Below are 143,426 nucleotides of genomic sequence, written 5' to 3'. Positions count from 1 at the left end.
CTTACCATCCTGTCCGTATCGTCTCGCATGCGATTTTGTAGAATGCTGAGCACAGTGTGTAGCGAAACAGGATGTTGTCAGCTGAAATTAAATTTTCCCCGTAGAGCCGGCGGGTCGCTCGGCAACCCGATATTGTGGGCGTTAAGCTACGTACACAAGCGACGACAGACGCAGACAATGTCGCCGTAGAATGGTTCGTCGGTGTTCACTTTGCCCGGTTTCGCAAATCGCCTTATTCTGCGACAGGAAAGATGATAATTTGGTTGTTGCGCGTTCTTCGCGCGCTGCTGTTAAATATCCCGCCATTTTGCTCCAGAACGCGTTAGAAATATTGTTTTCCAGCTACCTGGTTCTATATTGTCCCTAGCCATGTGAATAATTGCGATGGACCTGTTTACAGGGTGTCTGGATTTTATTCGATGAAACGAGGGTGTGATGATGATGGAAATCGAGATATGGTGGTTGTAGAAGGTGGAATATTTTTCGATCGGTAAGTCGAGGCAACGAACATATATTTATTTATATTTTCCTGTGTATATATCTATGATTATGTATCTTCTTTTTATACATCACGCTTTGTGATTATTTCTGATACACATATAACTGATTATAATTATTTAACGTAACTAATCGATGGACTATTTCTTAAGTAATTTAAATGAAATACACGTACAATTTTTAAGCAATAATATGATCAAAGGGAGTGCCCATGGTTTCAATAAGGAAACCTAAATTAGTCTTTACGGTATAAGTGGAACAAAAATATAAAAGACGTACCGCTCCAATACTGTATTTATAATATATATGTTTTAAGGATGCTTTGATAGTTCCAGGTAAAATTCTATAATGTTGAACTGTTTAATGACGATAGTGGTGTCTATAGAATATTAAGAAATACGACTTCAAGTATATTAATATTAGAAATTATAACAGTTATTAAGAGGAAAAAAAGTGGATACCAAAAATTTCCACAGAAAGCATCCTTATATTTTTAACAGCGAAATAACCACAGGGGAAAAGAGAATCGAAAATCGAAGATTCACCATAAATACAACGGATTTAAATTTGAACGTTCAAACACAAGACGCTCGAATACTATCTTCTCTCTCGTTCCATCCAAACTACCCTTAAAATAATACGATATTATGGCAGATACATTGACGAACTTCCCTCAAGTTGGCGAAACAATCGCGTAATTGTAAAAACAAGTGCAGCAACTGTACAATAAGGGTACTTCGCTTCACCGGGAGGATGATCCCCGTTCAAGGTGAATCGTTTCTTCCCCCCACGCGAGCAATATAATACGATGTAATTAAGTTTAATATCGGAGAAGCTTAAATACGCAATTAACGTAATGTAACGAGAAAGTTTGGTGGGCGTGTGTACACGCGACCAGCCGGGGCTGTATCGTAATTTCAAGCGAGTCAACGTTGTCTTCTTCATCTCCCAGTGTTTTTCGCATCCTTTGCTTGGTGCTCCTTTGTCCCTTCTTTCAACAGTTCTTCCATCCCTCACCCCCTATCCCCCGTTCCAAGCCCTGGTCCGTGATACAATCAACTTCAAGAGTGTAGAAGAAACGAGGTAGCCATTTATCCGCTACCCCAAGAGCAACCAAGCAAGGGAAAGTCCAAGAAAACTGAGTGTTCCGCCATTGTCGTGACTTTTTATAGGAACAAGTTCCCGGGAACAGAACGGGATTTCGGTCTCTCCGGAATCGGATCAATATTTCTTTCCGAAGATTGTTTGGTCTAATTTGATTTTATTTAATCTGGCATGAATTTTGATTTACGATTGTTTTTCATATGCGGAGATAAAAGGGATGTAGTGTCGTCGATTTTGAGGAAATTTACTTCCCTCGAAGATTAAGCTTTATGAAAATTATTGTTTTCTTTTTTAATACATCGGCGAAGGTAACTTTGGTTTTGTTATGAAATGCTCGAATTCTGTTTGAATTTTTTAAAACCAGTACGAAATAATTTCCAGTAATATGCGATAGATATCTTCTTTAGTTCTATGGTTATAATAATATCTTATGACAAAAGAATGTTTACCTATCAAACCTTCTTAAACTTTTGTTCGTGTTCATTTATCGTCCAGAATCTTTACGGTCGTTGAGTGATCATTCCAGGGGTTTTACATATTTGTTAATAGTTTATTTAACTGTTTACCTTTTGTCGTATTGCCTTTGTCATAAATATATCGATCTGTGAAATTCAAAGTCATAGATTTTAACCAATTTACTCAACTATAGTTCATAGCTAAATGTATTAATTAACTCTACAAAATTTACAATTAATCTATCAAATAAACCAGAAATATAAAGTGAAATTATTATAATTTTTCTCTGTTAAATCTGCATACATTTGTTATAAAGGACTAGAAAAATCAATACTTCAAAAATCTACTTAGAAAACTCTCTTCAAATTATTTTTAACCCTTAATTCTTAATATCGTATTTACACAATGATGTATATTACGAATTATTATCTAATTACAAATTGTAAGCAAAAAGCGTGTTTAGTCCCAGCCAAATTAGCTTAAAGTTTTCGAATATTATGTCTTCTTTACAGAAACATCAGGAAACATATTTTTCTACTGTGAATTGGTAAAACAAATTTTTCTTAAGATCTGAAAAGATCCGATCCTCGATGGATTGAAATTACAAAGTTCCAAATTCTCCTCAATAACCGCGTATTATTACAATCGTGCCACCACCCACGGCACGCGAATATTATCGTTCTCCCACCTTGTGAACGCGACGACGGAACCGGATAATATTTTCTCGAAACGATTATTGCTTTCGCGCCCGGTCATCCCCAAATATTTAGCAAACAGAGTAGGCGCGCCACGTACACGGCACATATTATATTTTTCTCTCCATTCGACGCATTATTTCAAGTTTGGTAGGAGCGTCGTCATCGTTTGCGATGGCTTAACGGCTGACTTATGGCTTCTGGTCGGGAAGGTCACCGTCGAACGTACGATTTTCGCGGTTCTATCCAGCGTACGACAGCCTTAACGACCCTCCTTCGATTCGATAAACACGCAGGGTCACGGCTATAAATTATGAGCGATATTAGTACGCGAAACCATTGGGTGGCACAGACGATTTATATCGCACGATTCCCTGTATCGACCCGGATTTAGTTAATACCACGACGATTTAGCGGCTCTCCACGCAATTAGAATTCTGATTCTTGCCACCAGGAAGATAATATTTGGGATATAGGTTTATCGTGGGGTGGCCGGCTGAATGAATGTAAATAAAATTTTGGCAAATTCTATTCTTCCGTGTATTGTGATAGCTAATTTTGGAACTCTGGTTTAATGTGCGCATTGCGAAATATTCGGCTAGAATGACACTTTTTAGGAGTCTTTGAATACGCTCAAGCCCAAAATGTGGGCCATTTTTCATGGAAACAAAGCGTAACAAATTTCGGCTTGTCTGTTGATGCGTGACGTCCTCGTGGATTTTGACGATACCTTTTTTTTTTTAAATTTCGTACTTTTAATCCACTGTATGGCTTACTCTGTTGTATGCATTTGAATCGTGAGTATCGGATTAAGTTTGGGTTATTTTTTATTTTTAAGATGCTGCGAGGCGATCGATCGGAAGGCTGTGATCATACAGAGAGCATTTGGCATTGGCAGAGATTGACATTTGGAGCATTGGTATTGGCTTCTTGTTCTTGCGTTTACCGCCCTGTTTGGTCACGATCTTACATGGATTTCTATAGGTAAGATCTGTATCGGCTAACTGTTCATAAGGCCGAGTTTTGGAAACGGTCCATTACCGTGAAAAATGATCTTCGGCTTTAACGACCTGAAATACCCCGGAAAAGTCACATTCGTATCAAAAATTGTACAGTCCGGATACGATGCTTTATCTGATTTTGGCCTTTTATTGATTTGGACTTCTGCGTTTTTTTTTTTTTTGGTCTTTGTTTAGTTAACGGTTTATATTATTCCTTTGGGAAAAGAGAATATTTATTAACATACACTTGTGTATAGTGCGATTTTGATGAAAATCTTAGCTATCTGTTATCTCCTAATATTATTATCTTCGGTAAAAACTAAAATATTTACTATGAATAATACAAATAACAAATTAAAATTCGGTAACAATTTTTAATACTTTAGGAAAAGAATGAACTAACGAATCATAGATAAATACCAATTAGTCAAACAAGGAGATTCAAAATTAAGTAATAGGGGTAGGTATTCGTAAAAACGAGGGGAGACAAGCTCGTGCCCTGGAATATATTATGAAAAGTAATAAAGTGACTCTATATCCGGCTGGGTGACAGGTCCCTTTATGAACGAATGATAATCTGTTGCGGTAAATGCATCTGTTCTGTCGCAAGCAGGTGTTGCATTTTCGATTCGAATAAAGAAGACAGATTAAGGGTGCGAACGTTTTTGTTGGGTCACGTGCTCTAGTCAAAATAAATCTGTTCTTGTAATCGGATTTATGGGTTAGGTCTGAAAATCGATCAACTTCTCTCATACGGCTATTAACTTAAAAATATAGTATCACTACTTTGGCCCTTCTGGTTAGGTTCACCATTTCGATCTACGATACTCAAGACGAGAAAACCATTAGCTTTTGAACTGATCTTTTCGTCCTCCGAATTAGTTGTTAGTCTCAAACTTTTTATAGATATAATCAGGATCTTCTTATAAAAATAATCAGGAGGCTTGAAGCGATTGCTTAGAAATTTAATATTGAACAGGAACTGTATAACATTTAAATAATTAGATAATTTTGGAATTTCGATGCATATTCAAACGTTCGCATGATTCAGACATTTAGACATTTAAATATTCGAATATCTGAACATTCGAACATCCAAAAAATTATATATTTGAAAATTTAGTATGTACTTGAATACTTAATATTAATTAGTAGTATTAATAATATTAATTAATAGTAATTTAATTTCTTTGAATACTTATACTTGCGAGTGCCTATTCGACCGTTTTTCCTATTGTTTTTTTTCCTTTATTATCACCTTCTCTATTTATGAATAGCATTTTTGATTGACGTTTTATTAATAATTCAATTTTTATTCTAATCTCGATTTTACGTAATTTAGATATTTCACTGCTACAAATCTATAAATCTTCTACTCTCTATGATACTGTTAGCTATAATAGAAACGATTAAATCTACAAAAGTCCAAAGATTATTCGAGAGAAATAAATTGTCCAAGCACGTATCAATTACGTTATATAACAAAATAAAATAAATAAATTTCAGAGATCCATCACAACTCTAATAATATTAAAGAGAAATTCATTATTGTTCATATGTTCAGCATTCAACGAAAATACCAAATTACACGATACTCGAGCTAATCCTACAATTTGGCTCGATTCCCCGAAATTATTCCATAAATGCGGCGGGGTCCAAATTGTTTCGAGCGACGCAGAAGATGCTTAAATCTTCTTTTGTTTACTAAATTTCTCGTACACCGGCTCGAAGCTAAAAGCAGCGCCGGTATTACCGGGCATTTTTCACGCTAATTAACCGATTTCTATTTCGTATGCTTGCGCGTATAATTGGGAAAGGGAATTAAAAAAAGAAAAAGAGAAAAAAGAAAAAGAGAGACACACATTTCCTCTTTTATTCCTGGCCAAAGTACATTGTGCTCCCGAAGCGTGCATGGTAAAAATATGTGGCGTGTACCTGTACGAAATTTCCTATTTTTTAGTCGAGATCGTTGTCGTCCTTTATTTCTTCTGTTCCTTTGTAAATTTTCGTGGAAAACAACGCCACGCGAATGGCTTGATTATGCGAACTAATTCATAGGCAGATTGTGCGAGAAATAGAGTTCTTTTTAATTATGTTTAAAGGTTATTATTAATTAATTAAAGTTGCATGTTTAACAATTTTGTACATACATAATTTGTAGATAATATTATATTAATATCGAATCGTTTAATCGAGGAATGTTTTTAATATTTGAGCCCCCCAAAAATCAAATTTATCAACTGCATTTTTGCATAATGGGATCTATAAATACATAATTAGTATTCATTTAAAAAGAACAGCGGATTTACTTTGAGGAATTTATTTATCACAAGCAAATAGTATAAATAATTGTAGATTGCAAACTAAATTTAAAAAAATAATACGTGTAATTATTATTTTTCTCTGTAGTTTATGGAGTTGATCAATATGGCTCCATTTTTTACTACAAGTTTAATTTATATTATTATTTTTCATATGCTTAATTTCTTTCGTTATATTTACGTTATATTACGTTTACGTTTTCTAGAATTTTCTTAAATATAATTTATGTACCATATATAGTAATTTTTACGAATTATTGTTAATAATCTCGCACTTGTTGTAACACGTATGATCAATTAAAAAAAAGGGGAGAAATAATGGAGGTGATAATCGTGGTAGTTAAAAGATAAGATAGGAATGTACGTGGCGTAGCACGTAAAAAGTGAAAGAAAATGACTTTGAAGTCTTTAAAGCTCTTCCACCATTAAAACAATTATTGCTGCGATATTATAATATTTCTAGATATCGTACGCTTTTCCTAAATCAAATTTTTTTTTCCTGAATCATTTTTTCGCCACTCTAAAACTGATGGAGATACATTACATCTTATAATCTTGTAATTTTGTTGCATTTTTCGGAATGTATAGATCAACGGATTAAGAATAAAAATACTAAATTATATAACGCTTCAAAAATGAAAATCAATAAGTAAAAGTATCCTAAAAAGGATCATCCAAAGATGCTAACATAGATAATATCAATAATACTAAAAAAAAAAAATCTATCTTTCACAATTCAACAATTAGCAGCAGATTACTACTATTTCTAAACAATTCTCCGTCACCATAATTTACTCCGCTATATCCACAAATCGCCACGATATATACGATCAAGAATGTCCCTTTAATACCATCTAATATCGCAACAATATCCAGAACAAATCCTCCATTTACCAATTCCATCACACTATTTCACATACCATTACCCTCCGTCATTTCAAAGCTTCTACGGCCACACAGCCAGCCAGCCAGCCATTCCACCGTCAAAAGCTAGTCTATCGAATATCAATAATTATAACATGTTGCAGCAACGCGTAATTCAATTAATTCAAACGGACGCCAGTTGATAAGAACGAACAAAGAGATAGGATATAATACGATACAGCGAGGCAAAGACACGTTATCAGTAATTTGCTCAGCGAAAAGAAGATAGAGAGACACTGGTCCCTTTAATCGTAGGTTATTCAGGTGAACGGAACTTTATAAAAATGTTATGAGGAGTTTAATTAGACGACGTTTAATTACTCCGTCTACCATCGACAAAGACGTCGGGGAGGGGGCGGCAGGTTTGGGACGCAAAAGGGGATGGAGAAAGAGAAAGACAGAATGATAGACGCGGGAGGAGGGGATAGGTGGGAGGAGGGAGGGGGGGGACTAATTGCGAAGTTTTCCACTTCGATTTTCCGAGAGGCTGCATGCTGCCGCGCCATTTCTCGCTGTTGTTCGAATTAAACGCGATGCAGTTTTAAACTGAAAAGAGTGCCCCAAGCACATCAAGTATTTTCTAGCGAATTAAATGCGACAAGCGAGGAGCGAAAAGAAGCCAAACGGATCGATAAATGCATCGTTGCATGCTTCTCTTCTCGTTCGTCTTTTTCTCCATTTTCTCTTCGCCAGCTTCCGTTTAATAGAGGAAAAGAGAGAGACACTGAACGAGAGTATCGCGCAACTTGTTTCCATGTTCACCGAAACGCGTTCTCGCCGTTTCCGATTACTTGGCTGCGAAAATATAGAGTAGCCTTGTGCCGTATATGATTCTTCGAACGAGGCCTGTGTACCTTCCGGTTCTTCCCAACGTTAGCCCATTTTTCATTCTCGAGGAATTTCGAGGGTTGTTCGAGAATCAACGTGTTTCCAGTCATTTTTCGAGAGAGCGATAGGTGGACGCGGAGAAAGGGTTGTTGTTGGACGATACGAGCCGGTGTCGTTGGAGGGAAATTTGACGGGAATTCCTCGGTTTTGCTGATATTGGCGTTGTTGGTGTAGATTTTGGGATTTCAGAGGCGAATTTGTAGTCTGAGGGAAATTTGATGAGAATTCCGGGTTAATGGAATTTTCTTTTAGCGGAAATTTGGGTTTTTGGAATATTTGCTTATTTGCTATTATATGGGCATGGGTAGATCCTGAAATTCCAAGCATGGATTTGTCGCTTAAAGGGGATTTGATGAGAATTTTTGACTAATGGATTTTGTTTTTTGGCGCAAATTTAATCATCTGAAACTTTTGGGTGCGATTAACACGGTATCATAGTATCTTCACTGTCCATCTTCAAATGTGTAGTTCTCATTCTTATTCTATTGACTGTAGACCTTCGTAGATATTCATTTTACTAGTGGATTTGTCGATTTCTTAACGTTAACGAGATTAAAAAATGTTATTGGTATTTTTATTTATACCTTTCGTTAAAATTATCTTATGTTAAGACTCTGAATAAAAATAACAAAATATTCAATATTTCGTATGACGTATCTTGCAAGCGTATAAAAAAATTTCGCGTGTAATTTCTCAAGATTTAATAAACAATAGTGGCATAAACGAATTATAAACTATCGTAGTCAGCGTGAAAAGATCTTTCGAATAACGCACCAATATATGATTCTCCCCATTTCAATAAATAGTTCCACAGTAACTCGAACACATACCTAACCGATGTAATAAATATTTTCTGAAATATTTTAATATTTTTCATGTTTATTTCTAAAGAAAGAGATATTCTATAGAAGTGGATCTACAAAGATTTATGTGGAACGTGAAACATCTGTATCCGACGGATGGAAACCTATGCAATACCGAGTACAGTCGTTACACCATTTAGTATTAATTCGTGTTAAGTTTATCGAGAACAAGCTTCACCTATAATAATTATTAGCAAACTGAAGACGTTTGTGCATTTATCGTAAATTTAAAGGTGCAGAAATATATACGGGAAAATATACCTAAAATAAACTATCCACTTATAGTAATATTCACTAGGTAAAATAAAATCTGTACTCGACTTCCATTTCTTTAATTATGTTCATAACACCATATAATTGTACCATCATATTATACCATCGGGTAGATAAAACTCTTTATAAAATTTCCGTCTCTTCGCTTACCTGCGTAGAAGTGTAAAATAGCCCAAACATCGTCAGTTTACTTATTAATCATCGATAGACTTTTTATACGTTTATGACAAATTTATCTTTTCGGTGCTCGTCGAAATTTTGGTAGACGAGAAGAGATTACTATCTCTACATAGTTCTATTTCTTTTCCTCTCACTGTAAAAAAACGAATATGTACGAGAATCCGCAGTCTAATCAGCAAACACAAAGCAACTCGCTAAAACAAAGCAACGCACTAAAAACCAACGCAACGTATTTCATGCGAACCTAACAACCTTGTCGCACGAGAATCATCTGCTCCAACAATACTTAACCGAATCTTCGTCAATCTGAATCGATGCTCGCCAAATCTCCACCGACGAAACGAATCGGTGGTCGGTAAATCTTCACGAAAATCAATCGGTGGGCAGGAAATATTCGTGAAACGAGTTGTGACGGTGGACGATCGCGGTGAATTTTCACGAAAGCAACACACGCGGCCAGATATTGGGCGTAGCAACGCGGCAGAAGTAGGAACGCGTCGGCAAAGGCCGAAGGACGCCCCTAATGCGGGGGTTGCCGAGTACGACGAGGGGTGCTCGGTCGAGTGTACGTCGACGCAGCCCTAATTGTTTTACTCCCAACCATCCTCCCTCTCTCTCTTCTCTTCTCTCTCAATCTATTTCATCCGTATCCCCGCAGCTACTCTCATTTCATTGTGACGCCACCCGCAGCGCCTATCATGCGCCACTAATGCTCTAACAGGTTAACGTCTCGCATGATTATTCTATTGCTTCTCACCCTCGAACGCGCTAATTCGTCCGGATCTGACCGAGTAATATTTTGCAAGGGCTGCTCTGCTTCGATTCTGTTGGTTACCGGTGTCTCTTTTCCCTCCTTTCTTTTTTTTTTTTTTTTTTTTTATGAAGTTGAAAGAGGAAGATTAGGGGCTTTGTGACGGTTTTATGTTGTGGAAGAATTGGTGTGGAAGATCAATCTTTTGGGACAGTCATGTCGTTAAACTTTCTACTCTCGATGTTTCGTACACGTATACAATATTGTACTTTAAATGCGTATTTTTCGACGGTTATGAGTTAAACGATAAGTGACATTCTGAGAGGTAGTTGAAAATTTTAGCAAGTAATAAAATGATACGTATATTTTGTGAGGATGAAATTGGTCTTAGGCATCAGTACGTTATTATGTCTCTTTTATGGCTATATTTGAGTGAATATGTTTCTGTTATCAATAACGGATAAGAGAGAATTATAAATTCATAAGGAGAAAGAAACACAGAAAGAACAGAATCCTAAAACAACACGATCAAATTATGCTTTGGCACGAAAACTATATTAAATCAAACAATATCGTCCGTATAGTTGGAGAACAACGCGTACAAAAAATCGACAATTTCGAATTATTTGTAACGATTAATTATGAAAGTGACTTATTAGATTTCAAGGTAGAAAAGACTGGCCCATTAACGACCTACTACTTCGAGCCAATTTTCACAAAAATGTACCTTCCCTCGTTATGCGACTCTTCTAACGATCCAGCGATGCGCGTATTTTAGTCACTTCAAACACGAAGTGCCGATATTTGTCGAGCGTCAACCAGCACCAGCAGATGAAATATAATAACTTCCACGCGGAGAAAGACACCGGCCATCGGTGTCGATGAAGGATTATTAATCATACTAAATATTTGACACGTGATTGAGTCGCAAATTTGTCAACGTTGGCACACTGCAAACGGTTGTCCGCGTTTGCGGCGGCGGCGGCGGCTCGCGAAAAGCGTAATTCGCCGCGGTCGCGTGTTAAGCTTATATGCAGACTTTATCAATCGTGCAATAATAATTGTAATGTTTTACACACCCGTCCGTATTACGCTGCGGTCGGGACGTTCAATGGGCCGTGGGCGCGTTTCGAAAATCGAGAACGCCGCCGTGTCACTCCGATAACCAGCCCTTTCTCGTCCATTTTCAACTGGAAAATTATCCCCGTGGAAATTTCAAAGTGGAAGAATTTTCGTGGAAAAACGGCACAGCCACGCCTGTCGGATCCCAATCATCATCGATTAACTGCGATAGAAAATTTTGTAATACGTTTTCATGGTGGAGGTGTTGCGCGGAGGGTAGTTTGTAAAATATTCCAACGAAACGAGATATACGACGGCGTACGACGATTCGATTAAATTAGAGTCTGTACAACTTTTGTAATTTGCATCGGCGAGTACGTGTGTCTGCACACGTTGGTCCATGCAAAAATTTCTTCCGCTCTTTTGCGTGTCTTGTTGCACGGTTTGTTATTCGGTTGCGTGCAACACTTGGGGATGGTAGGTTTTTATCGTGTTGAGCGGTTGGTGGGAAACGGTTTGTAGAAATTTTCAATTTATTATTAGTAAATGAAATTTAATATAAGGAAGAAATTATTGGAGTAAGAGTAGTTGGGATAAAAATAGGAAGTGAAAATAGGGAATGGATATTTAATTATATAGAAGAGGATTTAATTTGGTTAGAAGTGTACGCTGCGTTTGATATGATAGGAAACCATTTGAGTTCGTTGGAATGTCCAGTGTATTATTAATAAATTCAGTTGCAAGATGAAAATACGGGATTGAAGTTTGTTTAAATAAAAGAACATTTAACTTATTTATACGACATGATTTTTTGATACAACAAATAAAATCCCGTTGCTATTAGCTAAAGATCGATTTAACTAAAGAAAGAAATTTAAAACGTATTTTGTGTTCACTGGCAGTTAGTTTGGAACGAAGAAATAAATTGCGATATTAAAAGGTCTGAAACTGTTACTTTCTCGATTAAACTAGTGAAACTATTTTCATACTGATAAAATATAGGAAAGTAGAATCGAAAAATGGTAGATCATTATATGTTTATCCGTTTTTACACGATTAATAGCTGCACAAAATAATTTTTGCCATTTTTATGGCGTCGTATACATATACAGCCCTATTATTTCGCTTCGAAACAAGAATGAAACTGCAATATCTCTTGAAAAAAGCGTTTTTATTGGCGGAACTATAATTCTGAAACCCATCGAGCCTGACCACGGTATTTTAAATATTCGTCCATTTTAGTAACATTCCCATAATGGAAAAATGAACAGGCCGAGTCACATTGAAAAGCACTTTAAAAAAATCAATTATACGTACAAATATAATATTGATTTTATGATTGAAGCAATACGGTGCCTCGAATTGATACAGTCGGATCGTGTTTTCAAGTTTTTTGAAAAAAAAAATCAGAGACTTTTATTAATTATTGAATATTCATTGCGTAAATGGTAGAACGTTGGATTTCCCTGTTGGGTCTGGAATATATTAAATTTTATTATATGCTGATTATACGTATCAACGTAATATCGGTTTTGCAATTAGAATGACAGCGTCAGGGAATGACATAAGTGGGCCACATTTTCAGTTTCGTAGAAAGATTTATACTGTTAATTAGTATATTAAGCTTGCTTCTATTGTAATTGGAAGATACAAAAACTTACGAAATTATTAAAATTACTTCGAAGCGAAGCATTCTTCTCTACATGAAGTGTTTCTATAATTATTTCTACAATTAAAGTATTAAAATAAATATTTAACTAACATGAAAATTAGTACAAGATTTATAGACTCGATTATTTCAAATTTTTATCCAACAATATATTATAAATATATTATATATTACAATATATTAATAAATGGCTAGATAGAAATCATTAAAATTAATGAATCACTAGAATGCATATAAAATGCAAAGATACATAAAATATCGAAACTGGAATACTCACTATAATATCTGGCGTAGGTTAAATAAATTTCTGCTAAGGTTCCATTTCCTTCATAGTGTTTCTAAAAATATTAATTTGCCTACATATTTGTACAGTGTATAAATCACAAAACGGGGAGGAATTTTATAGACAAACAAACACCATTTGTATTTACAAATCGCTAATTTTACCTATCCCCATTATCCACACTCATCCTGCTATCCATGTTATCGGACATGATGTTAAAACTAAACCACCGCGAGAAGGAGGGCACGTAAATCGCGTCGATTTACTTGCCGCCACAAGCAGGCAGAACGAGGTAAACGTCGTCGTCGACTTCTTCAGCTTCCGCTGGCGTTAATGTACCTATTAAAATTCCACGGACCCGCGGACTATAAGATAGTCTTCGTGGACAGAGAAATGAAAAGAAGAAGAAGGACGAGGAGAGTGAACTGTCTGAAGGGTGGACGAGAAAGATGGAATTAAAAGAGGTAGCCGCGGGCTGTTCAAGTTGCTCAAATTATTACGGAAGGCCGAAGTTTGAATCGTCCTGGGGACAGAGGACTGGCTTCTCCCCGCGGGCCATGCCCACGAACCGTCAAATTTAAATCTCGCTAAGCTCGGCCATTAGTACGAAGTGCAAACAGCAAACAGTGCATTAAACGGTGCACGCGTACAACCGCCCGGCCCATTCATGGGGTCCCGTGTCCTTAAACGTAAAGCCAAGTGTCTATTCCCACGGGGATTGTCGCGAGTTACGCTCCAACCTTTTATTTAGACTCGTCTGTGCCTCTGTTTACGTGTTCTTCCACTTTGCCGCGCTTCGACGCGCTGCCCTGCTCGCTTCTCAAACATACGCGCATTATTTTTACAAATTTTTTCCTTCGCCTTTTCCATCAATTGTCAAGAATCTGGATGTTATTTGAAGAGAGAAACCACGTGGAATACAAATCGTGAGAAGGTTAAAGAGAAAAGTTTTTCATCGTTTCGAGAAATGTTTCAAGGTAGCAGGAAATTGTTTTCAACAATTCATTTTTTTCATATTTCGAGCTTAATAGCAGAGTATGCACAGTTCCGCGTAAACGTCTTAAGACGTCTGTTTTTAATGAAACTTTTTCGAACGCGGGTACAAGTTAGTCTAATGTTATGATAAGTATTTCAAAATGACAAAGTGTTATATTATTTTCTAACAGTTTTTGTTTGATTGCAACGAACTTTGCAATCTGCCGTATAAGGATGTTTGGTAAATCTTTTCAGCGAGTAATCGTAGATCCAGCACGTAGACGCTTTTTCGATAGAGAGCATTTTCTCATAGTGAAAGCTAACACTGAAATCTGAACTCGTATTCAATTTTCTTCTTACATCCCCTGATGTGAGGAGGATACATTGATATTCACAAGATAATACAAGATTATAATATACAAGATATAATAATACAAGACTGGGGACCATTTTCTGGTACATCTCTCTCACGTCAGGAGATGTAAAGAGAAAATTGGACACGGATTAACATTTCAGTTTTATTATATCAATCATCAGATTATGCCAAAGCAACAAAAAATGATCTTCGATCTTCTTCTATATTTTACATCATCTCCAACGTTCTGCATTCTATAACATCTAATTTCTCTAATTCGATATCATTTTTCAATCGTAAATTTTCAAAAAGAACGAGGGAGATTAACGTCCTACGAGAAAAATGAAAACTACAGAAATATACAAAATATGCCAAGTGAAGTTCTCGTTGCTTCTATCTAGACGGCGAAACAAATCCCTATTTACATCCTATTCCTTGAATTGTCTTCATAAGAATACGAATTTGCATAAAAATTCACAATACGATAATATGTATTCCCGGAAGAAATAAAACGTCGTCGTAGAAACAAAATTATTCCAATCTCAACTAGACTTTTCGTAACCACGAAGGGACTAGCAGAACCATGAAAATAACATTTTTCGAAAAATCCCATTAAGTAGCATTGATTCCAATATCAAATATAAATTCTTATTCCACCCTGACGAGACGTAAATGGTACTCGAAATTCTTTCGTACGCGAAGTTCGTTTGCGAAAGATTATCGGTCGACGATTTCCAAGCGGATGGAAAAAAGTGGCATCGAAAGCTATTGCCTAATGCATCGCGTTTTCCCTATATCCTCGGTACGAACATATGTAGGGGTGCGTACATATTCTTATACACTTATTTCTTTCCTTCGAAACCACTCTGGGTGGTGGCGCAAAAGCGGACAGAAGTTTTAAGGCACATGCCTGAACCTTCCCAAGAAACCCATACATTATAAATGTCGTACTTTCTTATCCATCCTACCGTTTCCCACCTTCCTTCGAGGAAAAAAAAATATATTCTCGTATTGGTTCGCGTGTAGTTCACCGATTTATTTATATTTTCGCGAATAAACGTTGCGCTATTTTGTAATCGAGATCTGTTTAGAGCCCATAGAACGTATAGAAAATTGCAACATTGAAATTAAACGTGTTACAAATATCATACGCGTAGAAATGTTCTAAATAATTGTAAAGTTTGATTTTTCTAAAATTCATGAAATATAATTTAATATTGGGAAAGGGAAATGAATCAAAGAGAAATTCTGATTTTACAGCAACGTTCGAGTAAAACTATTTTATTAAAATATTTTTCTTAATTATGTACGAATTCCTCTGATCTATCGCAGAGTCGGAAATTTTCTCATTCGATGTCGTTCTCCGTCATTTTTAAAATCTTCAGTGATTTATTTGTATCTATGTATTTTGTGAAAATATATTCGATTGATTGAAGAAATAAAAATGACAGAACTCTCGTGTAATTTTTAACTTGAATGACACAGCACGTGAAACTAGAAGATCGTATAGCTTTGTCACATATGAAATTTTTATCTACATTATCATTCATAATTGTTTAAATCATCGTAATCGGCAGTTCTGTGCCTCGAAAGAGGAGAAAGCGTGTTAATTGAAAAATATTTTAGATAAAAGTGTGTTGATTTTTTCATGAATTTTTGAACACAGATAATTAAAAGACGATGACGATCTGTTAGATATTTTAACAATATTTTTACAGGAGGCATTTTTTAAGATAACAGACGCTTATTGTAAACGTTGGTTCTTGGAGCAGAACATTTTTTTTTTTTTTTTTGATAAAACGACATTTTTTTCGTTACTCTTTTATTACGAAATACTTTTGTAATATAGTACGAGAGCAGATAATATTTTTATATATAAAATTCACACTTTTAGTAGCTTTTACGATGCGTTTACCAAGTTTAAACTCATAAAAAAGTTACTCAACGGTTCATCATGTCAAACAACAAAGTTCTAACAATTTTATTATAAAACTTCTAAATATTCAGCTCGCGTGTATTATAGGAAAATCCTTCTTGTTTAACTTTTTAATAACAGTTAAATATCGCACGAAATTTAACGTATGACATCTGCTTGATAATTTCAAACTTGAGGAGAATGACACGCAACAATTCCAGAGAAAAATTACTGAACATTTTCTTCTCTAGTCGCTACAAACAAATTCAACTCCTAATCAACACGTTGTTCTACAAAAATTTCAACAAAGAAATACACCGAACCGTGTCTTTCTAATCTGAAAAGTGCTGATAGTCTAGCATTTGGAATTTGTGAAAGATGTGCATAGAACAAAGAAGAAAAGGGACGACGAAACAAACGCGGAAAATGAATCGATGATAAGGTTGGCAGAGATACGCGGTGTCAAGAGACACGAGGGTTTTAATTTAAAAGCTCGCAGCGCGGTATTCCATCGTCAGGAACGAGGAGACAAAAGCAGCAAGAAGAAATCAATGCCGAAGGCTAGCTAACACGCGTTCTCTTCCTCACGGACGAGCAGCCTCCGGGACAGCTCTCGAGACCCCGACCATGCGAAAACTTTGTCCAAGAATCTAATATCATCCTTGGTTCGCACACATTCTCAAAATTCCCATCGCACGCTACGACACGACGATCGTTTCCTCTTCTACACATCTATTCTGGATCGCGTGTGTTAATAACGTACCGATAAGCTTTCTCAGTTGTTCCTTTCATTGTCCGTAATCCTTTATCACCACGAAGAAACGAGTTCATTAAGTGGTCATTTTTTTTGAGTTTAATTTTCTTTCTCATTTTTTATCGGGGTACTAAGCCTTTCGAGATTTGGATCGCACGAAGCAAATTTTACTGAGAGAACGAAGGTAGAAGAACGGAGTTAAGGTGTGGAAAAAATTGACGTTTCTTCCTTTGACAGTTATTCGTGTGTTATACAGAAGTTTGGTTGAGATCTTGAAAGTTGTACGTGGTCAGTTGCATCGTCTAGCGATCATGTTACAGAAACAATATTTAAGAAGGTAAACTTTCAGAAGATTTGTACTTCGTTATGGCTGTAAAGGATATCAAATTTAACGATTCCGCTATTTCGATCAATTATAGAAGCTGAATTTTCGGATTTGAAAGTCCAGTTTTCTGCTTCAACAAGCTGAACATTTTTCAATTTTGTGCACGAAATGTTTCAACGAGTACAGTACGGTATACTAGTTGTGAATCTTAGATTAAATCTGAATGTGTGCTCCTCCTGCAAGATTACATGATAGTTCTTTCGAATATCACAACGTGGCAAATAAAATTTGATGTGATCTAAAAGATAGTTTAGAGAATGAAACATTTGATAACTTCAAAATACGAAGCCGTGAAAAATACTTTTCCGCGATTCCGCCATCAGAGAAAATATTTCATAATATTTTCAAGCGACAAAGTTAGATGAATGTTTCCTGTATTCGCCAGTTAAAATAACGAATTCCTTTTGAAATCCATAAAAGCAAAATTCTGATGCATATCTGCCGTGTAAATGTGTCATGGTCCGCATAAATTCCGTGGGGAAAACCTTCGGAAGAATACCGACAGTCTTCTGCATGTATATTAAAAAGGAATAAAAGCGGCATAGCTGTTTGCTTTTTTACATTAATCTCAAATGTTCTTTTCACCAATTATCGAATTAAATAATTATTCAATCTACTTATTAATATATCGTATTTCTTCGCACACCGTATTTATTTCTTTATCTATTCGATTCATTTATTCATCTGTCGAAAAGTCGAAGGCAATAAAACATTCCAATCCATACTAGTCGATTCACTCGAAATCCAGAAAACCTCCGAAACCACTTCCGATTCAACTTACACAACCCAGCTCATTACCGCAACCACGAGATCCGCCATAAATTCGAAAACACCACCACCCATCCACCACTTTGTCCCTTTAAATTCCAGCTTTACTAAAAACCCTCCACCATTCTTCGCTGTACCTCTAACGAAAAACAAAAAAAAAAAACAAAAAAAATTATCCTGGGTTCGGTAATATTTAGTAAGTGAAACGGATCTCCATATAAATTCTATTTTTCAAGCTACGTCCAGAAAAATCTGAAATCGCATAAAAGTCCTCCATCTACTTGTCACGTGTGTTCTCTACATTCTTGTACCTTTAACTCTTTTCACTTGCTGAACATACATTCCAAGACAAGACGCTCGGTGCTGAATAAATTTTACGATCAATTGATTGTACGCTATGCGGAAGTCGGACACGCGTTTCACGGCAGGTATTATCGCGGTTTTAGCAGTGAAAGGGTTAAATTTCCCATAAATACACAGAAATGGAAACTCGGCGACGAAACCTTCAGTTGTTTTCCGTTTCTAAATAAATAGACGTTTAACGCGTCTCTACCCCCGGAGGACAGAATATCTGTTTAAAAAAGAAGCGTCTCTATTGACGAAGCTGTGATTCGAATACGCATCGATTCTGCCTTTAACACAAAGCCTGTCTACGGTTCTCTGACGCAGCCTCTAACGAAGGAAATCGCGGTGGGTTCTCTGGTAACACGTTGTCCCGGTATTTTCCCCGTTTGTCGCGGAAGATGTTCTAGAGCGCGAACCGGAGGAGAAGCTCGGTTGGCAAGAGGCAGAAAATAGGGTGGCAGAGGAAGGCGGAGGCGGAGGGTGGCAGGTGATGAGGATCCGCGGAGGGACGAAGAAGGGTTAGAGGGAAAGTGGGTTGCTATCTTAGCCACCACAAAGCAGTGATAACATTTTCCCTCCCGGACAGAAGCCTAGCCACCCTTCTCGTTGCTCCCAGGTCGATATCGGGATAACGCCGACGCCGGTTACCCCGGGCAACCGGAAAGCCACGCCCGCACCCTCAAATATGGCTGCCCATATTCGCGACTCGTGCACCTTGATGTTGCCAAAGGACGAACGAGGGGTTGGAACGAGGGAGTTGAAACGGCAGGGCGAAGGGAAGAGAGAGGATGGCCGAGGTGGCGAGAGATAAAACGACCAGCGACGGACTGGGGGCGGCTGGAATTATCATAATATTGGTCATTGCTTGTTCCGCTGGATGAGGCGAAGTAGCTCCGCTTCAGCCGGGAATCTTTCACACGCGGGAGGACGTGTCGCGTGTGGATACCTTCTCTCCCTCTCCCTTTCTCTCTCTCTCGCTCTGTTTCTCTTTGGTTGGTGGTTGGTGGAACCCTTTGCGTAGCCGTTCTTTTCTTGCTCCAGTCACGGCAAGATTCAGTCCTTTGGAGCACTTCAGAGTGATTTTTTCTTTTCTGTCTTCGCTCTTTTGCTTTGGCAGATTTTGAAGGTTTCTTTGGAACTCCGTAGAGTGGTGTGGTTTCGGAGAGTTGGAGAACGGTGGATGTTAAGTAGATTGGGATTCGCTTGGTTTTGGAATACGACGAAGATTTTGGTTGGTTCACGTGCCACAGAAAGCTTTTTGGACTTTTTCATTCAAGTGCTTTCTCTTCCTTCTTTTCATCGTTTTTTGGACGGGTTTTGATGGTTTCCTCGAGAGATGATGACGAAGTCGAAGTTTCGCGGTTTCGGGATTGTGGATGTTGAGTAGACAGAGGGTGTGGTATGATTAGTTTCAGATGTAATACTCAGCATGTTACATGGAGATTGATTCTTCTGAGAGATAAAGAGTCAGAATGTCCTCTTTTCTTTGTTTCTTTCTGCTCTTTTTCGGTTTTTTATTCTAGAAATTTTAGGGATTTCCTCAAGAGACAATGATGAATTTGAGATTCGAATGTTTAATGCATTGCAATTTAATTGATTTCTTTTCTTGAACTTTGTTTCATAGTTATTTTATAGGTTTATCTTATTTCGTAGATTTTTATTAATCAAATCAGCATATATGATTGACTTAATTCGATGGAATACGTGAAATGTCGTATGGAACGTACACGTTGCAACAACTGGGACTCTTTCAAACTTCCTTTTACTCGATTCGATGATTTTCTATTGTTACGGTTAGCTTCAAAGACCAGGGACGAAGTGCAACTCATAAAATGCAGGGAATGTCATATCAAATGCGGAGGCATTTTATGTTCTTTTCTTTTGCAAAATGTTGGAAATATACGTGGATGTGAACCCACATTTACTGTAGATTTTCCTTTGTGCGATACATATTATATTTCTAACTAGTTATTTTGGACTCTCTTTCAGAGAATTAAAATCTAAAATGCAATTCAAACAAAATGGCAGGTTTCCAATTTCGGTAATGCAAGATTCAAATATTTCTTTAGTCGTATTTTTAAAATAATTGTACATATGAAGCTTGTTTCCGAAATAATTAAAAATTATTCTTAGGGGTGCATGAAATTTTATATTTAATTTAATCCAAAACTCAAATGTTATAACACAATAAATAAATGTTTCTTTCTATCATAACTTATTGTTTCGATAACAAGTAGTTATTGAGAAAGTGCTTTAAATCATCAAATGGAAATTTTCACCCTCAATATACTTGTTTCATTAGCGATACTTTCATTAACAATACACAGGGTGTCTTGTAACCGGTGGTGCAAACCAGTAAGGAGTGATTCTTCGCGAAAAAATAAGTCGAAAATATGCAATAAAATTTTTCCATTTAAGGCCTCATTTTCGAGAAAATAAAATTTGAACATGTTCAGTTAAGGATTGGTCTAGCGCGCATGCACCACACATTTTCAAATTTATTTTTCTCAAATACGAAGCATCTTACGAAAAAAATTTATTCTATATTTTTGATTTATTTTTTCACGTAGAATCACCTCCTACTCGATTCTATCACCAGACACTTTGTATAATGTAATTAACATAAAAATATTAATATATGATATTTTGATCATTTGACGAAGAAATTACACGTAGTTAATGCTCCATTTGAAAAAAGAGCAAACGTTTCATACGTACCACTAACCTGATATAATAAAACACTCGCGTCTGATACGATTGATGCAAATCGATGCACTGATACGAATGATTCTCACGTTACAGAGTATTATATTTTTGCTTTGAAATACATATCGACGAGTTCATTAGTAACGAGTTCCCGGCTAAAAGTCACAACGATCAGAGATAGAACGAGGGAGGAAGGCAGGTATGAAGGTAATATCTTGTTTACCCGGCTGGATGCAGGCGTGTCTGCGCAGAGTGGAACGCGAAGGAAAGCGAAGGGAGTAGAAAATGAGTGGATTTTCATTGCAGTTTAATCCAGGCCCCCACATCCCCCGTCACGCTATTCTAAACGACGATACTCTCGAAGGCAACTCTTGTCGCTTGGGGTGACGATATTACATTCCTCGATCGTGACGAAAACAGCCAGACCGAGCCAGCTTTTCGAGCCTGTTCCACCACCCCACCGCTTCTATACACGCGTTTTTAATTCCTTTCTCACTCTGCTCTAACCTCCAGCCTCTTTCCACACGATAATTTTCTCCTCGTTTTAACTTTCGATCATTTTCTGATTTCCTTTCCTCTTTCCATTCTTCGGCAATTTTATCGTAGGATCTCATTTTCAGCATTTTCCATGTATTTAGTACTGTTCTTTCTCTTTTCAACCTCTAGTCTTTTTCTGCGCGATACTCTTTCCTTGTTTCGTTGTTTCATCTACTGAATCATTTTCTCATTTCTTTATCTTATTTTCTTCAACAATTTTGTCGCAGGCATCCGTTTTTGTGAGTTTTAAGCTTAATACGGACTTTCCTCGCGTACTCTCTTGCTCTGCGATTTCAGTTCTGAAAATTTTCTCTCTTACTTTATGCAATCGTTTATAATTTGGCAGTCGATGGCAAGCGTCGAAAAATTCTAATTTGAAATCATATAATTTATTTTTATTGCTCAATGTTAACTATAGACTTCGATGCATAACAATTCCCTTAACATCGTATCGTATTGCATTTTTTCTTACGATTATCCTGCTCTCCAATTCTTTTCTTTTCTTTTTTCATAAAAATTATCTTCGCTACTAAACAATCTAACAACGGTATTCAAACAACAATTATTCCTTCTGCGATAAATATCGTAATAAATTTCTTAAATAATTAAACTCGATGGTAAACAGAGGAGGCACGATAGTTATGAAATAGTAGATAAAATGGTTGACAATGGCCGTACGTAGGAAAAGATTTTCCTGGTGTATTCATAGAAACATCCAGAAGAAATAAAGTCATACGTGAGGAGCACAAACTAGCGCCTTTTACCCGATGGAAAGTTATTTCTTTCTTTTCCTCCGACTACTCCTTCGTTCATGAGCATTCATTCCTCGTGATACGACGTGAACATTTATAGAACCCGCCGTACGCGTTGCCTCGCCGACACTAACGTCGATCGAGCAGACAATTATTGTTGCACTATCTCTACCTTGTTGCACATAGATAAACACCGAACCGTGAACGATAACGCATCATAAATCGTACGGTGACGTTTTAAATTCAGGGTCGAGGTAGAACGATATTATATTTTGGAAAATTTCCATACTACACGGTATATTGTCGTTATAATTTAGTGAATGTTATTTTTCGTGGTACTACTTGAACAATAATTCATGATAATAATTTATCAATTTTATAGAATTGACAGGATGTTTCTATTTAGATTTAATTTACTTCTGTTAATATATTTCAATTTATAATTCATTAGGTAGTGACGGTAGGAGATATTATATTTTATCAAGAGTTTTATATTAGCGTTATTTGTTTGGTCTAATTTAATAAATGTTACTTTTTACGGTACCATTTGGCTAATATATTACGTATAGTCGGAGAATTTGCATAGGATGTTTTTATTTCAATTTTACCGATATACGTATACTGTTTACCATTGAAGACTGTTATCACGTTTAATGATTAGATTGATATAATGCAGGCAAGCTATGCCTTGAAAATGTTTGTTTAGTGCAACTGATAATGATGGATTATTCCAATCTTTGTTAGTACATTATTTCAAATGCATACACAAGCATTTTTTGAATGCAGAATTAGATAATAGTAGTGCCTAGAATTTACGTGTTATTACTCATTCGCGAAATATCTTCGTTATATAAATTTTAGTAAATAGTAAAGGTAAATAGTACAAAACTTAAACATCGTCATATGTGCCAGAAACGAGAAGAAAATACATCAAAGACTAAATCAAACAACCATAAACAATACTCAAACGTCGTCAAACCCAAAGATCATAAAATGAAGAGAAATCTCACCAAGAAATAAAAGAATACTCAAACATCGTCAAACCTATGAAAAAGTCTACGAACGAGAAAAAAAATTCCCCGAAAAATGAAGAAAATACTTGAAGGTCCCAAACTTCGTACAATCTCCCGCCGTTCATCGACTACTTCAAACTCCAAGCCGATCCAAACTTCAGCACAGAGAATGTTACCGTTTACGTAGGTTTGAAACTCGAGTATCCGAGGTATCGGTGGCTCTCATCGGTCGAAGTAGGAAGAAGAAAAGGGCCGGCGGCGTGTTCATCGTTGTCACGATCGTGGTTCCTCGGCCGTGTACACCCCTTTAATCGTTCGTCAAGTGTGTGTGTATTCGGAATGTAATATATCCTGGCCGACACGTGGCGGTCACGTGCCGCCAAGTGTTTGTTTCGGTTTGCATTGTCGCCACGGATACGTGGCGTTCGGAGGTGTGTCGCTTGGATCATCGCCGATCTCTCATCGTACACAGAAATGGAGGAGGCGATACGTTCCCTTTCATTATTCCACGCTCGTTCGAGTAAATAACGTGCCAGTAGTCGACAATTAGGCCGATGGGAAAGAGATTCGTTACACGACACGGCACACACTAATAGAGAATCGATCGAGCGACGGTACCTGCTGCGACGGGAGATGAGTTCTGGATGAGTCTTTTCTTTCCAAAATTTCTTCGGTCACACGTGGGAATCTGGCATATACGGGATGATTTTATCGGTCGGATTGGTGGCTGATGAGTTTCACTGGAAAATTACTCCATCTTTTGTCTATCTTCAAATTGACATGGAAAAAGGGATAGCAGAGGTTTTTATTACAAATTGGTGAACCTGATTAAAGGAAATGATATTATATGATAGATTTTATTGTAGAATTGATTGATTCGGAAACTGTAATTGGATTTGGGAGCTTGGTACCGGATGGTGGTTTCAATCGATACTGTATCGATTTTATTATAAAATTATTTGTGAAACTTCAAATCACGTCGGTAAATGGATGTAACAAAATTATGTTTTAACGCAGGTTTCGGTGCGCGAATTTAGTTGAGTTAGGTAATTGTAAGTTAGCTTAGACGATTGGTGGAATTTTCATTGATTTTTTCCAGTGTTGATCGGTAAGTAAAGGATAGCATAGGTTTCAATTAAATTTATGAACCTGATAAAGAGAAAGATAATATTATATGGTAGATTTTATTGTACGATTGATTGATTTTTTGTCTACTTTTTCAACTGATGTAACTGAGAATCATCTTTTAGCAAAGATATTAATCTTAGTGTTTAAACTTGGATATATAAATCGCTGAAGCGGAATTTTATAAATTTTTTACCTTATTGGAAGCGTAAAATATCGGCTTACTTTTATGAGTAAATATTGTAAATATGTGACATTCCATACGGAATTCTTCAATAATGAATACCAGTAAAATTTGGAAGATAAAATATAGTAGTAGTCGTCCGAAGTGTGTGACAACGTGTGTTTTAATTTTCAAATTAAAAAGAATTCTCTCGGATACAATACAAACAGTGAAAGTGTGTTAAAAATATTTTTCACTTTTTAGGCACATAAAAATCTAATCAATGTAAAATATTATCTTTAAATATCTTTCCATGTTTTTTAACATTAAACGTCTGTCCTCTAAATTCTCTTCTCATTTATTTACTCCGCTATGTTCCCACATTTTCCTCGTTTCATTGTCCTTTCTTATTTCGATATCACCATACAAACTATTAAAAAAAGATTATTTTAAAACATTATCTAAGCAAAAAAGTAGTATGTATATCTTCATTGTATATTTCGTCGATTTTCATTTCTCAGTTCTTTTATTACTAGTTCGCGTCTTTCATTTCATTCAAATAATTATCTTTTTAACCTTCTGCCTTGAAAATTTCAATGGTAGATATAATAGACCAACAAATCCAGTGAAGTTTTTTAAATTAAAAAAGTTTGTATCGGAAGAAAAAATGTAATAAACGTTTATAAATTTCTTTATACGTTGTTATTTTTATTGTTTAAAATTTATTTCTATGGTACGTCTCTTTTGCTTTTCCATTTTATATCAGCGAGAAGAATGCGAGAAGCAATTCTCACGTTATCAATGTTACCGTAACGGTGCCAGTAGAATACAGAAGGTTAATTTTGTTTCATTTAAGCAATATCGCCCTATTAGACTAATTGTTAGTTCGTCAAAAGGCAAATTAACGTAATAATATTTGATATCCTTGTTGTTAAAGGAAAATAGGGAAATCTCTAATTCAAGAAACTTGGCTGATATTAAACACAATACAGTGAAACATTTGTAACGAGAACATCCAACAAAATACAATATTTTTACCATTCTTTTTCTTTTTTTTTTTACTAAACCATAAATCGAACCAACATCGAATTATCTACGTAAATATTAACCCCAAAGTATTTTCCCATCGAATTCCTAATTTCTCGTGAAATTTTATAAACAACATCGTAACGCAATATTATTCCAATAAAAAAGAATTCCGTAATTTGCTCGAAATTCATTAACCTTACGATGAAAATTTTAATGATACAATCGACTCTAACACATTTTCATAATGAAACTTTTTAAATCCGATAGCTTTTTTTTCGAAATGGAACAGATTATAAATGTTCGTAAATCGATTTATACAGTAGCCTTCCACCTCTCAAAGACGTTATTCCACAAGAACGAAGAATGAAGCGGATACGATTTCTTTTATACTTAACAGTACTTTATTGTTGACATTATTACACGTTATTATAAATCTATCATCTTGACACGTATAATACTTACTAAATCTACAGAGACAAGTGGTAACGGCAACCTATAACTAAACATACATTATAGCATCGGTACTTATTTTAGTAAAGGAACAAACAGACGTACCGCTTTACTTTCGTCACAATACCTTAACACACGACAGTTCAGAATCGACAAGATTAGTAAAATATACAGCGTTCGAATAATAATTCTGAATCGTTCTCGAAACTGTCACTTCTTTCTTTCATTTTCTTACTCTCGTCTCCATTTCTTTTCATCTTGTTTCGTCTTGTTTTTACACGAGAGGAAAAAGAAATGAATAACACTCGCGATCGACTATTTATATGATACATTTAACTTAACATTAAAAATCTCTACAACTCTAGATCGATCGGCTGTGAATTTGTCCAAGTATAAAAGACTATCGAGTAAATCGTTTTGTACCCAAACGTCGACAATACGGTTTAGAATCGGTGTTTTCTTCGGCTCTATCGATCTTTCCCTTCTTTTAACTGACACAGATCGAACGGAATCTATGAAATCTCGTGAAATGTCTGCTCCTCTGCTCGCAGAATGCTTAACCCTCTATAACACCAAGACACTCGGATCTTGCGTACTCGTGCACTTGTGTTTTCGAATTTCTATTCTATTTATCATTCTGCTATAACATGTAAAAGATCCGTTTCAATGTTTCAGATTCTTCACCTAGATTCTCAAACGCTGTATCTATCATCCTTCACCTATAATACCAGCTACGTACAATTCCATGTATTTTTGCGTGAAATGATTTTACTGAAGCTCTTCGGCCTATTCTCTTCGCAATGGCAAAACGAATTTTCACGAAATGTAATTCGTTTTTCCATTTGTATCTGGACCTAGTCGTTCTCTGGCCAAAGTTGTATTTACACGATATCAACCTGTTAATCGAATCGTCTCTTAACACTAGAACTATCGGTAGTTAACATGAAGCTACTGGTATCAAAAACAATCAAAATGACTGGTTTTTAAAAAATACATAATAATAGAATATTTTTATAGTTAATGATTTATTACTTTCTTACAGAAGCAATTCCATGTCATGTAGTACATTTTTGGTATTGTTAATCCATCTGGGACCATGATCGACCTAAAGGAGGGTTCACACTTTTATAAAATTGTAGAACCAGTCATTTTGAGTGCTGTGAATTTTCCTGATAACCGATATCATCATATTGAATGATACGCGGTAAAAATTTAAAGAACGTGTGGCAAATTGTAGAAAACGAGGAAACTGGTTAATTGGGGTTCGATAAACAGATTGCAGGACCCTTTTACACTTTGACAAGTACCAGTCATTTTCACTGGTATTGGTATAAGTAGCCTTGATACAAAATTATTCTCAGTCTGAATACATAAAAAACAAAATAAAATTCATTATATTATTCTTTTAGTTATCGTTGCAAAAGTCATTACATTATTCCGAGGAAAAAAATATAACATGAAGTAGGAATATTAAAATAAAATTGTAAAACCAGTCGATTTGACTGATGTGGTAGTTCTAGTGTTAATTAGAAATTTCTATAATTATGCCTATCATGTCTTCTATATATTATTACTTCTGTAACAATAGAGAAAATCAATTGAAATTTGGTCGGTCTCAGTCCTCGTAAATATACACATGACATAATTTGTTTCTAAAACGATACGTAGATGGATAAAGCACGTTTGAACGTAGAAATTACTATGTCGAAGGAATCGGTAATCTTGACGAATCCACTCGTCTTTCCCCATTCAGGGGTTAGTTAAATTATATTATCAATCTGTGTCGTTGATTTTCCAAAATTTCTTCCAGTATCACCAGTCTTCGACATGAAGAATACAATAGAGAATGACGATGTTTTATTTGATGAAAACGAACATTTCACGTCGCTATTCGACTGTACGCTACTTCCAAATTTTCTGATCGAAATCAGAAATCAATTAAGAATTTGTCAATCTGCTAAGCAAACATGTCGGTTATAGAGGGCTAATGCATTACCAATGGAACACGTTCTCGATCAGACATTTTTCCAGCATCGATGTGAAGAATTTTATGTTGCGGATGCGTCAGATTAAAGTCAGAATTTTAATCTAACGCTGGAACAAATTTAGAAGCAACAATTCTCCTGACAAAGAAAATCTATGAATAAGATAATGAAGCGTCATGTATCACAAATTACGCAGATAATTTTCAATATATATCGGTAGAAACTATTTCACATTTCGAAAATATTTGTTGCAGAAGATCAACTTTTCTCTATTTTACGTTGTTGGATCATTCATTGGATGTCGATGTGTCGGAGATTTATTTTTCCCGAAGGAGTCGCCAGCTTCGCTATTAGAACAATGATTTTCGTTATCACGACGTGCATCGTTCACACGACTTGAAAACACGCACGAATCGGCTGTGTAATCAGATCTACATAAACGAGAACGATAACGAAAATAAGGAGCCTTGAAACGAATAGAAAACGAACGAACGTCTCGTTGTTGCTTCTGGTTTAACGCGTCACGTGCCATGCGGGTCACACGTATTCCATTTTCATTCACCGGAGAAGAGTATTCTACGGGGTTTGATCTTGAAATGAAACGCAGAAAAGCAGGCGAAGATACGAAGCATACCGATAAAGTAATATCTTTGTTATTCGACGAGTACTTTGAATATTCTCCTTGAATATCTTTGAGTGCTTCACGATATTGTATATTCATAATTGAATGATTTTGAGTATTTTTAAATATTATTCTTCAAAGGTTTTCAATGCTTCCTAACACTATTTCTTCGTATCATTGAACAGTATCATTGAATATAATTGTTAAATGTTTCTGTATATTCTGTAAATGTCTCGGATATCCTTCATTTTTCAACGTTTTCAAATAGTATTTTTTATTTGATACTCTTGAATAACTTTGAATATTATTCTTGAATACTTTTTCAATGCTTGCAAAATATCGTTTGCTATCGTATCCCTGAAAACCTTCATAGGATAATGTCGAATAGTATTTTTAGATCTCTTTGAGCGATTTTGAATACCATTCTTAGATACCATGAAGTATCTTCCAATACTTCTAAATTCTTTTCGATGTTATTCCCCATTATATTATCTTCAATATTACATTAAATATCAAGTTTTTCAATTTACTCCTTAAAATTAATTAATTAAATTATAGAATTTCCAAACTTTCTAATTACAAATTATCTATTCTCCGCGGCACGGGACGCGTTAATAAAAGCAGACTAGCAATTTGTACATATCGTTCGATACTTTTATTCGTTAGAATATTTCTAAACAATTGTAAGAACCAAACTATAGCGTCGTTGGATAAAAATCCAATTGGTATTTAATTAACGAAATTCCTAAACATACTTAACCTGCTTTTCGATCAACGAAATACAAATGCGACCGGATTCGTTGCACAAATGTTACGCTGCGCTGTTACGTTCTCCTGCAATAATTCTTATCTGACAATCGTCATCGTACACGTTCGAGGAAAATTCACTAGTGGCTGGTATGTACACGCGTAGACCAACACATACGTAATCGTCATGGATGCGTATCTTTGCAGGGATTAATTGTAAATTATTCCATTCTCTTTTCCCGTGGATTCCTGCACATGCGTCTTATGCACGTTTAAAAACGCTCGAAAACAGACTCAAACACGCTGTTTCTGTATTAAAAATCGTCGACGAATTTCCGTCGAACTGTCGTTTCGCATTTCTTCCTTCCTTTCTCCTATTATTTGCGCGTAATTGTCTTCTTTTGAAAATCTGTTATGGAAAATCTTTCATCGAACAGCGAACGAGAAAAATTTCCAAAGAAATATTTCTCTTCGCTGTGTGTCATTGCGCAATTAAAACCTCTATTTGAGGAATTGAAACGACAAATGACGTTAGTACCAACAAAAGGTCCAAGTCGATTTTTCTATTAAGAGGAAATATAAATTTCACGTAGAATAAGAAGAGGAAAGTTATCGGTATTAAAATAGTTTATTGTAGCTTCTAGAGCTGTGATCGTAAATCAATCGTCTTTAAAAGATAGAAGAATAGCGTAGACGAATTTGTAATACAAATAAAATGTAACTAATGAAAAACAATTCCTGATACGCAATTTATTCTTTTTCTAAATTTATTAAATTGATAAACGCTGAAAGTCTATAATGTCCAGGCGTGATAAATTGTGCAAATGGTAAAATTAATAGAAGCGAATATTTTTTCTATTGAAAACCTTCTAACGTTTACGAGTCATTTGCGATTTCAACCCCTCAATTATAATTTCCTACAGTATAAAGTATTCTTTATGTGACTTGTTTCTTAGTACGGCGAATAGAAAAGAATTTCGGTTGAGAGTTGTGCGAATTACACTTGTGATATTGGCAATTTGATTTGTTTATTAATTTCCCAATAGATTGCGTAATGGTACTTTCGGAAACATGTTTCTTAAGTCGTAATTGATTTTGCAGTGTATCTGGCAACTTTCTGGTGTTGATATATTTGAAATTGGAAAGTTCACTTCGCCGAAATCTTCGATTTTCCTTCGATCTCCTCCGTCTGTATCTTCGATTTTATATAAATAATTAATTCTTTGGAATAAACATTTGTACAGTAGCATTTAAGTTCTAAAGAAATTTTAAAGGATTCGGACCATTATGATCTTACATCAATGTCTGCTTCATACACTGTTCGGAAAAAAGAGTTAATTATAAAAGAGAAAAACAAAGATTTCGTAATGTAACGTTTAATCTTGTGAAACCGCTAAAAACCTCATCAAACGATGAAGCAGCTCTCAAAATATCGCCAATCTTCTAATTGTTAGGTTGCTGTGCAATAAATGGCAAATAAATGGATTGAAATGTGTCTGTGTTCATTACGTAACTATGGCAATGATTATTGTTCCTCTATCGCGATGAGGATTACACTTCTTAGAATAGCATGCCATTATGTTCGTGTATCTTTAAATAAAAATTTATCGGTGCAAGTCTTTCACAATAAGAATAATATTGAGATAATTCCAATATGAACAATGGTATCCATTCTTGTACGTTGCAAGTAATTCCAAAGAATCCAATTGAATTAAAAACTAACATTTTATTATTTTTTTATCCATTCCTCGAATTTATTGCCACGTATTCCTACATTTTCGAGCTTTTCGAAAATCTTCGTCGCAAAATTCTGCTTCCAGATAATTTACATTTTTCAAAGCGCTCCGATGTTTTCTAAGATGTAAACGAGGCAGTAAATTACTAAAAAAAAAAAAAACTTGCATATAACTAACAACGAATTGTTCTTGGCCGAATAAACAAAAATAACCAATACAGACACGAATCGACCATTAGTTTGCCAATTTAATGTTTCGAACAGTGTATCAAGTCGATTAGTCCAAAGTTTCTCCGCGTAAATCGTTTCCTAATAAACCAGAGAAACGAAAGGATTTGTGTTTCAAAGCTCGCGTTACTCGCACGCCGGTTAAAGATGTGCAGTTTCGTAAGACAATAAAACTCGATAAGGCTCGATCTTTGCGAATCGTTGCACGCGTTTTCGCTATGAAAACCTCCCGTATCGAGGATCGAACACGAGAATCAAAGGTACACGAATATGTTTCGTAGTACGGAACGCGAGCATCCCCTATATGTGTGTGTATTTCTTTTTATTTTTTTCGTACAACGCTATGTACACTAAAACGTCTACTTGACCGAAAACCCGGCCCGAGCTTTACATTAAATCCGATGAAGAGAACTGACCTCCCCTCTCTATCGCTCTCTGCCACCCTCTCCTACCCTTTCACTCGCGCATTCTCTCTTTTTCTCTCACACTCGCGCAAACAATAGAAAGCTGAGCAAAGATTTGTTCGAGGATGTGCGTGTGCATGTGTCTGTTCGTTTGCATACGTGTGTATACGTGTGTACGTGTGTATATTTACAGTGCCGAGATATTAATCTATCGTTTAAGAAGCCTCCGGCTAAGAATAGAGCACGGAGGAAAGAAAAAATATGTGAAAATAAACGGGGTTGAAACAGAGAGGATGGAAAATTATGAAGTTCGATTCGCGAGGAATCGATTGTTCGTGACGACGCCGTACAGTCGCTAAGAATCGTTTCGACACGACCAAAGGGGATCTTTTCTCGTACTTAAACCACTACACTATTGCACTACACCTTTTTACAATTATCTCGACTCGTTCTTTTGTCCGTTCGTTCTTCTCTCTCTCTCTCTCTCTCTCTTCTTTTTTTCTTGTTCTTTTTTACACAAGTGCTTGTCGAAGTTGAAATCTTTGGTTCCGTCGCTTCTCTTCTTTTGGTATCTAGCTATTTTATCACTCTTCATAGTACGTATCACTGTTCTTCCACATATTATACTTTTGATTTCTGATAATAACGCGGAAGTGAAAAATTCTTTGCTCCTCCAATGTTCTTTTCTATAAATTTTCCTCTTCCCTTCCATTCACCTTTACAGTCTGTAACCGCTTCTTCGTCACCCAAAATCCATCACGAATGTCGAAAACATTCTCCACCGTCTCTCCTTGCCTGTCCACTGAAGTTCCCTTGAAAAAATTGCAATCTTCTCCGAAAACCGGAATCTCCAAGAAAAACCGAGATTTTAACGGAGATCCGGCCAATGCAGAGTGCCAGTCAGAAAGAATCTCGAAAAACTCGATCAAACAAATCCTCTAAACGAGAGGAGAGAAAGCCGACGCCTGACTCCTGATCTCCCTATGCTCCGACGGGCTGAGATCCAACAGCCCGCCACAATTCTGATCGTTTGCCGCCTGTTTACCGATCAGAGCGTCAATACTGAAGTTCCTCTTCTTGTCAGCCGGCGGATGGCTGCTCGGTATCGTGGTGGTCCTCGTTGGCGCAGGGTCGATTTGTCTGATCGGCGGAGCCGTGATCGGTACCGGTTTGTACAGTGGTGGAGGCGGTTCCAGGAAGCCGCCAAGCTTCAGAGCTTCCAAGGTCGACGGGGAGAAGTCGAGCAGGGGCAGACCGGGTGGCGGAGACAGATACGCGGCGCTTGGATAGGTCAGAGCACCGGGATGACCACCGCCGCCGCCAGGGCAAGGTCCTCGATCGCCGCAAATGGCAAAGGTCGCCATAATCGCCCTGTCTCGGAGCACATAATGCGGCGGAGGCCTCTTGTACCTCTTTCTGCGACGCAAGAAGCTCCCATTGTCGAACATGTCCTCGGCCAATGGGTCTAGGGTCCAGTAATTCCCTTTTCCAGGATTTCCTGGCTCACGTGGTATCTTGATGAAACAATCGTTCAGGGACAGATTGTGTCTGATAGAGTTTTGCCAGGCCGGGAACTTGTCGTGGTAATAAGGGAACCGTGACATGATGAACTCGCAGATTCCACTCAATGTCAGTTTCTTTTGTGGCGACTGAAGAATCGCCATTGTAATGAGAGCTATGTAAGAATAAGGTGGCTTGATCAAAGACGAGGACATCTTGTCGTTGCTATAGGACGATGCTTGGCCGGACGAGTTGTTCTTTTGTTGACTGTTGGCCGACATCATCGAGTAGTTCTTCTTGCTGCGACTTCCACCACGGTTTCTGGAGGACGCGGTGGTTGGCGGGACTGGAGAACTCGAGATGATTGGGCTGGACGATGACTGGGACGGTGACAGGTCGTTTTTGTCCAGACTCACCGGGTCCACGATCATGCTGCTGCTGTCAGAGTCGCGGTCGCTGTCCGCGCAGCCGTCGCACGACAGATTCGACATCATCATCCCACGCGGTTCCATCGTGATCGCTTCATGGGCACATTTAAGCCTATTTTTTTCTGCTTTTTTTTTTTTTGGAAACTTTAGTTTCTCTGGTTCTTTGGAAATAGGTGAAGATACTCGTTGTTGTTCGTGCTCATGGTGTTCTTGTCTTATTTCACCGACGAGGGATCGCTTTCGTGAATATTTGTACGCGCTAATGTGTACTTCCTGCGCTCTCTTGAAATATTCTTTCGTTTGTTCTTCTTAAATTTTTTAACGAGGTATAAATGTAGGTTATCCGTCGATGTTCAAAAGCACTGAACGAAATCGCGCGAGCATTTCTCTTTCGACATGTTTTCGCGAGGCAACTGTCACACACACGAGCTCCGTACGAATTGTTATCTTACGCTAATAGTTTGTTTCCACAACGATAACGAGCATTTTTCTTTTTACTCTTCTTCTCCGTGTCACCCACTCACTCTATCTCAAGGATGACGGCTGCCAGTGACGCACTCCACTTTATCGCTAACGATCTTGCGATATTCGCTAACCATCACGATTGCCCCTCATGCCCCCTCATCGAGCACGCTTCGACTTTCCCTAAAATACTACGATCTCCCTAATCTATCAGTTTCCAACAACAAGTCACTTCTCCCTTGTTCGATGTAACCAATCTCTCGTTACAGGATCACTCTCGGTTCAAATCCGACACGACGAAAAAAGAAAATGAAAATAAATCACAAGGAAAGTGGAAAACAACAACGATTCTTCCAACTGTTCGAATAAATTTCAATCGTCAATTGCCGGAGGACACAGTAGCCGCACTAGGTGTCGATTATCGAGAGAGTCCATGAGCGAGCGTTTCTACGCGATAAATCACGTTTGACGAGGTTAGGTGTACGAAATGCGGTCGAAGCTTATGATGCGCGGTTGCGAGTGTGCCAGCGCCGTGTAGGACCGTCTACGAGGCGAAATCGTAGGTCGAATTGATTCGAAGTGACTGCTTTGGTCCTACATGGGCGGACCAATGGGCGGGCATTTCAACCTCTCGTAAAAAGGGGATGAAGGGGTGGCGGTAGTGCTCCGGCTCTACCACCCCTCCAACGGCCGGTATTCCGGCGGATCCGGCGCGCTCCCTCCACATCCTCCTTCAGGAGAGAAGAGGAATCGTTGTCGTCACCACGAACGAGGAGAAACCCCCGGAGGGGACGTCGGAGTTAGGAAAATAGCGGGATAGATAAAGGGACTTTCGAGGCGGACCTGGAGGGGTAGAGAGAGGGCGAAATTGTAACACTCCGGGGGCTGCTTTGCTTTGAGCGGCACGGCAAAAGGACCAGGCGTTACGTACTAATAGAACCTGCCTGTACAGATTCTCCCTCCCCCATCTCTCTCTCTCTCTCTTTCTCTCTCTAGAGGTATCGATACCCGTTTTCAAATGTTCTCGCTCACCTGCAACTTCCGCAGTGTAGACGTGTTGCCTTTGGTTCTTATGCACGAGGGTTATGGGGTGAATGTCTGGTAAAGGATTTGGATATTTTGTCGGTGAGTTCGAGGAAGGGTGAAATGCTTTTTGAAATTTTGTAGAGGTTTGATTTAAGTAAATCATGAGAAAGGTTCGATTGATGTGACAGCGTAGAAACGACTTTTGGAATATTTTATTGGTAGAGTTTGGATGTGAATCAGCAATTGAGAATATTTCGTTAGTGGGATTGAGAAACGGATGGATTTGTTTTTAGTGAATTTTGCAGAGGTTCCATGAGAAATATCTTGACATATGCAACATCGGTATGGTGTTACAATGGCGGAGAGATTTCGAATATTTTATCGATGGAATTCAAGTAAGGATAAAAGTTATTCTTTTTTTAGAGGATTTCGTGAGAATTAGTATGAAATAATGTTTGAAGCAGTAGAACGATGGTGTACGGTTTTGGAATATTTTATTAATGGAATTAAGAGATAAATGGTAGTTAGTTTTGGGGGGTGGAGATTATATAGAGGCATAGCCGACGTAAAATTTGAAACAGGATTAGTGCAATATTATAAAAAGCTTTGGGTCATTTCGATGGTAGAACTGAGAAGAGAATGGAAATATGGTGTTAATTAGTTTGAAATAACGTTTCAAATAGTATTGACAACAGTGGTAAATGAGACAAAATGAGATTTGTAACTCTAATTAGCATCTAAATGGAAATTATTCTTTTTCAGGAGTTTTGTAAAAAGGAGGACCCGATTAGTATTTGAAATCAGTATTAACAGTATTCTACATTACTTCAGTAACTTCTTTGTTACCAATGCTATAAAACTTTGACTGAAGCAGTGTCTAAAATAATAACGTAGTACTAGAAGCAAATTCCTTTGTGCGATACAACGCGATCTACGAGTCACATAGCTCCTCATAAATACTACAATACTACCACATACGACGTAAAAATCACGATAACCTATGAATTTCTCGCTCGATCAATAAAACCTGAAAACCTTGCCAACTATCACAAATCGGAAATAAAAGAAAGAAATTCTTCAGTCGCGACGTTTCAACAAAATCGAACGATAGCGAGCCTAATAGGAGTAGCCGTGCAGGTCGCGAGATCCCGGCTAGGTTCTTGGATTTGCAGCCTCGAAATGGAGAACGATGGGATCCGTAGTATCGCCAACAGAGCGAGCCGAGCTGCACGCATCACGAGTTAACTTCCCTCAGGCAGCTCAAATAGAATCTGTATTACGCCGCGGTGGTACATAGAGAGAGGAACGAAGACGGCACACGAAACAGATCACGAGAAACAGAGACGAGGATCGAGTAAGTGAGACAGAGGAACACGATGATAGACACGAAACACGATAAAGGTGAGAAAGAGAGGAAGGGACCGAAGAGAAGGTGAACAGAAGAGAGAACGATGAGTCCATTGGTGGAACGAAGAGAGCGAAAGGGAGTCGAAATGGGGTGAGACAGAGAGGCATGGAGAACGATATAGACAGATGCGTATCTACCTGAGCGCACTATCGGTTCACAGAGCCGAGCAGAGAGCGAATATTGTGTTTACCCATACGCACGGCTTTGCGATGCAAATAATCTGGTATTATTGCACTTACTCCACGTAGCAGCGAGGTTCTTCCGTGACTGGCACAGCTTCAACCCTTCTTTCCTTTCTGCATCCCTTGGCCGAGTATTTATTTGCACGATGCACGCACCCGTATATACCTATCCGTTGTATCGAAATCTATCCTGTTATTACTGCTTCTTCTAAGAGTCGCGTATTATTTACAACGATCGTTTTTAGTCGCATCGATCAAGCAACATGGATATCCTACGCTCGCTTCTCGCACAATGGGGTTTATGATGGTTTCTCGAGTGATGCTCTTCGGATGATCGTGGTTATTGGAACTACGTTTTCTTGGATTATTTCGGTGAAGCGTTAGGTGCGGTAGAGTATGTTGTTGACGGTAAGTGTGGTAAGGAAGTTCGCGTTTTATGGGAAAGGAATTTTTGAAATATAGTAAGGCTGAGTTTCTTAAGCGATCGTATTCTAATTTTGTAACCTTGGGTTTCCATTTATTCATATTACGTGTTTTATCGTTGTATGGTAGGTAAGAATGCGCTGTGTTGTATAGTACTGTGCATTTTACAATTATATTTTCCAGCATACGTGACTTATAGCGAATGATATTCTAATTTACGAATATTAAACGAAATTAACGAAATCTCTGATAAAATTGAAAGGTTTTTAATGAAAACGAGTGAATGGAATTCCTAGTACTTTCTAACGCTTTCTTCATATTCAGAGGTTTTAACCGCAAGAATATATGAAGCATCGAGTAATAAGTAGAAAGGAGTAGTATATTTTCAGGCACACATTATAGAATTAACACAGTTTCTTCACCTTTAAAACCATTTTCAAGTACAAACTGAATACAGGAAGTTATGCATGAAGATTGATGATTTCGAAGAATGATATATAGCCAGGAGACTAACCCAATATAATGACGTTTGACTTGAGAAAATAACGAGTCATCAATGAGCAATAAACGAAAGTTGTGCCCAGTTGATTAATTTAAACTTATACAAATATACAACTTATACGAATATACAATTTTCCAGTAAACACCTAGCACCTGTATGGTATACCTGTATTTAGATCTAATTAATTGATAGACTGCATCTCTCACAATACAATTAAGACCTCGGTAGAAAATTATTTTATCTACCAGGTAACATATATATTAATAACACTTTAAATATGTTATATATTTGTCCATATTGTGTGTACTTTGTGCAATTTTGCATTTACAAATTTTCTACAAACCCATAAAAATCCGTAATCTGTTAATTAACACGTGCCGTAATACATAAAACGGTGTGCCGATAATTTTCCCAGCCACTGTATGTACCTTCGTGTTCCTCGTTTGTTTATCGTCCAGCAATATTCCCTCGATTGCTCGTTCAAGGAGAAACATATGGAAGTCACAAGGAAGAGGAAGATCCCTCTTCCTTTTCACTGTCGCCTGCCGTGTCTTTCGCTGATTCAGCGATTACCACATTAATCTCAAGTTCCGGGTAGGTTAGGTTAGGTCGATGGACAGAGGAACAGACGGCGGGCATACCCGACCATAGAAACCCTTAGGCGTTTCGCCATTCACTTCGCGACGGATTGCGGATTCCACGAGTTCCACTATTCGATTCGATTGCTTCTTATCCATGGACTCTCTACGCCACGCGTATTTACCTCTCCTGATTTCTTCCCTCTCGATCTCCTTCCGGTAAATCTGTCGAGGGTGTCCCTTCGACTTATTGCACGCTTTGCCTCCTGCCTCTTTTCTTACTCATACACTATGCTCAGTACGAGGAGAAAAAAGGCTGCCTGGTTAAATGATTTCGTTGGTTAACCCTTCGAATGCCAACATCGTCCGTGAAGATTTTTTTCTTCCAGTTAAGTCTCTGATTTTTCATCCAATTTTTTGTATACAATCCTCGAGAAATTCCTCTTGGCGATAGATTTATAGTGTATTGTTTTTGTCCCTTCTTGATCTTCGAAGCTTGATCTTCGTACTTGATATAATGTTTTGCAAATTTCGTTTGATACGTCTATTGCGAGTGTTTTTTCAATGACGTAGAACAATTGTGCATTTCGTGTGAAATAAGGAATCGAAATTATTTATGATTCGGACGATTGTTTATGGGATTGTTTATTCCGATGATTATTTATGGACGGTCTATAGTCCAAGGAAAATAATTACTACGTCGTCTAATCGGAATATAGAAATCTATCCAAAACATTCGTGCTTGACAAAGCAACCATCAGATCCTGAAACCTATCACAACCAACTTCAAACCGACGTCGATCTCCTCAAACCTCGACGACACCGGATATCCATATGCCTATCAACGTCCAATGTCTTTCAAAATTCGCAAGATTACGTAGACGCGCGGAAGAGATAATCGACGCGCAGGACGCGTGTTATGATCGATCTCGCAAAAGAATCGCGAGTGGAGGAAACTCGAAAGGGCCGAGGGCTCCGTCAGAGACCACCGAGCAAGAAGGAAGAAACGAAGGAACGTGGAGTGAAAGGAAAAGGAACGGTGAAAGGGGATGAACAGGGCGAGCAGCCAGGGCGGAGTCAGTGAAACGAGACCGATGAAAGTGTTTATGGGCAAAAAAAAGGGACTGGCTGCGTTGGATGACTCGTCGACTTTCGACGAAAAGCCGGCAAGATTATGCCGCCATCTTGGATGTTGGTAAATATCTCGTGGCACAAGAGGCTGTCGAGTAAGGGATCCAGCATGGGCGGAGAAGTAAGCTGCTACTACTACTAGCAGAGAAGGGAAGACTACTGGCTTCGACGCTACGGTAGTTGCGCTGTAATCGTTGTGCACCGAAGACGAAGGAGAGACGATCAAGGCAAGAAAGTGAGAAATCGAGTCGAAGGCGAGAGAAGGACGAAGAGAAGAAGTGGAAGAAGCGAATAAGGAGGAAGAGGAGAAAAAGAAAGAACGGTGGAAGGGGGACAAGTTGGTTGGTGCACAAGAAGAAGGAAGAAAAGAAGGTGGTGGGTCTTGGATTTGATGCTAGTGGTAGTGGAGAGTGGAGCAGGGGTTGGAAAAGGTAAAGAAGTGCGAGAGGTCTTCGGCACAGAAGGCGAATATCCCCCGCTACAAAGAATACTGTCGGCTTTGCACCTTTTCCAAGACACCGTTTTTCCCGCCAGTAACTCTCTGCCTTTTTTCCACCCCAACCTCCTCTCCTCCAACGTCGTTCCTTTTTACCTCGTCGTGCTTACCACCTCGAGAACACCACTCCTACGATCCTCTGATCCTCTCTCTGTTTCGCGACAAGCCTCCTTCGTTCTTCCTTTCCTCCCTCTATCACTTTTCCTCTTTCCTTCTTCTTCTCCCTCCACCTTCGACGTGGCCGCTTACAACTCTGTCTTTCTACTTCTTACTTTCTTCTTGCGTCTTCCTTTCTTCTTTTCTTGTCTTCCTCTTTCTTTCTTTTTTTGTCTCCTCCCTCGTCGTGTCTCCCGCCCCCCCCCCCTTTTTGATCGTAAGAGCCTCGTGTATGCGGTTAAAGAGAACAGCCATTTACCTACGCGATTCAGAAACGGCAAACTGAAGCTTCCTCTCGGCGAAAGAACCACGGATTTTCTCTCTGTGGAAGGCAACCGTAATCCCGGAATATTCTCTCCTTCTGCTGCCGGGCTTTACACAGATAGACCGACCACGTGTTTCGTATACAATTTCCTTGGACGCTCGTTAGGAGGAACGTTGCAGAGGAACGTTTCTGGGGTAAGAGCGGAACGACCAGCGATTCCACCGGAGCGGAGGAGGAGCACGCCATTTAAGCGAACGTTTGATCGTGTAAACAGTCTTGGGCTATAATGGCGGCACTCGTGCTTCTGTTTAAGAGGATTACTAACTTTGTTTCTTCGAGACAGTTCGGTTCATTAGAAATCTATCGGCGTATTTCTGAATTTTATATTATAGACTCGGGCTACTTACAAATACCTGCTTGCATGTGCGTTTGCTTTGTGTTTGATATTAGAACTACCAAACATGCAATTTCGGTTAGTGCAATTAATTGTCATTTTGTTAAAGTAAAAATACAGCTATTATTACGACTAGCTTATCTATTTTCATCATATAACTTTAATCGTAAGAGCCTAGGTACGTTATATTTGGGAAAACATAATAAGTAGAGTTTTAATATTAATTCGTGATTTGAACAAATGATACAAACGTATAATTTCTCAGCAATCTAAAAATATTATTTATTTGTTATGCATAAATGTAACTTATGTAAATATGACTGAGAGATATCGGGTAATCATCTTTATCTGATCTTAGTAAATCCATTCCTGAAGAAATTAAAACCTTTTTCTCACGCATGTGTTTGATATCTCTTAATTACTATAATCCTTTGCAATATTAGCTGGATAAATGTTAGTAATTTTTCTTCTGTAAACTAAAACATACGTTGCATGTTAACAACAACTGAAAGGAGAAAAATCATCAAACGTGTGCAAAAAATAACATTTAAATATTTCGATATATATATTATGTGTGCGTGTGTGTGTGAGTAAGAATGTTTCCGAGACCCGTAAAATGATAAACAACAACATATTATTATCACGAATAAGGGAAAAAGCAATTGAAAGTTGAAGATAAAATATAGCTATATTTTGTTTGATATTTAACTTTGAATACGAAAATAAATTAAATGGGAAGGCGGAGAGAATAATAGAAAACAGGAGACTGAGGAAACAGAATGGTAATAATAATACAATAATAAGGTTCGACAACAAAATGTGAATTTCGGGAAAAGCAATATAGGGGTATAAAGTGATCATAAAAATATACATATATTTATGTCCTTAAAAAGTATTAACATTATGGACCAAATAATGAATTTGTAAAAACGTGATTGTTCCGTTCCAAGGAACAAAAACTTGGATCTCTGTTAATTTTATAAAACACGTTTTCGCAGTTAAAAGGCTTACTTTAACCCTTAGAACAATTCCTTTCAGCAATTTATTGTCCATTGTACTCTCAATAGGCGAGCGTGCCATAAACGCGATTGCTTCCAAAGTGTAAATTAACTGATTATAACGATCCGATCGATCCTTATCTAATTATATACGAAATCTCACCTTCTTTATCGCGCTTCGAGCCGACAGAAATGCAATGAGCGATGATGCCTAGCGAGCTAATCTACCGATTGGCAATTTTCTTACGTTCAGTGATATCCACTATCGAGACTTCTGTTTTGCGCCTTGCCAAACGTCCGCCAAGCAAGATCAGTCTCGCGCGAGCCTTTCAACTGTGAACAGTGGTTAAGTCGAAGGAAAGATGTGAACCGAATTAAAAGAATCATTGTATAACGCGATAAAAATTATAGAATACAAAGGATGCTTCTAAAAACTAAGGAAGAATTTTTAGATCCGCTATATCTTTCGTATTTTGATCCTTGACTTTATATGCCATTAGTTTTTTTTATATTAGACGATAATCAGAATTAATTACAAATGACTGAAAAATTGTACGCATTCGTAAACGCGATTTCTTTATAAAAATATTTCAAAAGAGAGACTCGACTTCTTGTATCTTAAACTCTATTAGGAGAGCGATGAAATGATTCATAGGTACTTGAAGAACATGTAACGATACTCAAAAATGTATAGCAACTTACTTTAGTCCTACCGCAAAAAATATACATCTTCCTCAAATGGTTTAATTACGCTAACAATAATAATATTTAATAATCTAATTTTTTGTATTTCAAATTTCTCAAAAACGACAGACAAACTCTATAGATATGCTAAAAAATCCTAAAAAATATCATCTTAAATCAAATTTCGGTCCAATTAAAATCTAAATCTATATCTCCTCCGTGCTAAATTAATACACATTCTTAAAAAAAAGAAAAGAAAAAAATATACAAAATCGCTAATTCTGCATTACCATTTTTCCATCGCATAATTTCTCTAGACTCGCGATAATTCGAAGCTGGAGCGAGGCGATCTGTTTTGAAATTCCAACGCGTTTCCGCCGTGTCGTTTTTACTCTTGAACCGGCGACATCGTTAACGTCATCGAGGCGACGCTCGTTTCACTGGCGCGCGCGCTCGTGCACACCAAATGGAGGCCTATCAATATTTCATAAGCCTGGTAAAAAGGGACGAGTGTTTACAGCACGCTAAGCGACGAATCCTCGATCTTGTTCGCCGGTTAGCCGTAAGTGTCTTCCCTCGTCGGAGAAATTTGCATGCGATTGAATTTCAAATTTCAGCCGCTCTGTGCTCTCGTGACCGAAGCTTCGAGCACCTTCGCCCAGTCCTCTTGCTTTCAATCCCGCGCGAAATGAAATTGTTATTAATGTAGTGTCGCGTTGCGCCTCGACGAACTGAAGCTTCTTTTAAAATTCCCGCTTTTGAAGATATTTCACATCGAAGAATATTTTCGAAGAAACGACGATTCTGACTTTTTTCCCGGGGATAAACGATTTGGCTGTATGAAAGAAGGTTTGTTTCACGATCTATTGATTACGCGAGATAATCAATGCTTTTTAGTGATTAATTCGTTATTAACTCGTTTCTAAGATGAGTCTGAATTTCCCATCCCTTCTCACAATCTAGTGGAGAATTTTTAAAACTACATTTTCATGTTTTTCAATTGTAGAAACATCTTGACAGAGAAAATGTTACATCAAATTAATTGTTACAATATAAGTGATTTAATAAATGAAACGGAACATCTGAAGGACCGTACGTTTGTAGCAAAGCGATACGAAAATAACACACACGTCTAAAGACAGGGTTTATTTTCTTTTGGTCTCTCTCGTTAATTTGTAAATTCGATAAAATTCGTATATACTCCTTTTACAAATCTGCCAATATATCCAGATATTTCCGGGTGATAATGTTCTTCGCATCTTTTCATTTTCATCTCTCAAGTTAGAAGCTGTTCACAACACCTATGCGAAACAAATTTTTCAAAAATATATCAATCCTTTAAAATCGTCATAATACACATTCGGATAGTATGGCATAAAATATGCCAACGTTATTCGCGTGCATGCGATTGTACACGACTGGGTATCAAGAAAAGAGAGCGCAACGGGCCAACGATCCCAATTATAAACATTTCTCGTAGCTTTTCAGAGCTACATTTGTCGAAAGAGGGAACGTGTATAGCCGGTGCATTTCATAGTTCACGCACCCTCGGTACACTCTTCACGTTCTCCGACGTATACCGCCTCCATATCGCTCTTGGTCCAAAAGTACTTTTCGTTTTCAAGTGCGTCCGAGCACATGCGGGTTGATTTTCTTCTTTCTTCCCTTTTTTCTCGCCCTCGTTGCGTCACCTTCCGCTCGATGTTTTACAACGATAGGTCAACGGCTAGTATTATGTCAAAGGGAATGCACTTTACTCTTCCCTTCTTTTCTTTTCTTTTTCCTCTTTTTTTCCATTTGTATGGAAAACGTTCCTCTTTGATTAAGAATTAGTAGCATGAGAGGAAGAATCGGATGAAAATAATAGCACAAGCAATAATTGCGAGTTAAGAGTCGAGGAAATGTTGGTCGGTGGAAAATTAAATTAAGTTTAAATAGTTTATGTCGAATTGAAAATAGATGCAATATTAACGAATTGAAAATTACAATTACACCGATGTGTTAAAATTTGTGGGGAAATTGGTGGATTAGAAATGGACTGCAAGTTTGTGTGCGTTTGTGGGAAATTCAAAGTAACAAAAACGCACAAATTGTACGTATTACGCGAAAATAGACGAATTGTCTAAGATGTATTGCGCTTATTCTAATATTCTGCGGAGAAACTAAATTTCTACCGAAATTCCATTCGTTTAATTAGATTTACGGAAATACGAATTTCAATAAAAATCCGCTGCCCATCGTTGAATTACAAATTGAACGAATACTGACGGGTAGAAAATTGAATGAACAAATCAGAAATTGAAAAATTTCTTCGAATTTGATATATCGATGAATCAAAAGTTAAAATCGTACTGCTAGATCAGCAAGCTATTGACGAATTTAAGAACATAATACCAATGAAGTGAAAATTGGAACAGTAGATGCTCGTTTATCCGCACTTGCTTCGTACAAGCAAGTTAACTCTCAACTTCTATCGTCTCAACTGCCTCGTCTGCCAACCTGTTCGAATAAACGACGTTCTACTGTATATTCTTGCCAACAGATATACCCTGTGTCTGTATCATCGCGTCACGTTGATGGCGGTCATCGTCAAATCTGTGATTGACACGAGGTTGCTGCGTAATCGCGAACAAGAAAAGTATTTCGCGGCGGTGTGCACGAAGGTGGCAGTGGTTGGTAGCATGTGAGGGTGCGTGAAAAACGCGAAGAGAAAAGAAGAAAGAAAATCGGCAGAGAGAAAGAAAGAGAGAGAGAGATAAAGAGAACGAAAAGTGACAGAGGGAGTGATAATTTGTTAGCATGCGCGCACCCCAAATGCGCGAAATCCCGTCGAAGTGCGGCTCGTGCGCATTGTTTCCTTGTTTGCCAGGTGTTTCGAGTGCTCGGGCCGAGTGGGGGCCACGCCATTGTTACGAGAAGTCGTGCAACCGCTCGACAAAGCCGACGATCTAATGCTCTTTTATTGTGCATTGTGCTCGGCCAAATCAAGGAACGGGGAGCACGCTAACCGAGGGATCTCCACCCGTTTCGATGCGATAGGGGCGGAGGAGGCGCCTCCGCAGCCACCACCGCTGCCGATCGCAACAAAGAGAAACCCCGTGGTGGAGGTCTTCGAGATCCTGCAGGTTTTTACAGTGTTTACGATGGCACGAGTCCACCGGTATCGATTTAACTCGCCAACAAATCGTTGTTTTTTAATGTTCTCTCGTTTCGTCGTCCTGAGTTTGGATTTTAGTTATTTTAACACTGTAACGACAGACGGGATGGTAGTTTCATAGAGATTTTACGAGTAGTCGAGATCTTTTAGTGAATCAAAAATTTCATTTCGATCGAGAATTCCATTTTAGTTTAAATTGAACGTTAATACTGAACATAAAAAATGCTAGAATTTCTCCCCTTTTTTCGTGTTTCTCTTCAGCGTATATTCTCAATCGTATTTCTACAAGAATTGGTAAGATATCGTTCCGCTGTTTATTAATTTCGTATATTTTTGCGAAACGTTTTTCTGTAATATACTATGGGATTTAAGAAATCGAAGTTGATTTAATACACGTTTTGCATTAGTTCAATATAATTTCACGTATAAAAAGGAAAGATAAAATATACCTTGTAAATTTCAAAACATAATTTCTCATACAATACGAAGGTAATAAAAATGACATCTTAAATTTCATTACCGTTATCGTTATCGCTAGAAAAATTTAATATTCACTGTGCATCTAAATACAAAGATTGCCTATACGTATACGTGTATCGTTTCAAAATTATTTTATCGATCATTTTTCTGAAAGGAGCGTTATACATACCACGCTATCAAGAAATTTTACATCACTTGATACAAATAACGTCAGGAAATAATTCACAAATCACCAAGAAAAAAAAAAAATAAAATAATAGCACGAAACTATACTTACTAGAACTAGCCTTCCCAGAAACGAAGATGGAATACGAATGTGTCGCATGCAAACGATCAAAGAGTCATAGTAGGTTTCTTCCAAAAGAAATTTATTCTGTTCCAACATTTTTAAAGTGAAAATTTATTCGAACGGTTCCGTTCGTTTTAGTGTGGTACTGCGACTCGTGTTCACCGGGAGACTGACAATAATGCACGGAATAAATCGTCATCGCGATATCTGGTCGTATTAAAAACATGACAATATCCCACGATTAATAGCGCATACATAAAGTCACCAATGTATTATCGTATTTTATTATAGCGATGCGGAGTACTGTGTTCTAAACGTCGTCAAATTAGTTTCTTATTCCCCTTTCTTTGCATTTCATAATTGTTACACTATTTACGCTTATTATTCGTGTCCTTCGTCCTGCTTATGGAACTTTCCGTTTTCGCTAATCACTTACACGTCCAGACAGAAATATATATACTCACTTGCTCTATTCAATTACAAGTTTCAAATAATTCCTCTCTTATCGTAAAAATCAAGCGTTTGGTGTAGTTTTATCTTCGTCGTAAATTTTTTCCCTTCTTCCTTGTCTTTCATTTTAAATGTTATCTTGTATAATGTATTAACTACGTTCATGTAAAATCGTAGTCTTTTTCCTCGTAGCAAATCATTCACACCTTTTCACCGTGCAAAAAGGTCTTACATATTTGCTTAAGTACTTTGTTAGCTAAAATCCCTGAATAGCGTTTTCAGTGTTCGCGATATATTGCACAGATGTTACTATTATTATCGAAGAAAGTACGAATTCTTATTCTCGTGGGTGTAGAAATTTCATGGTAATTGAAACGATGTTAGTGGTGAAGTTGCGTGCAATGCAACACATTGGAGGTATATATTCCTTGTGTTTTACAGTGGTTTCTCTCCTTTTCTCGTCTTTTAATCCTTGTGTGATTTATCAGGCATTCATTCCCACATTTTCTTTACAACAGGATACCGTATGCTCTTATAGAAGTATCAAGAAATTAATCCAAAAATTTATTATTTAGACGTTGCTTCGATTTTCGTTTTTGAAACAAACTAATTAAATTTATTGTGATATTCTAAGTGTGAAAGAAATTTCCACCTGGATTTCGTTTCTTTAGTTACGTTCATAGAAATATAAATTCGCATAAACATTCGTGGTCTGCTTGTAATACACGCTTGTCCATTAACTCAGAATACTCGAATGTCCATGTAAGATAGATCGCAACTAAGATGATTTACGAATGAAAATTTGGTAAAGTAATTCTTCGTTAATAGCGCTTATGTTTAGCACAAGTGTAAAAATAGATTCGAAGCTTTGATATTTAAGAGATCTTTTATCAATTTTACGCCGATTCAGTGAAATAAAAATTTTACAAATTTCTATAATTCTTCAAACAAAAAGTGTTAGACAAAGAAATATATAAGCAAATTGAAGCTTCAATATCTGCAACATTTTTTATGAAAGTCTATTTCGAATAATAATGATATTTTGTGATATCTTCATAAGAACATGGAAATTTATTTAAAGAATTATAAAAATGACTACCCGGTTGCTCACACAAGGGTTAATAGTTAATAACGTCGAACATTAATTTTTTTTTTTGTTTTTCATTCAATTAAGCCGCGTTATAATTCAAAATTCAAAATCACGTTATTACAATCTACGCATTAACACAATTATTGCCACTGACGGTTCTCCGTTTGCATTAATAAAGCGAATAACGTTGCGAATGCTACGTAAAAAAATCTTTAGCTTTGGTTAATTGCAATATGCATGTCACACTTTTAATTACAAGTTCACACAATTTGTCCCATTCATTTTAATAAGCATCGTTATATCGATAAACATATTTGTGTAAATTAAAATAAATTTGTCATCTTTTCACGTTTGAATTCTTCACGAGGTAGACAAATGATCAAACAGAAATTCATCGTTTCATATTCGGTGAGTGGAATTGCATGCAAGCTATATTATTGTCAGTAAAACTCTGACTATAATTTATATCCTTAAACAGATCCAAGGTTCCATTAATAAATTAAATAAATAATGAATAATTCGTCGTTTCAAGCGTTAAATGCATTCACCGCAAATTATTAACATCTATCTACGTATAAATAACTGAAATAAATATAAAATATAAAAGTACATATACAATTTTTCTATTGCAAATAAACAATAAATAAAAGATCATTTAAGATTGATTCTATTTGTTGTAAATAAATTGCAATTGTAAACTATCTAGACTGACGGAGATTTTCTTCATTTCGTCTTTTCTCCTTTTTCCCCATTTTTTCGTCTTCGATCGACAATCGATCATCGAATCTACTTTGTCCTTAATAAGGTATCGATTCGACCTACGAACGATGATCGTTCCAGTCAAAAAACGTATAAAAGTCACATTTTCATTCTCCAACGTTCCGAACAATCTAACTATCGAATGAGATCCTCTCAGGCGTTCATTGTTGAAGCTATTGCATCTGAAATTGTTAGGCATTTTTTCGAAAAATTACTTCGATATTTTCTGAAAATGTCTTTCAATACTGTTGTAGTTTTGAAATGATGTAACCCAAAAACGAATGTAATTCACGAAAATATTATTATAAATTTTATTATAGCCATTAATTATAGAACATATAGTTTCTTTGAACATGGATACTTTGTAAAATGTATAAAAGTATAAATAAAATGTTCAGATAAATTATTAATAACATTGGAATACAGGTAAATAAAATATATACACGAATAATATTGAAACGTATTCTTAGAATTTAATAAAAATGTCTTTTGTTTTACTTGTATCGAAAAGAATGTAATTACTAATTCGCTATAGCAAAAAAAGTTTCGAGTACAGAGCATGAAAGTGCGTGAACCAAAATAATTAGTTAAATTTTGCTTTAAGGAGAAACGCAAAAGAACAAAATACAAATTGAAAGATGTCTAACCATTTCAATTGCAATGACTATTGACGATCAAGCCTATATTCTCTATATAATAACCCTAACTCACTCGGACATGACTAGCATCGTGATCGTATGAAACGAACAAAACAAAAACGTGATTGAATATCACAATCAGTTGTAAAAAAAAGTGGAATGCTCATAAGAAAATTTTGGAAGATTTTATAAAAATATAAATAAAACAGAATGTTTCATTTACCAGCATAAAAAAAATTAATTAACTCATGAAACGAAGAAAAGCTTGGTTACCTAATTCTTTCATTAAACGTGACTCAAATTCGATTAACAGGATTAATATAATTTCGCTGGCACGCAAAACGAGATGATAGTCTTTGTCCAAAAAACGTTCAATTCCCGTCTTATTAAGATATTAATATTCGTCTTACGATCAAATTATTAATCATTATAAACGTCAGTCTCATAAACGTCATTGAATCACAGCAGTCTCTGTTTCATTGTTAAAATTATGTATTTTATCATGTGATAGACTTGATATCACTTCAAATGCAGAATACAAATTAAGATAAAACACTGTATAAAAATGAAGTAAACTAACTGAGACTGTCGTGAGCCATCTACGATGAAAATTACCATTCGATCATGGAATATCTGAAAATGCATAATTTCACGTCGACTAAATAAAAATATTGTAAATTAACGTTTAACATAAACTTTACGGAGCATCCCACTTTGCTTCGAACCTAAGCATAATTACACTCTATGGACCGATGATCAGGAATTGAAAGCACGCGTCAAGATTACGGCGAACAATTGGCCATACAAACTGTACCGCACATATACAGACTCCGATCGACGAATCAATTTCGCGCTAACGCCGATATAACATTATGTACAAATTTATTAAAACAATGACTAGCAGTCGGTACGTAGCTCGTACCCCATCGATATCTCGCTATCGATACGTTAAGACGAATCCTCTTCACCGATGGACCTAATAGTGGATCAACCATAAAAGAACGCGTTTATGTCACTTTCAATCATTTCTAGTTCACATTCGCACTATATAATAATAAATCTCAACTAAACAACATATTGTCAGCTATAATGGAGGCAATAAGTATTAATCGTTTGAAAATAACTTTTCAATATATTAATTTTCAAACGAATTTGAACTTCAAAGTCGAAGGATACGATTTTGGAATTCTAAGAAATAAATTTTCTTTATACGCATTTAGAAACTTTCTGGATGGATACGACGTGATAGAAATATTTTTACTTGGAATGTATTTTTTATTCTTGTATGAATGTATGTTTTATTGTTGATGCAATAAAGAAAAAGAGGTTTCATGTTAAGTTGCTACCTGGGTCATCTCTTGATCCGGCACTTCTTTTTAGTATGGGATTAGAAATTAATAAATAGCGAGTAGAATTTATTCAATGTCATTGATTAACACACGTGATCCCTATTATCATCTACAATCGATTGGAGTTACAAAAAATTTCTCAATTGAAACCTAAAATAATTTTCTCTTAACCTCTCACCTCATCACGAGTACTCGAATTCAACCTTTACTAAGCTCTCCACAATTTTAAACAACGGAACGTCATATTCAAGTCCTATTATCGCTTAATAATCTTCATCAACCAACGCTTACTGCCTCCATGATAGTCTAAACCCAACCGAAAAAAAAAACATAGATGGTACGCGATAACAGTCCACCTCTAACTCGAGGACTAAATAGAGCAATGACAGCTCAAAGCCCGGTACGTTCTTGTACAGATAAAGTAAACGCACCTCGTCGAATCACCCCGGCACCATCTCCGAAAACCCGGAACTGACGCATGAAACCTCATCGAAATGTCCAGCACCGTGCTTATTAAGGTAAAACACCTCTCTAACGACCCATCAATCGAAGAAATCGTCATCCCCGAACGGATCGTTCTCCCTGACAAATATATTCACCGATTCTGACTTCCTAATATGCTGATCGTTCCTCGACTTATTGTTATTATTATTATTATTACTTCCAGCAGAGTACTTTCCTTGTCGACCATGATTCTTCAAAGGTAAAGTGGTCGCTCTATGTTCAGAGACGTTGTCTTCCATTTCTGACTTAAAAGCGAACGCATCGTCGTCGTATCTCAAGTGCCCATTGAAGAAAGAATCACGGCTGCCGTCCCCTGATACAAAATCATCAGTCGTCTGATGAGCATCTTTGGATTCACAAGGAAGCTCTTCAGGCGTTTTGGCTTTTTGGTCAGAAGGAAGCCTTTGTCTATCGGGCGAATCGCCCATGCCAGTAGCCGCGAAGGGTAAATCATCTTCGAAGTAACTAGATCTTTTGCTGTAGACCTCGTCCATACCCATCGCTCTCCTGGGAGCCTTCGGATACCTCGTCGTAAACGAAGGACTCTGTGGTGATGGTTTCCGTTCACTGCCTTCAGAACGAATTCGTGGCTCCGCTGTAGCCAGAGATTCCACGGTAGTGGGGTCCACGTGTTCTACAGTTTGGGCAAAATCATCCTCAAATGGACTTTGGGTCTTTGTGTGAGGCTGGCGAGGTTTGTGCCTGGGTATTCTCTTTCGATGAAGACTCTCACTCTTGGTATCTAGTTCCTCGGACCAATAAGGTCTATCCGCCCAGCTGTCATACTCCTGATCGCTACCCCAATAACTTTGACGACTCCTGGAACGTTGCGAAGATCTTACATATGGATCAGAGTCATTATCATTGCACTCGGACCTGGAGGTGCCGAATTTTCCTCGGGATTCAGGGTAGACCATGTCAGTGTTGCGTCCCTCGTTTGCACTATTTGGCCTCTTCGGCCAGTGTCGCTTTCTACCTGATTGATTATACCTTGGGGAATCGTCTCCTGGTCTATCGGAGCCATAGTCTTCGTTCCAAGCTGAAGGATAATCGTGTGGTCGTTCCCTGCTTTCTCTATAGTAATAGTAGCTTTCTCTACTAGGATAGTCAGAATCTGGTGGACCCGTTGATCTCCTACTCCAAAATCTGGCATCCTCATCCCATCGTCTTCTCTCATATTTCCTTCTGGACCACCTATCGTCATCGTCGTATCCCATACTTTCTTGGCTGCCAAACCTATCTTCCTTCCACAGCATCATTTTCCTTTTTCTTTCCTCGTCATAAAAGGGTCCATGCTCGTGTGGCCAATTCCAACGTTGAGGCTTCGATCTGCATTTCCAATGACCCTCATAGTGTTCTTCTTCGTCCTTATACTGCATCTTTCTATGAGGATAATGCTTGGGCTCTTTCTCCCATTGACTCTCATCGTGCCACGGAGAAGAGTCACGAGGCCTGTGTCCGGAATTCTTGATCCACGCAGAATCGCGAGGCTTCTCCATCATCTTATCCCGGAAGCCTCTGTCTCGTTTGCCCCCCGGACCACCTGTTTCCTCGTAGAAGCTCCTATCGCCGAAAGGAGCATCGAATCTTGGATAATGGCTACATCTAAATCTGCCATCTCGTACCCTTCCATTGCTCTCTTCGCTCTCTTCCTCGTCTTTCCACTCATTATCACTGTCGCCTGATTGTTGGTACATGCTTCCTTTGAAAGACGCTTCTCTCTGGAACTCTTTTCCATCAGGAGACCACGGCGAAGTTCTACTAATCGAAGGAGGACAGTCAGAAGGGGGTCTATCTGAAATGAAGAGACCTGTATCGAACTTCGTCCAGCTGCTATCATCTTTACTTTCGTCTCTTTCTGGTTTTAATTCTGTAAATGGGCAGAAGATGTCTTCAGAAATTAGAGACTTGGTTTTTGGTGCGTGTCCACTGCTGCTTAACATTTTAATCTCTTCAAAAATATCCATCCCCATAGAACTCGAGTCTTCCTCATTTTTAGACTGCTTTTTAGGACTGGAAGGTGGGGGCGTGTCAGAAAATAGATTTAGCAACTCCACTTCGGCTGAAGTCTTTTGCTGGGTCGATAATTGAATCACAGGTGACATTCTAGTGGAATTCGGTGTGTCTTCGTCAAGTTGTTTGACTGGTGGTTCTGGTTCGCCTATAATCTCACGTAAAGCCGCGTATTTGTCGCTGGAAATAGATACAGAAGACTTTACCTCAACTTTATTTACTTCAACCAAGGGCCCATTACCCTCTTCTGTAGTTGTTTCTTTTGTTTCTGGTTTATAAGAATCCTCGTTGGATTCGCTAGGTTTGTCAATAGGCTCGGGTTCTTCTGTTCTCTCCTCAATGTCGATTATAGTTTTCGTTTTGTCAGATTCCTCTTCTTCTTGTTTCGTCAATAAATCTGTCGGTACTTCAGGCTCTGTCACTGGTTCTGTTTTACTTTCTAGTTCAATTGACTGAATCTTTTCAAATGTCAAACTTGAAGAAAGTTCAGTCATGTCTTCAGACTTTACCTCAATTTGTTCGTCCTTAGTCAGATCCTCGTTACTAGGCGGAAGTTTCACCGTTAGATTCACCAGAGTAGCCAAAGTTTCTGATCTGATCTCTTCGCTAGTTTCTTGATGCTGACTAACTAATTCAAACTCCTCTTTTGTCACTTCCTCTTCCTCCGCGAATTCTTTCATGACGTTCTCTTCGTTCTTCTCCATCTGTTCCAGCTCCAACAGTTCTCTAAAAACAGCGTACTTATCGTAAGTAGCATCCTGCTTGGTCTCCTGGTCGATGTTCGTTTTAGTAAAAAGCTGTGGCTCGTTGAACGGCTTCGGTTGCACCATGCTAGATACGGGTTGTGCTTGCACGGCACTGACTTGCTCTTGCTTTATAGGAACTGGTTCCTCGCTATCGCTGGCAGCAGCTTCCTTGGCTGAGAGAGTGGCCAAGCACTCAGTCAACTGCTGAAGAGTTAGACTAGTCAACTCCTTTACAGTCATCCCTAAACTGCTCGCCAATTCATCTAAATTGGCAGACGTTAATTGGCTTAGAGTGATATCCAACGAAGGTTTCGTCTTTTTGGGTCCAGTCGTCGAACTGGAAGTGGAAGTGAAAAACGAGGACAAATTCGTGGTGGGTACCATAGAACTAAACGAGTCCTCGAACGCCGACGTGGTCATCACGCTTATCAAATCCGATTTGCTAGACAACTGAACGGGCGGACTGAAATTGTCATCTGACTGACTCTTCGCGTCCCTCGACGGACTCATATTCCTGTCGCTTGTCGCCACGGGCTCCCTTTCAGGGAAATCGTAGTGGAAGTATGTATCTGTGTGCGGCGGCCTTGGAGGAGGCTTTACAACACCCCTGACGCCCTGCTTCTTCGGTGGCAGAGGAGGAGGGTTGATTAGAATGTTAGCGATTCCTCGAGGAGGAGGTTCAGGTACGAGTTCCAGTTCCGCGGACGAAGTGGATAGTCTGGAATTGGCATCGGAGGGACAAGACTTTAGTGGAGATGCTGGTGAATCGCTGACTGTCGAGAAATCTACTGGGAACGGTTTGTCCATAGATGGTACTTTGCTGCCTGTGATATCAATATCAAATTCTTTCTGGCGCGTAGTTTTTATGGGACTGGGAAGCTTTACCAAGCCATGCGCAGATTCTGTGGAGTCTTTGTCTATTCTACCGAGCAGAGAAACGCCTACGGAAGTGGGAATAGTCGAGATTGCAGAGGATTTCGAGGTAGAAGAGTCTTCAGGAGGCAAAGACACAGAAAGGGGTTGATGATGAGTCGTTCTAGGCGTCATATCCGATTTTCTGGACGAATCACTGCGCGTGAAAACGGATTGAATCGCCTCGTTTTCGTCGAATCGATCGAAATTCGCAAAGTTTGTGTCCTCGAATTGATTTTCTTTGGGAACTATGTCGTTTCGTGGTTTCACTGACTCTATGGGTTCTGAGAGAACGTTAAAGTTCGTTGGGAACGTGTCTGCCGAATTAGTAGACACTAAATCTTTTAACACTTTCTTGGGAGGATTCTTCAGGTGCTGGAAGAAGTCCTTCTTGTCTACGTAAGGTTTTATTAAACCGGTTCCTAGCGGGTCCAACTCCGTGAACACGTCTATTTGTGGGCTCTTGGCTTGGGTCTGTAACAATTATCAAATACAAAGTATTTAATTAAAAACTTAAGTAAAATGACAGAGAGTTGATAGACAGTTTGGAAAGACTTCATGAATCAAAATCGATAATTGTGACCGATCATATAGTAATAGAGCAACCTGTCTCCTTAATGTTTTCAAAAAATGAACAGTTTTAACTTAGAGAACTTACACAATAATTATATTATTTACAGTCCGAGTTAAAATATTCGAAATAATTTATTCTCTCTAACACCACTATAATATTAATGTATATATAATAAATATTTACCTCTTCCACTTCCTTTTTAACCGGCGTATTTTTAGCCGAACTGGTGAGCTCACTGTCACTAAAGAGATTCTCGGTTTCTTTGTCGAACCACTGAATTGTACTTTGAAGTGGAGGGGTCTTGCTAGTCAGAGTGGTCGCTGGACTCGACGTGATCGACGATTGGGTGCCTGGAACCGTTTGTTGTCGCTCTAGGTGGCCTCTTTTAGAGGATGATGGTGGTGGTGGTAGAATTGCTCGTACAGTATCTTCGAGCTACAAAAATACACAAAGAATGTTTTAAACAAAACATATTATTTTAACGAAATAATCTAAAAAATAAGAGCATTCTAGATATTAAAGCTGACTAATTTTTTACATACCTTCATATTCGCGAAAGAATCACCGAATGGATCGGTTTCAAAGAGATCGTCAGCGGAAGGTGGTGGATTTTCAGGGGTAATTTTGTCCATGTGATGGATACCTTGCTGCAGAGAGTCCAATTCGAATTGTATATCTAATAAATCCCTAATAACGCCACTTTGAGGCTCGTTTCGTTTATCAGTTGACTTATCCGCCTCCGAATTAGCATTCCTTACCCGAAGAAGAGAGGACTCTGATCCTGCTGCACCCTGTCACAAAACGATTTAACAATATTAAATATTTAATAATGAAATTGTTCTAAAATTGTATATTTTACATGTTACAAAGTGGGGGTGCATAAATTTCCAGCCAGATCAGTTTTTCACTTTATATTTCAAAAGTGACATTTTAAAGAACTTTAACTTTAGCATCAGAATATAATCATATACTATACACAACTTTAATATTATATAACAGCATAACGATATTAATTTGTTATCCTGTTCGTTTGCTATACCAAATATTGGTTATAGCTTATTTAGATACTCGAAATATACATAAGCAAGGAAGTGGCCCGAAACTTTCGCACATCACCGTATAATAAATTCAATTAAAATATAATAAATTAAATAATAAATTAAACATTTAAAACTAGCGACTGTTATTGAAAAGACCGTGGAAATACAAATATAGTTAAAAAGGAAATGACAATTACTTTAGTGTCAGGGGTAGGTTCGACAAAGATGCCAGTGGTATGAAATTTAATAACGTTTATAGCGTTCTGCTCTAAGTGCTGCTTCGTTAGCTCGATCTCCTTCTTTTTTAACTCGAACACCACTTGAAACAAGTCTCGCATCGCGATTACCACCTGCAATAAAATTTTTAAGTAAAAATGCTTTTACAATGCAGGAACTTGAAGTATTTCATTAATATAACCAGGTACAAAAGTTTGCTAATAAAAGCAAACAATTTTACTTCAACCGAAAACTAAAACAGAGACACGATATAAAAATGTCAAACGCAAATTCTTATTACTTTAGAAATACCTTCCGATTCAAACACGCTCCCAAATAATGGACAGTTGAGAGTTACGTCCTGTGTTCTACCGATATACTAAACGCGCCTGACTATGTACGGTCCGCAGTCACTTATGGCCTATTCCCCTTCTATTACGTGTTTCTCTCTCTTACAGTCTAGACACTTGGTCAGCCACATCATCAGCTCTCTCTCTCTCTCTCTCTCTCTCTCGCTCTCTTACATCTATCGATAACCTTTAACCCGTTTAATTGCAAAACATTCTAATCGGTGAAATTTCGTGTAAACGTCATACAATGTTCTAATAATATTACTACGAGCACGATATTTTAAACACTAAAATATACGTAATTAGACTACTGCTTTGACCTTTTCTTACGTAAAATCAAGTAAAATAGGCGAAGCTGCGTATACTACGTGTATCGATATTCATCGAAAGCTTTTGCTATTTTCGTTGTAGCCCAATTAAAAATTAATTCTTCTACGAAATTTAAAAAATGGGAAGATAATGGAATTCCACAGGCTCTTGCTTATTAAAGAATGAAGAACACTCACGGTGTTCACGAAAGAAAATCGCATCTTGTTGGAAATATCGGGAAACCACAGTGACGTTTCAAATAACATTGAGATTCGAGCGTAGAAATGTTTGAAGTATAGTGAAAGACCTTCTGAACGCTCTTATTAAAATCCTTGGGAAGGGTACGGCTAAGCTTGTAGATATAAGAAAATAACGCCAGAACTACCGACGATCAAAGTAAGTAATGGAACTTATATCAAAGAGATGCAAATGAAAGGTACGTGTAAAGATACCCAATTCAAACAAATATACTTTCATCCATGTACTTTCCAAAAAATCATTCAAATTCCCAAAAATTCCATTAATACAATTGAAGTTTCCTCTTCCTTCTTCTTTTCTAACTATCCTAATCGTTCCAGTGTTAATACACGTATCTGTCAAATCGGTTTGCTGCACAAAGCAGAAATGGAGGAAATTGATGTGATTGTGTAGACATCAATTCATATCGCATGTAATACAAGCATCAATTTCAGTGAGTGGAGTTGACCTGTGAATCGCTCATATATTGGATTGGCAACTAAGTGATTGCGGATTTTGTCGTTACCACCTAATGACAAAATCCGCAATCACTTAGTTGCCAACCTAATAGTACTATTCAGCTTAATCCTTTGAATCTTTCCTCTGTTTCAAAAATACAGGGTGGTTGGTAACTGATGGTACAAGCGGAAAGCGGGTGATTCTACGCGAAAAAAGAAGTCGAAAATATAGAATAAAAATTTAAAAATTTCAGAATGTAAAAAATTAAAAAAATAACGTCAATCGAGACAACGATCTACAGTGAGATCTGTTATAACGAGACGTGATAAAGTGCACGCGTACCGAGCGAAAATTCAAAGTCGATTTTCTCAAAAACAAAGCCTCAAACGAAAAATTGTTATTCTATATTTTCGACTTCTTTTTTCGCGTAGAATCACCCCCTTTCCGCTTGTACCTCCAGTTACCAACCACCCTGTATACGCGTACCAAGCGAAAATTCAAAGTCGATTTTCTCGGAAACAAAGCCTCAAACGAAAAATTGTTATTCTATATTTTCGACTTCTTTTTTCGCGTAGAATCACCCCCTTTTCGCTTGTACCTCCAGTTACCAACCACCCTGTATATCTATTAAATTTTAAAAATATATCCCCATCCAGCTGCGTGAAAAGAGGCGTATTGCAAAATGGAATAGAGAAAAGAGGAAAAATGAAAAAAAGAGAGAGAGAGAGAGACGAGGGCCACGAAGAAATTGCAATCTCTTTGAACGAGTACGAAGGGAATCGCGTATAATCGAACAACAATCTCCCGCGGTGTATCGTTAGGGCGGCAGACTGAATCCTATAATGCAATTATTTACATACCCCTGCGGAATTACCGGAGCTACCGAGGTCGATATTGCTTCTCCGGATTGGACAAATATCATTTTAGATCCCCTTGCCTCGGCAAAGCGAATCGTTCACGATAAATGACACGGTTGTAGACCCACGTTTAAGGATCGTACTCGCGCACGAACGGCTCTCCTATCGAATCAACGCGTACCAACCTTGTTCTTTTGTTGTTTCTCAAAGGCAATATCCGTGCCGGTGACGATATAATACCGGGCTGTTCTTGCGTTCATCGCCTCTCGCTTTTTATCGATCACACAGACTAAACGGTTTCTTTATGTCGACTGTGGCTCGCTAATTATTGTTAATTTTTTAAACTTTCGACGAACGTGCGTTGTGTGAGGTATAACGCGAATTATCGTAGCGTAGACGTTAGCGTTTAGTCATCGTTGTTCTTAGTAGCTTGAACTCGGCAATTGAGGATTCCCGGAGAGCGAATTTAATGATCGTAGGAAATTGTTGATTAATTTCATTTTGATTGCCTACATGAAGTTAACTGTTTCTAGTCGAGTAATTTCATATTACTCGTTGGTAAAGTAATCGATAAGGTACATTAGCAGATAATTAGTGCAAATATTTCAAAGGTATTAGGATATAAGTAGAATAAAATTGTAATTCTGCTTGTAGGAGAGATATGAATATAATATTGCTAATTATAAAATCTAGTAGGAAATGTAGCATTAAAATACGTTTATAACGTGATAGGAACTTATAGTGATTAATCGTACGTGTAAAAATTCATAAATTTCGTTAAATTAACCATTTAAGAGATAGTACGATTTAAGAGTAATACACCAACTTGTCACTTTTTCTAAATTTTATTTTACCTGTTTCCCATTCTCTTATTATACTTCATTTATAAAAGTTATTATTCAAACATTAAATTAAGATAAGAATTATACACAAATTACAATCTATTGATCTTACCAACGAGCGAACGAGGAATAGCAAAATCAACTTTTCACGATCGATATTTAGATCTCATAATTTTTCTGATTAGCGCGATAGAGGATAAGATGCAATCGATGAAAACTGTGAAAAACTTACTTGACTTGCTGCCTTATCTGTCTTGATGCCAAAGAAACGATGACCCGTGTCTGGTGACCCAAAAATATATCCAAAGGCCCTCGAATCGCTCATGTCCTGCGCGATGAAAGATATCTTATGTACAGGATGGTGATACAGACAGTCCTGGAACAAACAAATTTTGATCATGTAAAAAACTATCCATTTTATGTACATATACACAAAAGTAACTAAAAAGATATTTTATTACTAAAATTTAAAAAATATTTTATTTTAATTGAATAAAACACTGCTAAAAGATTTGGTTACTTAAAAAAAAAAAAAAAAATGTGATATTCAATCTTTGAAAAATGTAATCCTTGACGAATATTTCTCTCTAAAAAATTAATATTTTACTTTTATCGTTTCTTATCGGATATTTATTTTATTATGAAATTTGTTATGGTTGTCATTTTTGAGAGTCATTACCCCAGACTTCTCGTCCCGCAAGCGTAATCCATCGATGCTGACCTGAACGGCGATTCGTTGTTTGTGTTCACCGGCAGCTCGAATCGCCATCTTCAGATCCGCCAAAGCTGCTTGGCACATCCGGTCCCCGCGTGCTTCCGATACTTCCAATATGCCAATCAGCTTCGCCTTGAACGACACACCCTCCCCAAGAAATCGGGTTGGTTCGTTCTTGACTGCGAAACAAGCACAAACAACATTATTTATATCGTTTCAACAAATAAATGTTTTTTCCAATTAAGAAATGAAGAAAAAAAATTGGACAGCATTCGTAATAAATCTCTGCTACGATTTAAAAGAGTGGAACTATTTCTCGAATAACAAGCAGGAATATTTTTCGAATAATAAGTAGCAATACTCGGCATTTCAACTCCAAGCCGAGTAAATGAAAAAGTTCCATTGAATAAAATTTCCATAAGGAGAAAGAATTCAATCGTAAGAGCGTTATTTATTCATTATGAAAAATATTGCTTGCAATAGATTTAACTAATTATTTCCCTGAAAACAGAAATACTTCCTCCGAAATGTAAAAATACTAATAATACCTATTCTATATTTGAACTTTAACCTCGATGAAAGAGGAAATATTGAAACGAGTTTGTAAATTTCGATAGAGAAAAAGGGACAACTTATATAAGAGCTTCATTCGTCCAATGAAAAATCCACAAGCTTTCGCTTATTTTCGAAAGTGAAAATACTTATCCCTCTATAGGTAGTAATAGCGTTTCGAACGATCCTAAATTAAATAGAAAAAAAAGTTTTAATTAATATAAATATCGATAAGAGTAGAAAGAGAATGTAAATCGGTAAATTACCAACAAGTCTATCGAGGAATCTAAATCGCTACTTCCTTCTAAACGATTTCGTAAATCATTCGCAAAAGTAGAATTGCTCCTCTCATTACAAGTAGTACTACTCAGTGTTTCAACCCTATGCAATTCCCTACACACTCGAGAATTATTAAATAATGTTTCATCTACCGATGTTGATGAACGAAGATTCGAAGATCGAATTATTATTCGTAGGAAAGGAGAGGCGAGTAACAGGAAGGAGAAATAAATTGCTTATCCGAAGGATACTCGAAAGGATTCTCGTTTGATGCTTTCGCCGGGCGAACTGATCGTGTGGTCGATCGATATTAAGTTGAAGAGGCTTGAAACCATTGCCAACGGATCGTTTCGAATCCCCGCTGTTTCGAGTTCGATAATTCGATAGAATCACGTCGTACGGTATTCAACTTGGTCCCGGCTTCAACCAGACCGCACGCAGGGATATTAAAACGAGCACCAACCGCGACAGATCTCGCGTTACTTTGTTAGTCGTTGCACGGTTCTTCTATCCTCTATCCGCTGGAAAATTGATCTCGTTATGCCTATATAATACAGCCAGTTGCTGACGAATTTAAGAATAAAACGTTGACGATTAATTCGAAATTAGACGAGAGGAATCGCGTTCACGTCCGTTTTCGTCGTGATCTTTAAATTATCTGATATTTCGGCACTTTGCTTCGAAATATCAAATTATTGGATTCAATTCTAATCGTGGAGTAATCTTACTTTATAAAACTGGATGTCAGAGCTCTCGAAACTTGTCGTTTTATTTCTATCTGTCTCAAACTACATCCTTCAGGTAGTGGTGTATTAAGAACGAGATATAAAAATGCATCTTATTCTGCAAAAAAGAAAAAAAGAAAAAAAACGTAAAATGTTTTCGACTACGAACGATAGCAACGATCAAATTCAGAAACTAGAATATCAAAGTCGACAACGTTCTTATAAATGTTGATACTTCGTTTCGTTTCATAAGATACGTTCTCATCTCATAAAATTCTCAAATATCCTGATATATTCTCTATCGCTTTATCATTTCACCAACGAATAAACAACTGCTTTCGGCAGCTTTCAATTGCTATTAAACATACACCATCGCTACCCTACAGTCATCTCGACCATCATATAGAAAATTCTCTCTTTCAATCATCAAGCAGGCATCCCCTCGCGAGTCTTAATCTCTGGCCACTCGTACCTCCTCGATTTGCCTTTCTACAGACAATTTATCGAAATGTCCGTGCACACCCCATTCTAACATGAACGCGTACAGCTTCTTTAACGCACACTTTGCACGACCCCTCGCGACTTTAATGGCCACTAGGCACACCGGCGCATTTGTTTGAACGTACTCGTGCGACTCGAGTGGAGAACGCCAACTGTCGATACTCGAGCTTCTATCCGGATAACCAATTCATGCCCTTCCCACCCCCTCAATGCGGTCACCTTTGTACGCCCTTTGTATCCCGTTCCAGTCCTTGGTTTTAGTCGATGCACGCTACCTATTTAGCCTAACACTGTCACAACTATACTACGTGATAGTACGTCAAAATATTGATCGAACGAGTAGCATCGTAGATCGATAAGGCGCACACGGTAACTACAAAAATATTTGTACACCGCTATATCTATTATGGCATTTGTATACTAATTAATTAGTCTATCGCTGTCACAACTATGCCGCGTCATGGTACGTGAAAATATTTATCGAAGGAATAGCATCATAGATCGATAAGACTCATACGGTAACTACGAAAATATTTGTACACCGCTGCATCTATTATCGTATTTGTATACTAATTAATTAGTTTATCGCTGTCACGACTGTAGTACGTGATACGTAGCAAGTAAAAGTATTGGTCGAGGGAATAATATAGATCGTTAAGATGCATCTTAAGGGTATAAAACTATTTGTACGCTGTATATATTGTTGTATTTATATACTAATTAATTAGTCTACCGCAGTGACAATTATACTACGCGATGGTATTGGTGGAAAGAATAATGACGAATCGATAAGGTACCTACAGTGGCTACGTTTATTCTTGTGTTTATATACTAATTAATCAGATTCTACTATAATAAATTTAGTACCAGAGGTGGAATTAGAAATTAGAGGATATATAGTGATAACTATTATTCGAATGATCTTTTATAAGACATTACGAGGAATTTTTAAAGACATTTTTTACAGATAATTAAAATAAAGCAACAAGAAAAAAAATATTAGAATAAAACATAAATCATTGCCTGATGAATATTTTGACCAAGAAATAGCTTAAGACATAGGTAGGATAATTTTTAATTCATACAGAGTTATAGCGGAGTAAAATTGTGCCACTGTTCGAACGATTCTCTATCTTTGTGAATAACTAACTGCTCTCCTTAGTTCAAATTTTCAGTCTTCTTTTTCGTTTCTCGAGATATGTTGAACTACATGAAGTTTCCCCTGTATTTCATTTTCTAAGCCAAGTTATATTATATAGGGTAGTTGGTAACTGGTGGTACAAGCGGAAAGGGGGTGATTCTACGCGAAAAAAGAAGTCGAAAATATAGAATAAAAATTTTTCGTTTGAGGCTTTGTTTCCGAGAAAATCGACTTTGAATTTTCGCTCGGTACGCGTATACAGGGTGGTTGGTAACTGGAGGTACAAGCGGAAAGGGGGTGATTCTACGCGAAAAAAGAAGTCGAAAATATAGAATAACAATTTTTCGTTTGAGGCTTTGTTTCCGAGAAAATCGACTTTGAATTTTCGCTCGGTACGCGTATACAGGGCGGTTGGTAACTGGAGGTACAAACGGAAAGGGGGTGATTCTACGCGAAAAAAGAAGTCGAAAATATAGAATAACAATTTTTCGTTTGAGGCTTTGTTTTTGAGAAAATCGACTTTGAATTTTCGCTCGGTACGCGTGCACTTTATCACGTCTCGTTATAACGGATCTCACTGTAGATCGTTGTCTCGATTGACGTTATTTTTTTAATTTTTTACATTCTGAAATTTTTAAATTTTTATTCCATATTTTCGACTTCTTTTTTCGCGTAGAATCACCCCCTTTCCGCTTGTACCACCAGTTACCAACCACCCTGTACAGGAAATAATTGTATTATAAACAAAATAATGGCTCGCTATAGTATATTGGATGAGAAAAACGGAAGATGACACAGTGCTGATGACAAAACTTCAAGTTTCTTCATTTTCGAAGTGATAGGTATAATACTTTAACTAATAATTAATACGCTGTAAACAAACTTCTACTTTTGTACATGATATTCTTCGAGATTCAATTATGGTCGAAATTGAACGCTAAAATAAACCAATAACAGATCCATAGAAATTAAATTTCTCTCGTCACAAAGAAGATATTTCGGATTTACGTGTCACAAGAACATCGTCGATTGTTTTGTCGATACAGAAATATCGCAGGAAACTGCTTGACGTGGTAATTTCAGTGGTAAAGTACTTCATAGATCAGAAATAATAATTTGAGTTAGTACGTTCAATCTTCTATTAAGTTGTCACCAGACAATTCAGAATGTGCATCAAGTGCGAACATGTTGGACGTAACCTAAAATTTCTAGTAAATTCTGTGCTTTTGCGTGTGCGTGTGCGTATGTGTGTGTGTGTGTGTGTACACAGAACTTCCAAAATTACCGAGTTATTCTCCAAAATCTTCGTTAATTTTAATTACCGAAATTCTTAGATAGATTATTAAGTAACTTTTAATAAGTCTCATACGTTATTAAGATGACGTTTACTCGAAAAATTCGTTAGTCACATATTGCACATAGTTACTCAGCATTGTTTATTTGCTAAAATCATGGCATTGAAAAGTATAAGAACTTACATGTATTCGAATGTTATGTAACAATTTTGAAAAATTCTTATAAACGGTCATTACAGTCATATTAATACAAAATTTAACATAATAGTATACTATATGAACAATAATCTTAATAATATGTATTAACAATGTAATATTTATAACATTTTTCTCTAATTAAATTGGTATTTGTATGTACGATACTCTTACTAGATAATATTTCACATATTCCCTTTTTCCAAACATTACGTCACAGCTTGTCTATTGTCAGCCACAATTATCTAAAACAAGTTTTACTTTAAGGAAACGTGATTTATCGGTTACACTCTATATCTATTATATTTCCGTTCTTACTTATATGCATAGGACATGTCTATATTAACTCGAACAGAACATTATTAACTAAAAGATAAAAATGAGCAAATATAAAAGTCACGTTACATTTTAAGAGTAACTCATCTTTATCTAATCTCTTTATTTTTATGTACATTCAACTTATATTTCGATTTCGCATTGAAATTTTCAATAAATATATCCTGAGTATACATGTTTAATTCAATTCACTTATCTTTTGAATCTGAAATGTTCAAACTCAATGAATTTAAAGCGAAGGATCAAAATTGTTGCCACGTAGAACTAATTGTCAGAAGTAGTATAATCCTTAATATGAGGTGTCCGAAATATGTGGTGCTGCCATCTGTTAGCGGTGCCACGTACAAACAAACAAATCAACAAACTACGTTACCACGGTCGGTAAATTATAAGTCTGTAATGAAAGCTCGCGCGAAAATCACAAAATTAACAGTGTCGTCCCCAACAAAAGCACCCAGCATTCCATCAGCTCCTTCGGAACTGTGCGGTTCACGTATTTATTCAATACATTCTACGTTATTCATGTACGAAATTAATCTGTGTGGCCCAAATCGAGCAACCGTCATCTTTCTCCCTCTTACAGAATAGGGAAGCCATATTCCAAAGCTCCCTTTGACCGATCTACAGGGTGATATCACACAACGTAATTCTTACGAGAACGTCGAAGATCCCACGAAACAGGCTGAGACTATCAGAGGCCACATAACTCGCCGATACGTATATCACAATGTATACACCAGATACACAGGACGACGTCAATACCGCACGAGTTTAGTGGTATCCACGAGAAACTTGCGTAAATTCGTTTACGGGGGTGGCTTTTATTTTCTTTTTCTCTCCCTTTCTTTTCTTACTTTTTTTTTTTTACTCACACTTGCACGGACTGTTTTTCTTCCGTAAGGTCTGCATCGATAGTCCCGTGTAGGCGACGAGAAAGTATCGGATATAGGAGAGGAGAATGCTACCGATCTTCTCTCTCGGCGCACCCTCGGCCGCCGTACTATCGTGGATGGAATTCTCAACACAGACACATGTCGCTCACACGTCTCTTTCTCCCTCTGTTTCTGCGATTCCTCTTCTGTCGCGCTTTCTTCCCGTTGCTCTCCCACTCGTTCGCTCCTTCTCCGTCTGTCTCTCTCCGTTCACTCCCACTACCCTATTCCCCTTTCACCCCCGCGACCTATCTTGTGCCTCTTCAGCTATCCTGGCTGGCCGTTACTCTTCCGTTACTCCCTCTGTCTCCTTCGATTCGTGTATTTCCACAGGAGTATGAGGCTGGCACGTTTCACGTACGGTCGGTACTTCCTGTCCAGGAACACGGTCCACTTTGTCCCAAACACGCAGGGAAAACGCCGAGAACTTGTCTAGATACTGTCCGAAGATCGGTTTCTCGCGGTACACGCGCGTCACGTAAAAATACGGAGGAAGTAACAGCTGCCTCTGCCGGCACGGGTCACCCATGTTAGCCTCTCTTATTGATCAATAATATACCATCTAGTACGTGGCGTCGTCGCTTCGGGGCCACAGAGAACATTTCCCGCTTCATGCGCGCTTTTCCACGCCGAATCTACACTCTTCTATTTCATCCCCTAGTGTTTTCACTATCCGAAAGCGAGAAGCTACTTCTCAAATGTTGATTTTTCTGATAACGAATTATAGTTGTATATATATCGATTAGATTATTCCTTTTTTTCCCACAATTTGGATATCGACTGAGAGGACATATCGATGGGTACGCTGTTTTTATACTTCGTGACAACCTTCATTGCGGGGTGGCGCAACTGCAAATGATGTCGTGGCGTTCGTGATACCTCTCCATCTATGGTTGGCTGTTGCCAGCTACTGTTGCGCGAGGAAGACGGAAAATTAAAAATTACCATGTCATTGCGTGGTAATATGTAATTACTGTTTGGGATAGGTCGATAAATGCCGACCATTTTCTTCATTGTTCTCTTTTACAATTCATCGTTTAATATTACAAAAGAATCGGATTGATGGTGGTGCAGTTGTGTATAAGAGTGGACTATTTTATCCTAGTGCATTACAAAGTATTTATACAATCAGATTTTGTATTTTCTTGTTGGCATATTATTAGCAGGAAAATATACTGTTTATTAATTACAAGGGATTAAATAAATGTTAATTATTTCATATAAGATCGATGCAAGCGAAATGTTGAATACAATTCAATGTCGAGCATTGTACTGAATTTATTCAATTTATTTCCATTTGATTTTAATACAATTAAAAACGAATGTTCCCGCGAGGTGGTGGGTCATAAACGAAACAGATTCGATAGGGATGTGAAGTTTGAATTATGTACACATATATGTGTCTTATCCTAGTGACGATAGATGGTACTGTAAATTTGCGCGGAAAAATTGAATCTTTTCTAGAAGGAACGAAGTATACTTTTTGTATTCACTTCTTGGATAAAAATATAAGATAAATAATAAACAATGAAGTTTATGTAACTTTAGTATCTTTTGTACATATTGCAAATTTTAATTAGATATTCATTAATTTTATTCAATTTAGTTCTTTGAATCAATCATGCACATTGAATGTTAAAAATTACTAAACAACTACTAAGAATTTTACAAAATATATTTGCGTTATATTATTTATTGCGATAATTTTGAAGAAAATGCAATTTGTTTATTTTTAAACAATAAAACAAGATGAATGTTTGTACGATTTATATAAAAGGAAACTCATTAAAATAAAGAATTATGAATTAAAAATTGAAAAAATTATAATTTTTATTTCTTATAAATAAATATCAGATATATATATATATATATGGTATGCAAAAGTTTTCAATATTTGCTGTTATTTTCTGACGTAAATACGAAGCTTCATAAACTTAACAATCTTAACACTACTGAAAGTTCTTTACTATGATTTATCTCCCTCATGTTGAAGGTTAAATGAATTTAAATGCAATATTTTACGAAGTGCGATAAATAAGATATACAAGTCTGGCTTTGCAATTGGACAGGTTGCTCATTGCATCAGAAAATGATATTATATAATTAATAACAATTTTTATTAACAAAAAGGATGTACAAATCCATCTAATACTGTTACAGATATGTTATGTTTTATGTTATATTCCCGGTGAATTTTTTAAAATAATTTAATCATCAACCAAAAAATTTAACGTGTAAGTACTATCATTAAACTATACCAAATAAAATTTTTATAAGATATTTCCAAATAATATCGAAAAATAAGATGTTAAAAATTTTGACCAAACTGCAATTGCAAATGAATATAATATACATATAACTTGTCCAACACGCATAATAATAACATCTGCTTAAACGTTTCCGTTAACGCTGCTTAATTACTCGAATTAAGGCGACAGCATTTTTAATGACATTTGAGAAGCCTGTCCGCAGAAGCGACATGCTACGCCACTGGTCTCCTCGTTTTTACCTTCATATCGAAGTCACGAGTTCTCAGTTTGCGCATAGCCGCCGTAAAGTAAGGATGTGCTGTGTCGTTCGTCACCTCCTTCTATTCAAGAAGACAAAAAGAAATTAGAACTACGGTGTATCTACGTGATATTTATACTCGTCACCCGTGTCTTATCGATATTTCCAGGCTAACTAGGCGACTGACAAATGAACCCACATCATGACATCCCGTGAAAACTTGGCTGTTATATTAACGATAGTACTTGGAATTTTCGCGATTAACATTCACGCCAGATCCTGGGGTAAGTAGAATAAGCATTTGTTTAATAATTTTATGTGACGAAAATTTGGACTAACAGCAATTTAACGTAGTACACACGGTATAAGTAACACCGCGTTGCGGGTCGCGCGAACGCTGTCTCCATTCACGCGGTTTCAGTGGTCACGTACGCCACTTCTCCCAGACTGTTTTACCATGCAGAACATCGAAATACGGTTGTAAAGGTGAATGAAACCGACGTTTGATTTGTCTCGAAACTCTTCGCCAAACTTTCACGATTCATATTCACAAAACCACGGAAACCAATCGAAACGGTACTTGTCCTTATACCTGTTTACGTAATGAATGTCAAGTTGTAGACTATGTTCCGTGTACAGAGCAATGCGCCTTGTTAACTGACCGAGTAAAGCCTCGATCCATGGCCAGTTATCAAGGGAGGTATGTATCTAAAAAATCACGAATACCTCTCTATTCCATTAACTACGAGTCGTATCACGTGTAAATATTGCATATATTTATTTATTTTACATATACAACACGTGATTCATTTTACAAAGTCACCCCTAAAACCTAATACAGATAGCAACGGCCAGCTAGGAAAGTAGAATTCCAGTCAGTTAGTGTGTATGTAATGTATATTTGTACACACACACACACGGGAATCGATGTGTAACGAATGAACAGCCGTTTTATTGAAAATCTAATGGAATGACGAATAGAGAACCATATTAAATTACCATGGTTTGGTAACGCCGCTAGAAACTGTCGACTACCGGCGAAATTTGAAATCATGCATTCATGACGATAAGTGCATTGGCGGGGACCTATTTCACCTACTTTGACCATTCGGTGCTTGACTAATATCGAAAGAAAAGCATGTGGCATGGAAACCTAAAAATAACCGGTAATCGCGCAAATTATGTCACAAAAATTTTTTGAATGATAGGCGATGTCACAAATTCTTCGAATTCTTTGGTATTTCTCGCACGTTCTCGCGAGCGCGTCTAGAAAATCTGCCCCACTACGCCGTGCATCCTACTACTAGACTCAATAACCGATCCGCGTATTATACAAACTGTGAACCGAATTATGCGTATACGATGAAGTGTGAAATTTCGGTTACGTAACAAGCGAAACTGATAAGATTGATCGGTTTGTTTAATCCTACGATCGCATGGAAAGTTTACATTGTACAAGACTGTCTTTATCAATGCATCGATATATAGTATAACAGTAATTTTAATATTTTTACGATACTATGTATTATATTTAAAATGAAACTATATTAGCAGTGCTGGAACTTGACTAGTCTGTGAAGTAAACAAGACGAATTAATTTCTTATTTCCAGTTTGCTAACATCTTCGACTTGATTATTCCTTTATTCAAGGATCTCTTGTTATATAGGGTGTTTACGGTACTATGTAGTTCCGTTAGTGACTTTTTCGTAACTGATAACATAGAAAAGAATAATGCTTTACTATTTCTTACACACCATGTATATGATTATGTAAAATGTGTATCCGTACAGCATAATAGACTAGTTTAATAAAAAATACGTTGATCAGTTTTCGATCGTATCTAAACTTTTGATAAGTTGACACAACAAGTGTAACGAACACGTGTGGCATTTTTTATTACACGTATTTCATCTCATTAATAAGATTTACGAGTACGTGTTTATTAGAAATAAGCATGACGAGAACGTTTCGAGCGCAGTGAAACTGAATAAGCTACATTTTCATATCGCGATCGCGAAGCAGGCGATGTAAAACGTTCCGAGTTGTGTATATGGAACAGCGAAATGTAACACTCGAGATAATTTATGAAAAAAAAACTCGAAAGTGGGAATAATAATAGTAAAAGATGACTTAGCTTTACATATCATTTTTTACTTTCATCATCAATCTTTTCTACGCATACCTTTACCGCGTCACTAATTTGATAGATCAGTTTTCATATTATACAATAGATTAAATCGGTAAAAAGGAAATGTGATATTATTATTTAATTTGATAAAAAGTAAAAAATTGATAAATGAGAAAAATAAAAATGGTTAGAAATGTATTTGGCAAAAAATATTATAACAATATATTAAAACTATGTTTTAGAACCGTTAAAAATAATGGAATAAATTTTTCCTTATAAAAATTTAAATAAATATATATATGTATTATTATAACATTTGAAATATATATTATTATAACATTTTTGCATGTGCATATACATTTATAATATTTATCCTTTATAACCACATTTCTACACATATGTATGTCAAAGTTATGTAAGATATTATTATCAATATTTATCATTCTAGTTTTTCCATTTTCACATTAAAATTTATGAATAAAATTTGAAAAAGCCACTGGTAAACAGTCAACAGTATTGCTATGATATTTTTGCGAATATACATTCGTAATATTTTTTTACAACTATTTATATTTCGTGAATATATATATTTCTATTCATCTGTATGCCAAAATTGTATGTAAAAAATATAAACTTTGAAATACGTTAATTAAATATTTACATTAAAATTCGGAGAAACTATTGCCACATAGTAAAAGTATCTAATAAACAATATTTACTATAGTAAATCTTACAACTACTACATATAAACGTTCTCATCTTGTTGTTTACTTTTGCATAAACAAAATCTATGTTCATGCGTACATGATTCCGTCAACGTTGCTACTACGATATCAAGTCTAAGTTACTTAACATATTCGTACGCGCGAGCACACAAATGTATTGCAAGAACGTCAACAGTTTATTCGATATTTCGAAGGCATTGCGCACTTCCATTTCCTCTTTGCTAGGTCAATTGACAATGAAGAAAAAATTCAATGATCTTCGACTTTAGATCTCATTTATCGATACCAAGTTTTTAAATAAGTTTTAATCGCTTGTTGTATTTCCCGGACAGTTTGTCGCATTACTTTCTTACTTATAATTAGAGCTGATACGGTGCGCAATGTATAATTACGATATGTGTTTTTGAGTTTTCGATATCTAAAGCAAATAATATACAAACAAAAATTTAGACATTGGGAAATTTCTGTAACAGAAATTAAAGTTTTATCAGACGCTTACATTTCTGTACAAAACGACACGTTGCTTTTTTTCTTTCTCTTATCTTCTTCTTTTTTTAATGGAAAGATTACTAGAATATTAAATATTTTACTTTAGGTTATATTTCATTTAATTTTAGTTGCATTTTTTCATATTTAAATAGTACTTTACAATAAAGGTGATTCATAATTAATTATCAACATTAGAAACGTTGAAGTTATAATATTAAAAGAATCATACGATACATTGAAATGTACATAATGTACATAACAAGAGGAACAAAAAGTTTCTTTACTGTTTTGTGACAAAACATTTAACTTCGAGATATAGTGTCAAACTTTCTACATTAAATTTCTGGCGCGGCCTTTTAAATGTATAGTAGTTGCGCGCGCAGCGTCACAAAACATATGCGTAACTGAAAGCACGTGTACTTGATGAAAGAATTATATATATATTACACAAAATACTTGACACATGCGAGAATAGATAAAAATTACAAACTTTATTAAGCTCTGAGCAAATTGGCTCAACTTTGAACTTTAAACTTTAGTATTTTTCCTTCCATATTTCCTTATGTATAGAAAATTTATATATCCTCTAATAAAGTTCTATATACGGTCTTGAAGAGCTTCATTCGATGCCGCCAATTTGTAGGTTAAATTATAACCTCGATATAATCAACTATATATATATATATATATATATATATACATTTGTAGTATCATAGAAATTTAAATACAAGCTTTTTCAAATTATAATATATCACTATTAATTCGCCTTGACTACACAATTTTGTTTACTTATGAGAAAAAGATTATTATCTATTATAATCTTTTATTTCAATCTAAGATCTAGGAACTACTGCTTGTAAATGTTGATAGTGTTGACATAAAATAAAATCAAACAAAATATACGTAGCATTATAAAGAGTCATACTGATATTATCTTTTGTATTATATTATTTATATTCAAAATTGATAATTTTGCAATTTCCCTTGACGTAATACTAATTTCTAGAACAACTGTATAATAGTAAAGAGACACAAATGTCGAGGAGTAATGGCGTAAATGATTGATCGCTATTACGTGAATTGAGGAAAATCTTTTGAATAAACATTATCAAACAGATATGTACATATACATATGTACCGAGTATTGACACTACGTTATACTGAAGGCGACGAGTTCAATTTTTGTCCATATCTTGTATTGTTAACATATTTTCAAATAAGAATGCATGATAAAGTTAATAGAGCTTAATATAAGTTTTAAATTGTTTTGGCCAACAGAACTGCAGTTTCGATACTTGAAAAATTGTAATTATTGTTTTTCCTTTATCTTCGTTAGACTCGTCGTAAACTTAAATTGTTTGGAATTATAAGAAATAATTGTTATATTTATAATATTTTCAGAGAAATGAACATGGTCGCAGGAGTCAGGGTTAAAAAGTCTTAATTAACCGATATCTTAATGCAAATATACGAATGATAAGTACGATGCACGGACGTTATCTTTAGTTTGTGAAATCGAGACGATTGCTACTCAACTTGCGCCCTGATATAATAAATTTAACCGTTACGATCTTTGCATTGTTATACTTCGATTCTGCTCTCGTCTTAGCAAACAACAAGGATTTGTAATATTTTAAGAAGATACGTGACATAAAAGTGAAACGAGAAATCATGCATACCCATAAGACTTTTTCCATATTTTGTTCAAACTGCGTTAATGTTAGAAAAATGTAATCGGATCGGAAATTACCGAGAGAACATAGCAGAGTTAGTTATACGAATTCATTTATACTTCCGCCAATATTTATCCAAGTATATTTTACTCAAGTTACTACTATCACCGTTATCGAGTACTAATCTTTATTTGATCTAGATATAACAGTATAAAGATATTTCCAAACTAGGCAAGAAAAGAATTTATATATATAAATCTATAATAGAAAATTATTTATTATAGATATCTGTATAATTATTATAGATATAATTTATTGTATAATTTTTATTATATTGTTATATAATAACTGTAAATATATGATTTGTATGATCGTTATTAAACAGTTAGAAACAATTGGAAATAATTAGAAGGTTCAGGCCCACGAGAAAAAGGAGAAATGTCAAGTTTTAACATTTCTCTGAAAACTTATTAAAATAAATTTATTTTTCAATATATGTATAATGTCACAACTTCATATTTTCTCATAGATATTATATCAAAATGAAACATTTTATTCTTCATTTTATTCTACATCGGTTTCAACTTTTGTTTATAATTTTTGGTAATACAGAATACACTAAACTGTAAACAAAAAATGAAAAATACCTTGTACACCTCAATTTCTTATAATTGCTATGAAAATTGTAATTCAAATTGGCGACATAGCAAGTGATAAAGAGCAGGCACAGGAACGTACAGAAAAACGTTAAACCCATTCCTCTTTTCTGCCGTGGTCCCTTTAATTATTAACACGTTAACGACAGCTAACGCGTTACTGTGACTCAAGGAAAAAATAAATTTCTTGTGTCTACTTCTATTTGTAATTATAAGCGACATGGCGTAATATTTAAAATTAAATTTTTCAAATATTTCTTAAGTGTAAAACCGCGCGGTTCAATTTAATATTTAAGTAAAATTAACAACTACGAATGTGTTAAGTTTAGAGAGATAATATTTCTCGAGAATTAAGTGATCAGAAAAATTGCAAATTCAAGCAACATCTATTCCGTAGTACAGCTTAATATTCGTTGAAGCTATAAACCGTCCAGGATTAATTTTTCAATAGTTATCTTCGTCGGTAGCAAATGACTCGTGTATCATAAATTATTAAGATAAATATAATTGCACCCCTTATAAACAGGCAAAAGATAACGATAAAGCTATCGTAGGTGCCATGGTATTAACAAAAATGAGCAGATAAGAAAACTTAACTTTCTAAAGTATCTTTAAACTAACACTATACGATATTTTCAAGTTCTAGGTAATAATCAATGATAACTGATTAGTAAACAGAACTTTAGAGTATATGCAGATATTTTTTCTAGTAATTTACAGTATCCCATAAATCAGATAAACAATGTTAGTTTCTAGATATTTTCTAGGCAGTCATTTGAAAAGTTAGATTTTTTTTAATTTCTAGGAAATATATAATAGAATATATCTTGTCGTGTTACGATATTTACATCCTTGAAACTGTACATTGTTGTCTTTGAAACAATTATCGTATCTTTTGAAATATTAAAAATAGATAAATCTTCTATTTTTACACAAATCTTATGATACTTAAATTACTATACTATAATCACTATGTCCTTACATAGGACAAACGCATAGGAATGTATATAATGAATGCATGAATAATTAAATTCATACATTGATAATTGATTAAACATGACAATTTCATTGAATGGTTGCAGTGCAATTTCAATGAAATGCAATTTACCTGCTTAAATATTTAAACAATTTGAGAAAATATTCCACTAAATTTTTTGGTTTGCAGATATAGCGATCGCGATAGGGCGTGAAGTTGAATTTCTCGCACAAAATCAAACGCTAATCGGACAGGCAAAGTTAGCGGAAGCTGTGACTTTATCGGGGGTGGCCTACGATGATATCACTAGAACAATGTATTTTAGCGATGTGAGTAACAAGAACATAACCATATTCAGTAATGACCTGGAGGACAAGAATTTCACGTTGAAACCGTTACTTAAAAGTAAGTACATTAAATTTCGTTTTACTTTATATACTTCTGAGTTACTTTCAACTTATTTCTGAATATTATTACAATTGTATTTGTGTAATGTATAAAGATAGATAGAGTTTATCTTACCTACTTGGTATTGAGAAATTGCGAAATTTAAATTACCCCAATGTTACTCAAAATGGACCAAAATATGAATAACAAGAGCGAATTGAAACTTCTTTGAAACTAAGAAATATTAATTTATTATTAATCTTATTCAGTAGATACATTGCAAATATCAATTTGGCTGATAAACTTCCATATAGTATAAATATTCATGTCAATATCACTTTTTATGAAATATTTTATCAGAGAAAAATTCATTTAGATAATTTGTATTTATTACACTAACAGCTTAACGTCTTTCGTTTTGCTGTCTAAAAAAACGTACAAAGCATATAATAGAGTATTAAAAAATATTCAATTAGCATTTGACAATAATTTACAGTTCTTAAAATAAAATGATAAATGCCTCGTGCAAAATCGAATTATTACATTTATAATGGAAGAGAAACGTATAACGGGATTACTTATCATCCATGTATTATCTTATACGTAATGCGATCCAAGTAAGAGTTTCGTTGTGGGAATAAAGAAATCATTGTCATATTTTACATTAATCATATAGATAATTAGGATTTTAATAAAGAATCTTAATTAGATAATATAAATTTTAAAATACTATTCATTCCTTAATCCTGCAAATTGCATGATCTATTGCATGAGCTATCTTGAATGATAGCTTTTTCATTTCGTAGAAAAGTATTTTTAAATATTTTCAGTAGGATATGAACTTATGATATTAGAAATTTATTTTAGCATTAATCTTTCTATACGTTTACTCTATAATTACTTTTATCTGTATCATTATTATTATTTCTTTTTTCCTATATATTCCTATATATATCCTATTCCTATATACATATATGTATTAGTAATTAGTAATTAATAGTATATATTAGTAATTTCCAACTGACTATTTATTAAACTTCTTTAGGAAAGATTAAATAAATAAAATGTATCAATATACAAAGAAATAATTTGCTTAGAAACCGAGCAAACTTTTTTTTCTCAAGATGATGGTAGGTTTTCAAAGATACGCATCTCTAAGACTTTTGGAAAGGATAACGGCACCACTCAAGATTTTGTCTTTCAATTTATTATAGTCGTTCTTAAAGAAACAGCCCACAATGTAAAACTACCATTTTCCGTAAAGAACAAAGGAAATGCCCTTTTATCCTTTGGGTGCATCCATGTGTTTTTTATTCGTCACAAAGGGAGAATTCATGAATAATAAAAGACCAAAAGGCAATGTTGAAGTAAATGATGACGGTACTAGTTTGAAAAACGAACTGAATATCATTTAGATGAATTCATTAAAGATAACATGGAATTTTTTTTAACTTAATGCCTTGAATATAAGATTCTACAATTATAAATTTGTAGTTTTTCAATGCTACTTCAATGCATTGAGAAATAAAGTTAGAACACGTCTGATACATAAAACCAAACTGGTTCAAATGTATCTTCTGTTACCTTCTTTTTGTTATCTATTTAAAATTATCTATTTAAATCTCCAGAGAAGTTGTATTTTACTTAGAAAAGAAAAAAGTAATTTTCACCTTATACTACAATTTCTTACGTTCGAAATTCAACCATACAATCAATAGAAAAATAAGTGTACCTTTACATTTAAATATAAACTTCGTCTTTCGAAAGAAAGTATATATAACAAATGATGTTCTTTATTTTCCGTAGAACAAAGCAAAAGTTACATTCTTGCGCTTGCCTTTGATATAAAGAGTCGAACCCTATTTTGGAGCGACGCTTTGCAAGGAGTGATCATGAAGATGCACGTATCAGAAGATGGACTACCGGAAGAACCAACGATCCTCCACAATTTAACGTACCAGAGCCCACGCGGTATCGCTCTGGATGTATGTAACAGGTGTGCCATTTATGTCCTACCTAGAACGCTGCCGTGCCCATTCACGACAACGTGCAATCTCGACCGGTCTAGTTCCGTTTAGAAATTCGCGTCAAATAAGAGAGAATAAAAATATCTTCACCGAACGGGATTAGGAAAAAAAAAGAAAAGAAAAAGATAAAATAACACGCGATATAAAATGAAACTTGAATGTCTTATAATTGTACGTTGTTTCCAGTCACATATACTGGGTAAATAGTAATAATACAAATCCAAGTATCGAGAGGTCGAATCTAGACGGAAGCAATCGAGTAACAGTGATCAAAGAGGATTTATACGAGCCACTGGCTGTCGCTATAGATCACAGTAACAAGAAGCTATATTGGATCGACGATGCAGAAGGCCTAAGAATAAAAATCGAGCGCAGCAATCTCGATGGTTCCGAGCGTGAACTATTGGTTCACCCTAAGCGTCATCAACCAGTGTACCTGGCGTTAGATCATAACTCGATATATTGGTCCGATCTGGTGCACAGAGCTGTTTGGACAATACCAAAAGACACTAAATTTGACGAGCCAAGGATGTTTCGTTCCTACCAATCAACTCACGACGCCGATCCAGCTGGGATCGTAACCCGTGATAACGTTGGCAAAGTAGAATGCCCGGTGAATACGAATACAACACAAAATACTAACCCGACGAACTTGTCGCTTGACGAAAGGTCGTATAATAATTTGATAACCAGCACAGAGGAATCGGAACTGACCACAGAGACGTCCAAACACTGCCTAAATGATGGTCATGTGGGTGAGAAGGAAGGAACGTGCCAGTGCAGGCTTGGGTAAGTATCTGATGCTAGATATGTACTTAATTTGAATATCTCAAAAATATGTTATTCAATCTTGAATTCGTAGAATACAAACTAAGTACAAATTCAACTATTTCAGATTCACTGGACCGTATTGCGAAATAAATCTTTGTCACAATTACTGCTTCCGAGGCAATTGTAGTATAAATAGTGACGGATTACCCACATGTAAGTGCAATAACGCATTTATTGGACCAAGATGTGAAACAGACGTCTGCAAAGACTACTGCTTGCATGACGGTCAATGTTCCGTCCAAGATGAAAAACCAGTTTGTAAATGTAAATATTCCCAAGGATCTCGTTGCGAGATTTTAGGCAATACTGCTGAACTTTGTGACATAATTTGTGCAACAGAACGAGTTCCTACTAGCATCGTTACCGCTCACTGCAGGTACATTGCTTTTGAGAAATTCTTAACTTCGTAATTTTATGAGGACCTGAAGAATTTCTGCGACCTCCTTACTTCGACTTCAATCACTTCTGAATTCCTAGCCTATCAGCTTCAATTAAAATAATTGTTTATTTCATAGCAGAAGTTTTTAACAATTTCGACGACAAATAATAAATAAATAAATGACCCGACTGCTGACATTTTGCTGATAGACAGTAGCATGTGTCATGTTATTATTGTGTATAAGATTCGTTTTTGTATAAATAACTTGTCCAATTAACAGAACGGTATCTTTTCTGAAATATCGCATTCACGTATTTGTTCGTATAGTTTCTTCACGGATGAAGCTACTACAAACATATGTCGCTAAAGAGTTAATATTCGAATGAGATTATTTCTAACCAATTTAATACAATTAAACTTTAAAGAATATAAAACTTATAATTCTCGTTATTTTCTGTTAACAGGTGTCCCGAAAAGAATCGCTTTGCACAAATGGTGATAGCTAAAGAGGAAAATGAATATAGTACGTGGCTACCGATTTTCGGTGCAGTTGTTGGTGTACTTATTCTTGTAATAGCCGTACTTAGTTTTTATGTAAATAAATTCCGAAAACGGCCACGCATCAAAAAGCGTTTCGTCGTCAGTAAAGGTGGTGTGACACCACTCACATCTCGGCCACAATTGCCGGACAATCAGTGTGAAATAACCATAGAGAACTGCTGCAACATGAATATCTGTGAAACTGTGAGTGATCGACCAGCTAAAATATAAACATTATTTATGTGCATGCTAAATATGGGCATACGTGTGCAATAAATTGAAAGATACGTAAGATACGTAGTGCAGCTACATACATATTCGGGGAAAAAGAATCAGTTAAGGGCTTAAAGAAAAAATTCAAACAAGAATCTTAATAAAGTAGATTGTGTAATAAAGAGATTGTAATATTGCTGCTCTCTAATTTTAGATTGACAATGCTTGTTATCATGTATTAAAGTTGATGCTTAATTAATTTGAGACACCTAATATTTAAGTAATTAAAATCAGTTGCACATTTATCTTTTACTAACTTCAATGCTATTGCAATAAATATTGTTTTATGATACCTTTTGCTTATGTTCTGATTAATATGCTGCTATGCATGAATTTATATAAATTGTTACACATTATACGTTTCTTTCATGATCTTCAGTATATACATAAAATTCATTACGACAAACTTATAATCATTATGCGATACTCTATTACAAAATAGGTGCTGCAGTATGAAGTAAACATTCAGTAAATTAATGACTATGAGTTCGAAACACCTTGTATTATCAAAACATTAAACAATTTTAAACAAATAAACAATTTTCAAATATAAAAATCATTTCGAATTAATAGTAACCTTTCTATAGAATAACAGCATGGAAAAGAAATTAATACTTTATTATGAAAATACTACAGTACTGAACATTAATGAATGCAACTCACAGTATTTCATATAAACTCTTATGTATAATTTATTCACATATTTCTTTTAATTTTATTTTTTATGGTTTATCAGAGATCATCGTCTTTATCATACTTGACATCATCAAAATCTCGAAGCGAGCTTAATCGAGTACACATCATTTAAACTTTAATTTTTTACAGCCATGTTTCGAACCAAAATTATGTGTGGCAGCGTCGGGAGCTAATGTTTCTAAGAAAGAGGAGAAGAATTCTTTACTCGATAATATGGAGGAGAATTCGTGGTAGCATAAACTAATATTTGGACGTGTCAATTGGCAAAGATTTTATGGACTTATCAGGAAATCCGTCAAAAGTTTAACTTCGCGGAACTGCACATCTGTACATACCGCAGAATGCTGTAGTATTATTGTTATGATTAATAACGATGCTTACAAGATGTACGGGAACACCATGACAATGATAAAGTCAGAAAAAAGAAAGCCAAAGGTCTTTTCGAGGACTCTTAATTTTTATTACATCATATAATATGTAGGGCTGTGTTCATATAAAGATTATTTCATCTAGTTATTAAAAGGTTATCAATTTTTTTTAAAGATATGTAATTATATATTTTTCATAAGAGAACAAGAAATCTTAAGTCCTATGGCATTTTTTAACTGCCTTGGTGTATAAATACATAGATATATGTATACATATACATATGTGTATTTATATACACATCAAATTTATAAAAGTTTTATATAGTGCTTTGTTCAATATTTCTTGGTTCTCTGATTTATTCGTCATTCGTTTCTATTTTCTGCTCGACTTTTTGTTTTGAAGCTGTTTCAGTAATAACAAATTATATCTCAAAATAACTAGCTCTGTAAATTAATCCTGAGTCCAACCGAAAGGGTACATGAAACATGCCTTAATTGCTAGGCTTAATGATTGCTCAATGTACCACTGATTGTGAGTACAATTCTAAAGAAAATTTTAATTTTCATTACAAAATTATTGTAATGAACTGCATTATGTTTATGAAAAAGAAAAATGAACGTTTCTAATCAAGATCATCATCGAGTTTAAGTTTTAAGCATTAAATTATTAAATCGAGAATTTTTTTAATTCATCTATGTTCGTTTTCATTTTGTTCATTTGCAGATAAAAGAGGGATGTCTACATTAACAAAAATTACATATTGTTTTACTAAAAAAAGAGAATGTTAGCTTTTAGAAAAAACAATATGAAATACCAAATGACTTCTTTAACTGCCTTATACATTCTATGAAATACAAAAATATTATTTGGATAGTTTTAAAAAACTTAATTTTTTAAAGATTATTTTAAAATTAGTATGAGTGATTTTGTTTTTTGAACGATTACACTTGTTTGTTTGTATAAAAATTATATAGAGTTATCTTAAACATTTGTGCAAGTTTGTGCACATGATTCTTCAAAAGAAATTCATTTACATTCTCAAATAATAATAAAATTATTATAATGTAAATTGTGGACGTTTACATCCATAGAAAGTACAACAAATGTGTTGAACTTCGTTTGCAGACTGAAGGATTCTGTGTAATCTCTTGGTTTTGGAAATAGAGTACAAATGGTTATATACTTAAGTGAAAGTAACTTATGCGAAATATGGTAAAACAATGAAGGAATCTGTTTGAAACTGTCATGTTATGTTTTCCGTTCTATTGCTTCCAATAACGAAATACCAAATTGTACTTTCTATCGCTCTCTTCGTACTTAAACTATACAATTGTTCACAGCAAATGGTAGCTAACTTTTTACGATGTATAGCTACTTAAAACATAAACTTAAATTTATACCAAAGTTCTACATAACATTATCAACACTAACTGTAATAGTATAATTTCTAAACATTATTTCGAGGTAATATTAAAGATTAAGTTTATAGAACGTCATATATATGATAATAATACTAGTAATAATAAAATATCTTTTTTGCACCAAATGAAGCTATATTAAATAAGTAGATAAAACAGAAAGGCAATTGTAGCATGGCAGTAGCTTTTACAATGCAAAAATATTGCGCAGCTATGTCCTGATTTAAACTCATTTAAGGACATAAAATATACCATTTATTATCATGGTATAAACGAGTTAACATTTTAAACAACATACGTTTTTTTCCCCGATATGTACTTCTATATTTTATGCTACGGAATAATGTTCCTGTTGTAGAGGCAAATTAAAAATATGGCAATTTATTTTGTTCCTGTACACGATGCTAATATAATTTAAAAACCATCATACTTTGCAATGGCGTGATAAGTTTTTGAAAAGTTTAGTAGACAATTTTATACAACATATTTGTATTTGTTAGACTCCAAAATATGTTCAAATAGAATGATACAAAGATATATATATATATTAAATATTACATTTGGAATGTAGTCCTTTCTCGAGCACTCAACCCCAGAGGAGGGTTAGTGGATTTATAGTGAAGGGCTTATATTCCCTCATAAATTATAGAATAATTTGTATATAGTAAAATTACCATCTTTATTTTTTATTGTCTTCCAGTAATAGAAAAATATGATTTTGTTGATATGTCACATATCGTTTCATATCATAATATTACGCAGTACTTAAATTATTTTATTGTTTTTATAACGGAATTTGCTTCATCTAAATTATTCGAGATTCTAAATAATTTGTATCATTCTATTATAATTAACATGTTGATCGCTATTGTATACAAATAAAAATGTAATAAATGATTAAGAGTAATAGATATGTTTTATATTTTTATTGCATAACTTTTATACTACATCCTTTTAAGTTTCTGTATGTATACTACACTATTTTTCCAGTTGTAGAAAAGATAAGTAAGGAAAAAACTCCTGTATTTTGAATAGAAATGTTAAAGTGGAAAACAAGGATTAACAATATTAAGAATTATTATTATGATAATTACATGCAAAAAATTAACATAAAAATAGAATATGTGTGTAACTCACAAATATTTCACTAGTCTGCTTTTAACTGACTTTCAAATAAAACTACTTTTTCACCAGGTTTAAATGCAGGCATACCAAGATACGGACAACTAGCACATCGAAATGCATCACCAAGATAGCACTGAAAAGTACATGTATATTACTATTTAGTCAAATTTTTTTAGAGGACCAATATTTAGATGTATAACAAATTACTTACATTTCCACATGAAGATTTTGCAGTTCCTTCAGGTGCAGTTTTCCCACTTAATTCTTCAGCTAATCCACAAGAACAATCTTTGCATGCTTTTCGTTTACCTGTTGTGCTACATACTAAAATTTGTATATGAATAGAAGTATTCAACTAAAATTTGTATATGAATAGAAGTACTTGACTAAAATTTGTATATGAATAAAGTGTTCAACTTACCTCTCAAATTAGTTATAGGTTTGACAATGTCACTTTCATCTAAAAGATCATCTTCATCAATTAATTCTTCATCAACAGCACTATCTAGTTTCCATACATTAGAAGATTTTTTTTCACCAAAATTAAGTGTTACACTAGAACCAATCTATATAAATATAATACAGGTGAAAATAAAGAGTATGTCTAATCAAAACTACATTGATTTATGAAAAACAGGAAAGTATCACTTACTTCAAATGAACGTTTTTCTGCTACTACTTCACAAATATTATCTGTACTATTATATATATTAAGTAGAAGATCTTTTAATTGTTTTGTATCTAAACTTTCTTGTACTTTTACTTTAAAACCAATTAATTTTAAGTTGGACACCCTTTCATCGTAAAGAGAATGTGCATTTTCTTTTTCTTGGAGTGACTCATAAATAATCAATGTTGCTCCAGGTTTCAACATTCGCAAAGATTCTTCTAAAAGCATTTTAAGATTCGGACATGATTGTTTAAAGATGGAGATAATTGCATCATAGGAAGAAGAATTAATACCTGAGAAGGAAAACATTAAATTTAGTGCGTAATGATGAAACACTTTTTATATATAAAATTGACTAAAAAGCACATACTGAAAATCTATTTTTTTTTTTAGTGGTTTAGAATATATGAATACATATGTTTATGAATCTACTTTATACATACGACAGTACTTAATTACTTACATTTTTGCAGCTCTTTCGTTGATATAGTTGTCAGCTGTTCGGCATTGCTAAGATGTTTTTTAATTCCACTGATAAAGTCTATTATGTCATTATTGGAAATTTCGCTATCTAGGACCACCAGTACACTATGATTTTCTTTAAGAAAAGACATTTTTCACCAAACAAAGTAAACATAAAATATCGTTAAGAGTTTCAGAAGCTTATGAAATGCAATTTTCATGCAATCTGAAGTTCAACTGATTCCACAATCTAACAGAAGGTAGATGCGCAATTCTGTTGATAATGAATACCTGCGATACTAGCGCTACTTGTTATGAAACTAAGTAATTAATATATTTGAATACAGTAGGAATATATTTCTGGAAAAGACATATTAAAATTATATGTTTAATTGTGAAATAATACTACTAATAATAAAAATGACATTATCAATAAAAATAAAATTATTTTTCAAATGTGTTTAAAAATTTCTACAGAATGACTCAGCGTTGGTAAGCTTTGTTATCATTTATTACTTTCTGTTAAATAAAATTCATTTATTTGTTTGCTGCATATAAATAAAATATAATTAGATATATACGTATAAGCAAAGTAAAAATAAAAGCTCACATATCAGATGAAAATGTTATCAGTTGATTAACACACCTTTAGTAATACATATACAATACATGTATAATTAATACCATTGTAATATTGTGGTAATATTGTTATCATATTACTAATCTTCTAGAATTATCGTGTTATACTATATAAATTGTATATCTCCACAAAGATCAGAATTCTTCTGAAATTCTTAAAAGATTGTGTAATCGTTTTTTCAAATCGAACACATACAATGATTCAAATAATCATCAAAGAATCTCCTACTTCGCTTATATAAAATACTTATATAAACTTTTATATAAATATTTGTATAAACTTTTCATCAATATCATAATGCAAACATTTTATTGTGCTTAATCCTGTACTATATTATATTAGTGTAGAAAAAAAAGTTTAATTAATTTAAGAAGCATTTTTCTCATACTTGATTAACTGTAGTTCAATTTGTAATTGCAAAAGAATGTAAAGGAATGTATACACAATAATGTCAATCCTAAGAGAGAAGCGGTTTGCTGAGGGATAAGATGTGGTAGGGACAAATTGCTTTATTCGTGTATTGGACTTTCTAATAAACACATACGCAAGACATATCTTACTCGATGATAACCTACTGGCCAGTCGTTCACTGTTGTTTGAGCAGTTCTGTACGAGTTCCTCAACGAGCTAAAAGTTTTAATTCAAAAAAAAGGTAACTTTTCTATATTTATAATCATTACGTACATGTACACATATAATCATTTTTAATTTATTTCTATTTTATAAAATAATTTAACTATAGTATCTCAGCAATACTACTTTCTAAAATAATTTAATAATAGTGCCTTCTTTTGAATGCATATTTGCTGTATGTATCGTGCTGCGAACTTTTAATATGTTAAACTATACAAAATAATAAATACAATTTTGACGATTTTGATGAAAAATTTAATTTTGCCACAAATGTCAGTTTCTTTTTTATAACGTGAATGCAACAGGTGATAAAATTATCGTTCAAATAACAAAGAATTAAATGTAAAATTTACCTTAATATTACGTCTAGAATGTTGTCATTTGAAGAGCTTAAGGAAACAATTTGATATTGTAATTTAAGTTTTTTTCTATTATATCTAGATATCATTATTATTTTGTTATTACTAATTGTATATTGTTTTAATAAATATACTTTAATAAGTGTATATAGATTGATTTAAGATAATATAAATTCTTTTATAAATGTCTCATTTTACATGAATTCCTCTATTATAAACTTCAAGTTTTACTTAAGTGTTTTTCTTTTTATTATTTTCTATTGGAGGTCTATTGGAGGTCCATGGGAGGCATGTAGGTCAATCTTATCATAATTTCCTTAAGCAACATGTATTGCAAAAGTATTATGCGTTAAAAATAATAGTATAAATATTATTGTAGATGTATGTATTTGAAATAAATGTATTTGATAAAAAAAAATTTTGGAAATCAATATCTGACAATTTTTTGTGCAAAGAGAAATATATTTTTTGATAACAAATATTACAAAAAAGTACAAGATATATGTTGTCAAAAGATAAATTTCTTATAAAAGACATTTTTATATCTCTTTCTGATAATGAAATGTACAAAGTATATTATTTTATCATCTCTCAACAACAATAATACATATGGCCCAATAATAATAAGATGGAGTCAGATTATATTGAACATATATAGAAATTTGTGTAGATTTTCATATTCTGGAAAAACAAGAAAACAAGAATACTTGATTTTTTTATCGTCAAGCATAGTTATAGAGGTATATAATAATATTACTATATTATACTAGTGAATAAATAATTTTGAGAATTTCTTTCACAGGTTTCATTGAGATTTATAATAAGCAAAAATGGTTCAGGATGAGAAAACCATTGCTCAATCTGCACTTGTCACATCAAATAATGTAGGACATGATAGAGTTTCACATACTTTGGTGTTTTATGTGAATGGCAAGGAGGTATATACATATTTTATATATAGCATCTTAATAAGTATGCATGTGAGAGAAATGTGACAACTATATTTAGAGTACATTCTTATATGATACAATCTTATATGGTATATTCTTATACAATATATCTTATTTTAAGAATATATATTTTCCTTCAACTAAATTATTAATATTAAAATTAAAAAGCTCCTTGATGAATGTTACACTTAAATAAACTGCTAAGAATGTATTTCTATGTACTCTAAAACCTATTCTATTCTTTTTATTCTACTTGTGTATGTATATTCTATCTATGTATTTATTTCAAGTTCACTTCTAAAATTGTTTACTTAAAATGAAATGAACAATTTTCTGCTGACTCAGAATTCTGATATATAGTATATATACATATTGAATTTGATGAGTATAATTTTTATGTGATGCTATTAATTATTTATGATATAATTAATTAATTATATATATATATAACTTTTTTATATAGCTGAAAATTAAATTCTATTTCTTTGTATTCAATCTTTAAAATAAATATGTAATATGTAATAAAATATGTATTGTGAAAAATATATATAAATATATAAAAAAATATATTTATAAAGATCACTATCTCTTGATTACTTTATATGTACCATTTATAGCTGTGTAATGTTTTTGATCGTGACATTTTTCATTGTACTTTTTTTTAATCACAGCAATATTTGACGAAGTTTTAAAGAAATATAATTTCTACGCGCGTGCGCGCGATTTTTCATTTTACATTATAAATATTGATATTATAGGTGGTAGATGACAATGTCGATCCACAATGGACTTTACTATGGTATTTGAGAAATAAATGTATCCTTTCTGTATCTGAAAGATGATATTGGCGAAATAATGCAGAAATTGGAATTAGAGTTCATTAAAAATAAACTTGAAATAAATTAGTTTGTATATAAAATATATCGGGTAATAAATTTTAATAAAGACAGAAATTTATTTTCTTCTTTCGGCAATATTATATTGTTTTTAATGTTGCTATAGACGCAGAATAGTTGATAGAAATTTGTATTTTATCCAATACAAGATTAAATATTTCTTGACTAAAAATGTTTGACACTATGAAGTTTTAAAATAAAAATTGACAAAAATGTTGCTAAAAGATAGTAAAAATAGCCGAACGATAATGTCGAATACTAAATATATAAAATACGGTGAGAAGTAGAAGTAGAAAGATGAAAAACATTTATAAAAGTATTAGAAATGTTGAGACGCAAATAAAAATACTTTTAAAAGAAAATTCTTAACTCAAATAATTTAGTAAACTTAACCGGCACGAAACTGGGTTGTGCAGAAGGTGGTTGTGGAGCATGCACTGTAATGATATCAAAATTGGACCGTGCAACAGAAATTATTACGTATCCTTTACAATATCTTTAAAATCATTTTCTTCAAAATATACATATATTAGATCATCACATAAATAATATCGCTTTTTTTTTCTAACACTAAAGAACTATTAACTAAAACTAAAAAAAAATTAATATTCACATTTATCTTTAATCATTGATATACTGACCGTGGCTTTCTATGATCCTTTTCCATTTTTCAACTAACTAATCTTAATTGCATTTTCAACAAGTTCTTCAGTTTTTGTATTAAGCAACTCATTCAGTGCTAATTTTATTTGCTCACTATTGTTGAATTTTTAACCAGTGAAAAGAATCAGTGAAGTATCTTTGACATTTTCTCATATATAGGACATGTTCATTGTACTATAGTACTTTAAATGTATTGCTTTTTAAAAATTCGTATAGCATACAATGCCGCAAATGGTAATCGCCGATGCTCATTTTATAACTTAAAGTAGAAGAATACCGACCTAATTGCCTTAATTTTCCAGAGGGTACTGCTGGAATGAGACAGTCGAGAAAATACTCTTAAACTCTCAAGAAACAAAAGGCGAAACTTCTATAAACACATCAACGAAGCATAATACACACAACATAATACATAATTTATCCAGTAAAGTAATATAAGACACTTACTTATGGGATGACCTATTTTCCAGAATAGAATCGCAAATAATAAGTAACTGGATGATGATAGATCATTGAAAGTAATGATGCGCATACTGCTGCTGTTAAATTTCCAATTCCAAAATCATATTTTTATATCCATTCGAGACTTAAGTATTTCTTAATACAAAAATCAACGTGCCAAAGTATTCTGGTATCATGAATAAATATTCGAATGAAAAAAGAAACTTCTTCAAAATTAAAAAGTTGTGTATAATGATATATACATAAATAAAACCGAGGGATAATTTTTTCCTTGACTGCTTAATATTTAACAAACAGACATTTAGCAGTAAACGCGTGCTTGACTCCAGTTTGTGCTATGCATGGTCTAGCGGTTACCACTGTCGAAGGTATTGGAAGTGTTAAAACGAAACTTCATCCGGTTCAAGAGCGCATAGCAAAAGCACACGGGTCACAATGCGGTTTTTGCACACCTGGGATTGTGATGTCTATGTACGCATTGCTACGAAACACTCCTAAACCAACCATGAAGGATCTTGAAATTGCCTTTCAAGGTAATATTATGATCATTTATGCAACGTTGCTGCATACGAAATGTAGTAATTTCAAGTTTCGAAAATAAGATAAATGAAGTAGAATGTTTATAGGAATATTGCCTTCAAAATAGTCCCTTCGAAATTGTATACACGCATTTTATAATGCCATTGGTATTCGTATTTCGATATCTATCTCAACCCTTTGGCTTATAATGTTATCGGCAAGTTATAGGTAATTTAAATCTCATAACATTAAAATATCACAAGCAATTTGTATCCAATAATCCCCAGTCTTGAAATTTGGTGTCAAAGACAAAGTTAAAATTGGACTTTGTTTGATTCAAGTAAATACCATCGACAAACTTGCCATCGATTTATTTTGTCCTTAATTCATCTCACGAGTGTGCCTCAATTAATCGAATATGTGTTCTATTTATAACTCCTTTTATTCGTGAGAATAAAAAGAAGTTATAGCGAGACAAATCAAACCAATAGAGAGATACTACATGTTTACAGTTTTGCTACTTTATTAACGTTATTCTTGAAATTTTATTAATACATCTCGTATGTTGTTGGACAGTTAAATAAAAATTAGTTATATTACTTATATTATAATTCAAAACTACACTTCTTTTTCTTTTCTTTTCTTTTCTTTTCTTTTCTTTTCTCTTGCTTTCTTGATATTCTGTTATGTGTTTTCTAATTGTATGTATAAAATCTGAGCATTTGAGAAAACTTAAGAATGATTTTAAGAATGGATAATTAACAGACAAGATCTGTGACATCCTCTGATTTAATTGTTATATTTGGTAATAGTTAGAAAGCTGCTGATATTAAATCTTTTTCGAATATTTTAATGCTTTACTTTTTTGTTCAATTCGTGTGTATATCATCAGTAACAATAACATGTTGTTTCTTTTTTTCCTTTTCCAGAGAAAATACTTCTTATTGATTAACTTTTATACAGTCTTCTATATTGCCACTTGTCTTTTTACGAAATTAATTTATCATTTAATTTTTCCTTAATATTGTGCTGTTATTTTGCAGAGCTGTTAAATTTATTATCTGCAGTGTGTTGAACGATCGAAGACTCGAAGAATTCGTGACTGAAGTTGAAAAAAAATTTCGTAGAAGCAAAAATAAAATTGGCAAGAACTAGGTAAAATAAACCGCGTCAAGTTGTATATAATAGTAATTGAATTTATATACTTTTGAAAGAAGAAATTAATGAACATGAAAAATAATTGTTGCAGACAACATGTTCTTTTATTTAAATGGTACTTACAGAAGTGAACAATATTCTGAAGAAGAAAGATAGCGCCTGGAAAATTTTGTGGATGGACTATGTCTTGTTCATTTTATATAATCGTCTCACGTTGATGATCATTTAATATCAGCTTTCTAACATAGCAATATATAAATATAAATATTGTATAATAAATATAAATAGTAATAATATAAATATTAGTTTTATGATTTCGTAATTTACAATTAGAAGTTTCAATTTTTACTTTTTTGCAAAAGATATGTCCCTCAATATCTAAAAATTCATATAAATCAAATATCATTACAATACATTACTTGGTGCCAAAGCTATACTATGTATATAATATGACGATTCCTAGGTTCACATTTTTGCGACAAAGTAGCGCCGAATTGGTAGGTAACGTCCTAAATAGCTCCGAGTGCAAAGGACTAATTATAATTTTAAAGAAGATTCTCAGATTTATTTCATATTTCTGTACATAAAATTATTATATGTATTTTACTGATTTATTTAAATTTTTTGCTTTATTATTCATATCATTATTATTTTATCATTTTTAATTGACAGTGTGTTTGTAGGAAATTTATGCAGATGTACTGGGTATCGCCCTATCATAGAGGCTTACAGAACCTTTACAGAAGAATGGGAAACAATGCAATTAATGTCAAAAAGTAATGAAAAATCTTTAACAAATGGAGAATGTCCTATGGGAGAAAATTGTTGTAAAAAGATACCAATAGCAGAACCTACAGAAGTTTTTGATACGAAAGAATTCTGTCTGTACGATCCTTCTCAAGAAATTATATTTCCACCCAAGTTACACGTAAATTATTTATTCAATATTAATATCTTTTAAATTAATCAGTTTGAACATCCAATGTATGACTAATATCTCTTTTTCGTTTCAATAAATTAAATAAACTTTTTCTAGATTTCTAAGCACCTAGATGAGGAATACTTAATAATAAAAGGAAAAGATGTCACATGGTACAGACCAAAAACTCTTACTGAGTTATTGCAATTAAAAAATCAATATCCAAATGCAAAAATTGTTGTAGGAAACACAGAGATAGGTAAAATTTACTTACTTATTTAAAAGATTATTTAAATTTGTATATCTTTTTAATATAGTTGGAAAAATAAGCTGAGTGAAAATACTAAACTAATTGTACATACTTTCAGGGGTTGAAGTTAAATTCAAGTACTTATCCTATCCAGTTCTTATACAGCCTACTTTAATTAAAGAAATGCATGTTATAGAAGAATATCCAAAATTACTGAATGTAGGTGCTAGTGTCACACTTGTTGAGATGGAGAAAGCCTTACAAAACCAAATTGCCATAAAACCTGGTAGATGCTCCTATATTATATTTTAAATTTTGTACTGCAAGATATTTAGAGTAATAACTTTGTGGATATATTATAGATTATGTTTTATTATTACTACAGAATACCAAACAAGAATTTTTACTGAAATAATTAATATGCTTCATTGGTTTGCTGGGAAACAAATCAGAAATGTTGCTGTAAGTAATTTGGTCTATTATAATTTTTATATATACATTCTATTAGTCTATCTATTGATCTACTATAATATTTTTATTCTTCGAAATGATTTATAAATATTTTGCTGTGAAATGTAACTTTTGAGCTAAGAAGCTTTTTTATTTTTCTATAGGCTGTTGGTGGAAATATAATGACAGGAAGTCCCATATCAGATCTAAATCCAATTTTTATGGCAGCTGGAATAAAACTGAATGTTTCAAGTATGAAGAATGGAGTTAGGCTTATTCCAATGGATCATACTTTTTTTAAGGGCTATAGACAAAATGTTGTTTCACCAGAAGAGATTTTACTTTCAATTCAAATACCGTTTTCTGAAAAAGTACATAAAATTTTGAAGATAACAAAACAATATTATACTATTTATTAATAAATAGTTTACAGTACTATATTTTCCTATTTCATAGAATCAATATTTTGTTGCCTATAAACAAGCAAGAAGGCGAGATGATGACATTGCTATCGTTAATATGGCATTAAATATATTCTTTGAACCAGAAAGTGACATTGTTAGTCAAGCACATCTGGCTTTTGGTGGAATGGCTCCAACAACAGTTTTAGCTAGAAACACTTGCGACATTATGGTTGGAAGGTATTTTATAAAATTATGCAATATTTATTTTTTAACCATATCTCTTATAAAGAAAATATTAATGTAGAATTGTTTTAGAAAATGGAACACAGATCTTCTAGAAACTGTTTACGATTCATTATTAAACGAACTAGTGTTACCAGATAGTGTTCCAGGTGGAATGGTCAAGTATCGTAAATCTTTAACTTTAAGGTATACATATATATATTTATACTTCAATAATTTTTTCTTCAAGTCCTTGAAAGAGACGTTATTTGTATATAACACTTTTGACTTTTACAGCCTATTCTTTAAAGGATTTTTACACATAGCTAAAAAGCTCCAAGTATGTTTGCCAAAAGAAATTGAAAGTGCTGCAGAAGGATTCCATACTAAAGAACCAAGGAGTTCACAATATTATCAAGTGGTACCTGTTACTTAGTCTAATTTGACACACTGTTTTATACAATTTTTCTTGAAAGTATATAATTTTGTATATTAATATTTTGTGTATTTTGTGATAGGTTCCAAAGGATCAGGAGGTAAATGATTTCGTTGGGAGAACAGTTGTTCATGCCAGTGCATTTAAACAAGCAACAGGAGAAGCGATATATTGCGATGATATGCCAAAATTCTCTGACGAGCTTTATTTAGCTGTAGTTTTATCTACCAGAGCTCATGCAAAAATTTTGAAAATCGATGCAACTAAAGCATTGTCGTTAGAAGGAGTAGTTGCCTTTTATAGTGGGAAAGATTTACCCGAAAAGCAACGATTTTATGGTCCTATAGTTCAGGATGAACAAGTGTTTATTTCGGACAAAGTAAGAATTTTTGGAATGTTTAGAAAAAAAAGTCAATCTTTTATTCAGAGAAGATATATTTATATAGAAAGAGTTTTACATAACATATGATTTAATATAATTGAATTACAATTAATCTCAGAATAAGTAAAAAGTGAATATGTTCCTTAAGGTGACAAGTCACGGTCAAGTAATTGGAGCAGTCATAGCTGTTAATCAAGCTATTGCACAAAAGGCTGCCAGAATGGTTGAAGTCGAGTATGAGGATTTACAACCAGTGATCATTTCTATAGAGGTATAATAAAAGTACATAGCCAGAATATATAACTTTAAATTTTGAATTAATTTTTTATCTTAAAGAATAAGTTTTGATGTTTTAAAGAAGTAATCTTAAATAATTGTAGGACGCTATTAAACATCGTTCCTTTTTCGAGCAAACACCAAAACGTATAAAAAAGGGAGATGTAGAAAAGGCTTTCGCCGAATCGAAACATATTCTCGAAGGGGAAGTTCGAATAGGAGGGCAAGAGCATTTTTACCTCGAGACAAACGCAACTTTGGTAATTCCCAAGGAAGAAGACGAATTAGAAGTATATTGTTCAACACAACATCCTTCAGAGATTCAGAAATATATTTCAGAAGTTTTAAATATTCAAGCTAATAAGGTTGTGGTTAAAGTGAAAAGATTAGGTGGTGGTTTTGGAGGAAAAGAGTCTCGCCCTGCGATACTTGCTTTACCAGTTGTTTTTGCTGCATACAAGTAATTATATTTGCACGCAATAAAGTAATAAAACACAAAATGTGGCAAAACGAAGTTATCTTTAAATTGGATTAACAGAAGGATTTGCATTATGATAATTTACCTTTACAGATTAAGAAAACCAGTACGCTGTATGTTTGATAGAGACGAAGATATTATGATAACTGGTGGAAGACATCCGTTTTTATTAAAATATAAAGTTGGATTTGACGATAATGGTGCGATTAAAGGAGCGCAAGTTTATATTTACAACAACGCGGGTTACTCCCGCGATCTTTCTTCGTCAGTATGTTAATATGTATATTAATAGTTCCAGAATATTTTATTTATAAAATGTTAGATTGTATTCATATATATATATCTATTTGTTAGATTGTAGAACGTGCTATGTTCCATTTTGAAAATTCGTATAAAATACCAGCAGCTGATGTGTATGGTTTTATGTGTAAAACTAATATACCGTCAAATACAGCGTTCCGTGGTTTTGGAGGTCCACAAGGAATGTTTTTAGCCGAAACAATGATCAGACATATTGCAGAATATTTAACTAAAGATCCTGCTGAGGTATGATCACAATTTAATACTATATATAAAAGCATACAATTTTGAATCACTAAATAAATAATCTTAACAGGTTGCAGAGTTAAATTTATACAAGGAAGGAGATACCACTCATTATAATCAAAAGCTTATTAATTGTACATTGCAACGTTGCTGGGAAGAGTGTCTTTTATCTTCAAATTACAATGAACGGCTTGTACAAGTCCAAAAGTATAACAGGTATGTATTTCTAAATACTGTTTTAGTAAAATACTTTTTCTATGTTTCATTTTTATTTTATATTTCTCATTTAATTTATTTCCATTATTCTTTTCTTTTTTATATTCTATAACTTTCTTAAAAAATGCTATAGTTTTATTTATTGTACAATCATGATTGTACTTTGAAGTTTCAATGATACAAAGTATTGACTCTAATAAATACTATTCCAATAGAGAAAATAGGTACAAGAAAAAGGGATTGGCAATAGTTCCAACCAAATTTGGTATTTCTTTCACTGCACTGTTTTTAAATCAAGCAGGGGCACTTGTACATGTTTATACAGATGGTTCTGTATTAATTAGTCATGGTGGTGTTGAAATGGGACAAGGTTTACATACAAAAATGATACAAGTAAATTTTATTTATTTTTCTATTTTGATTTCACTTAAATTATCATTCTCATTTGTTATATACTCTTCACAAATTTAGTAGTTTTTAATCATTTCATATTTAAAAATTTTTTATTCATATATATTTTTATTCATATTATTACTGACATTACAAGTAATGTGTATCATAATATATTATATGATACTTATTTTCAACACACTACATATTATAGCTTCTCCATTTTCTATTTAATATTTAGGTAGCAAGCAGATCACTGAAATTGAAACCAGATAAAATACATATAATGGAAACTGCTACCGATAAAGTACCAAATACATCTGCTACAGCAGCTAGTGCTGCTTCAGATTTGAATGGTATGGCTATTATGGTAAGTAAAAATGATTTGTTTTCTTTCAATTTACTTCCAACGTTTTTTGCTTATTTCTTCTATTCTTTTACTCTTATTTAAAACTTTGATATTATGATAATCTATTACTCATTACTTATAATCTATATACATACTTGCTTTTTATTGCTTTTCCTCACTTAAATTTCGATCTTTGCAATACGAGTAATATAATATACTTGCAATTAAACAATGATTTTAAACGTTGTAAAAAAATTTCAGTATGCTTGTAACGAAATTATGAAACGACTAAAACCAGTGATAGATAAGAACCCAAATGGAACATGGGAAGAGTGGATAAAAACAGCTTATTTAGAAAGAATTAGCCTTTCCGCTACCGGTTTTTATAAGACTCCTGATATAGGATACTCATTCGAAACTAACACAGGAAACCCATTTAATTATTTTACATATGGTGTTGCGTGTTCTGAAGTAGAAATTGATTGCCTGACTGGAGACCATCAAGTAAATATATTTCAAGATACTTATAGATATTAAAAGGGAATTGTACATGTTAAAATGTACTTCAATATAACTATAAATTACTAATATCTAAATATTGATATTTGTATATAGGTATTGCAAACTGATATTGTAATGGATTTAGGAGAAAGCATAAATCCTGCAATTGACATAGGACAAATTGAAGGAGCTTTTGCTCAAGGATATGGTCTTCTTACGCTAGAAGAAATGGTATTTCTCAGAACTGGAGTCCTTGCTACTAGAGGTCCAGGTGCATATAAGCTACCTGGCTTTACAGATATTCCCGAAATATTTAATGTATCCTTATTGAAAGGTGCCTCAAATCCTCGTGCTGTTTACTCATCCAAGGTAATATATTCTTAAGAGAAACCAAGAATTTGATTTATATTTATCATTTCTCATTTTTTATTGTTATTGTTACTGTTAAGAATGACAAGGTATTGGTCATTTTTCGAATTTCCCAAATTGTTGGCAATGTCCCAGCCGTTTAGCAGGTTTAGCTTGTCTTATCTCTTTTTCTATTCTGTTATTCATCTTCAGTCGCCTACCGTGGTCGGCAATTTCTGTGGTCAACAACAGCGCTCCATTAACGGTATTTTCATCGTCTGCCAATCAAGGATTCGACGAAAATTATTTTTTCAAGTTGAACTTCAATATCATTCTCGATGAAGATGATTTGGACCGCTGCGTGTTTAGAATTTCAAATCCACTATGCTCGCAGAGTGATCAATTCAATTTCTGGATATTCGAGTCGAGTATTGTTATCCATAAACTAAACGAATTCCTTCGCCGCGTTTGGCACTGAACTTTGCAACTTATTATTTCACTTAATCGCGATAATGGGTACACACGCTCATATCCGCATTCGCATTTGTAGTTAAGGTTTCTTGTAAAGTAATGTAGTTTCAATTTCAAAACAAGTATTGAGAATCAAACTGTGTTCCTGTGAGTTTGTGTTCATAGTGTCATTCGTTTCTTATTATTTGTTCGTTCCTAATCCTTATAGATTTCTAAACAATTACTGTTATTTTAGGCTGTAGGAGAACCACCACTATTTTTAGCATCTTCCGTGTTCTTCGCAATAAGAGAAGCTATTAAATCTGCTCGTCAGGAATATGGTCTCAAAAATTACTTCCAATTAGATGCACCTGCAACTGCTGCCCGTATTCGACTAGCATGTGTTGATGAACTTACTTCAAAGGTGAATTGCATGTTTTGTATAAAAATATTTGATATAAACTCATTGAGAATTTTGTACTTATAGTTGTTTAATTTATACGGGAAAAACAATAATTAATATTTATATATTTTATGTTACAGATTGCAGAACCAGATGTACAACGTCAGTGGAATATTGTTCCATAGAAATATTTTGATGAACTAGACTAACTAGAGAATAAATACTACCAATTTTGTTACTGAATTTTATTACATTGTAAATGTAGAATAAGTAATAGTTTTAAAAGACTTGTTACACATAGAATGTACTAATTTTATTAATGTTAATAAAATTAATGAAATTACGTTTTTTAGGCAATTTTTTACTTTACCAAAAGCACGTAAAAAACAAAACTAAAATCGCGATTGCAGCCATTAGCTCGTATTATTTGTTATACAATTCGTAATTGTACCGCATATAACAATGCAATTAGTAATGATATATCAAACAATACGATCGCACAGGTCTCACCACGAGGAGGTGCTGCGAACGGAGACCCACCCTAACGTTGTCCAACGGTGTCCAACAGTGTCCAACAGTGTCCAACGTTGTACAACGGTGTCCATCGTTGTACAACGGTGTCCAACGTTGTACAACCGTGTCCAACGTTGTACAACGGTGTCCAACGTTGTCCAACGATGTCCAACGATGTCCCACGGCGTCCAACGATGTCCAACGTTGTCCAACGATGTCCAACGTTGTCCAACGATGTCCAACGTTGTCCAACGGTGTCCAACGTTGTCCAACGAAGTCCAACGATGTCCAACGACGTCCAACGATGTCCAACGGTGTCCAACGATGTCCAACGATATCCAACGGTGTCCAACGGTGTCCAACGATGTCCAACGACGTCCAACGGTGTCCAACGCTGTCCAACGATGTCCCACGTTGCAGTCCAGTCTAGATCATCCAAAATTCTGTTGGTGGCTTTTGGAGACCCAAACTGGACCGACGGTATCCCACGGTGTCCCACGGTGCAGTCCAGTCTAGATCATCCAAAATTCTTTTGGCGGCATTTGGAGATCCAAACTGGACTGTTGCGTAGTTCTTAGCTTGGCATCGTTTTCCAAAGATTAATCAACTGATTAATTTTTGGAAAAGGATGCCAATTACCAGGTCTCACCACGAGGAGGTGACTACGCACGAGGCCCGCCCATGAGTTTTTTAACATTACGCATCGGTCTCGACATTCAACCTACTGGCAAGAATGTCGAGTTCTGACTCTACTTCATGGGCCTGCGTAAAGAGATAGTTGTTTCGTAGCCTAACTGCGAAACACATATCTCGAACGCAGCGCTTACATAAATCCTTACAAACGTGAAACAACATACATAACACACCATCTATCTCCCACACAACGATTACATCGATCAGTACAAATATCATACAATAATTCGCATCCCTACTGGCATCATTCGGTATCAAACACTCATTTATCTAACTTGGAATGAAAAGAAGAAAATGTAGCTACTGACACTGTATATACCATTTCGTGTCTTGCAGAAGGGACATACGAGTCGCTGTACTAAACTGCTTAACCTTCTACTCTTGCGACACTATAAGATATTGAAGATACTGAAAAGTTATAAACTCTAACGTGATCTCAATAGGTTTCCCTTAAAAATGGGAAAACAAGAAAATGCCCGATGAATCAGATGATAAAGGAAAAAGTCGCGGCGCGCCCGTAACGAACGAGATCGCGATCTCTCGAAAGAACTAACAAACCTACGCGACGTACTCCCGTACACGAGATAACCCCGAGGTTCAGCGGAAAGCCCAAGAATTGACCGTAACTCGATTCCTGTTTCGCCGTTCGAAACTTACACGAGTCGCGGTCGATGGCGCCGACCGGCGATGCTAGTGATCCACGGGTAATTCAGCCGTGCATCCAGCACATAGGCCAGCAACTTAACACACTCCAACTGAACATGTGGAACCCGGGGATGGACCGCTGAACAGGATTACGAAGGCAAGAGGCCTCAACTGAACAGTGGGGTCCACTCACGGGGAGGGACCGCTGAACAGGATTACGAAGGCATTGACCTCAACTGAACAGTGGGGTCCACTCCCGCGAGCCCGAACAGAATTACGGAGGACGTGAAATTGCAGGTCCCTGACCGAGTACCAAAGTACCAATCGGACAGGACTGCAGATCCACGACTGAATCCCCAACAGATTCGCTAGCATCACCGGCGCGACGACAACTCCCGCGATCCGATGCGAACGTCGAGCAGTCGTCGAGCAGTCACAAAGACAGAGGTGTCCTTGGGGCGACTTACGAATCCAAAGAGTTGTCCAGTGCACGTTGACCCGCACGTACGCGGGATACGCGCGAGCGAGTACGTCACGCTACGGTTTGAAAGAACTGAGTGATCGCGAACCGATAAATCGCGAGTACAATAAGTACTGTATGGTAAGCGAGTGAAGGGAGACGAGATTTTTCTTTTTTTCGTTCTAAGGTGGATAAATGTCGTTGTACAGAATGAGCTCACAATGCACTTAACATAGGTATCTGCCTTACGATTAATTAAGACTGAAACGTACGCATCCCACGGTGTCCCACGATGTCCCACGGCGTCCCACGATCCCCACGTCGTCCCACGTTGTCCAACGTTGTCCAACGTTGTCCAACGGTGTTCAACGGTGTCCAACGGTGTCCAACGGTGTCCAACGTCGTCCAACGTCGTCCAACGTCGTCCAACGTCGTCCAACGTCGTCCAACGTCGTCCAACGTCGTCCAACGTCGTCCAACGTCGTCCAACGTCGTCCAACGTCGTCTAACGTCGTCCAACGTCGTCCAACGTCGTCCAACGTCGTCCAACGTCATCTAACGTCGTCCAACGTCGTCCAACGGTGTCCAACGTCGTCCAACGGTGTCCAACGTGGTCCAACGTTGTCCAACGTTGTCCAACGGTGTCCAACGGAGTCCAACGGTGTCCAACGGTGTCCAACGGTGTCCAACGGTGTCCAGCGGCGTCCCACGGTGTCCAACGGCGTCCCACGGTGTCCAACGGCGTCCCACGTTGCAGTCCAGTCTAGATCATCCAAAATTCTGTTGGTGGCTTTTGGAGACCCACACTGGACCGACGATGTCCCACGTTGCAGTCCAGTGTAGATCATCCAAAATTCTTTTCGCGGCATTTGGTGACCCACACTGGACCGACGATGTCCCACGTTGCAGTCCAGTGTAGATCATCCAAAATTCTTTTCGCGGCATTTGGTGACCCGCACTGGACCGACGATGTCCCACGTTGCAGTCCAGTGTAGATCATCCAAAATTCTTTTCGCGGCATTTGGTGACCCACACTGGACCGACGATGTCCCACGGCGTCCAACGATGTCCAACGTTGTCCAACGGTGTCCAACGTTGTCCAACGACGTCCAACGACGTCCAACGACGTCCAACGACGTCCAACGACGTCCAACGACGTCCAACGACGTCCAACGACGTCCAACGGTGTCCAACGGTGTCCAACGGTGTCCAACGGTGTCCAACGATGTCCCACGGCGTCCAACGATGTCCCACGGCGTCCAACGATGTCCCACGGCGTCCAACGGGGTCGAACGATGTCCAGCGGTGTCCAACGGCGTCCCACGTTGCAGTCCAGTTTAGATTATCCAAAATTCTCTTCGTGTCTTTTCGTAATCCAAACTGGACTGTATTAGCGTGGTTCTTATCTTGGTATCGAATTATTGTGCAATGTTTGTACTTATCGATGTAGTGGTTTTCCAAAAGTTAATCAACTGATGAATCTGCGAAAACGATTACATCCATCATTACAAGCATTGTACAATAATTCGCAACCCTATTGGCGACATTCGGTATCAATGATACATTTGTCTAACTTGGAACGAAAGAATGGAAATGAAACTATTGGCACTGCATATACAATTTAGAATCTTGCAGAAGAGTCATACGACTCGTTGTACTAAACTTATGAAAACATATAGAAAAGTTATATACTCCAACGTTACCGCAATATGCTTCTTTTAAAAATGGGGAAACGGGAAGAAGCCTGAACAATCAGACAATGGAAGAAAAATCATTTCGGTATCTAGCATACATATTTAATATGCTATGAAATGTTCATGTATGTAATTGAAATCTACTTTCTGCTAATTGATAAATTTGAAACAAACTCCTTTACTTAATGTGGTATATGAAAGAAACTGGTATCTTTAAAATGAGAACATTTTATACATGAAAAATAAACTACTAATAATGGTTAATTATAGATCAAATTACTATTGATTAAATTTTTGCAAATATAGAGAATCATTTGTATCTTTTTAATCGAAACTAGGGTTACGTTGAAAACAAGAATTTTAAGTAATTGAATTTAATCTGAATTAAAAATTCAATATGAAATTCGAATATTTATAAAATTCTATATTACTGTTAAAAGATTGAAAATATCGCGGTCGAAAAAATGTTAAAAGTCATGGTTCTAAGAACGAACAATCACCAGCGCTGATTCCAATTGCAATGAATTAAATTTTAAAAAATATTTTAAGCCTTCATAACAACATTAAGATATTTCATTATAATACTTTGTTGTGCATGAAATCGCTCACAGTTTCATATATGTAAATCTATATATAATATACATTCGTAATAAAGTTTTGTATTTTAGTAGTTATGGTAATGTTAACGCTGACCAAGAAACATGTCTTATAGCAGTATTTTCAGTAATAAACGTGGTAATAGGGGGCGCTGAAAAGGAAACAAAGCAGTAGCCAGAAGGGCTACTAAAATTCAATCGTCTTCCACTCTATATAAACCCGATCAACACGCCGAGAGTGGAACTGAATATTCTTGTTTCGCAACACTAATTTACTACTAATATTTATGAAGCAGAAAATTTTCAAAATCAAACCGCGATGAGTGCTTCGTTATATCTGCAATATCAATAATCTACCATTAAAAAAAAAAAAAATTAAGCCTGAAAATTCCCGATATTTGATACGCAACACTAATAAGCATAAATCTACGCACTCGTATTTTAGCAATACGCAACACTAATAGCGAGAGATCGAAGTGCAACCATTTAAGAGGTTGCTGATGAACGATCACAATTGCACAGCTCTTGCAGCTGAACGTGTGATCCAGGAACAGTGTCCGACAATTGCAGTCGGGGGGTTAGGGCAGTTTGTGAACGCAACTCTACTTAACAAAACGCGATCATTCATTATCGCAACGCTAATTTTTACAGTGAATTCAAATGAAAATTACTATTTACTATATGAAAAAGCTACTTCAAATATTCTGGTATTGCTACTTGCAATACTAATAAATTAATTGAAAACTAACATTTTTATAATGTAATTTCAAACAATAGAAAACAAGATAAATTCTGATACGTATAGTTCTATAAGAGATTATAAAAATTCATAATCAAAATTGCAAAAGACAATCGCGATATCGTAATTCGCAACTCTAAAGCAAACGCGATTATCATTTTATCGCAACTCTAATTCAAACCGTAATCATTCTCTCGCGACACTAATAGAAAGCCGCGATGTTATTTCGCAACTCTAACTCAACCCGTAATTAATTTGTCGCAACACTAACAAGAAAAATCGCGATTTGCCCAATGGGACGATGGACCGATATATACATCGGTCAAAAAAGCAAACTACTACTACTACTACTGCTACTACTACTACTACAAGTACTAAAATCGAGCATAGTGACAAAGTAGTAACAATAATGACTTCCCATGCTCTGGATGACCCAGAGGATGGGGAGCCATTAGTAGTTGCCCTCTTGAGTGGCAGTTTGCCGGGCCTCTTCGGCTTATAGCCTCTTCTTTCTTCGGGCGCAATGCCCGCTGAAACTTACATCTAAGCTCGAGACTTCTAAATCGCAAACAAAAAAAAAACTTGAAAATAAAAATATAAACCGCGGAAGCTGATTGAAGTGCACATGGACTGACCAACGATCACAGCAGTGATCGTTGCCCACTCGCATGTGCGTGCTCGAGCAATAAACGTTCGTTTCGACCCATTCGCGACCGCGACCGCGAAATTCGAAAAATCGAAAGGCAAAACCAGAGACGAGTGCATGCTCTACTCGTGCCAGTTTCACCGTCGATTTTTCAAATTAGATTTCCAGAAACAGGTTGGTCACACGAAAACGCGCCTACCCGACCAGAGACTGTGCCAACCTGCCCGGCCCTACCTACTTATAATTAACAGACATACCAGAAAGTATACTACCTATCCTACCTAGCCCTATATTTAAAAATGGCAAAACAGGCACACCAACACACTCGCTCCACGGTTCTCACACAAACGCTCGGGCGCAAAGGTCCTACACTAGAGAGGACGTCCCGGGACGCCTCCGACACCCGAGCTTAACACACATCATGCACACTCTAAGGTACGTACCGTTTTCCTGAAATCGACTGACGAAGGCTAGTGACCATTGCGTAAGACGCGATAGAACACGTCTGAGGAAATGATATCGTTAAAATAAATGTAAGTAAACTTGGAATTATAATTGTAATTGACGGCAATATTAAAAGCGTGGTTATACTTAATCGCGTGGACGATATTACCACAAATTGTGATTCTATCGAGACGTAAATTGAATCGATATATGTCTCGACATTTTTAATATTTGAAGTTTTAACGAATGAGAAAAAGCGACGCAGTTCCACGGCCTAACAACACACACACATAATGTGGAAAATACGTCGTGCACGATACACTAACACATCGTCAGTCGCTGACAAATTATTACATTACTTAATTCTAGATCATCGTGCCCAATGTCTCTCTCCCATTCAAGTAGCACCTGGGCACGTGAATGAGATCCTGACAATGGGCACGGAAAGGGTTAAACCTGAAAATCCTGATCTAAAAAGATGATTAGTTTGTGTAATTTTTATTTAACGGACTAACGTTCTTTGATTTTATATTTTACTACTTCGTTTCTGATTAAATCTACTTTATTAATTTAATAGTAACTAAGTAACTCTACTTTATTAATTGAATAAATCAGAACAAAACTTTAATATTGCAAAAAATGTAGCGTTAATTGAAAAAGACTGAGGCTCGATCAAATGGAATAATTGACTCTAAATATATTACTATGAAAGAAATATTCTCAGGCGATCTCTTTATCAAAGCACATACTCGAAAGTGCAGAAGCAGTGTTCAAAATTATTGCTTTGATTCAAAAATCTGCCTGCCACGAAGTGTCTTCTTGCACGTAAAATTTCACACATTCTTGTACGGGAAAAAATGAATCTTGACTCATATTTTAAATTCTAACCGAAATAAAATAAACGAACGTGACTTGATATTGTCACGATTAATTCATTGCTTAAAATCAGGTATGTTTATGTTAAACAGGTATATTCGTGTACATATTTGCCATTTGCAAATATTTATACGGAATATTAACATGCATATTTATAAAGAACACGAATATATTCTCAAGTGTATGTATTTAAACTAATTATTATAATCGCGCTGTGCAAGAAGACCTATCCTAAACTAATAAATTTAAAAAAAGAATGTTACTACTCACGGGTATAAGAAATACCCGCGGTCACTATGCTCGCAACAAAATTCTACGTAATACAACCGGTCACCCGTGCCGATTCGGACCTTTCATCCTACGACATGATTGAGTGACCGGAGGAACAAAAATGCATGCGACTCACCGTTCGATGCGGAGAAACAGAGGACGTACCATGGATGCTGCGCCACCGCAGCGAATATCATCACGGAGACTAACATCAGCCCGGAACCGTGTAAAGTCCAGTGGTGGAAATGGTGGTTGTTTAAGGGCGGGGGGGGGGGTGTTTGAGGAAGAAGCGAAACGTCGTTTCGACAATTTTCTTCTTTTTCCTATCGAACGTTTATTTAGAAAATACTGCTATTTTTTTACGCTTAAAAATTATTATTGTGAAATTGGTACAAGTTTCAAAAATATTATTTAGTTGAAAATTGTGAGATATTTTTCGATAGCAAACAAATGCTCATGAATAACGTGAATGCAATGCAATCGTTTGCAAGAATTATATTGTTCGCAATTAGAATATATACTGTGAATTTTCGTTATTAGAATACGAAATATACATTCCAATAATACACTACAGTCGCGTGTTTTAAATAATGGGAAATATTTGCAAGAATTCAAAAGTTCGTCACTAAATATATTTAAAGAATACTGTGCAAACGCGCGCGAAACCTTGTTTCGAGGTATTTGAATCTACCTGTTACTAATTTGCAAGTTTATGACGTTATGACTCAATTTGAAACAATAAGATAATTCGTTAAAAATTGGTTTGAAATAAGAGAATGATTTCATACATCGGGATCTTTCAGAAGAATCAATGAACTCGCGCGACACACTCCTGTGCACTAAATAACCGCAAGATTCAGTGGAAAAAAAGAATAGATTTTTATATTTCGTTCCAAGTCAGATAAGTATCATTGTACAGAATGGGCTCAGAATGGATTCGACATAGCCAAGACATATCCCACGGTGTCCCACGGTGTCCCACGGTGTCCCACGGTGTCCCACGGCGTCCAACGATGTCCAACGTTGTCCAATGGTGTCCAACGGTGTCCAACGGTGTCCAACGTTGTCCAACGACGTCCAACGATGTCCAACGATGTCCAACGGTGTCCAACGGTGTCCAACGTTGTCCAACGATGTCCCACGGCGTCCAACGATGTCCAACGTTGTCCAACGGTGTCCAACGATGTCCAACGTTGTCCAACGACGTCCAACGATGTCCAACGATGTCCAACGGTGTCCAACGGTGTCCAACGTTGTCCAACGATGTCCCACGGCGTCCAACGATGTCCAACGTTGTCCAACGGTGTCCAACGGTGTCCAACGTTGTCCAACGACGTCCAACGATGTCCAACGATGTCCAACGGTGTCCAACGATGTCCAACGACGTCCAACGACGTCCAACGATGTCCAACGATGTCCAACGGTGTCCAACGATGTCCAACGACGTCCAACGATGTCCAACGACGTCCAACGGTGTCCAACGCTGTCCAACGATGTCCCACGTTGCAGTCCAGTCTAGATCATCCAAAATTCTGTTGGTGGCTTTTGGAGACCCAAACTAGACCGACGGTATCCCACGGTGTCCCACGGTGCAGTCCAGTGTAGATCATCCAAAATTCTTTTCGCGGCATTTGGTGACCCACACTGGACCGACGATGTCCCACGTTGCAGCCCAGTGTAGATCATCCAAAATTCTTTTCGCGGCATTTGGTGACCCACACTGGACCGACGATGTCCCACGTTGCAGCCCAGTGTAGATCATCCAAAATTCTTTTCGCGGCATTTGGTGACCCACACTGGACCGACGATGTCCCACGTTGCAGTCCAGTGTAGATCATCCAAAATTCTTTTCGCGGCATTTGGTGACCCACACTGGACCGACGACGTCCCACGGTGTCCAACGATGTCCCACGGTGCAGTCCAGTCTAGATCATCCAAAATTCTCTTAGAGGCTTTTGGTGATCCAAACTGGACTGTTGCGTAGTTCTTAGCTTGGCATCGTTTTCCAAATATTAATCAACTGATTAATTTTTGGAAAAGGATGCCAATTACCAGGTCTCACCACGAGGAGGTGACTACGCACGAGACCCGCCCATGAGTTATTTAACATTATGCATCGGTCTCGACATTCAACCTACTGACAAGAATGTCGAGTTCTGACTCTACTTCATGGGCCTGCGTAAAGAGATAGTTGTTTCGTAGCCTAACCGCGAAACACCTATCTCCTACGCAGCAGTTACACGAATCTTTACAAACGTAAAACGACGCAATATCTATCTCCCACGCAACGCAACATTCATCTCCCATACAACGCTTATATCGATCAGTACAAACATCGTACAATAATTCGCAACCCTATCCGCAACATTCCGTATCAAAGACATATTTGTCTAACTTGGAACGAAAGAAACAATATGAGGCTACTACGGAAAAGGAGCCCAAACAATCAGACGATGAAAGAAAAACCGCGGCGCGCCCGGAACGAACGAAATCACGATCTCTCGAAAGAACTCACAAACCTACGTGACGTACCCCCGTGCACCGGATAACCCTAAGGTTCAGCGGAAAGCCCAAGCATTGACCTTCGCCCGATTCCTGTCACGTCGTCTGGATCTCATCACGGTCGATGGCACCTACCGATGATACTAGCGATCCAGCAAATAGGCCTGCAATTTAACACACTCCAACTGAACAAATGAAGGCCCGGGGAGGGACCGCTGAACAGGATTACGAAGGCAAGGCCCCAACTGAACAGTGGGGTCCACCCCCGCGGGTTCGTCACTTGAACAGGATTACGGAGGACGTGAAATGCAGGTCTCTGCCCGAGTACCGAAGTACCAATCGGACAGTATTGCGGATCGCAGACATCACCAGTGCGATGACAACTCCCGTGATTCGAGGCAAACGACGAGCAGTCGTCGAGTAGTCATCAAGACAGAGGTGTGCTTGGGGCGACTTACGAATCCAAAGAGTTGGCCAGTGCACGTTGACCCGCACGTACCCGGAATACGCGCGAGCGAGTACGTCACGCTACGGTTTGAAAGAACTGAGCGACCGTGAACCGATAAATCGTGGGAACAATTTTTCCAATGTGGTAACCGAGGACATCACGAGAGACGAGATTTTTATTTTTCGTTCCAAGATAGATAAGTATCTTCGTACAGAATGAGCTTACAATGCACATAACATAGGTATCTATCTTAAGATTAATTAAGGCTAAAACGCTCGCATCCCACGGTGTCCCGCGATGTCCCACGGTGTCCCACGATGTCCCACGGCGCCCCCGCGGGGGGGTCTTAGTCCGGTCTAGACCACCAAAACTATTTTGGATGATCAAGACCAGACTATATTGAAGTAGTTTTTAGCTTGATATCGTTTCTCAAATAATAATACTAATATTCAAAATAGTACTTGGTTTATTATTATTTGGGAAACGATACCAATTACCGGGACCCACCACGAGGAGGTAACTACGCTCGGGTCCCATTTATATAAACAGTTTTTAAGCATTGGAAGCAGAGATGTAAAATTATTTTATAATAAAGCGACATTGTAGCGGCGATATTGTTTTGCCCGGAGTTTATTTGTTCTTACATTACTTGCAATCTAACGGTCTTGATACTCCGAGGCAAAACAACAACATGATTTGAAATGTCCTCTGACTTATGTCCAGCTACAGATAAGATGTGGTTGCCTTCGGTTAAATGGCACTCGCTTCCTTGATTCCATGAATATGGTGTTACTTCCTTACTTTCGAGCAGACATGGAAAATTACATCTTAAGATTACACTCTGTGTTAAGACAGGTTTTATACGAAATAGTGAAATGAGAAATTAAATACTGTATTTAAAATTAAAAAATAATGCTATATAGAAATAAAATAGTACTTCAAAAACTTGATAGATTTCGTTAATAAAATGAAACAAAATAAATCATTAATTCACTCACTACGAATTGATGGTATTGATTTAAATCAATGAATGTAGGGCTACAACCGATTAACGGTACAACTGTTATAAATTAAGAGCATAACTACTTTTAATTAATGGGAGAATGTGGTTATAAATTATTGGTATAACTGTTAAGAATTAATGGAGTAATTGTTTTAGATTAATGGCTCAAATGTTTTAAACTAATGGCTCAGATGATATAAATTAATGGTCTAAATGTTATAAATTAATGGCTAAATGTATAAAATAACAGTTTAAAAGTTACACATTTGTGGCCTAGACGTTAAAAATTAATAGCTTAAATGTTATAAATTAATAGCATAAATGTATACAATAACAGTTTAAATGTTGTAAATTAATGGCCTAGACGTTATAAATTAATAGCTTAAATGTTATAAATTAATAGCATAAATGTATACAATAACAGCTTAAATGTTGTAAATTAATGGCCTAGAAGATATAAATTAATAGCTTAAATGTTATAAATTAATAGTTTAAATGTTGTAAATTAATAGCTTAAATGTTATAAATTAATAGTTTAAAAGTTACAAATTAATGGCTTAAATGTTATAAATTAATAGCTTAAATGTTATAAATTAATAGCATAAATGTATAAAATAACAGTTTAAATGTTGTAAATTAATGGCTTAGATGTTGTAAATTAATAGCTTAAATGATATAAATTAATAGTTTAAATATTGTAAATTAGTAGCTTGGATGTTGTAGATTAATAGCTTAAATGTTATAAATTAATAGCATAAATGTTATAAATTAATAGTTTTGGCGTTATAAATTAATTCCTTAAATGTTATAAATTAATGGCTTAAATGTTATAAATTAATAACTTAAGTGTTGTAAATTAATGGCTTAGACGTTGTAAATTGCTAGTTGCAATGTTGTTATTTGATATTTTTTGTTTTATTTACCTTATATTTAAATTCTTCTTCGATGTTCACTCTCCGGAATTTCAGGCACAAAAGAGCTCGCGCGCGACTTCCGTGTTCCTTATATACCTTGACAATATGCCGGTTTGTTAATCAAACGGTAACGATATTTTCACATAGCAGGGGACGGTTTTTCCATTATAACAAAATCAAATTGAACGATTTCTTAATTTTTATCGTAAATTGGCATCTTTAAAGATTTAATACGATATTCACTTTTATCATTTTAATAGTTTCTGCAAACTAAGACTAAATTCACACTTCTTTAATACTAGTTTTCGACTATCACTTAGTTTGAACAGAATTCTCCTAGAGGCTTTTGGTGATCCAAACTGGACTGTTGCGTAGTTCTTGGCTTGGTATCGCTTTCCAAAGATTAATCAACTGATTAATTTTTGGAAAACGATGCCAATTACCAGGTCTCACCACGAGGAGGTGACTACGCACGAGACCCGCCCATGAGTTATTTAACATTATGCATCGGTCTCGACATTCAACCTACTGACAAGAATGTCGAGTTCTGACTCTACTTCATGGGCCTGCGTAAAGAGATAGTTGTTTCGTAGCCTAACTGCGAAACACATATCTCGAACGCAGCGCTTACATAAATCTTTACAAAGGTAAAACAACATACATAACACACCAGCTATCTCCCACACAACGATTACATCGATCAGTACAAATATCGTACAATAATTCGCATACCTACTGGCATCATTCGGTATCAAACACACATTTATCTAACTTGAAATGAAAAGAAGAAAATGTATCTACTGATACTGTATATACCATTTCGTGTCTTGCAGAAGGGACATACGAGACGCTCTACTAAACTGCTTAACGTTCTACTTTTGCGACACTATAAGATATTGAAGATACTGAAAAGTTATAAACTCTAACGTGATCTCAATAGGTTTCCCTTAAAAATGGGAAAACAAGAAAATGCCCGATGAATCAGATGATAAAGGAAAAAGTCGCGGCGCGCCCGTAACGAACGAGATCGCGATCTCTCGAAAGAACTAACAAACCTACGCGACGTACCCCCGTACACGAGATAACCCCGAGGTTCAGCGGAAAGCCCAAGAATTGACCGTAACTCGATTCCTGTTTCGCAGTTCGAAACTTACACGAGTCGCGGTCGATGGCGCCGACCGGTGATGCTAGTGATCCACGGGTAATTCAGCCGTGGATCCAGCACATAGGCCAGCAACTTAACACACTCCAACTGAACATGTGGAACCCGGGGATGGACCGCTGAACAGGATTACAAAGGCAAGAGGCCTCAACTGAACAGTGGGGTCCACTCACGGGGAGGGACCGCTGATCAGGATTACGAAGGCATTGACCTCAACTGCACAGTGGGGTCCACTCCCGCGGGCCCGAACAGAATTACGGAGGACGTGAAATTGCAGGTCCCTGACCGAGTACCAAAGTACCAATCGGACAGGACTGCAGATCCACGACTGAATCCCCAACAGATTCGCTAGCATCACCGGCGCGACGACAACTCCCGCGATCCGATGCGAACGTCGAGCAGTCGTCGAGCAGTCACAAAGACAGAGGTGTCCTTGGGGCGACTTACGAATCCAAAGAGTTGTCCAGTGCACGTTGACCCGCACGTACGCGGAATACGCGCGAGCGAGTACGCCACGCTACGGTTTGAAAGAACTGAGTGATCGCGAACCGATAAATCGCGAGTACAATAAGTACTGTGTGGTAAGCGAGTGAAGGGAGACGAGATTTTTCTTTTTTTCGTTCTAAGGTGGATAAATATCGTTGTACAGAATGAGCTCACAATGCACTTAACATAGGTATCTACCTTACGATTAATTAAGACTAAAACGTACGCATCCCACGGTGTCTCACGGCGTCCAACGGTGTCCCACGGCGTCCAACGATGTCCAACGTTGTCCAACGACGTCCAACGATGTCCAACGATGTCCAACGGTGTCCAACGATGTCCAACGACGTCCAACGACGTCCAACGACGTCCAACGATGTCCAACGATGTCCAAAGGTGTCCAACGATGTCCAACGACGTCCAACGGTGTCCAACGGAGTCCAACGGTGTCCAACGGAGTCCAACGGTGTCCAACGGTGTCCAACGGTGTCCAACGATGTCCGACGTCGTCCAACGGCGTCCCTCGGTGTACAACGGCGTCCCACGTTGCAGTCCAGTCTAGATCATCCAAAATTCTGTTGGTGGCTTTTGGAGACCCAAACTGGACCGACGGTATCCCACGGTGTCCCACGGTGCAGTCCAGTCTAGATCATCCAAAATTCTTTTCGCGGCATTTGGTGACCCACACTGGACCGACGATGTCCCACGTTGCAGTCCAGTATAGATCATCCAAAATTCTTTTGGCGGCATTTGGTGACCCACACTGGACCGACGATGTCCCACGTTGCAGTCCAGTATAGATCATCCAAAATTCTTTTCGCGGCATTTGGTGACCCACACTGGACCGACGATGTCCCACGTTGCAGTCCAGCATAGATCATCCAAAATACTTTTGGCGGCATTTGGTGACCCACACTGGACCGACGATGTCCCACGTTGCAGTCCAGTATAGATCATCCAAAATTCTTTTCGCGGCATTTGGTGACCCACACTGGACCGACGATGTCCCACGTTGCAGTCCAGTGTAGATCATCCAAAATTCTTTTCGCGGCATTTGGTGACCCACACTGGACCGACGATATCCCACGTTGCAGTCCAGTATAGATCATCCAAAATTCTTTTCGCGGCATTTGGTGACCCACACTGGACCGACGATGTCCCACGTTGCAGTCCAGTATAGATCATCCAAAATTCTTTTCGCGGCATTTGGTGACCCACACTGGACCGACGATGTCCCACGTAGCAGTCCAGTGTAGATCATCCAAAATTCTTTTCGCGGCATTTGGAGACCCACACTGGACCGAAGATGTCCCACGTTGCAGTCCAGAGTAGATCATCCAAAATTCTTTTCGCGGCATTTAGTGACCCACACTGGACCGACGATGTCCCACGTAGCAGTCCAGTGTAGATCATCCAAAATTCTTTTCGCGGCATTTGGTGACCCACACTGGACCGACGATGTCCCACGTTGCAGTCCAGTGTAGATCATCCAAAATTCTTTTCGCGGCATTTGGTGACCCACACTGGACCGACGATGTCCCACGTAGCAGTCCAGTGTAGATCATCCAAAATTCTTTTCGCGGCATTTGGAGACCCACACTGGACCGACGATGTCCCACGTTGCAGTCCAGAGTAGATCATCCAAAATTCTTTTCGCGGCATTTGGTGACCGACACTGGACCGACGATGTCCCACGGCGTCCAACGGTGTCCAACGATGTCCAACGATGTCCCACGGCGTCCAACGATGTCCAACGTTGTCCAACGGTGTCCAACGTTGTCCAACGACGTCCAACGACGTCCAACGACGTCCAACGACGTCCAACGGTGTCCAACGATGTCCCACGGCGTCCCACGGTGTCCCACGGTGTCCCACGGTGTCCCACGGTGTCCCACGGTGTCCCACGGTGTCCCACGGTGTCCCACGGTGTCCCACGGTGTCCCACGGCGTCCAACGATGTCCCACGGCGTCCCACGGTGTCCAACGGCATCCCACGGTGTCCAACGGCGTCCCACGGTGTCCAACGGCGTCCTACGGTGTCCAACGGCGTCCCACGTTGCAGTCCAGTTTAGATTATCCAAAATTCTCTTCGTGTCTTTTCGTAATCCAAACTGGACTGTATTAGCGTGGTTCTTATCTTGGTATCGAATTATTGTGCAATGTTTGTACTTATCGATGTAGTGGTTTTCCAAAAGTTAATCAACTGATGAATCTGCGAAAACGATTACATCCATCATTACAAGCATTGTACAATAATTCGCAACCGTATTGGCGACATTCGGTATCAATGATACATTTGTCTAACTTGGAACGAAAGAATGGAAATGAAACTATTGGCACTGCATATACAATTTAGAATCTTGTAGAAGAGTCATACGACTCGTTGTACTAAACTTATGAAAACATATAGAAAAGTTATATACTCCAACGTTACCGCAATATGCTTCTTTTAAAAATGGGGAAACGGGAAGAAGCCTAAACAATCAGACAATGGAAGAAAAATCATTTCGGTATCTAGCATACATATTTAATATGCTATGAAATGTTCATGTATGTAATTGAAATCTACTTTCTGCTAATTGATAAATTTGAAACAAACTCCTTTACTTAATGTGGTATATGAAAGAAACTGGTATCTTTAAAATGAGAACATTTTATACATGAAAAATAAACTACTAATAATGGTTAATTATAGATCAAATTACTATTGATTAAATTTTTACAAATATAGAGAATCATTTGTATCTTTTTAATCGAAACTAGGGTTACGTTGAAAACAAGAATTTTAAGTAATTGAATTTAATCTGAATTAAAAATTCAATATGAAATTCGAATATTTATAAAATTCTATATTACTGTTAAAAGATTGAAAATATCGCGGTCGAAAAAATGTTAAAAGTCATGGTTCTAAGAACGAACAATCACCAGCGCTGATTCCAATTGCAATGAATTAAATTTTAAAAAATATTTTAAGCCTTCATAACAACATTAAGATATTTCATTATAATACTTTGTTGTGCATGAAATCGCTCACAGTTTCATATATGTAAATCTATATATAATATACATTCGTAATAAAGTTTTGTATTTTAGTAGTTATGGTAACGTTAACGCTGACCAAGAAACATGTCTTATAGCAGTATTTTCAGTAATAAACGTGGTAATAGGGGGCGCTGAAAAGGAAACAAAGCAGTAACCAGAAGGGCTACTAAAATTCAATCGTCTTCCACTCTATATAAACCCGATCAACACGCCGAGAGTGGAACTGAATATTCTTATTTCGCAACACTAATTTACTACTAATATTTATGAAGCAGAAAATTTTCAAAATCAAACCGCGATGAGTGCTTCGTTATATCTGCAATATCAATAATCTACCATTAAAAAAAAAAAAAAATTAAGCCTGAAAATTCCCGATATTTGATACGCAACACTAATAAGTATAAATCTACGCACTCGTATTTTAGCAATACGCAACACTAATAGCGAGAGATCGAAGTGCAACCATTTAAGAGGTTGCTGATGAACGATCACAATTGCACAGCTCTTGCAGCTGAACGTGTGATCCAGGAACAGTGTCCGACAATTGCAGTCGGGGGGTTAGGGCAGTTTGTGAACGCAACTCTACTTAACAAAACGCGATCATTCATTATCGCAACGCTAATTTTTACAGTGAATTCAAATGAAAATTACTATTTACTATATGAAAAAGCTACTTCAAATATTCTGGTATTGCTACTTGCAATACTAATAAATTAATTGAAAACTAACATTTTTATAATGTAATTTCAAACAATAGAAAACAAGATAAATTCTGATACGTATAGTTCTATAAGAAATTATAAAAATTCATAATCAAAATTGCAAAAGACAATCGCGATATCGTAATTCGCAACTCTAAAGCAAACGCGATTATCATTTTATCGCAACTCTAATTCAAACCGTAACCATTCTCTCGCGACACTAATAGAAAGCCGCGATGTTATTTCGCAACTCTAACTCAACCCGTAATTAATCTGTCGCGACACTAATAAGAAAAATCGCGAGTGGAGGGCCGATATATCGCAGTGCAACCATTTAGGAGGTTGCCGACGAACGATCACACTTGTACAGTTCTTGTAGCTGTACGTGTGATCCAGGAACAGTGTCCGACAAATGCAGTCGGAGGGTTTGGGCATTTTGTAAACGCAACTCTACTTAACAAAACGCGATCATTCATTATCGCAACGCTAATTTTTACAGTGAATTCAAATGAAAATTACTATTTACTATATGAAAAAGCTACTTCAAATATTCTGGTATTGCTACTTGCAATACTAATAAATTAATTGAAAACTAACATTTTTATAATGTAATTTCAAACAATAGAAAACAAGATAAATTCTGATACGTATAGTTCTATAAGAGATTATAAAAATTCATAATCAAAATTGCAAAAGACAATCGCGATATCGTAATTCGCAACTCTAAGGCAAACGCGATTATCATTTTATCGCAACTCTAATTCAAACCGTAATCATTTTCTCGCCACACTAATTAAAAGCCGCGATGTTATTTCGCAACTCTAACTCAACCCGTAATTAATTTGTCGCAACACTAACAAGAAAAATCGCGATTTGCCCAATGGGACGATGGACCGATATATACATCGGTCAAAAAAGCAAACTACTACTACTACTACTGCTACTACTACAAGTACTAAAATCGAGCATAGTGACAAAGTAGTAACAATAATGACTTCCCATGCTCTGGATGACCCAGAGGATGGGGAGCCATTAGTAGTTGCCCTCTTGAGTGGCAGTTTGCCGGGCCTCTTCGGCTTATAGCCTCTTCTTTCTTCGGGCGCAATGCCCGCTGAAACTTACATCTAAGCTCGAGACTTCTAAATCGCAAACAAAAAAAAAACTTGAAAATAAAAATATAAACCGCGGAAGCTGATTGAAGTGCACATGGACTGACCAACGATCACAGCAGTGATCGTTGCCCACTCGCATGTGCGTGCTCGAGCAATAAACGTTCGTTTCGACCCATTCGCGACCGCGACCGCGAAATTCGAAAAATCGAAAGGCAAAACCAGAGACGAGTGCATGCTCTACTCGTGCCAGTTTCACCGTCGATTTTTCAAATTAGATTTCCAGAAACAGGTTGGTCACACGAAAACGCGCCTACCCGACCAGAGACTGTGCCAACCTGCCCGGCCCTACCTACTTATAATTAACAGACATACCAGAAAGTATACTACCTATCCTACCTAGCCCTATATTTAAAAATGGCAAAACAGGCACACCAACACACTCGCTCCACGGTTCTCACACAAACGCTCGGGCGCAAAGGTCCTACACTAGAGAGGACGTCCCGGGACGCCTCCGACACCCGAGCTTAACACACATCATGCACACTCTAAGGTACGTACCGTTTTCCTGAAATCGACTGACGAAGGCTAGTGACCATTGCGTAAGACGCGATAGAACACGTCTGAGGAAATGATATCGTTAAAATAAATGTAAGTAAACTTGGAATTATAATTGTAATTGACGGCAATATTAAAAGCGTGGTTATACTTAATCGCGTGGACGGTATTACCACAAATTGTGATTCTATCGAGACGTAAATTGAATCGATATATGTCTCGACATTTTTAATATTTGAAGTTTTAACGAATGAGAAAAAGCGACGCAGTTCCACGGCCTAACAACACACACACATAATGTGGAAAATACGTCGTGCACGATACACTAACACATCGTCAGTCGCTGACAAATTATTACATTACTTAATTCTAGATCATCGTGCCCAATGTCTCTCTCCCATTCAAGTAGCACCTGGGCACGTGAATGAGATCCTGACAATGGGCACGGAAAGGGTTAAACCTGAAAATCCTGATCTAAAAAGATGATTAGTTTGTGTAATTTTTATTTAACGGACTAACGTTCTTTGATTTTATATTTTACTACTTCGTTTCTGATTAAATCTACTTTATTAATTTAATAGTAACTAAGTAACTCTACTTTATTAATTGAATAAATCAGAACAAAACTTTAATATTGCAAAAAATGTAGCGTTAATTGAAAAAGACTGAGGCTCGATCAAATGGAATAATTGACTCTAAATATATTACTATGAAAGAAATATTCTCAGGCGATCTCTTTATCAAAGCACATACTCGAAAGTGCAGAAGCAGTGTTCAAAATTATTGCTTTGATTCAAAAATCTGCCTGCCACGAAGTGTCTTCTTGCACGTAAAATTTCACACATTCTTGTACGGGAAAAAATGAATCTTGACTCATATTTTAAATTCTAACCGAAATAAAATAAACGAACGTGACTTGATATTGTCACGATTAATTCATTGCTTAAAATCAGGTATGTTTATGTTAAACAGGTATATTCGTGTACATATTTGCCATTTGCAAATATTTATACGGAATATTAACATGCATATTTATAAAGAACACGAATATATTCTCAAGTGTATGTATTTAAACTAATTATTATAATCGCGCTGTGCAAGAAGACCTATCCTAAACTAATAAATTTAAAAAAAGAATGTTACTACTCACGGGTATAAGAAATACCCGCGGTCACTATGCTCGCAACAAAATTCTACGTAATACAACCGGTCACCCGTGCCGATTCGGACCTTTCATCCTACGACATGATTGAGTGACCGGAGGAACAAAAATGCATGCGACTCACCGTTCGATGCGGAGAAACAGAGGACGTACCATGGATGCTGCGCCACCGCAGCGAATATCATCACGGAGACTAACATCAGCCCGGAACCGTGTAAAGTCCAGTGGTGGAAATGGTGGTTGTTTAAGGGCGGGGGGGGGGGGGTGTTTGAGGAAGAAGCGAAACGTCGTTTCGACAATTTTCTTCTTTTTCCTATCGAACGTTTATTTAGAAAATACTGCTATTTTTTTACGCTTAAAAATTATTATTGTGAAATTGGTACAAGTTTCAAAAATATTATTTAGTTGAAAATTGTGAGATATTTTTCGATAGCAAACAAATGCTCATGAATAACGTGAATGCAATGCAATCGTTTGCAAGAATTATATTGTTCGCAATTAGAATATATACTGTGAATTTTCGTTATTAGAATACGAAATATACATTCCAATAATACACTACAGTCGCGTGTTTTAAATAATGGAAAATATTTGCAAGAATTCAAAAGTTCGTCACTAAATATATTTAAAGAATACTGTGCAAACGCGCGCGAAACCTTGTTTCGAGGTATTTGAATCTACCTGTTACTAATTTGCAAGTTTATGACGTTATAACTCAATTTGAAACAATAAGATAATTCGTTAAAAATTGGTTTGAAATAAGAGAATGATTTCATACATCGGGATCTTTCAGAAGAATCAATGAACTCGCGCGACACATTCCTGTGCACAAAATAACCGCAAGATTCAGTGGAAAAAAAGAATAGATTTTTATATTTCGTTCCAAGTCAGATAAGTATCATTGTACAGAATGGGCTCAGAATGGATTCGACATAGCCAAGACATATCCCACGGTGTCCCACGGTGTCCCACGGCGTCCAACGATGTCCAACGTTGTCCAATGGTGTCCAACGGTGTCCCACGGTGTCCCACGGCGTCCAACGATGTCCAACGTTGTCCAATGGTGTCCAACGTTGTCCAACGACGTCCAACGATGTCCAACGACGTCCAACGGTGTCCAACGTTGTCCAACGATGTCCCACGGCGTCCAACGATGTCCCACGGCGTCCAACGATGTCCAACGTTGTCCAACGGTGTCCAACGTTGTCCAACGTTGTCCAACGACGTCCAACGATGTCCAACGATGTCCAACGATGTCCAACGGTGTCCAACGATGTCCAACGACGTCCAACGACGTCCAACGATGTCCAACGATGTCCAACGGTGTCCAACGATGTCCAACGACGTCCAACGGTGTCCAACGGTGTCCAACGATGTCCCACGTTGCAGTCCAGTCTAGATCATCCAAAATTCTGTTGGTGGCTTTTGGAGACCCAAACTAGACCGACGGTATCCCACGGTGTCCCACGGTGCAGTCCAGTATAGATCATCCAAAATTCTTTTCGCGGCATTTGGTGACCCACACTGGACCGACGATGTCCCACGTTGCAGTCCAGTGTAGATCATCCAAAATTCTTTTCGCGGCATTTGGTGACCCACACTGGACCGACGATGTCCCACGTTGCAGTCCAGTGTAGATCATCCAAAATTCTTTTCGCGGCATTTGGTGACCCACACTGGACCGACGATGTCCCACGTTGCAGTCCAGTGTAGATCATCCAAAATTCTTTTCGCGGCATTTGGTGACCCACACTGGACCGACGACGTCCCACGGTGTCCAACGATGTCCCACGGTGCAGTCCAGTCTAGATCATCCAAAATTCTCTTAGAGGCTTTTGGTGATCCAAACTGGACTGTTGCGTAGTTCTTAGCTTGGCATCGTTTTCCAAAGATTAATCAACTGATTAATTTTTGGAAAAGGATGCCAATTACCAGGTCTCACCACGAGGAGGTGACTACGCACGAGACCCGCCCATGAGTTATTTAACATTATGCATCGGTCTCGACATTCAACCTACTGACAAGAATGTCGAGTTCTGACTCTACTTCATGGGCCTGCGTAAAGAGATAGTTGTTTGGTAGCCTAACCGCGAAACACCTATCTCCTATGCAGCAGTTACACGTATCTTTACAAACGTAAAACACAGCTTACACATCGCAATATCTATCTTCCACTCAACGCAACAATCATCTCCCATACAACGATTACATCGATCAGTACAAGTAATCGTACAATAATTCGCAACCCTATCCGCAACATTCCGTATCAAAGACACATTTGTCTAACTTGGAACGAAAGAAAAAAAATGAGGCTACTATGGAAAAGGAGCCCCAACAATCAGACGGTGAAAGAAAAATCGTGGCGCGCCCGGAACGAATGAAATCGCGATCACTCGAAAGGACTAACAAACCTACATGACGTACCCCCGTACACGAGATAACCCCGAGGTTCAGCGGAAAGCCCAAGAATTGATCGTAACTCGATTCCTGTCTCGCCGTTCGAAACTTACACGAGTCGCGGTTGATGGCGCCGACCGATGATGCTAGTGATCTATTGGTGTTCCAGCACATAGGCCGGGAACTTAACACACTCCAACTGAACAAGCGGCGCACGGGGAGGGACCGCTGAACAGAATTATGAAGGCAAAGCTCCAACTAAACAGTGAGGTTCACCCCCGCGTAGTCACTCAAACAGGATTACGGAGGACGTGAAATTGCTGGTCCCTGTCCGAGTACCGAAGTACGAATCGGACAGGACTGCAGATACGCATGCATCACCAGTGTGACGACAACTCCCGCGATCCGACGCAAACGTCGAGCAGTCATCGAGCAGTCATCGAGCAGACACCAAGACAGAGGTGTTCTTGGGGCGACTTACGAATCCATGAGTTGTCCAGTGCACGTTGACCCGCATATATCCAGAGTACGCGGAGCGAGTACGTCATGCGACAGTTTGGAAGAACTGAGCGATCGCGAACCGATAAATCGCGGGTATAATTTTTCAAGTGTGGTAGGCGAGGATATCAAGGGACACAAGATTTTCAGTTCTCGTTCCAAGATGGTAAGTATTGTTGTACAATGGGTTCACAATGCACTTAATATAGATATTTATCTTGCGATTAATTAAGGCTAAAACGCACGGATCTCACGGTGTCCTACGGTGCCCCTGCGATGGGTATTCGCCCTATCTAGATCACCAAACAGTTTTGGATGACGTAGACTGGACTATATTGAAGCAATTTTTAGCTTGATATAATTTTTAAAAAAGTAATACTCGGAGATATTAATATATGTAGTTTATTACCAAACTGATTATTTGAAATTTGGAGATAATGAAAAATGGAAGATTATTTAATTTGTAACTTTAGTAACGATAAAGACTGAAATTCCAATAAACCGCAATAAGTATGTAGCAAAATGAAACTGATATAAAAGTTTGAAATGAAGGAATTGGGAATTCAGTGATTTTCGATGCATATTAGAGACAATTTTATTGTAATTGAATATTAACACTTTAACACTTCGATCACATTTATTTTCTAAATAACAATAATTCAAACAAAATACAAAGAAGTGAACAAATTGAAATACGATATATCAAACTACTTACATCTTTCAGCTCCTGGAGAGGCTTTTTCTTATCCTCTTGAGAGATGCACTGACTCTAATACCGAAAACGAATGCTCAAAAATATATAAAATATGACTACTTTTCCGCGACTGCTAAAATTATAATCCGCGAACAAGTACTCCAATATAGCGTACGAATTTCTTTGCTAAAATTTTATTACTTTCGCGTGCGATTATTCGATCGAATTTAATTAAAACTATCGTGATTTCAAAATATTGAAAAGAAACTATTGCGTAGCAAACACTGACTCTACAAACCGCATTGCGCGCGGTCACAAATATTAACTGAAAATGAAGTTGTTTAAGGGCTGAGTGGGTGGTGTGTTGTCCAGGTGGGAAAGGAACGAAACATCGTTTCGACAATTTTCTTCTTTTTCCTATCCAACGTTTATTTAAAAAATACAGCTATTTTCTTTAAATTTAAACATTATTGGAATTGGAACAAGTATAAAAAATATTAATTGAAAATTTTGAGATATTTTCCGATAGCGAACAAATGCTTGCGAATGCCGTAAATGCAATGCAATCGTTTGCACTAATTATACTGTTTGTTATTAGAATGTATACTGTGAATGTTCGTTATTAGAATACGAAAATGTTATAAATTAATGGTTTAAATGTTATAAATTTATAGCTTTAATGTTATTAATTTATAGCTTAAATGTTGTTAATTAATAGTTAAAATGGTGTTAATTAATGGCTTAAATATTGTTAATTAATGGCCCAAATGTTGTTAATTAATGATTTAAATGTTATAAAAAAATAGTTTAAATGTTATAAAATAATAGTTTAAATGTTGTTAATTAATAGTTTACATGTTGCTGATCAATGACATAAATGGTATAAAATAATAGTTTAGATATTATAAATTAATAGTTTAAATGTTGTTAGTTTATAGTCTATATGTTGTTATTTAATAGTTCAAATGCTTTAAATTAATGAGTTAAATGTTGTTATTTAATAGTTTAAATGTTATAAATTAATGCCTTAAATGTTGTTAATTAATAGTTTTAATGTTATATATTAATGGGTTAAATGTTTATTAATAGTTTAAATGTTATATATTAATCAGTTAAATGTTATTATTTAACAGTTTAAACGTTATAAATTGATAATTTTATTCGTAACAGTTCTTCGTTCTTTACGGTCCGGGTGGTGTAAGGCAAATGAGCCCGCGCGGGAGAAGCGTGTTTCTTATATACCACTGCTATGTACTTGACATTGCACCGAAATGTCAATCGACTGGTAACGGTTTTTGATATCTTGAACGTTGGTTCTACCGTTATAACACAATCGAATTTAATAATTTTTTAATTTTTATTGTAAATTGACGCCTTCAACAATTTATTACAGTAACGATTTTTATACTTTCAGTCATTTTTATAAGCTAAAGCTAAATTTACGCTTCTGTGGTACTAGTTTTTGACTTAGAACTGTGCTAATTTTTATCAAGTGTCAGTTCATGATGAAAATAACTGTACTATTATAGTGAAACGGTGTAACTATTATAAATTAATAGTATAATTGTAAAAAATTAATGGAGTAATTGTTTTAGATTAAGAATAGATTGTTATAAATGAATAGAGTAACTATTATAATCTAGTTATTAATAAGTAAATGAAAGTTCTGTTTCGATCTATACGGTACCGCGGATCAAAAGAATGAGCTCCCACGCGAATTGAATGTCCTTACATATATATAGCATATATAATTATTTTATACTGGTGCGTACTATTGGTAGACTTAACTAACAACAAGTTTGACTGGTTTTGATTAGCGTTAATTATGTTTGAATTAGGTTTATTATCGGAAAAATAGAGTTTTCTCTTAAAAAGAACTTTTACAATTTTTACTCTGGGCTCCTTATCTGACGAGGTATAGAAATTCAATGTGTCCAGTTAATGTTGCGGGCAAACACATTGAGAGGGCGGGTTATAGAGTGGACGATAAAGTTAACAGTCGGTATAGTAGAGAAGCGTGTCGGTACAGATAGGCACGAAGCCTGACAAAGTATGTATATATGCATGTCCGACAGACGATTGCATATGTAGTCAATGTATGTACTTATATACATACATACGAACCAAATAAAAAATAAGCCAGAATTAAATTTTATTATAGGATATTAATATATTATTAATGACATAAGTAATACTATATTACTGATAATAGTAAATTGTTACATTTTCTATTATTTTACTGAAGATTTTTTGGCACTTGATCATAAAAGATCTATTTTACGAATTTTTGGATTTTAGATAAATTTTATACGAATAAAATTATGCATTAAATATCTTTATTAAATATGTAATTTATTTAAATTTTGCAATATTGCCAAAGATAATCGAAATCTTGAAAGTTACTTCTTACATTTACTGATAAAGATATTGTTAATAAACTTGATGTTTTCTTACGACGTTCGTAAATTGTACGAAATACGTTATATATTTCTCTTATATTATATAATATTTAATAATGTAATTATAGGGTGATTTAAAATAATAAATATGTTTAAAAAATAATGATCCTATTGTTGTGAAGACAAATTTTACTCGTAATCATAAAATTACTTATGAAATTTTATTTTCAACAAAAAGATGTCAAGAACTGTAATATAATATTTGACATATGATATCATCTTCTATGAAATAAATTAAGTAACATTAAAATGCAGGAAAATTGAAAGAATGAAAAGAGACAAGTTTAACATTAGAAATGATATTTTTCTCTGATGATCGATTATCCATGATATATTAATCCATTTTGACTCGATAAAGATCTCAACACCACTCGATCGGACCTTCACGCTTTTCTGTTGCTTCACAATGTTTCTGATGAAGTGTCCTGGTTATAAGCATATTAACAAGACTACTATGTGTAAGAAGAATAATTTATGCATATTCATCCATACTATTAGACATTTTTATATTTTATTATTTTATATTTATTTTAATAGGCTTACTAATTTTTGGCTCATTTTACTTATAACATTACAGTCGATTTTCATACCTTTTTCTCTCTTACTTCGCGCATTATATAATATAATAGCAGCTTCTATTTCTTCGTATCAAAATATAAATATTGTCTGAATATATATCTTTTATTAAAGTAATTAATAAATATATCGTACATAATCATTATGCAAGTTTCACTTCTTATACGTACGTATTTCCGACTTAATACTATAACAAGGACTGCAAGGAAATCGTAATACACCTGTTGCAGGTGATTGCTATATATTTACCATGTACAGAACAAGGATTTTATTCTGCTGCATAGTGGTAACATTTGACATATAAAGAAGCTAAACAGTTACAGGTGTTCTTTCTCGACAATAAATCGCTTAACGGTTCCACAGCTTGAAAACCGTTTTCAATTAACATATTTTTATATTTCTATGTATATCTCTATATCTCTGTATCCTTATATCTATACTTAGCGATTCTGTTGTGTGTGTTACATCAAATACAGCATGAATTTTTAGAAGTAAAATTAAGCATTTCCAATAAAAATAAGCTTATCCTAATAAATATTCTAATTAGAGATTTCTTTATCAAATTATCATATTTCACATCTAATTTCCTTTTCTTTTCTTTCTTACCTACATTTAAGTTTGTTTCAATCTTATGCTTTTCTGTTTATTAAAAATACATTATTGTTGTGATATATACAAAATAATAATCTAATCGGAGCATAAAGATGAAACTTAAAAAATATAATTGGCACACCATATAAAGATTATATAACATTTACTAATTAACTGGACCCGAATATATTCAATTTTACATTATTTAATAGTATTTTCATATGACTATAAGAAATATGATTCTATGAAAATGAAATGTCTCATTGGAAAATAAGGGTATGTGCCAAGGGTGTGTATGTACTTTTCGTAGCCACTATACATATGTATAATACCGATCTTAGTTGTGCCAGTTCTATATGATGATTATTATCTCCATGTAACTAATCTTTTGTCATATACTATGATTCTATAGCGTAATCTTAATTTTTTCTAGAAATTCCTTTATACTTGTTGAAATTTTCTAATTTCATTCCCATTTCATCTATGATTCACTGAAAAAGCATCTATCGATCAAAAAGTCCCATGTCGTGAAATTTGTTTAAAATTATTGCCACGAAGAAAAATGATCGATATGGGCTAAAACAACATTCGATGTAAATGTTGAATCTCGTACAAACGGGCACAATTGTATTGGAACCGAACCGAGGCGTGGTGGGGATAGCTGCCCGATACCAGAGGTCTGTTCGCTTTCAGTTCAGTTAGTGCGTGCTAGCGGCTCGTGTCGCGTGTTTTCACTCCACTTCTTCATCCATCGTCATCCTTGACACACGATCTGCCGCTTCGTTCTTCACACGCGTTTTCGTCCATGGTTCTTCCTGTACTACCTTCGAATTCCCCGTTGAATTATCACGGTGCGACGTCGATAAGTGTCAGAGAAGATTCTGTGGTTCTGGGCAATCGATATCGATCCTTGGAACACCGATCGCGGATTCAAAGGTAGGTTCATTTCTATAGCAGGTGCTCGTCGAGAAACACGTGGATCAGTCGATCGCTCGATAATACCGGCTCTTTCTGTAATACGTTGTGTATATGCCTTATAGTAGTTTACAGAGATTCTTTCGTGATAGATTGACACGATAGAGAAGTTAACCTTGGACTATGATGTTTATGCGTTTATGGGAAATCTGTAATTTTGAGTTTCTTGAATTAAATTAAAGATGTAAGAATGTACAGAATACATATAATAAGCAAAAATATATAAAATATCTAATGTACAGTAATATTGCAATATTCACAGTAAATACATTGTAGGTTATAATATCAACTAAGAGATACAAATTTCTATTTAGAATCTATTTCTTTAGTTGCATTTACAAAATTATAAAATTGAAATTAAAACTTAAGCTAGAAACTTAAAAGTTCTGATGTGATTTTTATTCGAAAAGTCGAATGGTGTGAAAACTGCCATTGACGATAGAGTTCGCGGTTCCTTCATGAGATTTTGGAGGGAGATGCTCCAATTGGTCGCCGGTAGCGTGAAAAGTCGCGATATTGCTATCGATCAACTTCAATTATTCGAGTTACGTAGTATCGTTGCAAAATTGCGTTTTCGAGGTTTAATGGCCGTTTTTATCACTGTGAAGTGTAACGTATTCAGTTGAAATTCGTGGAAAGGATCGTATATTATTTGTTTGTTGACAATATCTTCGGTAATGAGTGAGATTCCATTGGCGGAGTTTTTAAACAGTCGTGGTATCAGCTGAAGGAAACAAATGTAAAGTGTCGATAAACGGAGATTGAAAAAGTAAAAGCGTTTTACATGATATGATAATTTCTTCGCGTAGTAGGAGGTAAGTGGAGGATTGTTTCACACATTGAGCAACTTGATCGACGCGAATTATGTATGCAATCGTGTCAATGATTTTTAAGAATGGTTGTTAAAGTATACGCACAAAGAAATGGTTAGATTCGGGGCTTCGTTATCACGACGCGATCTTATGTAATATTTATATTTTTCTTTCTTTTTAGTACACCGCGCTAGGCTCAGGCGATCATAAATTTTCTTCGTTCCATTAACATTGACAGTCAAAGCGTCGTATCGCTTTTGGCGCGCAAATTTAAGAGCGCGAATATTTGAATTTCTTTAAGTACGCTGTTATATATGTTAGTCTCTTTTTTCTCGACCTAGACTATTCTAAGGCATTTTCACACTACATATGTATTACAATTTATTGCTTGATATTTGTACGATTAAATCTTCGATAGCGAAAGCGGTTATTCCAGAAGGATGACAGCTTTTTAGAAAATTCTTTTTCAAGAATCATAAAATATCACGGTTATTTTGGTAAATTCGGGAATTAATAAATATGCCGATTAAGTTATCTCTCTGAAAATAATCGTGTTTCTGTGATGAAACGCGCGAACAATAAGTTTTAGTTATTCTCTTTTCGGAATGTTAAAATTTTATATTTTCCAGTAACGAGGCAATTTTCTCTATGAAATTGCAAATAGACAGAAATGAAAGATAACATAGATAAATAAATGATCGATAAAAAATTAGAAAACTTGTATGTAACTTGCATTTGCGTTTTAATGCAGCGATTTTAATATACAAAAATTTCTCTTTCCGTTGCGAATTTTTTTCCACGTGTTTCTCAGCACACAACGTGAATATTACGATGAAATTGGCTTAGTCAATGTTTACGCAGCTCGATTCAACGTAGAAATCCGCAGAAATCCGCATAAGTTCTCATATAGTATTTAAGGCACAATGAAGAACATTCTTAAAGTGTTTCATTCAATATTTTGCATAACGTACATCTAAGTCATTTCTTTAAATTCGATCTATTTCATTTCAGATTTCTTCCAACGAACTTATTCATTTAATATTCAATGTTTAATTTTTAACTCTCAGCTGATATTGTTAAGTTACAGGCGACTACGATAATTTTGATTAAATTTAGGTTTTTTTTTTAGAGATATGTAGGCAATTTAATTTCAAATTATATTTTATGCATTTAATTTTAATTGTTATTACACTTCTTAAATGTCACTAGTCGTGTCTATAATATAAAATACCGAATATAAACTAAAATTAAGAAATTTAACCGAAACTGCTATGAATCACTGAAATAAGAATCAATTATCTATTATCTAATATTTAATATTTAATTTATTCATTGCCTTATCTACCAAATTCAGTATCTATCGCCAGGTATTCACGTTCTCTCGTTCGTTAGTATTTAAATCCCATGGATTGGGTAATAGAATTTTTATCGCTGAATCATGCCTGCAAGATGTTAGAGACCAAGGTTGCCCGCGAATCGATCGATCTTATTTTCTCCTTTTTATTTAGACGCTTCGTGGTATCCCGAAAAAATAAGGGAGACATTCAACGAGATGGTTGGGTTAAGTCTGTTTTCGTTCGTGTTATTTTCGTGCTGGTATTCGTCGTGCGTACGATGTCTTTGTAAACTCTCATTTTCTTGTGTGTGCTTTTTTCTAAATTTCGCCAACGCCGCAAGTTGTCTGCCACGTTAAAGGAAAGGTCAATGATGATATACGAAACACGAGAGCCAGATAGCTATTTATCGCTCATTCAGTAAAATTTTACATGCACATCGTGACTCGAGAAACTCTGTTTCTTTGGTTTGGACAAATTTCGCCAGTAGTTGAATTAAAGTTCAAATAAATAATCCTTTCTTTTTCTTTCGTCTTAATTTTATTTTTACTTTGTATTGGATTATATTTTATTATATTGCGAATGCTTCTATTCGGAATTTTAATTATTTCCTTAAATATTCGTCATTTTCTGCGTATGTCGTAGTTGGAGGTTCGAATAATATTCGATAGAAAAATATTTTTCCGTATTCAAACATAGTTCTGTTTAACGTAATATCTATAATTTTATTTTTCTTACTTTCAGATATTTTTTTTATTAGAATTTTTCCATTTTTATTCATTCAGATACACATACCGCTACTCTCCCAATATACAAAGTTTGATAAAAAGTATAGTGGTTCGTATTAAAATATTACTTTCAATTTTCTACTCTGCATTTTATGATTTTTGTGCAATCTTATTTAACAAGTAAATCCGTCCCAAGTAATTCTTTCGGATAATGAAATACCTTTGACTTTTCATCAATTATCTATTGTAAAAAGCGCATTAATCTGTAGTCGAAACTTTTTAATCAATTTTGTTCTAAATTAAACTTGTATTTATTAAAAGAGAAAAATAATTTTCTTGCAATTGCAAAATTGTAGTCTTTTTGTTTTACGTACACTCTTCAAATAAGATATTTAAGAACCGAATGATTTTAACAGCACTCGGAGTTACCATATCGTCGAATTATTTATGAGAATCCAAATAAATTAGTTGTAAAATAACTTCGTAAACATAAGATTATTCGGCGCCAATTCTAACTTTTCACTAGTAGCGAAACAAACGTTTTATCAGATCAGTTCGTGTATCATAGGTTACACGAACTTTATGAAAAGGTTACGCGAAGCAGAACGATATAACATCTCTCTTCACGAGTACAGAATTGCATCGAAATCACATATATCACATAAATCTCTAATTTTCCAGTCGTCATTTAAAAAAATCCTATCTACCTCCTCACTAAAATATTAATTGCATTAATTTGAATTTATTTATATTCCTAAATGAAAAAAAGATTACATAAAAATAAGATTCATTTTTTGTTTTTTTTTTCCTGTGTCGTGTAACGTTTTACATTTCATATTAATTGCGATATTTTTCGACTGATGTCACGTTGCTGATATCAAAATTATTTAATTAATGAAACGATTAACGAATATATGAATACACGAATAACGCGCAAGATTCTTTCGTTTCTTCTCTTATTTTATTTATAAATTCAAGCAATTTTGTATATTTTTTCCGAATGTTACATCAATAACATAAGACTAATATCTATTTTGCCATACTTCAAACGTTTTTAAATATCTTTTATAATCGCAGATCTTTTCAATTAATATCATGTTACCAGAAATATTTCTGGTCTACAAGTTTATATTCTTTTATTTGACTTCAACACTTATCGGTTAATATTTCTTCGATCAAACACACGAAAGAAATCGAATAAAAGTAGAGGATATTCGCAAGATAGTAGAATTTCCATTCGTTTTTTACTTCATAATGACCTATCTTCAGATAAATTTGTATACGCATTTAGAAAGAGTTGTTTCAAGAATTGGAAATTAATTATTTAAAAAGACGAAAATCATAGCTGATACTGTCGTTTTACGAACAGGTTCATTCCGTAAAAATCATTATTTCTCTTTCTCCGTCTCGTAAATTTTCTTTTCGTTTCGGCGACACTGCTTGTAAATTAGTTGCATTCTCATGCATGAACATCGAAGGCCGTAAATAAAGGTTAAACGAGCTTTGCGGCTTCTTATAATCGAGCACCGAACTTAATTAAAAATCGATAATAACAAGCGGAAGTTGGCCGCCGCGTTTTCAAAAGAGAAATCACGTGTCATTTTGTCACATTCCAGTTTCTTTATCTTTTTTCCTTGCACTCGATAAACAAGTTGTCAATGAGTAATCCTCCTGTTTCTCTGAAAATAGTTTCGATCGCCTTTTACGAACGTTTCGATACTCTGGAAACTGTCTTCTTTTTAGTATTTAAAAGATATTCAAGAAAAATAAAATTATTTCCTTCATATTCATCAGAAGTGAATAAATTTTTACATTGAAACTCAAGTCCTATTATTGTAACAAAATTTAAGCTACGATTGTTGAACAATTATTGCGCCATTTACGTCCAAATTTTACCGTTTTTAGGACGTAGAAACGCAAGTTTGACAAAATTTTCTTACGTTTCCTATTAAGATTTACTGAATTTATCAAAAACACGAATAATGATACTTGCATTGGGAGAATAAAAATTACCATTTCTTGGTTTCTCAACCTTTTTTACTCTTCGTATAGCTATATCCCTAAAGTATTTATAAAGAAACGCTGCAAGTAGAATATTCGCTTAAAATTTTATTAAAATTGTTTCAGTAATTTAGAAGAGTCACGAAATTCCGGACTGTTCTATAAGAATACAGATTACAAGTTAACAAGTTCTCTAATTTTCCCGATACACAGTTTCGCTAAGTAAATTATTCTCAAATTAATGGAAGCTTTTATCTTATGAGTATAACGGATTATTAATTAGATTTTCAACGTGGAACCAACGAGTACCGTAAATGATACAAATTCGATTGGAAGAGCGTTGTGATTTATAACAGGAACTTCGATTAAAAAAATACAATTTGCCCAGCGGTGATATTTATGAATGCCGATAAATTACATATAGGCGACTCAATTTTCCTGTAATTTGTTTCACGTCGAATGTAACACCGTGTCCCGTGCTTCGAAAATTTTTTCTAAAACGAAGGATAACAAGTCTTTCACGTTCCCTTATAAGATCGATCGATAAAACATTATCTGCAATGATTATCTTCCGACCTGTTGGTCGCGTGAATTTATGCGCGGATGTTCTTAAGATAAACGGAAAAATATGCCAAGCAGCGGCAAATAAATTCGGGATAAGCGTAGTTATTTTGAAACCAGCTTTGGTTTTCGCCGTCCTTTAAACCCATCTCCACTTCCTGGTAATTCTTGATTGTTTTGCTTCTCATTCATTGCTGTTACTGCAATTCCAGTCTTCTTTCCCAGACATTTATTTTCAGTTCGCAATATCCTACATACGCTAAGTCACGAAATTATTCCTTATACCGTTCATTTTACCAGCGATTAATGTTTATTTAGAACAAACAAATGCAATCTTTTCAACGAACATGTATATCGATTTTTATTCAGAAACAGCAGTTTACTATGTTGCGAATATTTTATTTACCGAAATTGTAATTCAACTGCCGCGATATTTTCGTTGATCCGATAGGAGAGAATTTGATAGAATCGAAGGAAGATTTTAAAAAAGAGGAAAATCGTTTATCAGAAAACTTAATTATAAATTAATAATAATTATTTGTTAATCGGATGCACGAATATGGAATGAAATTTTCGACGGTCAAATTTCCAGTTTCGCTTTTCGTGAAACTTCGCTTAGTGTTTTCTTCTACGTGTGTACGAGATATAAAAGTTGCAAAGTGCAAAAATGACTTCACGTAAAATCTTGGAAAACGCAGCGGCGTGCGAATTCGATGCACTGTGTGCCGGTTCTCCGGTTCCTCAGGTTGGATCATGGTGTTTCGACACTACGCGACGAGAGAGGCCTTCGTAAGCAACGAGACCTACTCGTCCGAACGTCGCGATTTTGCATTCCGAAGCATTGCGAAGTAACGTGACACTCTGTCGCCGATCTAAGATCCGAACGTGTCCGTTCTGAATTCGTTAATATCGTCTAGCAAGACGATTCGTGATCGGTGTTCCTTCTGTTCCTTCCTCTTCCTCCATTGCAAACGATCCTACAGCACTGTGCAAAAGTCTGACACCATTTGGATATGTTACAGGTTTTGCATGGTGGAATTTTACCTGAGTTCCACTTATTACAATCCCATTTCTTTTGTTAAATATATTTCAATTATAATATAATAAAATATAATAGAATTTCGTTTAAAGAAATCTAAAGTCTATTTGTTAGTTGACTGAAATTTTAATTAGTTTAATTAAGTATTTTTAGTATATGAATATACACGTAATGTAATATAAATATACAGGGTGGTTGGTAACTGGTGGTACAAGCGGAAAGGGGGTGATTCTACGCGAAAAAAGAAGTCGAAAATATAGAATAAAAATTTTTCGTTTGAGGCTTTGTTTTCGAGAAAATCGACTTTGAATTTTCGCTCGGTACGCGTGCACTTTATCACGTCTCGTTATAACGGATCTCGCTGTAGATCGTTGTCTCGATGGAAAAATTAAAAAAAAAATTAAAAGAAAAATTTTTATTCTATATTTTCGACTTCTTTTTTTGCGTAGAATCACCTCCTTTCCGCTTGTACATTTCTGCCGGTTCAATCTACTTACGGTGATTCGCGAAGGTATTTCAACGTTTGCCATAGAAAACTGTTACGGATATGTCGTGTGTGTTACGAAGAATTTCTTAATATTTCACTGTTAGCGTAATGAGACCTAACTATTCTGATTATATCTCGTAATAGCTATACGTCGTATACGTAGGCTATAGTAAAATTTCAATCAAGGTGTGTACATAGAAGTTACAAGATACGTATCACAATATGAATCATATTCGAATGAAAATGATTTTCTTATCTATCTAACTATTGTTTTAAATTACGATGATAAGAGAAATGTATCCGCATATAATTTCAAAGTTATGGTAAACCGTAAGAGGTCTATCATAAATGGACAACTGCATATTAATAATAAATAGTCGTTGATTAATTAGCAAAAAAATGTCCTTAGAATTAAAATTGAAATCGAAGTATAATTCACAGATCTTGATGACAGTTTAATCTGGCGCCAGGGTTAACGCACGATAAGGGAACAGTACGATATCTAAGAGAGCTTGTGTATTAAGGTCCAGACCGGTGTCTTGGTTATTTTTAAAGTTCCTCGCTACGGTCGTAGGATGCGCGTTACTATCTTTTTATGTATCTTTTTTTTCACTTGAGAAAAAGATACACGTAATTGACATTTAAAACGATTATAAATAATTTCGTAATACGTGTCGTTAACGCCATCTTTTCAGTATTAAAAAATCTTCGAATTCAAGTTAGTTATATGAATAATCGTTTTTGGTAGCAAATACAATTTATTGTCCTTATTTCCGTAATTTCGAACATATTTAAAATAGTCATTTTTCTCAGTCCATCCTGTGTAAATATTCAGCGATGTATAAAAATAGCACACTGACTGGATTAAATCATCTAGACGTAACTCCAGACGCACAACTATGTAGACACATAAAGGAAAGGAAAAAATTTCTATTAATATTTATATGTTCAAATAATCTCTTCTTGTAACTATGCTTATGCCATTCCTTTCAAAAGACTCGAGGAAGTTTATTACCATCTTTAACATTTTCTTTGAAAACATGTTATGAAATTAAAAATTATTAAAACTAAGTCAAGACTGTAATAAAAGAGATAGAGAGATAGAGAGAAAGAGAGAGAGAAACAAAGTAACTGAGAAATTCTTAATATAAATTTTATGCCTCTGAAATTTCACAAGACTGAAATTACATATTCTATGTTTTCTATATTTACTTGTTTATTTATTTATTTTTTGATACTGATAAATTAATTTCTCTTTAACGATTAGTTAAATATTCTTTTATCCTAATGTAGACACAACGATATATGCTTTATGTTACTGTCTTTTGCAATCACGGGATGTTTCGTCTTGTAACTGGATAGGATCGCCTTTTTGCATACTATTCGAGAAAATGTCGAACGGTGCCAGGTCAGAATTCCTTCAAGGTCAGACTGTTGGGCGCTTCTTTCAATTGAGAATGATCAAGAGGCGCAATGTCCATGGGAAATTTCGTATGCATCGAGATAAGTAGCTTGTAGCTAACTGTAGAAATTCTTACGCACTTTTAATTATAAATAATACCATTGCCACTAACTCGAAGGTATTCAAATTGAAGATTATAGTGAAGATACTAATTACGATAGGATTTAATAGGAAATAACGTATGACGATAAAATAAAAATAATAATTGTTAATTATAATGAAAATAAAAATAAAATAATAATAGTTTAATAATAGTAATCCTTCCATTGTTACTAATACAATGATCTAATAACGATTTCTTCGTTAGTAACGATCTAACAATAAGTTTGCATTTTTAATCAAGATATCTTCATAGAAAAGGAAACGTAATTTTCTCAAAATTTCTTCGCTGAATTTCTAAGGATCAACATCATGTGTTTGTCCAAAACATCTTTGTCGTAAATTCGAAAGAAAATTATTTCCCTGAATTTTCCACTGGTTAGAAGTATTATTCTGGCCGTGTTTACTCCAGACAGCGGATCGCGAAAAACAGACGTGGCACGTTCGAATTTTATTCGTGGCGACGGCATGCGAATTGAAATTTAATGAACGCCTGTCGTTTGGGGAACATTGAATGATACTCGAGCGGATCGCGAAAAGAAAGCCCGTGGACCGCGCGTGTAAGATTTAAGTTGTGACGTGTGCGCGTGTTCGCGCGACGCCGATATTTATGAGGCTCGCTTCACTCGCGAATTTGCCTAAGCGATTTTCTTATGCTTCGTTTAGAAATGGGCGTGCAAACAGCCATTATAAACGAGCGAGTCGTTTTCAATCTCAGTATTTGATGCTGCTACTGTTACACGAACCATTAACATCTTCCTGAATCGAATTTTATTCGGATCGAGGAAGAAATTTGTATTTTATCGATGAAATCAGTGGAATGCGGATTTTTATACATTTATGGGGAATTGAAAGATGCGATAATGCACAGAATGCGTAGAATGTGCAAAAGTAGGTAAAATATTTAAATTGTAACGATTATCATAATATTTAGTAAATAAAACAAATATTTACCTTGAGCCTTCCTTTCTTTTTTTTTTTTTTTTAGTTGTGCTCGTAAAAATCTAAATTTGCATCATAAATTGTTCTAGAAAATTTATATGTACAGATATATTCGTGTGTTAAAAATTAAAATACGAGAACATACGAATTTTTTAAATCAAATAACGCAAGTTCTCGAATACAGTAGTCAGACTATTTAAAAGAAAAAAAAAAAAAAAACGTTCATGCATCGTGTAACATACAGAATTTCTATTATCTTGTGGAATGATTGAAAGTACACGCAATAAAATCCTCATATGCAAAGTGTCGATAATTCTCGATACACAGGCAATAATCGATGGAAGCTGATTAAGTCACAGTCATAAATCGAAGTTGTTAGTTGAATATTAATGAAGATCAGATATGTACAACTAATAATACATTCTATAAACGATTGCGATCGCTTCCAGACGAGTTTATAAAGGAAGAAACAGTGTCTGTTATGCGGAACTTTGAAGAATAAACTTTGAAAGTCCAACGACTCGATACAAGTTGGCGCAAATTGCAGAAGCATCGCGTTACAAGCGGATAAGTGATTGACTGAAAATACTACAGGCATCAGATACATCCTCATAAATTCTTCCACTACATTCCTTTATGTAAATACCAGTTAAGAGAATACGAATGGTATACGCCGAATGTGGTCAATCTTTCAATCGATAAGGAAACTATATTCGTCTCATATTTTCTACTAATTTTCATATCTTGCCAGAATCGATCGCGAATAATAGGAACTTTAACAACAATGAAAAGTCATCAGTTTCATTTGAAGAAGAATACGTTTAAATTACAAGGGAAGTTGAGAGAAAATTCTTAACTATTAAATTATTGGATTTGTTACTTAATTTCTGTGATATGTTATGGATGATTTTCATTTTTACATTATTGTTTTATGTCACTATCGTAGCGAAAGTTAAATTAGGGAAAGTTCGAAGATATTTAGCTCTGTATCGAATTTCCTAGCTTTGAAATTTTCAAGCTGACGAATTTTCATTTCAGAATTGCCAAAGTCTCCATTCTTCTTTCAAATTTCTCAATTCTTTAATTCTAAGATTCGAATTGTTCGATCCAGAAATATTTTAACTTTGGATCTTCCCTACTTTGCAGTTTCCCAACTCCGAGGAGTTCCATATTTTGAATTTCCAATCTCCCCAAATTCTCGCATTTCCCTACCACCAAATCTTCAAATTTTCTTACGTTCATGCTTAATTTTATCTGCATTGCACATTAAACTTGTCTACATCACTTGAAAACTATTTGAATAGTTTCAAGCTCACTTTACTTCCAGGATAATCATAATAATTTCTAACTAACCATAATGCCATAAATAGACACGCGTTTACGTTCACGAACGTATCTTCTCTTCTTTTCTCCGATCCAAAATGCGAAAAAACCTAACAAGATGTAAAACACGATTATCCCAAAAAGCCACAAAATTAGCGTGAAACATTTCGCAAGTATAATATCCGATATTAATCGAGACGCGTGCACGCGTTCGCGAGAAACTAACTCGTGTGTCAGCACGTTAGCCAGCAGACAGAAATTCGCAGACAAAGATTGATCGATCGATGGATCGGACTAGGAAAGGTACGCGACAAGAATAGTTTGACCCAGACCTTAAGTGACTGGCGAGGTCAGCAGCCGACGTCGAGCGCCGCTTTTATATTTCACTCGGCGACGTCGTCGTCGTTCCTCTTGGCCGCAGACTCGGCACACCGCCTCTGTAATGCTTCTCTCTAGCTTTCATTACCGTGGTGCGCGTTTATGTTGCTCCAAGATACCAGACTGTGGTCAACTACCTTTTACAAATATCTTGACATTTTGATCCATTTGTACGCAACAGTATTTAAATTTCATCGAAAGACTATGCAAATTAATGATGAATTAATAATAGAAAATTACAGCAGACACACACGATAAAGCATATTTTCAATCTTTTTATCAGGGAACAATATTATGGTTCGTTTTACATATCGGATGTAAAGGGAATTTTTAAAATTTATTCGGACGTTAATTAATTCTACGTTACCAAAATTCTTCTGTTTGCTCTGTTTTAGATAATCTTGTTCGATTGTAAGATTAGATACATAATTTTCATATTTTTCTGATTATTTCGAAATCACCGGTAAAATGAAGTACCTTAACGTAAATTCTTTGTGGAACATTCACGAATTTCTCAACATTTTCGTTCTTCCTTGTTCTTCGATTTGTTTTCTTCGTTTCGTTTAATTTTTATTTTTCTTCTGAATTATGACACTTTTTTCCATACCTTCGATTTCTGTAGTGCACTTTTTTAACGTATTCTCCAATACGTAGCTTGCATCTTGAAGAAACAATGACCAACAATGTTACATTTTACCTAATTTTTACGCACCGTTTCCCTGCTTGACCTTCGATATGTTCATTTAATTAATAACTCAGAAATTGAATTAATTACGTTGAATTAATTAAATAGAAAATGAAATAAAACTGCAGTCCCTGGAGGTTTGATAGTTGCGTATACCAGCTTTATTACCATATATTGTCTTTTAAAAACCAATTTAATCGCGTCACGATATTCTACCGCACATAAATAATAAAATCATTGCATTTTGATTTATCTGTAATTTTCCAATTGAAATAAATCTTATCAGATATATGCAAATGCCTTTTGTATACTTTTAAATGGTAGTGTAGTTAGCCACTATGTTGCACGCAGACCGCAGAAGTATACACTTTTCATTGCTATTATACCGTTCGTTGTTGTTCGATTTTCTACCACAGCAAAGGGAACTCTGTGGTCGGTTGGTTTGCGAAGGTTCGTTAGAATCGCGTAGAATTGGCCTGAGTTAGAGGCACGACGAAAAGGTCCTTGAAGCTTTAAGTTGGCGATTGTTAGTTCTGTCCACGGTTCGTCTTTGAATAATCCGTTCTTGGATCCTTGATCGATGGTGTTTTCTTTGAACGATAAATGCTAATGAATGCTCGCGAGATTTATTAATTCTCCATGTGTACTGTGAAAACTTATGTTTCATTGGAAGTTCGACGTTCTGACTATATTGTGTTTCAAGGTATTGTGTTTGCTAACGAGTAACATTATTTTCTAAGTACTGAAGTATATACACACACACATACACACATATATATATTGATAATTACTTGATATTTTGCAATTTGATGTATTAATTTATGTAGAATATAATTCAGAGTTTGTTAATTATATAAAACATAGATATAGCGATTAATGCGCGCATTAACTTTCTCGAAACTATAATTCACTTTTGATTCACGTAATTTTATGGAACATCTTAATAATTGTAGTCGAACAATTCTCGTTTATTACAATTTTCTGTCGAAATACGCCGATTGTTTAACTTATAAACAATTAAGTCTGCAAGATTCTCGAACGCTTTTTTAAATGCTTTTTCTTCGAAAATTTCACATTCTTTGTGAGTTTGTGATTTTTATGAATATCTTCTTCTATGTGGATACGTTTCGTAAATCAAACGCTACGTACGAAATACGATTCTTTCTTCTTCCACGAACGAAATTAGACTATAAAGTCATACGAAACATTAATCCATCACACCCTAGAATTCTAAAGTAATTTATCGCGACAAGCCTACAAATCCATCGACGAATACTAAAATCCTCGAGAAACAAAAACCAGACCGTTTTACAATTAAGCAGAGCCGAGCAGTAGATTTGGACAACCGTTCGATGAAACGCATGAAAGAAATCGTTGAGCGCTATTTATACTCCGTCTGACTTGGTCTAATTACCGATACTCGCTTCCGGTCGTCGACAGACCAAACTAAATCCTCGCTTAGCTTCCGATAGACTGCGAGAAGTCTAATTCAACTGCATGATATAAACATCGAAGAAATGAAAAAAAAAAAAAAAGAAAAACGAGATCTCATTTTTGAATGAGAATTCTACAAGTGTATTAGATTAGATTTAAATTAAATATTCAGATGAACAATTAGAATTAGGAATAGAAGTTTGAAGATTTCAACCGTCAGAATAAAAAAATATTTGTAAATACCAAATACAGTATTTTTTAACGAAACTCTTTTTTATTAAGGGCGTGTCCTGAATTAGAATTTCTAAAACAGAACTAAAAAAGTTCGTCAAAAAGTTTATTTAAATAATTGTTGTAGCACCTTAAAGTTTATTTTCTCTTTGTATAAAACACATTTCTTCTTTAAACTCGCCAAAATTTTTAATTTCACACTATTTTCTGCCTTTTATTTTAGTTCATCGAGAAGAAAAATATATGATAATTTAATCCTTTTTTGGTTTTTTGTTTCGGTCAAGGGTTACGAGATGGATCTTTCCCGCCGATTGAAAACTGCAGCCTATGAAATAGGCTTAGAAATCTGTTATAATTTTCTTTTACTTTAAAAAAACTTTTTTGTATTCGTTAAATATGTATAAAACCATACCTCAAAATTCAATAACTTCGTTTCTTTCTTTCCCTTCTAAAAAAAATCACAAAAAGACGCTGTTTTAGAACATTCTAATTCAGGACACCCCCTTAAGTTCTATATTTCACTCTGATAGTATCAAATTTTCAAGTATAGTATCAAATCAAACAAAGTATGGATAGTATCAAACTACCATTGAACGATACGAAATATATTACAATGAGATCTAATTAATCGGCATAGAAGTGTAACAATAAATGCAATGTTTTACAAATACTTTTCATAGCCATGTGTATATCATGAAAACCTCAAACTTTTAATTCGGGTTGGTTGAAATCGGTAATTTGCCAGAGTAAGATCTTTGTTTCTCTGTTTCTCATTGCTTGATCCTTTTTTCTCTGCTCGCTTCTGCGATCCTCGTGGCTGCTCGTCGTAAATTAAAGCTCAAGGGCTACCACGTTTGAAACCGTACCGCCAATCGCGATTCAACGGAAAACGACCTCGTTCGCGCACCAAGTGAGAAATAATTTTGACGTTATTTTTACCAAACACTTTCTTGTGGTTTTGAAAGCTAAAAGAGGAATTAGAATTTTAGGCTCCCGTTACGTGTTTGTAGATTCAAGTGAGGAAGTTATGGCAGCAGCATTATGCTGAATGATGTTACACCCGTTTGTGTTGTTACGTTTTGTTTGGCTCGTTTTGGTTGTGTTGCCGTTAATTTTTTAATTCAGATTAAATTGTAGTGTTGTCAGTTGTTTAATGCGATTGGCAATCAAACTCCACGTTTCGGCTAACCTGCTACGCGCAGGAGTACTGGCACGGGAGAGGATCAAAGTTGGTGAAAATAAATGTTCGCTTAATCCTATTATATTATTAGACAAATATTCTTCACGAAAAAAATGTTTATTCGTATTCTAATTGGATATTGACAGAATTGTCGTTGAAATTTCGAATACTCGAAGTTACAATCGTTCGCAATACGTTTTCACTCTTATTAATTACAAGATTTTAATTTGATAGATTTTCAATAATTTACAAATTGACAAATACAAACACGTCGATTAACAAGACTAACAAGAACTGGGAACTAATGAAACAAAGAACTAAAAGCTAAAGAATTAAAGGACCAAAGAACTTAAAAACTGAGAGCAAAAACTAAGATCTGAAGGAACTAAGAGCTGAAAAAACTAAGGAACTAAAGAATTAAAAGGCAAAGGAACTGAGAAATTAAGAGCTAAAGGAATTGACAATTAATCGCTATGAACAAGGAAATTACTTGCCAAGAATTGGGGAACTGGTCGCCAAGAACCAAGGAATTAATCACCAAGAACTGAGGAACTAATCACACAGAACTGAGGAATTAACTACTCCGTACTAAGGAATTATATCTCTATCTTCTATGTTGCTACGCTTATTTATATTTAGGTCTACCGTGGAGGGGTCGTCATGTGACGGGTTATTCCGTGGGGGTTGTGAGGCTCGAATTTGGTTTCTATACAAATTGTTAAAATTTATTTAAATTTCAAATTGGAACGTTCACTCGCGCTATTGGTAGTTTTAGTCTACGTTACGGTACGTGCGCAGCGCGGGACGTGACAGTGTGTTAATGCTGGTGATTACGTTACGCGAATGGTCAGGATGATTATGTAGAGCGAATCACGGAAACGTTTCGATGTGATTTACGAGGAAAGTGTTTTAGAAAAAAACTTGCTTCCAGTAGACACATTTGAGCGAAAAAGTTTTATATCATTAGGTATAGTAGAATGAGAAAGTAAAAGTTTTCCTTGGTATATCCAGGTTTTATTTTTGTATCTCTAGACCTTCGAGTTAATAAATTTTCCAACTTTCCAATTCTCGAATTCTGTAAATTTTGGAGTTTTCCAACTTTCGAATCTGCAAATTCTCGAATCTTGTAAGTTTTAGATTATCAAACTCTCGAAATTTGAACTTCTGTATATTCGATTCTTGATTATTCTAAATCTCAAATTCTTAGATTCCCAAATTTTCATTTACTTGAAAATTTGTTGTCCCTCAATTTTGGCATTTCCTGGCTTCGAAATCTTCAACGTTTCAAATTTTCTACTTTCGAGTTTTCCACGTCTAGAATTTATAATTCGCAAACTTTCCCTCGAATTTCCCGACGATCACGTACTTTGAAATTTCCGAATTTTCCATCTCCAGACTCTCTAGTTTATCAATTTCCAAGTTTTCTAGTCGTCCACGTCTACAATCTTCGCCTCTCGCACTTTCCAGCTCTTAAACGTAAAATCTCCCGATATTTCTAGTCTGCAAATTTTTCAAGAAATTCCCGAGCTTTCTCTCGGTTTCACCAAATCCTATTTCCCCGCGCATTCTCTGTTCCCTCATATGCCACACACCTCGAGCAAACAACAAAAATAACATTTTTCTTTCCACTTATATGATTTGCAGTTATTCCCTGTAATTTCGTACAATCAGAATACGCATTCACGGCGTTAACTCGACACAGACAAAA

At 35.6% G+C, this 143,426-nt stretch overlaps 6 protein-coding genes across 10 annotated transcripts in view; 3 read left to right on the top strand and 3 right to left on the bottom strand.

Moving 5' to 3' along the window:
* Window positions 1–29,128: 29,128 nt before the first annotated feature.
* Window positions 29,129–34,491, bottom strand: LOC117163581 (forkhead box protein D3-A). Its single transcript, XM_076621553.1, has one exon. It carries the CDS (start codon window positions 33,971–33,973, stop codon window positions 32,900–32,902), a length of 1,074 nt encoding a protein of 357 aa, XP_076477668.1. The 5' UTR covers window positions 33,974–34,491; the 3' UTR covers window positions 29,129–32,899.
* Window positions 34,492–46,333: 11,842 nt separating this feature from the next.
* On the bottom strand, window positions 46,334–67,368 carry Dab (DAB adaptor protein). The gene is made up of 7 exons (XM_033345685.2): window positions 66,477–67,368; window positions 60,545–60,759; window positions 60,098–60,241; window positions 56,793–56,945; window positions 56,098–56,346; window positions 55,739–55,990; window positions 46,334–55,455 (listed from the first exon to the last, which is right to left on the bottom strand). The coding sequence occupies exons 1-7, from the start codon at window positions 66,511–66,513 to the stop codon at window positions 51,349–51,351; spliced, it is 5,157 nt and encodes a 1,718-aa protein (XP_033201576.2). The 5' UTR covers window positions 66,514–67,368; the 3' UTR covers window positions 46,334–51,348.
* A 1,694-nt stretch (window positions 67,369–69,062) lies between these two features.
* cue (Low-density lipoprotein receptor repeat domain-containing protein cueball) lies at window positions 69,063–83,521 on the top strand. The gene is made up of 7 exons (XM_033345562.2): window positions 69,063–69,328; window positions 75,882–76,097; window positions 77,886–78,075; window positions 78,293–78,895; window positions 79,002–79,313; window positions 79,781–80,060; window positions 80,955–83,521. The coding sequence occupies exons 1-7, from the start codon at window positions 69,247–69,249 to the stop codon at window positions 81,057–81,059; spliced, it is 1,788 nt and encodes a 595-aa protein (XP_033201453.1). The 5' UTR covers window positions 69,063–69,246; the 3' UTR covers window positions 81,060–83,521.
* Window positions 83,522–83,523: 2 nt separating this feature from the next.
* On the bottom strand, window positions 83,524–85,142 carry CIAPIN1 (cytokine induced apoptosis inhibitor 1). The gene is made up of 5 exons (XM_033345563.2): window positions 84,871–85,142; window positions 84,390–84,700; window positions 84,159–84,303; window positions 83,949–84,061; window positions 83,524–83,870 (listed from the first exon to the last, which is right to left on the bottom strand). Exons 1-5 carry the CDS (start codon window positions 85,019–85,021, stop codon window positions 83,760–83,762), a joined length of 831 nt encoding a protein of 276 aa, XP_033201454.1. The 5' UTR covers window positions 85,022–85,142; the 3' UTR covers window positions 83,524–83,759.
* A 761-nt stretch (window positions 85,143–85,903) lies between these two features.
* ry (xanthine dehydrogenase rosy) lies at window positions 85,904–98,512 on the top strand. 3 transcript variants are annotated; one of them, XM_033345557.2, is made up of 25 exons: window positions 85,904–86,161; window positions 87,304–87,439; window positions 88,210–88,267; window positions 88,731–88,827; window positions 89,770–90,005; window positions 91,833–92,077; window positions 92,186–92,327; window positions 92,437–92,604; window positions 92,704–92,780; window positions 92,933–93,139; window positions 93,225–93,409; window positions 93,488–93,601; window positions 93,692–93,815; window positions 93,913–94,209; window positions 94,361–94,483; window positions 94,593–94,948; window positions 95,060–95,234; window positions 95,321–95,512; window positions 95,583–95,728; window positions 95,944–96,121; window positions 96,360–96,488; window positions 96,729–96,971; window positions 97,083–97,337; window positions 98,023–98,190; window positions 98,310–98,512. In XM_033345557.2, exons 2-25 carry the CDS (start codon window positions 87,332–87,334, stop codon window positions 98,352–98,354), a joined length of 4,068 nt encoding a protein of 1,355 aa, XP_033201448.2. In that variant the 5' UTR covers window positions 85,904–86,161; window positions 87,304–87,331; the 3' UTR covers window positions 98,355–98,512. The 3 variants fall into 3 exon arrangements, with proteins under 3 accessions (XP_033201448.2, XP_033201449.2, XP_076477351.1); XM_033345558.2 differs by lacking the exons at window positions 85,904–86,161; window positions 87,304–87,439; window positions 88,210–88,267; window positions 88,731–88,827 and adding an exon at window positions 89,234–89,633; XM_076621236.1 differs by lacking the exons at window positions 85,904–86,161; window positions 87,304–87,439; window positions 88,210–88,267; window positions 88,731–88,827 and adding an exon at window positions 89,234–89,641.
* A 28,249-nt stretch (window positions 98,513–126,761) lies between these two features.
* LOC117163537 (ADAM metallopeptidase with thrombospondin type 1 motif A) overlaps window positions 126,762–143,426 on the top strand; it is a 179,984-nt gene continuing 163,319 nt past the window's right edge. For all 3 annotated transcript variants that reach the window (XM_033345886.2, XM_076621687.1, XM_076621686.1), the window contains exon 1: window positions 126,762–126,983. The gene's annotated coding sequence lies outside the window, so the exon portion shown is untranslated. The remainder of the gene's footprint in view (window positions 126,984–143,426) is intronic.

This window comes from Bombus vancouverensis, chromosome 9 (genome assembly GCF_051014615.1).
Source record: "Bombus vancouverensis nearcticus chromosome 9, iyBomVanc1_principal, whole genome shotgun sequence".
NCBI classification, from domain to species: domain Eukaryota; kingdom Metazoa; phylum Arthropoda; class Insecta; order Hymenoptera; family Apidae; genus Bombus; species Bombus vancouverensis.
Note: the sequence above shows the minus strand (reverse complement) of the source record. Positions and strands in the feature narration are given on the sequence as shown.

Bases quoted from the DNA above. Each gene is read 5' to 3' on its own strand.
- LOC117163581 (XM_076621553.1), bottom strand. From the start codon at position 33,973: ATGGAACCGCGTGGGATGATGATGTCGAATCTGTCGTGCGACGGCTGC.
- Dab (XM_033345685.2), bottom strand. From the start codon at position 66,513: ATGCAGACCTTACGGAAGAAAAACAGTCCGTGCAAGT. The intron at 60,760-66,476 runs GTGAGTAAAAAA...CTTGTTTCGCAG, and splicing joins GAAAAACAGTCCGTGCAAGT to TCAAGAACGAACCAACCCGA. The intron at 56,946-60,097 runs GTAAGTTTTTCA...ATTTTATTGCAG, and splicing joins CAGATAAGGCAGCAAGTCAA to GTGGTAATCGCGATGCGAGA.
- cue (XM_033345562.2), top strand. From the start codon at position 69,247: ATGACATCCCGTGAAAACTTGGCTGTTATATTAACGATAGTACTTGGA. The intron at 69,329-75,881 runs GTAAGTAGAATA...TTTGGTTTGCAG, and splicing joins CATTCACGCCAGATCCTGGG to ATATAGCGATCGCGATAGGG. The intron at 79,314-79,780 runs GTACATTGCTTT...TTCTGTTAACAG, and splicing joins ATCGTTACCGCTCACTGCAG to GTGTCCCGAAAAGAATCGCT.
- CIAPIN1 (XM_033345563.2), bottom strand. From the start codon at position 85,021: ATGTCTTTTCTTAAAGAAAATCATAGTGTACTGGTGGTCCTAGATAGC. The intron at 84,304-84,389 runs GTAAGTGATACT...ATATTTATATAG, and splicing joins CAGAAAAACGTTCATTTGAA to ATTGGTTCTAGTGTAACACT. The intron at 84,062-84,158 runs GTAAGTTGAACA...TACAAATTTTAG, and splicing joins ACCTATAACTAATTTGAGAG to TATGTAGCACAACAGGTAAA.
- ry (XM_033345557.2), top strand. From the start codon at position 87,332: ATGGTTCAGGATGAGAAAACCATTGCTCAATCTGCACTTGTCACATCA. The intron at 92,078-92,185 runs GTAAATTATTTA...AACTTTTTCTAG, and splicing joins TATTTCCACCCAAGTTACAC to ATTTCTAAGCACCTAGATGA. The intron at 95,729-95,943 runs GTATGTATTTCT...CTATTCCAATAG, and splicing joins CAAGTCCAAAAGTATAACAG to AGAAAATAGGTACAAGAAAA.